Source organism: Antennarius striatus, chromosome 14 (genome assembly GCF_040054535.1).
Source record: "Antennarius striatus isolate MH-2024 chromosome 14, ASM4005453v1, whole genome shotgun sequence".
NCBI classification, from domain to species: Eukaryota; Metazoa; Chordata; class Actinopteri; order Lophiiformes; family Antennariidae; genus Antennarius; species Antennarius striatus.
In genome coordinates this window covers 4169168-4309001 of record NC_090789.1, presented here as the reverse complement: position 1 = coordinate 4309001, position 139834 = coordinate 4169168, and the positions used below count along the sequence as shown (strand labels likewise).

Sequence of the window (139834 nt, the reverse complement as noted above, 5' to 3'; positions counted from 1 at the left end):
TGGAGATAAAAACAGAGAGGTCAGACTGAGATGGTTTGGACATGTCCAGAGGAGAGATAGGTGAATATATTGGTAGAAGGATGCTGAGTTTTAAACTGCCAGGCAGGAGACCTAGAGAAAGACCAAAGATAAGGTTCATGGATGTAGTGAAAGAGGACATGAAGGTAGTTGGTGTAAGAGACGGGGATGCAGAAGACAGGGTTAGATGGAGGCAACTGATTTGCTGTGGCGACCCCTGAAGGGAAAAGCCGAAAGGAGAAGAAGTTGTTACAGTACTCTTTGCTTTTAGTTTCAGCTAATATTACACTTAAAGAAATCAGTTATTTATTGTCACTTTGAAACAGTTGAAAGATATCAATGGCAGTACCATATCTGAATTTCATAAGGAAAACTTTGTTTTTATCTTTTCCATTAGGATTCCGCTTACCTGAAACCATACCTGGAGGAGGTGATTCGTGAGCGGAAAGAAAGAGAGGAATGGATGAAGAAATAGATCCCGATCAAAGCTGTATTCCTTGTCTTTGGTTAAAGCTTGGTTGTCCCCTAATGTAAATGAGATGTAATCTATATGTGGTGCTTATGAAATAAAATGTAAATTTTAGAAAATGTAAAAGTGTTCTATGTTTTTATTAGTAGGCTGTTTGGAAAATTTGTTTTCATAATTAAAAAGTAATAGTGGTTATTTTTAGGTTGTCCCATGTTGCACTTACAGTTTGAATTTTCGAATGTTATATACAATATATAAACTATGATATAGACATCAGAGCATTTACAGTAGATACACATTAGACAATATTACCGATCACCGACCATCCCCACCACAGTAGCTATATCATATCAACACAGCTGAAAAACAATAGGCATAGTCAATATAAAGAAGGAACAAGATTCAAGCCTTCTTTAAATGAAATAGGCTTCTGCTCCATCCATCTGTCAGGTTATTTATATGAGCTTTTGATTAATTATCTCTATGAGCCTGTGATCTCCTGTTGTTCACATCAGATATGGTTCCTATAAAACTGCCAACAACATTGTTAAACGATGTTAACATGGACACTCCCAGCTCATTGCTGGTTTCGTTAATATCTGGGTCATAGGCTCCCATGAGTGGGGTGCACACTTCCACACTTTGTCTCCCGGCTGCGTCGAGGATCCGCTTCAGGTGGTCTCTGACATCCTGAAACAGCTCTCTGTTGTACTGCAGTAGGACTGAATCATCAAGAGGATAAGTGACATCCTCACAATAGCAGTTACGAGGAACCGGTACCTCTATATAATTTAATTTAGGAAAGCCTGCCGACAGAACGGAGAACAACCTCTGCAGGGCTGCTGAGGTGAGAGGATTTCCCAGAAGCTTTAGCTCCTTCAGTGCTTGACAGCAAGCCAAAGCATCAGTGAACGCATCCATGTCCTCATCCTTGATATTGCATTCTTCAACAGCCAGGCTGGTCAGAGTGGCTGAGCAACGAGTGAGCAGTTTGTGGAAGCTGGTGGAGAAAGAGCCGAAGATGTCGTGTCCACTGATGTCCAGCTGGACCAGAGCCTCACTGTGTAGGCTGTTGGACAGGTACGTCATGTCCAGACGGTTCAAACAGCAGTTGGCCAAATCCAAGCACTGCAATGGAGTAGCTAGAGGACTGATGAGAAATGAGAGATTCAAGACATAAACATAAGTGTGAACATAGAGCAGATACACATTATTTTAGTATGATTCCTCAGAGAGGATTTTACATAATTTTATATAAAATTAAATAAATAAAAGGGTAGTTCAAATTTTTCAATATTGCTATCAAATAATTAAATCCCTAAACTAATTAAAAAGTTTTCCTTCCTTTTTTGAATTAATATAGTACTTCATTGTTCTGATTTGTGTCCATTTGTGGTTTGATGTCTTTCCAGAAGGTTTCTATCCAAACTACTGCTATAGTTAAAGCACCTCCTCATGTTTGCAGAGTTAACAAAACACCTCCCACTGTTAAAGCACAAGCTCAAAGCTGGAATGTCCTATGTGAAAAATGGTTATTATGAATTATATTAAACCGCTTTGTGCTGTGTTGTGTGCATAAGATGGACATTAGAGCATCATACACTCACCTGAGCAGTCTGCGTAGGTGTCCAGTTAGAGTGGAGAAACCAACATAGAGCTCAGTCATGCTGCCCAGTCCAGCCAGCAAATTGCCAATGGTTGCCAGCAGATCCTCTTCATCAGAACCCAACCTCCTAAAGTCCAACGCTCCAGCCGGGAGCGTCAAGGACTGTAGTTTGGGGAATTCTACCCTGGACAGCAGCACCTCCAGGTGTACAGCCTCCAGGGGAACATTATGCACCACCTCCAGTTTTGAAATGCATTCAGGTTGTGCTAGGCGAAGAACATAGAACAGCTGCTTCAGGGTGAGGGAATCTGCCCGAAAGTCAACAAAACGAAGCTTCAGCGGACAGTAGCGCAGGAGAAGGAAAGCCTGAGTCACCAGCTCGTAGTTGCGGCCTGTGACAAAGCCTTTCAGACAGACGTCAATAGATGTTTCGAAAGGAGATGAGGACTTAATTGTTTGCATAGCCACCATGATCTCATAGCACATTTGGGTTAAGAGCTGGGTTCTTGCCCATCGACCCAGGGTTTTCCGACAGGGACAGGTCTGATGTTCCACATCTCTCAGAGCGGTCAAGTCAACCACATGCAGATTCTTGGCGTAAGTTGTTGCAGGAGACAGCACATGATCCTTTAGAACAAGAAGAAAATAGTATACAATATATAACCAATTTTGGCCACAAATATAAGAACTGATTAACGAATAAGTCAAGAATATGAATATTTCAAATAATGTAAGTACCTTTAAGCCAGTTATAATTGACGTCAGACAAAGCCGACAGGTGCGGGAAGTGAGGTCCATCTGGCAGTCGACTGTCTTTCCGAGGAGCTTACGCAGGTTGAGTTCAGGAAGAGGCCACGTTTGAACCAGATCATGAAGCAGATCTGACTTCTCATGGAGGTAGCAGGCTTTAAAGAGGAGTGGGTAGAGATTGAAAGACACACACTTGAGGTTCTCCTGAGCATTCGGGCCACTCTGGATGAAGCTCTCAGCAGCAAGGAAACGCAGCGACTTCATGTTTCCTGGTTTTATTTCAATTTCTTTTTGCATTTCTCCACAGTCAAACAGCTCTGTCCATGAATGTTTTGCTTCCTCTGCCTCGATTTCCTGTGTCGCTATCTGCCTGGGTGTTGTATATTTTTGTCTGGGCCCAGACGTGCAGGGGGAACGTATGTAGGTCTCGTGGTAAGCAGGGAGATAGGTTATTAATAGAAACAGCTGTCTCACGCCCTTCATCAGGGACATTATCCATTTGCAACATTTACCAGAGGGACGAGTGGGAACAACATCAAAGCATGTCACTATTCACACCTCTTTGTGGGGACTACACTTCACAAACCAGTTGCAAGGACCCAAGAGAGGTTTAGATACAAAAGACTGATAGTAAATATCACTCTTCCTTTTCCAAACCTGCCTCAGTGAATGTCCGCTGTCACTCTTACATTACATGTCACATGTTTGCTGAGGTTATAATCAGCCTGTTGCACAACCTGTTACATAGGATAATATATCAATGTGTTGCTGTTATGAAGTAAAATGTGAGAAATTATTAACAATTAATAAATTCATGGTCATTTTAAGCATACGTGACAAACTGAGAAATAATACATAGAAGTAGCACTCTTAAGTCTGGAGACTTTATTTGCATTAGATAACAGTTTCTCATAATACAAATGAGCGCTCAGCAGCAGTCAACCTTCAAAACTACGCATCAGTTCCATGAATTATAGCCACCCATATCACATATTTTTAATGTGTTTAAAATGCTTTCATCAAGGGAGATAGTAATGATGATGATAATGATGTTGCTCATGTGTCTGGGGTCAAGAGGTCAAAGGAACACATGAGGGTTTGAACAGGGTAAAATACCACCAGGCATAGACCCAAGATGTGAGGCTGCATCTCATAGCATGGAATGAGGCTTCCTGCAGTGAGTATTCAATAAAAAAAAGTTATTTGTCCCCAAGGGGTAATTGAAGACTGTGTTCCCTGACTGGGAATCGAACCTGGGCTGCGGCGGTGAGCACCAAATTCTGACAGCTAGACCACCACTGAAAAGTACACTCTGCAGTGGGAAGGATGTTGGCATGAAGCAAGGTTTTGGCCATGAAATCTGAAAGACGTCACCTTCTCTACCCCTGTTCCGTCTTTCCCTTGTGAAGGAACGAGTGACAGGAAAATCTTATGTAGTTCTCCTTGGTCGCCACAGGGTGGAACTAAAGAGGGAAATGAGTCTCCTGTCTGAGCAACTAAATGATCTGAGATGCAGATAAGTGAAAAATCCATAATTTATGTTTATCACATATAATTTAAAGATGGCTTATAAGTGAACTCATTGTTCACTCATTGTCAGATCATTAACTCATCAATGTGATTTTTTTTCCTTGGAGGAAAGGTTACCATTTAACCAAAAATGAGTGATAGGTTTTAAATTCTTTGACTGTAGATCATTGACTCTGACATGTTGTTTACCTGTGTGTGCATTTACACATACTTGACCAGTGCCGTATAAAAACTTCTTTTGATGGATATTCTGTATCCCATTAATCTAAGTACAGTATTCCACTGATTTAGTGTTGCAAGTACACCATCACAAAAATAGTCAGGGTTCTTAAGAATAGATATTTGAATTTAAATGTGAAAAAACAAAATTATGAACACTTTAAGTCAACAACCAGAACAATTGAATGTAAGAAAAGAAAATGTATATCCTACCAGAATTGTCGTAATTTCCCCAAATAATTCCCACATAAGACTGATGGACCTGTGCAGATATTGTGCCAGTACAGCACATTATGTATGGTATTAACGTTGCATCCAGGCGACAGTGAGAGACGACCAGCTGTCGTTTTTTTTGACATCACAGATTCACCAGACTGACTCAGCATCATGGTCGTTCCAAGAACTCAGACACCACTGTGTCACAGCCGTAACTTCAACAACCTTCATCAAATAATAACACACATCAAATGTTCTCTGCACTACAGAACTTTATGTGCTGAGAGTGCATGTAGATCTTTACTGTTTCTATCACTGTGACAGTGCCAACATGTCATTTTATACACAAATCATTTACAAAGGGAAAAAAATTAGATATAATTGCCAAAATTGTAGGTTAAAAAAAACAATAGGTCTATTATACCACAGTAATTCAATAAAGGAATCAGTACTATTTTAGAACAATCACAGACAAAATTATAGTGAAAAAAGTCACTTTTCTTTATTACAAAATAGAAATTGAATTCCAATGTTTCTTCTGTGAATAAAAGTTGCTTGAAATGCAGTCACTTCCGTTTTCTTTTGTATCAAACCATAACATGCCTTCAATCTGAAGTAGTGGCAGTAGTTAAGAACCGTTTTTGTTCTCTTTATGTTTCATAAATGTACATGTCTGTTAAAAAAATGAAGGAACAGGTCCATACTGCAGTTATATTAACTGCTGCCACTCACAGACTCTTTGACAGTGTGGGTTGGTGTGGGTCCTATGTGAGTCCAGACATAGCCCTTCTCTGGCCGAATGGGGATGGTGGGGAACGAGCTGCTGGACTTGAAATAATCAGAGGGGGCGTGGCACACAAACTCCAGGTACTCCATCTTTCTAGGCAGATCCTCCTCTGGACCTAATAGAAGATTTGTGGTCTTTAAATCGTTATATAACTTTCCCATTTAATGTAAAAACTTTATCTTACCAACAATGTATGTCCCCGGATCAAACTGGTCCTTTGGGCTGGACTGGGTGGGGATCAGCCAGGTTAGTGCAGCACTCTTTTCACAGTACTGGTCCTGCACAAACCCTCTGATCTGCGCATAATACGGTTTCCCATCTTCCTCATCTGTAACCTTGATCACATCACCTGTCTGGTAGTATACACCCTGTAGACACAAACACAAACACTGAAGATATCAAGAACCTGGATTTCTCTTTTAAATGTATTCATCATGAAGTCTTAGTACAAAATAACAGTAAGTATAGATGCAATTATGTCAAAAATGTTTTGATAAATCCCTGAAGTATGATTTTTGAGGCTGGACAGAACAATAAATTATTTTCACTTTGGGAGAAAAATACTGCAAACACAATACCTTATAAAATACAGATTCTGAAGTGATAATTGTTGCAACAGATTCTGGTGCTTTGATCGGCTGAAAAAAAGAAGGTTAGCATTAGATATGGATCAAACTCATAAATTCATGACGCAGCACCGTAATGTGATTAATAGTTATATTTTCTTATCAAATCTATTTGTAACTTACGTTTTTGAGTTTGAAAATGTGTCTTCTCCCCTTTCCTTTTGTTGAGACTTTCTTTTCAGATGCAGGAGCCTTGTATTTGGTGCTTCTCAGGCGTGCAGACCTCCTGTGAATTTCCTGCTTGGACTAAAAACAAAAGCAATACAAAAGTCCATATCTTCAAAGCATTGGCTTTGGAATACAAGCAAACGCATTAATAGCAAAGTGTAATCACATTCTCAAAATTGGATCTGCCACGACACTAGGTAGCCAACTATTCCGTGCAGAATAACCCTTCATACATACTGACCGACCTGCTTTACCCCACCATTGCTGGGTTGAATGGTGGATGAAATCGAGGGTCCTGATGCTACGCCACCGCTACTCTTCCCTGTGCAGTTGTTGCAGAGGATCTCTCCCTGGTTTCCTTTCTTCCACATCGACGAAGAGTTGGTCTTGCAGACAGCACAGCATGGTTTTATTCCCAGAGGCATAGTGAAGCCTCAGGACAGGACGCGACTGCTGTAGAAATGAATACTGACGGTGGTTCGTTTAGCTCCTGCTAACCGTTTAGCACCAAAATCACTCAACTGTGACCCCTACAAATAACAAACAGGCATGTTTTCTTTTTATGAAAGACGGACCTCTAACTGTTATCTATATTAAAATAATAACTAATTATTTTAATGACGACAGCGTCCAAAATCAACCTGATTCAGAGCCACATCTCCGCCATTGCTAATGTAAGCTTTGCATTGATTGGTTGATTCTTGAAAGCTGGCGCAGTCTTGTGACGTCAGAAGAAGAAGGACCAGAGTAGCTGTTGTCATTGTGACGTAGGACATTAAAATAGAGTCACTTTTCTTGAAATTCCAAGTGCGCAAGTTTGTGCTTTTGTAGATAGTAGAGTATCACAAAACATTTCATAGCTTAAAAACACACGAACTCCAGTTCTTCTGTGCTTTATTGAAACCGGCTTTCCATGTTTGAATGTGATTAAAGTGTTTTTGCAAAAATAAAAAAAAAATCTTTTACGCGTTGTAGTCAAACGCCACCACTGGATTGGAGGACTGCCACTGTGCAGGGAATGTCCAAAGTTATTTTTTGCAACCCTATACATGTTTTGCATAGTTTATTTTTATTCACAGGCCTTCTGCAAAATGCCACACACTTCAAAGTCATGCTAACTGATATTATTTGCGTCAAGTAGTGTCCTACTAGAGAAAATGAAGCCTCAAGAAGCTTTGAACTGAAACCAATTCAAAGCTTTATGATTCTTCATTTGCACATCTCCACAACTTTCAGGTGTAATATAACCAAACCTTGTATGATGTTAATTATCAGCCTGCTCTACTCAAGCTATAGACATATAGATAATTTTAATCCACGTTGACCTCTCTCTGCGGTGGATTTCAGACTGACAGTACAGTACTGTAATTAAGTACTGTACAGTATTTTTGAACGATGTAACTCCACTCCAGCAGGTGGCGGTAGAGCAGAGACAGGGAAAGCAAGTACTGTTACCATGGAGGAGAAGAAGAACACGTGACATCATAGTTCAAAACAATACTTGAATCGCTGGCTGTGTCTGGCGCCGCGTCTTGATGAAGATGTCTCAAAACAATACCGACAAAGGCGACCAAACGTCAACCAACAAAAAGAACATCTCACTTCCAATTTCTAGAGTAAGGTTGATAATGAAGAGCTCCCCTGATGTCTCCAGCATCAATCAGGACGCCCTGTTTCTCACCACCAAGGCTACAGTAAGCTCTTTATGCTACATCAGTTCAGTCAGCGCAGTGCTACATGAACGTCTGCCACAGCTAACAGGATTAGCTTGACGTTAGCTTGTCATGAAACTGGTCAAGTTTCCATTTTGGATCGACCTTTTGTGAGTTTCTCGTCTGTTTCTTTCTCTTGTGTTGTCGCAGGAGTTGTTTGTCCAGCATTTGGCGCAGTCCTCGTTCAGCAACGGCTCCGGGAAAGAAACCAATTCCCTATCGTACAGCGATCTTGCTCACACGGCGGAGGAGACAGAGACGTTTCACTTCCTCACAGGTTAGACCCACTAGCTGATGTCTTCTAGTCGAGGGACTGGACACTAGACATTAAATTAACTTGGGTCCTTTCAGAATGTAAAGAGATTATGGTTATGTATTAGATACATACAGTATAGTTCACATATAACTGCAATGAAAGCAAAAACACAATAAAAATACACGACAGTTGCATTGTTAACTTTTGGTTGCTGTTTGTGGGAAGCTGAAATATGTTTTTAACATTTTGCACAGCTTATAAAGATCCATCCAACGTTCATTCAGACTCTGATAATTGTAAGGTCAATATTGATTTATATTTCAGCTTTCCAAGGCTGTTCTTCATACAAAAGAGTTGTTGGTACCTCACTAACAACAGATGTATGACGTTACATGATCCCCCACATCTTATAACGTTGCATCGTGTCATATCACAGCAGTTCTCAGTGGGTTTCAATTCATTTTTTGTCTGTATTTTTAGCATTTAATCACTATGAAAAACATCAGTGATTATAAACTAGTTGTCAAGTTGGGTAGCTATTAGTGGATGAGCAGTGATTGTATGAAACAGTTTAAACACAGTATAATATTCTCTTCTTGACTCACAGATATTCTACCCAAGAAGATCTTGGCTAGAGACTACCTCAAGTCTTTGGAACAAATGCAAGAGGAGGATGCTGACTACTGAAAAAGGACACTGGATGCATTTCATGTCTGGTCAGATGTCAAAAGAACACGGCAGTCATTGAGATCAAAATGACGGAAGAGACACTCTGAACTTTCTGATTGCTTTTAAGAACATTGAGTCACTTTTGCTGTTAGTATCATGAAAGAGGTTCAGGACATAGAACTGAATAATGAAGAGCGCAAACATGAAATATAATGAAAACTCAGACTGCACAATATGTTGTTTCAGCATTGACACTGCAGAGTGCATACTGTATGTGCAATGTAAAGAAAGCCTGAGGAATAGGAACCCAGTGATGTCATGCTGCGTATTTTTTGTCTGATTTATCAAAAGGTAAAAACTCAAGGTTATTTTCTCGAAGAGAAGTCAGATGTGATTTAGTTTGATGGAAATTAGTTTAGTTTGTTGGAGCCATTTTTTATATTTTCCAAATCACTGCTCTTTTCATGCAAAGCTTTCAAAAAAACTTCTGTATTGATTAATAGGTTAAAGTCATCAAGTGGAAATTCCTGGATGAATTTTGCACTATTGCAGAAAAAATAAATAGTCAAGTGTCAGTTTTTCACAAAATTGTATGGCACCAACTCAAACACAACACACTTGGTCTTACCAGAAGTCGTACTGTAGGTCTAAGAAAAATACTTGATGCTACAAATTAAAAATTGCAATTACATAAACTAAACAGTTTCAAATAAATTATAAGTTAATAGTCCCTAAAGTTTCCTTCTAAATTAAAATATATAAAGACACATCTTTGGAGTAGGCTAAAACATTATTGTTGCTAATAACACGTTTTTTCTGTAAAATCCTGCATTATCTTTGAAGGTTACTGTGTTGTCCTGTAAAATTCATGCCTATTTTCCACACACAGTCTTAAAGAGAACACAATGTTCTCTCCACCACTTGTGACCTCACTCCATGCAGCAGATATGTATATCGTAACTCAGTGGGAGCCCTGCCACACAGCTGGAGGCCACACCTTTAGCATTTTAGCTATTCTGTTAAAACACAGTCGTGTAGACATGCTCTAAGTTTGTCTGAATTTACTGATTTTAAATTATACATATTTTTTAAACACATTGTACTGTTTGCATTTGCTGCAGTTTGTCATAATAAAAGTTTGAAACGCCTTTTGTTTCCAGTTTTAATTACAAAGTCAATGAATTTGGTGTATCTTCAAATTAAAATTGACGCGAATAGGTACAACTATTAAAGAACACTTTGGCATTCAGCGAGTTACAAATTAATTAAAATGTGTATTAAAATAAATATGTCTGCTGTTTGATGTCAATCGTGTTACACACTGCTTTCCAAGATTTGCGAGCGTCCTGCAAGTTTGCTAGAAGCTGCCAGCTTCACCATGAGGTCTCCATGTGGGGCCTTTTGGCAACAAGGAAAATATAAAAACTACAAGAACAGCTTGTCCCTGATAACATGAGGTTTATTCATCTCTGCTGAATCCAGTTATGCCGTAGATGATTTAATGACATCTGGTGATGACTGTTTTACCTCCTCATAATAAACACGAACATGGTCCTGAGCATGCAGTACTACTTTGTGCAATCCATTCATCTGCACTAGGTTTTTAAAACCAACTGTTTACCTCCTTCTATTTTACATTTGATCATACATCTGTACATCACTGATTAATGAGGATCCTTAAAAGTTCATAACAAATTTGCACATAAACAGTGTTGTATGCTAAAATTTCTCAGCTGTAGTATAAAAATATGTTGGAATTAGAGTCGATAAAGGAAGATTCTTGTCATTTCCACTGTTTGAGTTTAGAGAGTCGAAGATGGATGTTTAGCAGAGTCTTCTCTAAGTTGGAAAAATGATCCTCCAGGATGTTTGCCACACGCTCTCTTCCAATGATGTTGTCTCTTGTGGTGGAAAGATGCTGCTTCAAGCTGAAAGCAATTAAACCACAAGTTAATATCCTGACAGGGTAAGACAATCCCCTGAATTTTTAACTATCCAATAATAAGGCATGTTTGTCTCATATCTAGAGGAAGGATTGTTTGCATTCACTTTATACAAACATTTAAGGACTCATCTCCATATCTGGATGTTGTTTTCATGGGATCCTGCTTGTTGAGAAGTAAGTGCAGTGTATTTTTTTATGTTTTGTTTTATACTGTACTCTGTTTTATTGTGATATCAGTTCTTTCCCAAAACTCACAAATATGTGAATACAATCTATAATTATTTAATCAGTAAACAATGTCTCACCTTGTGAGGGCCTCCTGCTCCTTCCCTTCTTTTCTCTTCTCCTCCAAAGTGACAAACACCCTCTCCATGGTCTGCATAGTTTCCACCATACTTTGGTGATCTGAAAGAATTCCCTGGACCTCCTCCCTGGCTTGATGTTCATAGGCGCTCCCCCCGTCTTCCATGCCACTAGAGGTGGACAACGCCTGAAGTGCAGCCCTATTCTGGAGAACAAGCAGACGAGACCTCGCAAACTCTTCAGGTCCAGCCAAGTCATCCCAACAGACGTCAGAGGATGGTGGCAACCAGAAGCTCTGGGTGCAGTTGACCGGTGTACTCTGAGTCTTTTTTAAGAAAGAGCTGTCAGCATGGAAGCCATCAGTCAGGTGCAAAAGAGTTGATCCAGAGCCCCACTCCAAATCCTCAAAGTCTGGTTCCCTAGAGGCTTGTTGAGGGGGGAAGGCAGGAAGAGGCCCCACTGCTCCGGCACCATCTGCTGCAAAGCAAAGCCCCAACAGGAGGGAGCAGGACAGGCAGAGCTCAGCTCTGCTAACCGCCTCCTGGACCATCTCCAAACTGGTTGAAACATGAAGTACATGAAGCAAGCCACGATAGAAATGTTTTACTTTCCACTCCACTACTATAAATCAATGGATACCTGTAATAACTCATCGGTTCACAGATGAGAGATTAAAATATATGATCAGCTCCAAACTGTCAAATTTAAAACAACCCAGCCTCCATCAGCAACACATTTAAAATTCCAATTAGAATTGGTATCAGCATCAGTTTTAACAATGCGTTACATAATCACATCATTCAAAGATCAGAATAAATTCAATTTAATTTAATTGTACATAAATTGACAGAAAACTATTCCGAAATCAGGGAAGGAGGTTTCAAACTCCAAACTAAAACTAAGTCTTAAGATGGATGGTAATTTTTTTCCCTTCAGTTCCTTCCCTAATCGACAAACCCTGATCACTGCCTCACAAACTAACATCTTATTAACTTTAAATTTTGTTTTGCATAACGTCTTACCCTGCAAAGCGACGACGGAGCGGAGTGTGAGAGCTGCAGCTCCTTCCGTGTCTCAGGACGTCGGAAAAAGTGAGTCGTTGGTTCCAGCCTTTTACATCTGAATCTGGACTTTCCGTCAGACCGTGACAGAGTCATTTTAAGGGAAACTGCACACATAATGGGAATAGAAAGCGTGTGTTCTGAGGGTTTCTGCAGCTTACCTAAAGGCGTGAGCGTTTTGCTTTAAGTAAAAAAATGTTCGTTTTGCAGCTTTTTACGCTTTTTGACGCAACGTGGAGGGATGGGGTGTGATGCTCCTGGAATTTATGAGCTGGTCTTTTACAGGACTAGGCTTTAAATTCATCTGAAAATGAGGGAAAACGTTAAGTAGTCATTTCCTAGATGTGCTTACAAATAGTCTGTAATATGTAGACTGAATAGAAATGGTTTTTTTAAAGTTACCCAAACTGTGGAGGGGTTCTGGATTAATTGCCACATCTGTGTTTATTTAGTGAGTCTTTTGAATGTCCGGGGAGTGGATTGAAGTACGTAGACCATGACATAAACTGGAAAGAATGGAGGGGGAAAAAACACTTTGGATCCACGCGTGGAGGTGGTGATGATCATTGTGCACCATCAGCTATACGATATTTAATGTAAATGTCAAACTGCATTGATCGAGATGGCATGAGCCAGACATATGTCTGGTATTGACTTCCAACAGGGGCGTTTCCAGTTTCCAGTCATAAAGCCCCCCCCCCTCCCCAACACACACACACACACACACACACACACACACATTACTCCAATCACAAGTGGGTTGTAGGATACAGTAGTGTTCACATTCTGCTTCAAAGCGGTGATGTATAGTAATTGTCAGCGTTTGTGTGTTCCTCCGTTAGTCCACCAAATATCTTGGCAACCGTTGCAGATAGAAAGATGAAACAAAAAGCACATTACTCAAGCGAAAGGGGATGAAAATGAAATGATGACCTTGACCTTGAGAAAACTAGGTCAAAGTCAAATTTTAACTTTTGTTCACTCAGGAACTGGATAAGATAGATAGACAAGGGAGAAAGCCAGTGTGAGTGAGACCGTAGACCAAAGCTACTGCTTTGATCTATGAAAGCAAGTCAGAGCACTACCTTTGATCTTTGACCTATGCAAGTAGGTCAGGGTAAAATTTTGAATTCAAGGTTTTCGTGGGATGTTGCAGTCTCTGACTGCATTGGTTCTTGTTTTGTTTTAAAGGTGTGCAGATTTTGCTCCTATCTAGCATTCAATGGGTCATGTTTGAATTTGGTAAACTGGCAAAACGTCCAGGGTGTTCCCTGCCTCTCTACCAAAGTGAGCTGGGATAGGCTCCAACAGACCCCATGATCCATGGATAAGGCAGATAAGCGGTGATTGCGGGCTTCTTGTCTACAAAAATGCATGGATGGATGGATGGATGAATAGATTTATAAATGTATAAATCTATCCATCTGCTATTTATAAATTTATTCAGCAGTCATTTCTTTGGCCTTTTTTTTTAAACAGTGACCTGTCAACAAACAAACAGAAGCTCGGATAAACGTGGGTGATCTGCATCCAGCTCTGACGTCAGGAGTCGAGTCTGGTGTTGAGTGGTGCCACAGCGACATCTAGCGGCCAACTCGGATACTTCTCTTTTTGATTCACTACTTTATCCTTCACGGTAACAACAAATGCATCTATTTTCTGGATTTAAGGAACATTTATGCACATTTCACTTATCCCTGAAAATATAGTGTAAATTAAAAAAATTAAAAGTAATTTCATGTCTGTAAATATGTCATACAAATTTCTTCACAGTATTATATTGGTGCGGCGCTCCATAAATATGGGCCGCTTCTCAGCGCCGGGGGCACGTCAGTGAGGGGCGTGGCTCAATCCGTAGCTCCACCTCCCACGGGGCTGCCGTCACCGGCTGCTTGGACCGGAGCAACTCGGCACCGACAATCAGGACCCGGCTGCTCCTTCGTGCTGAGGGAAGACTTGGTGCAGTCAGGAGACTCCCCCGTCGCGCCCGCCGCGTCCTGTCTCACGGTGAACGACATGGCCTCCGACGGCTTGGACGAACGATCTCCGCTGCTGTCGGGACCCAACTCCGAGAATGTGACACCCACGGCTCCCCCATACCTGCAGGATTCAAGTCCCCGAGGTAAACACGGAGGAGCTGGCGTGCTGAATCATTTTTGGGCGTATCGAGTTGGTGCGTAAAATAAAAACTGCAGCAGAGCCGTGGCTGTGGATTTGAGGGAAAGGTGGAGCCTCCACTGTGAGAACTGGAGCAGTGGGTTAGAGAAGAGGGGCCTACAATAACAGCAAGCCTTTGGTTCTGACTGGAAAACGAATCGTGACGCGTAATCATGCGGGCATTTAAATGGACCCATCCGGAATGAAGGTTGCCTTCAAAACCTTTTTTGTCACAGCTGCTAATCGATAAAAATGCCCAGATGTGTCCCACTGTGATTGGATCCAGATCGATGTCAAAGGTGCTTTTCATGAAAATTGGACTGAGCATCCCCCAAAATTGGCATTAATCTTCCAAAGGCGTCTCGAAATTATTAATCGCACCTTTGACACGGTTAAAATAAAACGCTTAATTGCGCTTGGAAAACGCTCAGCATCCACGTTATTCTTAGTAAACAGTTCCATGTAGGTTACGGTAACATAATTAGATATTTTGGCTCATAAATCTGTTGTCATGTCTGATATTTCTGATTAGTGTGATCTGATTCTCCTTTTCCAGCAGTGAAATATCGATTTCTGTTGACGCGCGTCATTATTTCTCTCTGGAGGAGGATAGGAATTCCTTTTTCTTTAAAATTAAATCACCAAGATTGAGTCAAATTATCGTTAATCTTGTTATGTGTTTGAACAACATGTCGCTGTGGTGTGAATGCATCCCCACCCACTGGTGGACAAAGTCTCCTGATTGCATCTCTTTGTGGCGAGATGTCTTTGCTTTGGCACAACACCGGCTGCTCTGCTGCCAAAGACAGAATTCAATGACCGGTTGATTTCTTTATCAGAGTGAAAGGTTAATATAAGACAGACAAGAAAAAAGATTTTTGTCTGAAGTCGTCCTATCTTGTAGATTTTGTATTTCACCATCAGATTATCCATTAATACTTTAACTCTGGAAAGGAATTAGGGATGCAAACTCCAGCCAATAGCATTAACTTAGTTTCTTGAGTCTCATGGCTCATGCTAAAAAAAGAAGAAGATTTTAAATGAATTAAGACTTACTGTACTATGAGTCTTAATAAGTAATAAAACTTAAAAATAAAACGTCTTCTGATAGATCTCAAACTGACTCATGCAAATCAAACACGTCTACATTTAAACGTCTGAAAACAACAAGACTTTTTCTATTCATTATGTTTCCATAGTGAGTCTTTGACTAATCCTAATCACCTGCTGTGATTAGGATTGGAAAAATATATATTGATTGTGAACGTGGCAACAATCTCTTGCCTTTTTGAAGTCATGACCACTTTCACATCTGACCCATTTACCGACTGAGCGAACCTACAATGGGTTCCGGGTGGAGGGTCACTGTTAGCTGTGTCCACAGTGAGGTGGTGTTTCAGGGCGGAGATGGATGACCTTGGTTGCACCTGAATGATCAGATGCCTCGCTGTGGGCGATAAATGATGCCCACTTCCTTATTTTCTTCCCTTTTTTCCCCCCACTCCCACCCTAGGGGGGCCTATAGGGTTTTCCTTGTCTGGGAGACCAGTTTTCTTGCAGCATCATTCATATTGTTCTCTTCTGATTTGACTGAAAATGGTGCCAAAAATCTCCTAATTTGTGGTGTGGATCGTTTTGGAAGGATCTTTTGACAGAAATGGGAAGCATGAAACGTGCAGAGTCATTTTAGCCTCATGCTTTATCTTTCTGAAGTGTTTTTTGATGCTACTTGGGCACCAAGAATCCTGTCTGAGCAGCTCGTGTCTGCGTATCAGTTTCTTCCTCACAAACCACAAATCCCACAGTCATCCAGGCAGCGAAGGCAGCAGGATGCGATGGCGGCTGCATGTTATGGTGTTGTTTTTGCAATCTTCTTGTCTTCCTTTTTGATTCTCTGACACTGGAAACAGATAGCTGCCGTATATATGGAGTTTTAGTCATGCACGCAAGCAGCTCCAGTCCAGTTTCAGACGTGAGTCCAGATTGAAGCAGGTCATTTGTCAGATGTTTTGGTTTATCAGTAGATGCAGGCTTTAATGACACAACAGACTGCACTTGGCTGTTGGTTGTTTTTCCCACGACTCATCATTCTTTTATTAGTTTAAACTTTTGATTGATGACTCATCAATCAATTGCATGTGTGGTGTCCAGGATTTAAAAACATACTGCTAAGGCATTTTAGAAGATCAGTTAGATCGGCAGCGTGTTTAACTGGTGAGGCACATTTGAAATTAAATCAAAGCAAATCATTTTTATCTGATATTTTACTGTCTTTTTATATAAAAAGTATTTTTCCTTGTTTTTTGTTCTTTTTACTTTCTTAGTTTCAAAATTTTCAAGACCAAGTGACAACAAATTGCGAAATTTATTCAGTGTTGATGTTTAAATTTCATTTTTTATACGTGATATAAGATCATTGCTTTTATGCATGCAGGCTGTGAAGCTTTAAATACTGTAGTAATAGTAGTAGTAACTGGTGCAAACCGGTAGATTAAATGTATTAAAACTCTTATAAACACAAGGAATGTAGGCTAATTACACAATGCTAAGGAGGGATTAGGCAGCAAAGAGCTCATTTGAAGTGTGACCAGAATTTGGTCATTCTTTCTGACAGTAAATTTTTTGGGTTTTTTTGTTGATTAGACAAAAAAACCCACTGAAGACCTCTCTTCAGTTCAGATGCTTGTTAGCCACATTACCAAAGACATTAAGAGGTTAACCTAGTAGGTCTGCAGACATTTTATCCTATAGGAGTGTTTATTGTATTGCTGTATGTGATACATGCATGTCGTTAGTATGTGTTACATGCATGTAGTTGAACGGCATATTTGTACATCCTTAGAATATCCATCAGAAAGAAGCCCGACTCTAATGTCACATGCTAACAGCAGCATAGCACTGAGGGGTCCTGAAGGGGCCATTGTTCCTTTGTTAACCATGAATCTCAGTGCCATGCAAACACACAAGTGACATGTTGAACCATTAGAGCCACACACTCCTCTGTCATGGGTTGACATACAGAATGTGTGTCTGCAGCCCAACATAAACCAGGATGTGATGGTTTGTAAGGAGGGCATTGAACGTAGTCTCATTACTTAGAAACGACATAAAAATATTCTTAATCTCCTTTTTGAAGGATTGATGACTTTTTCAGCTTTGTTTAAAGTATTTTTACATAAATAGAGACTGATGTCATGATTTGAAACGAGACAGTATATTTTTATTAATGTTATTAATGGGTGTTTCTTTCATTAACAGGATCTATACCAATGTGTGTTACCAATTTTTTAGCACGTGCTCCTGCAGGCTAATTTGGATGTTGCTCTGTAAATACAATAATTAGCACCTGTTTGCAGCTGCTAACCTGCCCCCCCCATTAGGGAATTAAACAACACACACATTCTGACCCTGAATTTAGTAATTTTGCACCTCATGATTTTCCTCTGTGTATCTTTCCCTCCTGATCAGATTCATGCCGTTAACAGTCGGCTGTGTGTTGTCGTGTTTTTTTTCTTTGCCCCTCTCATAAAGCTGAACTACCTCCTCCCTACACGGCCATCGCCAGCCCCGATGCCGGTGGCGTTCCTGTCATCAACTGCCGCGTATGCCAGTCGCTCATCAACCTGGATGGGAAGCTGCATCAGCATGTGGTTAAGTGCACAATCTGCAACGAAGCCACGGTAAGCGGAGGCCACAGCGATGAAGCTACGAAAGCTTGTCGGTGTTGTCACTGCAATTGTTTCGTCTTCTGTTTCATCAGATTTGCGGCTTGGAGCGCTCTGTTTTTACAGTTTCCACAGGCATCTGCAGCTTTTTGCACATTTTTTCTTCAGTTCAAAACACGCAATCGACCAGAGATCTGAAGAGGAACTGTTTGTTGTGGGTTTCTGCGATTTCTTTCCCATTTTTAATTTGGTGATGTTCATCTATAGGGTTTTAGCAGATGATGTAGAAGCCCAACAATTGTTGCTCCAGATGACTTTCAATGCACCGTCTGTGTCTCATCTTGATAAACTGATAATGACAGTGAAGGCAGCGGAAGAATGAATAGCTGTCATCGCTAACACTCAGATGGGAAATGCCATTTTCCTGATTGATATTTGTGGAGGTCGAGCGTCAGCATCCAGCTGATGACATTCTGTTACACTGGACCCAAAGCAGCACTCAGATTAACGTGATGCTGCGAATTATTTCAATTCAGATTCATCAGACATGAATATATGACATATGTTTCAGACATTATATGAACTGAACCTCAGCTAATTTGTTTTTCATGGCTTGAAAGCAAATATATTTTGTTTTTGCCCACCTTCTGTCTAAAAGTCTGTTACCTTCATCAGCTGCTTTCCTCTTCCATCTTCCAATAAGAAACTGAGTTGACTGACGTGTTGCATTTCAGCCCATAAAGAACCCTCCAATGGGGAAGAAATACGTGAGGTGTCCCTGCAACTGCCTGCTCATCTGTAAAGACACGTCCAGGAGGATAGGATGTCCTCGACCAAACTGGTAGGTGGCAAGCAGCAGATAACAAATCAAAGCCTTTCATTAGTTTCACACTTTGTAGTTTACTTGTCTTCATTTCATCATCAGCTTGTCCATTTGCTTGTTCTTCCAATAGCAGACGCATCATAAATCTGAGCCCGGTGATGGTGATCCCCGAGGAGCAGCCGGCCCAGCCGGCTCTGCCCATCCAGCCAGAGGGGATGAGGGTGGTCTGCGGTCACTGCGGCAACACCTTCCTGGTGTGTACACCCACCAAAACCAGGAACATCACCAGTCAGAGTTGCTTGTGTTAATAATATAGAAACCCTGTTGTTGCAGAATCCTGGGGATGCATTTAGTTGTAATAATCTATAGATTCTATGTAGATTCTGGTATTTATTTGTCATTTATTTCCTTTCCTCACTTGACCTGGTTGTAACCTTTTTGAGATTGAAGTTGTCATCCTTCAACCTTGAGGACAATATCAGTATTTTTGACATGCATCACAGAATTTCTATTTATATTGATGCAATTCAGTTAAAAAAAAACAGCTAGGTGTCTCGCTGAGTGGCTGGGACACCAACTTGCATGTCAAAATCAGCGTTGTTGTCCTCTTAACGTGTGCACACTGTTGCTTGCGCCGTCCGTAGGGCAGTGAGGACGCCAGGTCATCCCAGCCAATGTCTGGCCTCCCCAGTGATGGCTCCCCCCCAGCACAACAACAGGTTGAGAAAGCTGGTCATACTGGTGGACATATTAACAACAGCCTAACCTGCTCCAGTGAAATCTGGAAATCACATCAGAACTAATATATTCTAAGAATAATTAGATGATAATTTCTCAAATGTAGAAATAAAAGATTTATAAGATTTATAATCATTCCTGATCATTCAGTAGGTGTTGCGTTGGGATTGCAGTGTTACAGGTGTTAATAGTGTCTCTTCTCTCGTTTCCCCCACAGTGGATGGAGCTACGGTTTAATACACTCGCCAAGTGTCCACACTGCAAAAAAATGTGAGTCTGTTTTTACTTTGATGCTGTGAAATGTTTGTTTTTAGGATTTCTTTTCCAGTCTTTAGATAACTTTTAACACAAATTTGAATTAAAATATTTTGTAAAACTTAATCTTGTAAAGAAATTGTGTCCCCGATGTGAACGGCTGTTTTCTTTAAACTGTTTCTTCTCATTTCAATTTCTAGATTGATCTCTAGGTTTAAGGGATTTGTGACGTTGCCCCCGGGGGATCCCGGAGGAGTTTGAGTCATAAAGCACAAAATTCTCATGTGATGTCACTGTTGCTTTCTGAAAGGACTTGTTGTAGCTGAGCTTTGTGTTCCTCAGTGTGTTATAAAGCCACAAAGCTAAGAAGAACTCGCACAAACATATCTACTTTTAACATAACACTCTTATTCCTACTGGAATGCTGTTGCAAAACTCTTCATTAGAGGAGAAGGAAGTTTTAATAGATAATAATTGACTTTCATTGTCGATATGATTCTCACAAACCTCTAGCAGCTTATAGCTTCTCAAATGCATATACTGTAGGTCATAGGTCAAATGAACAAGGCCGTCAGGCGGTTTGAATCTAAACGGCGAGTAAAGCATGGATCAAACGTGAAAGCAGGAGGAGAATGTTTTAAGATGGAGTCAGAGGAGGTAAGAAATCCTGTGATCAGACCCCCTTAAGCCATCTGAAGGCCAGCGATCGCAGAAGAATGCTTGAGTCCCGTCACATGAGAAGCATGTGGGAGCTGAGAGGGAGGAGGGAGGACAGGAAAGTAGTAGTGAAGGACAAAACGAGTTGTTGATCTGGGTTAGCTGGAGTCTGAGGTGCTGACACGTAAAACGTATAACTTTAGAATCTGTTTTTCTGTCTGTCTGTGAGGGACCGTGTTTGATATAACACAGAAGTGTTGCACACAGTGAGCATGAGCAGCTCACAGATTGCGACGTGTGGAGAAAAAGACTTTTTAAATATTTTTCCCTTTGCTTTCCAATCATTGGAGAGGCTTTGGTGCAGCAGAATCGTAGAAAAGATGAGTCGCATCATTTAAAGAAATTGTTTCACATATATTTGTTTCTTTGATTTTAACTTTACATCTTGGCATTTCATTCCATTTAAAAATACTCAAAATAAGAACCAGAACATAAAAATATCTTAAATGCATCATTTGCTTTCATGTCCTCCTATCCTGAATCCCCTTAACAGTCACTTTTTCTGCTTCTCTGTGCAGATCCTCTGTGGGCAGTGCGCTCCCTAGGCGGCGCTGTTGCGCTTATATAACTGTAGGAATGATCTGCATTTTCATCGGCGTGGGTTTAACAGTAAGTAGTCTTTGTCAGACGGTAAAATAAGCCAGTAAAGGCTTATCCGTGTAACACTGACTGCTTATCCAGGATTGGGTCACGGCTAAAATCTTTACCTTCCTGGGAACTCCTCCTCCTCCTCTTCCTCCTGTCTGTTTTAACAGGTTGGGACTCGGGGCTTCGCCAGTCGTTATAATGCCACATACGTATCGTGGGCATTCGCCTACCTGCTGGGCCTCATCTGTCTGATACGGGCCTGCTACTGGGGCGCCATCAAAGTCAGCTACCCGGAGAACAGCTTCGCCTAGACGGGGTCGGACCCGGCAGTGACCCCATTCGGCTCAGCTGGAAGAACAAACCACCCTTTTAGTTTCTTCATCTTGTTCAGATTTTAAAGCGGGCATGTTCAACAGAGCTGTGTGTCTGCAGAGTGTGTGGATTGGAGTGTGTTAAACAGGTGTTGGGGGTGGGGGAGGGTGTCCTGTATGTTTGGGTTCTTTGTCGAAATCCTCCAGAATACAGATGTCATAACGTTCAAATGTGATTTTTCTTGATGAATACAGATGCAGAATACAGATATTTTATTTGTTTTTCAGCAGCCTGATTGATTACTGCTTGATTTTTTTTTGTTTGTTTGTTGTTGACCAAAATGAGAGAACACTTTGCCCACTGCATCGCAATTACATGCAAGTGTGTGTTATTTTGCTGCTAGTCCAGCTGCTGAAAGCAGTGCATCCATCCTGTATTATAACAGTTATACTACCATATACACTGACATAGTATTGTTTAGATTTTTAACTGTTGAAATGAACTTTTAAAATAAATCCTCTTGAAGTACACACGTGTGCCAACTTTGCCACCCAGCGTTAGTCGAGCATCATTCGTAGATTATTTTAAGGTGTTAATTTTTTTGGTTGAAATTTTTAACTCTGAACAGCAATAACACATTTTTTTAGTTATGTTCATTTTACTGATTTTTGTTGCCTTCCCACTGGTGGAAAATTGAAAGCGTGGCGACTCCAGTTTGCATGTTGACTTGTTTGTTGTATGAGAGGTAGCTCAAGTGTGCGACGCTCCAGTCTTTTCTCCCTCTGCCTGTAGAATGTCAGCCCTCTTCCTCATCCTCCTCCTCCTCTTCCTCTTCGCTTATGTGGACCGCCCTGTCCTCCAGTGAAATCTGTGCTAGCTAGCATCTCTGTAGGCTAACTCCACATCCTGAGGCAAACTTTAAACGTCTAACCCTTATTTTGAATGTGATGTCAATGATGAAGCAGGAACTACTAACTTTGTACATATTTCAAATTAACAGAGTTGTAATGAGAGGTGGAAGAAGACGTTGGCTTGTGGATCTTTTTAAAAATAATTTATCAATAAAATTCAAAAACGGACGGTGTCGTTGTGAGACAGCTTCTTATTTCAGTTATTTCTCAGATTGTAAAAGAAATCGTATGAACTAAATGGAAAAAAAACAACCACCTGCTTTGTTCCCCAGATCTTTTAATTTGTGAAAATGATTTTAAAAAGTTATTTAATTCTGGGATTTCCTTCAGATCTGATAATCGAGCAGACTCAACTTTTTTCATCCTTTCGGTTTCAATTTTACTAAAATGCAGCACTTAAAGAACATGTAGCAGGGCAAAATTTATATTCAAAATTTATATTTCATAGTTATATTCTGAATTATTACAAAATAACTACTCGTCCTAGTCCTTTCCTATCTGGTTTGGTTTCAGGTAGAACCATGATGAACATCAGTGATGTAGATCAGGACTATAACTACATCCATCACCAGATGTTTGATATTAATATTTAATATGTTTGACGTTTGATACCAAAAAGCTCCAGTTCTGAGCTCTTTCATACCACACACAGGTATTTCCACTTCTGATTTAATGAAGACTGCTCCCAGGATTCTGATTGGTCTATTGATGGTGGAGTTCTGCAGGCAAGGGCTCCAGTTAACTATGCAGAAACAGAATGTCTAACCAATGACAAGTGAGAACACCTGTGAGGCGCCTCCAAACATGTCTGCTAGATCTCATCAAATCTATTCAGTTTTTCTCTTAAATTTCTGGTTAAAATTTGTAGTAAAATTGAATAAAAGTAAATTTGAATGCTTAGACGTGATTTTTTTTTTCTTCTATCAGCAGACGCTGTAGTTATATCCTGCTGTAGTACCGCTACTTGTCCACACGGTGGGGATAAACGCTTGTTAAAAACCTGTAGATTTATTTATCTAGCTATTGGTGAATAAAAATGAGAGGAGCTGCACAGGGTGTACACAACAATATAATATTGTCTTTATTTAGGACGAACAGATTTTATCTCAGTTTGACACATTAAATATAGAAACAAGAGAATAATGGTTGAACGAGCTCCCCAGAGCTGCTACAATCAATACAATTATAATTGCTCCCCTGCTCTTTCTCCATCTCTCTCTCTCCCTCTCTCTCTCTCTCTCTCTCTCTCTCTCTCTCTCTCTCTCTCTCTCTCTCTCTCTCTCTCTCACACACACACACACACACACACACACACACACACACACACACACACACACACACACACACACACACACACACAGTTTCATGTACATTCACAGCACACTTCATCTCGTCTGTTTTTCTCCTCTGGACTGCAGGAGGCATCAAAACACAGTGATGACGTCACACCAGCAGACGGATCTCTGTCAGATGAGACATTACTTTTGATTTTTTACGACGTCAGAGTGTCTTCTAGGCGTTTAAACAAATACACGTGAGTTATGTCACCCACTGCTAAACAATGAAGGAACATGAAGGTAATAAATGTGACACTAATCACTATGACTGTGTGTGTTGTAACGTGGATATTTGTTCTGTGCACTCGTCAGCGATGATCTGAGAGGGTGCTCGTCCGCTTTCAGTTGTTGTTAAGGACCCACCATGAGGCTGCAGAGGAGATGCAGAAGAAGAAAACATTCATTGATTCCCCCCCATTTAAAAAATAAATACCCCAATCAATTTTTAGGGTTTGAGGGCTGCTGAGGTTCATAATTTTACAAACAGTCCAAAGAGATCAGATGTGTGTGAAGTGAAGTGAGCAGAGAATCCCACAAAGAAATAAAACATATGTTCTTACCAGGAACCAACATGGTGGTAACGGTCTCTGGAGTCTCCAGGAAGTCCACGTTCCCCCGCTGGAACGTCTTACTGTAGTTGGTCTGCAGGTGACTGTGAAGGAGTGAAGTTTAATTCTGTCATCATTCATTTAATTAAAGATTTATAAGGAACATCACGTCTGCAGGCCTTCAGGCTGAGCAAAGAAAATAAATTGGGGTTAATGCGAACAGGCCTCGCTGCTTGAACCATGATGCGTGAGGTGCAGACAAATACTTACTTCTTCCACACGTTGTTGTGCTCCCAGAATTCATAGAGAATGAAGCGAGATTCATTTGCAAGCCGCTGAACTGCGATGCTGCCAAATGCAAAACGAGAGAGAGAACACGAGTCACGCAGTGAGTAATTAGGAAGAAACGCCACGTCCCCCAGCGCCGCCTCTCGGTCTTGATTGTTTCCTCAAATCATGACTTTATTATGTTTTGTCTCTTCTGAACATAAATATGTGCTTTTAGAGACATGATCATAATAATCTATACTCTAAATATCTCCCCGTCCTTCAGCCTGCAGGATATCCATTACAATGATAATCCGAGAGTAAAGAGAGATTAAGTTTCAACAGTTTCAAAGGAAAAGATGGAGTTGAAATATCTTTGCCTGGAGAAGAACATGCAAATTCGATGAAGGAGGTGTCATCAATGACCGATGGCTTCATTCTACCTTAAATCTTTGTGCTTGATTCAGCCTGGATTATTTTCCCTTTGAGATGATCACATAAATGACCATTTTAGGTTTGAGGTAGTTCATATTAAAACGGAGGACACTGGCGCATGATTTCATTACGTTATAGATTCCACCGTTTGTTAAAGATAAAAGGCATTCTGCCAGACAATTAACGCACGAAAAAGAATTCAATTGTGTGAAATTTCATCTGTGAAATTAACATATTTTCAACCATAGGACTGGAATATGTGCCTTTTCACAAAGTCAGAAACAGTCATAAGAACTGTGAAATAGCTCTTGACTTTTCACATTTCTCCAGAACAAATAATTTTCCTCCACTGACATATCACTTCCTATTATATTTGGATAAAGCTGCAGTATAATGACATGTTAGGTGCGTATACTTTTAATCAACTCTTCTGTATGAAGGAACGCTTGTATTTTGTTCTAAATTCAGGTCAAGCAGCATAAATAGTCAGCATTGCAAACAAGGTCCAGCTGCCTGTTTAAATTAAATCAAACCCTAATCTATATCTCAATTGATTGTAAATCTCAGAAAGAGGAAGAGGGGAAAGGATTTTCTAGTTATTGTACCGAATAATAATTATTGTTCCCCTTTTCATTCTCATGCCTTGCCTAATAATAGGACTAAAAACTAGGCAGCATAAAAATATCACTTCGTCAGAGGACAAGCGATGCAAACTGACTGTAGACACCCGGTCTGGGCGCAGGCACACTCCATGTACTGTCTGAGAGCCAAACGAAACTCCTCCAGCTCCTCCTCCAGCACCGAGAGCTGCCTCTGGACGATCAGGATGTGCTGCCAGGACAGAAACAAGTAAAAGCACACAAGGTCAGGAGGTCAGAATTTCCCTCTGAGAGCCCCACCGAGGGGAATTCAAACTGGCTAATGGCTAAACCTCCAGAAAACTGATGACGAATGCAGAACTGTGAGGCGGAGACAGGGACGTCGGGATCATTCCCCCACCCCGGTGACTTGGTGGATCAACAGAGCAATCATTTTGGATTAGAAGAATGAAAGCATAGTGGTTATTAATTGATAAATTCGAGTTTTCAGACTTGGTTATACCCAAAACAAGTTTAACTAAACCTCCTAAGCTAAGAATGACCCCAACAACCGCCCTACAAGTAGGAGTTTTAACATAGATTGACCCCGTTGAGGATGTCTCGAAGCATTAACACTGGCCTGGTATTCAAGGTGTGATTAGACAGCCATAAAGATTGACACCAGAAATGTATCCCTCCTATTCTGACATTTAACCTGAGGAGGAGAAGAAATAAAATATCTGAACAGCATGAAGAAGGTGAGGAAATGTTGACAGAGGCAGAGAGGCTGATGGGAATAGGAAGTGACGGTGCTCCCATTGGCCTGAGGTTGGTGGGAGGTGTTAATCATGTGTAGCTGATAAAACGCCTCAGGCCGTCTCTCGGTAGCTAATTTAGGAGAAACTCACACACACTAAGAATCACACACTCATGCAGATCACACATCTGTGTCATGTCCAGGGTCATGATCGTAGAATATGTTTTAAAAGGTTCTGACTTCCTCCCTGCAGCACATTTCAATGCAAGGACACTATTATTTATTCATTTATTTATGTCTAATGTGATACTGGTGCAATGTGGGGCTGCTCAGACACAACCTGGTCACGAATCTTCACATGCACGGTCCCGTTCGTAACACGGGTCTATGATACTTGTAGAACAAACTCTGTGAAGATGACCATTACTATGAAAGGGAGTTTATGTTAATATAAAAAGGCACTCGGTCCTGCATTCCCATTATCACTAATCAAATTTTCTATCTTGGGCAAAACCTTCTTTAAAAGTCTCGTCGTCATGGCAACGCAGCCTCATTCGGATCTGCCTCACGCCTCGTTAATTCCTCAAAATTTAAATCTATTGCTAGCATTTGGAATTATGTTTACTGTCAATAGAAATCAACAAAAATGTAATCCTCCATAGTGACGTTTTTGTTCACTGTACATCGAAATTAATTTCTTAATGATCCAGATTTGGATCCAGTTGCACATATTGCTGGAAGATCATGAGATGTATATGCCTTCAATTTATATTTATTTTGACCTATCAATCATGAGCCAGTCATTTTTTCATATAGTTTAGATTTGTCTGCATTTATATAGATAGAATCTGCCTCTGCTACCTTAAAATGTAATTATTTGAGATCTACGCCTGAACAAACTTTCCAAACTTCGCAACTTTTTACGTAGTGAAAAACGAGGAAATCTGGTCAACGGAGGTAATAAATCAAATTATATAAACACTTCTCTTGTTGCATCATCTAGAATGTGGTTTCTCTTTTATATAATTGTAAGCTGAGTATTTTTTGTTTTTGGACTTTAGGAAAAATTACACTTGAAGTTGGATTCTCAGAGGCTGAATAAATCATGTTAACTAAAATCCATTTTGTTCATGCAAATGAAGTTGGATTTGTTTTTGAATGACTCATATGTTAAACAGCATCCTTTGGTGGTGTAGACTTTAGTCCACATGAAACGTATCACTTGTAGCTTTGAAATCCTCACACATACACATTTCCTGTTTAGTACATTGTATTCACTAACCAGCTAATATTTCACACATCTATTTTTTCCTCTTTAGCGAGTAAAGAATATTAAAATACAAAACGAAACGTTTTCTACAATAATACAGATATCTATCCCTTCCACTGGAGATGCTCTTCCTCCTCTTCCAGAGTGGAATAAGAATCCTCCAGTGAGTGTTTGTGCTGGTCTGCTGTGACTTCTCCTGAGTCACTCGTTAGTTTGAGAGTTTCTCAGCCATGAAATTACTGACATGAAGCGTCGATGGAAAAAACATTTAGCTTTAACTTTGCTTTGGCGTGCTAATGCTGAGGCTGAAGACAGAACCGTGAACATAAACACCTGATCACTGTTCATGCATGGTTAAAAACACACTGTGCAAACACCCTAAGGACATGTCATTTGCCAGTTAACGCACAAGGGCAGCTAAAACACATACATTTCCTGCCATAGTATTTACATTGTAAATATAACAGCAAATATTTTCTGCCAACAAGGCTTTGGCGTCAGACATTCCTTTACTTTCTGTAAAGGAATCCGATTGAAGAAATCCTAATAACTTTAATATTCCTCAGTGCGTGGCCCCTCGATGACTCTGAGTCGCCTCTTTGAAATTAAATATCGAGTTTTAAAGAGGAATTAAGAGACAGACTGTACAAAGAGAGCGCCACTGTTAAGTCACATCCCTGCTGTTGCTATGACAACGGCTGAGTGGTTATCATCTTCCTTACATGAGAAGAGTGACACAGAGTGGTCACAACAGAAAAAAAAAAAAAAAAAACCCAAGAGACGGGTCTAATGGCACTGACCGATTTACTCTCCAAGACCTCCTCTTCAACCGGCTCCAGACGGATCTCCTGCAGGAGAAGAAGAAAGACAAATCAAGAGGAATTATTCTTCATTTCCTCAAACTAAAGTAACATCTACTTAATAGGGCAACTTTTTTGTATTTATTAGAACTTCTTTAAAGACCCTTTAAAGGATTCATTCTCATCTGTGTATATCTACCAAACTGTTCCCCAAAATTTTTGCACTCATTTCTTTGAATATAAGCAACAACAGTATGTGAGTTTTCCTACCTTCACCACCATTTTAAAATCAAATTAAAGAAATCAAAATTTATATAAAAAATAAAAAGATGAAAATTAAAATGGTGGCACAGAGGGTAGCGCAGTTGCCTGTTGCCTTGTTTATTACATTTACAGTAATTGTGTCACAGGAGAAATTTATTGAAAACTAACTGAAAGACTTAACAACTGAATTCTGGAGAGCTGAGGTGTCACAGAAGAAATGCATTGCTCCTATAATTGTTGAAAACTAACTCAAGGAGGGTAAACATCTGAATTCTGGAGAGCTGAGGTGACAGAAGATTTTTTGTCCCCTTTTTAAATGGTTTAAACTTTAATTAGCTAGCTAACTCCTTTGAATTATTAACTGTGACCTTAATTATTTCTTAAAGATTTAAATCTTTTTAAAAGTGGTCCTAGGGTTGATTAAACATCTAATTTTTAAAATGGGTCTTATGGGTTGCTCTAGCCATTGAACTTAACACATCTTTGTGACTTACTGTCCAGCTACTGGATATTTTCCTAGCCATTCACCAAGTGCATTGATAATAGAGGAGAGCTGCTACAGCTGCTGCAGATGTGGCTGATAAAGTATGCAATAAAGGGGCTATTCCGAGAATGCGCATGTTTGTTTGGCAAAGTTTTTTATGCTGGATGCCCTCCCTGTTACATCCCTCTACATTTAGCATGCAGGTGGGTGTTACTTCGTTCAGGTAATTTGTTGTTAATGGCTCGTGAGTTTACTTGTGGTGATTTGCAGATGATTTTAGAGGGAAGGATGTGGAGACCAGATGGCTGGGACAGAGCGAGGGGACACAGAAAGATAAAAACAACAGAAGCTAAACAGAAAAGGAGAAGAAGGAGGCAGAAGAGGGATTACGGGAAGCTTGAAAGAAATGAAGTCACCTTTTGCTCCAAACGGTCGATAAGCTTCTGCAGTCTGTTGACCTGTGTCATCCACTGGCTGTCCTCATCGTAAACGCCTGGTGGACACACAAAGGGGGTGGGGGGGTGGGGTTCAGATGGAGGGAATAAACAAGAAAGGTGGAGAGAAAGTACATCAACAAGATTTTAAAACAGATTTTACCGCTTTGGTTATTCTAACTCAACACTCTATTGTAGTGATGGGGCAATAGAGGACACTTCTTTCATACTGTATAATGCAATGCACAACTGTGACAATCAATAGAGAAGCTTTGAAGCCTGTGTCCATAGAGGGTCTGATGTCACAGATCTCCTAGCAACTGCATCTGGTGTCATCATGAACTAATGGAAAACCGACTGTGAGCAAACAATGGACAATACATGACCCGGGCTGGGAAATCCAATAATTAGAAAGTAAAACGGCTGTGGTGTGGATCAACAGTTATACAAGCACGAAGAAAGATGTTTATTTGATCAGTAGATTAATAGCTCTCATTGAGATCACAGGCAGTAAACACAGTATCCAGAGGGTTGAAGAAATAATGGTGCTGCAACTAATGATACTCCAACTAATGAATGCTAGAGACTATTCTTTTGAAAAGTTAGCAGACAGCATGAGAGTATCTGATCTTCAGCTACTCAGGTACAGGTTCTTGGTTTGCCTTATATTCATCAGTTAGTCATCACCAATACACAGAACTCATCATTCCATCACAGCGTCATCAGCCGCCGCCGCCGCCGCTGGAGAGCAAATGAAAACAGGTCTGATCAGCATCAGTGAAAATAAGGCTTAAAATCAATCCCACTAAATTGACCTGTTAGTGAAGGTCAATAATGCAATTCTAATATACAGATTTTACTGTTTTGCAAAAAGTAAAATCTGCTCTGACTCATCTGTAATAATGAGTCAGAGCAGATTCTAAATTACCATTTGTCATTTTTAGACCTTTTTCTGCTCCTCCCTCCTCTAAGTGTAACAATGGGAACTAATTACATACTATTTATGCATTTATGACGCCACCATGATCCTATTTGCTGTTCTATGGCATTACTATGAATGTTTCCCTCTTTAGCTCCGGCAATGCAATCCGCAATGATTGTAATTTAATGATTCATCTGGTGGTAAATGGTTTAATCAGCATCGTATGAACTTGTCTGGCGGGGACTTGAATGTAAGCAAAGATCATTTATAAGTGAAACTACTGTTTTCTGTCTTAATGGAATCTTTAAAATACACACTTGTAAAGCAGCAAACAGCAAATATGAGACTGAAGTGTTAGCATTCAGCGCCTCTGGATTGACACACATACACTTCCATGTGAACACACTCTCCTCCTCATCCTCTCTTGGTCTCCCACTCACAGGTTCTCTCTCACACCTTCTCCACCTCCCCTCTCCTCTCTCTGGCCTGTGGTGGACCTCTGCTAGAGCACCGACAGTAAGACGTGGCACTAGATATGAGAGCATGTGGTTCAGCCCTACCTGAACTGATGAGGCTGAGGAGCGGGTTGTTGGGAGAGAGGCTACTATTCCTCTGAAGCCTTCGATTGGAGCGACGACCTGACCACTGGATGGACAGAACCTCTGGCTTCAGTGGACCCTGTCTAGAGGCAAAGCAGCGAAGTTATTAAAATATATTCAATACCCCAGCCTTTCTATGATATAACACACATCTGCCCTGCACACATCTAACAAGCTTGGATCTGGACGATAAGTAAATTTAGGCCAAAAATGGAATAAAGAAGAAGTATAAGGATTCAGGAGATGGTGATATTTAGGTTGGTACCAGAGTCTCATGAATTTATGTCTCAGCTGTGAACAAATTCAGCAAGCCTTAAACTGCCGGTGATGCTATTGGCGGTGACAAGGTATGTGCACCCGCGGGGCGACATCACCTAAGATTTATCCTCAACCCGTCAAGTTATTTGGTCCAATACTTTGACAAGACCTCAGGGGTTTTTGAATGTGCACGTGCCAAAAAAAAAAATTCACATTCAAGTCTGTGCAAGTTTCCTTCTTCATTATTTCTTTTTTCTAGAAGCAATTTCCTCTTTTTGTATAATTTAAAGTTTATAAATGATAATAAATATGCAGCCATTGCCAGGTTTGGTTTATTGTGGCATAACACATTCAGCACACAGTCAACAACAGAGAAGGCTTCCGTCAGCCAAGATGGCTAACTTCCTGTTGGCTACTCACACGACTGTATAAAATTATTCAATCATATGACTCTTTGCAAATATTAAATAAAATATTTGACCAGATTAAGATGATAAAAGAGTCTTCTGCTACTACAAATGTGTAAAAATTGTCTCACGGTCTGACACTGCTTTCGAGGATTTAATGTGTAACAATAAAAACACCCACTATTCCTCTTTGACTGACCTACCGGTTAGCGATTCCTTTTCAAACGATGCTAAATGCTATCGATCAAGTCAGCAAATCTATTGCAGAGAAAGAGTGTGCTTCCCACAATGTCAGAATATTCTTTTAATTCGATATTCTTCATTCAGCAGTTATCATATAGAAGAAAGCAAAGTGAAATATGTAAGATAATGAGATGTTACGATCTGATTTACTTCGATCTCCTGACTTAATTCGGCTGATATCAGATTTAAATGGTCCCTTTCACATTCACAAATGCAGGACTATTATTGAACCCGCTGCAGTCAAATATGTGTGTGCCCTGATGTTGTAGGAGGGACTGATGGCAGGTCCCCGTTGTTGTGCCAGTGAGTCAGGATGCAGGTCTATTCTTGGCTAAGTAGCGACTTCAATTGCAAAAGTCGTCTGAGACCCGTAAAAGAGCAGAGATCAGCAGCCGTTGCATTTTCACATTTCCTCTGAAGGCCTTATGTCAACTGATGGGGAGGAAGAGGGGATTAAGAGCTGAAAAGTGTGTAAGACTGAGGTCATCCGTTGGCAAAAACAACACAATTCCATGATGAAGTGATATCATATCAGAAGGTAAACCAAGCATTTATGAATATAAGCTCCCATTTCGCCTCCTCATGCCCAAAACTGACCATTGAAGCCTATTTAAAGCCATCAGGGAAACAGCCAGGTCCTTGAGATGTGATTGGATTTTGATGCATGAGGGAATATTTCAAGTGCAGCAATTCAAAGAAAGGTGCTGGATGAGAGGAAGCAGCTCTGGGAAGGAGGGACAGAAAGTTTTTGAAATGACATGAGGGAAGAAGAGAGAGACACATTCAGAGTAGATGAGGAGGGGAAAGAAAGAAAGGACGTCTCAGATGCCAAGCCCACCATTTTCTGCCTCTGAGAATAAGTGTGAACACGATAATGGTGAGAAAAAGAACTAGAGAGCATGAAGACAATCCTACAGGGATCCTTTAAAACTGAAATCATGCAAAAACATGTCAAATCAGATCAACTATATGCTTCAGGAATTTTTAAACGCTGACGATTAATGTTGAATTACCTCTAGTCATATTGAAAAAACATGCAAGAAATCCTCTGACAAAAGAAGAACTGATGATGTTAAAGGTCGAGGTATGCTTGAATATTAGATGTCCAACAAGAGAATACACCATGACAAACACAATATTCCAATATGTTCAAAAATATCCCAACATCCCATGATAATATACAAAATCTGATTAAAGAATTACAGCACATTGCTCAACTGCAGTGCTCGGTAAAATCAATGTCAAATGCTGTAGTCTCTCTCTGTTCCATTATTTTTAATTGTATTTAAAAGTGGGAAGTTAGAAGTGTAATATGAGGGTTACATATTTCACTGTCAGTGTGAATGAAAATCACAATTTTATAGCTACGAAACACGAGTCAGGGAAAGGACAGAAGAGGAGACACGACTGGAGAGCAGGTGTGAGAGTAAGAATGAAGATGGAGGAAAGAAGAATATCAGATCAAGACAGGAGAGGAGAGCGGAGCACAATGAATGTTTGAGTGAAATCACACATATATGAGAATACATCAGTATATACGAGTGTCTGAGATTTTTTTTTTTGCATTTCACAACAATGTAATCCTGACTTGTGCCTATCCATCCATCTGGAGGATTTCTGTTGAATTCATGTCTAAAGATGCTAAAAAATCACTAGTCAAATTTTAAAGCTGCAGTCCAAATATTAAAACACGTATTAGAAATAGTATATTTATAATGCACTTTCAAAAGCTAGAGAGAGTGGGACATCATTCTCAGACACAGATTTCTAACCAATGGCACATTTTCAGCTTTTTCTTTTGTTTTCATGTATAAACAGGTGACTGCATTGTCACATGTTACATGATGAGAGTCAAAGTTTTTCATCATCTGGGAATTTATATAATAAACATAGGCACACACACACACACGCACACGTACGCACAGACTCCAGCGGTGAGTCATTGCCAGTAATGAACCGAGCACCACAGGGCCGTTCCTGAATTCTGAATGCGGAACCACACTAATGGAGAATTAGCATGTCCCTTCCCTGGCGCGCGCGTGCACACACAGACACACACACACACACACACACACACACACATACACGCACACACACACACCAAAGAAGTGCCTGAAGTTTAATCATCAATGATCTCATTGTCTACAGATGAAGCCAGAGGAGTGTTAATTATCAGTCAGTAAATTTCCACATTGTCCTAAAATTATGTTTGTATAAAACTACTTGGGAATCAGAGAATGCTTTTTTTTCCTCGAGTAAATGTCTGAAAAATGACTGCGAATCGCTAAAATAAACAAACACTGAATTCCATTTGTTTTCCAGAGCACTAAAGTGAAATAACGATTACCTCGTCTTAACTGAAGTGCTTTTGTTGCCTAAACCTCATCGCAGAATGGAATTTCTAATCACACCTTCCTTTTCTTCTACACTTTGTACGCCTGCCATCCTCCAGTAACCGTCTCTGAACAACATCCAGGAGGTGATTACGTTTCCCTTCTAAAAATACTTCAAAATTAGCAGCATACAAGCCAAATTTCTAGAGCGTACAAATGGAACATGCATAAATATGTAATATAAACAGTTTGATCATACCTGTATTCATATGAACTGTTTTACCATTACATCATATCAATCTGAAAGCAGCTCATTCTAAATAAAGACATAGCTGAGGGAAGACAGCCGTCACCAGGATTAAACTGCTCTTTACTGGCATGGGTGGGTTTTCATTCACAAACACCAGATTACATCAATAAAACAACCATATTTATACATTTCAGGGCAAGCATTTTTCAATTGAGAACACAGCAGGGAACCTAATTTGAGTTGAAGTAGCGTTCTTTGCTCATTCACACGTCCAGCTGAAATGGAGCAATGTTAGCTTTGATGAATCGTGTCTGAGAGCCGTAATTCTAATATTCTCTCTTCTCGTAGCTGTGATTTGGTTTCAATCAACCCTTGAGGAATTCGACGATACCAGATATTCACTCACGTTATGTATCTGCTGTTATTAGTTCTATGCAGATAACTGTCACCTGCTATGAATGTGAATCTGATGACAGCCGCGAGTGAAGAAAACCAGTAAAACTGATACGTGATGCTCTGTAGAGCTGAGAGGAGCTGCAGAGCTGCTAATAATCCATCAGTTTATCTATTATTAATATAAACTTAGACGATGATGATTCAGTAGGGTATAGATATCCACCAGGCTTAAACTGGGAGTTATTAATCTGAAGTACTGCATGCATGTACAACCAGATGTGTAATCCCTTCCAGGCTCACATCTGGTGATAGAAATGTGGATTTCTATTGGTCACTTTAAAACATGAGGTGAATTTACCAACATAAAAAAACAAGAAAGCACACAAAAAACCCCAAACCAGAGAATGGTCCTTTGAAAAATGCAAGATATTTAATTAAATTCTCATCAATAATCATTGTCGAGGGGATCTGGACCACATCTTTGATCAGAAATCCTGAAGGTCCCTTCAGTGGTGACATACTTTTTTTCCCCCGACGTTCTGGGATGCAGTCAAACTAGTGCATTAGGCGGTCAAATGATCTACTGTGAATTAATAATAGTTATTATATATAGCGCCTGTGCTGTGGCTCTGAATATTGGATCAAAGCATCAGTCTATAATATAGCATTAAGTATTAGACTGTGTGATCAGGGTGAAATTGAAGACAGGCTGTGTGAACTTTGTACAATGCTAGTTGTCCGTGATTTGATGACAAATCGTGTTAGTGCGTGCGTGCATGCGTGCGTGCGTGCGTGCGTGTTTGGTGTCCCAGAGATGTCTGCTTACTTTTCCTGGCGGGTCTGCTCCGCCGTGGTTTCCATGGCGCACTCCAGCGAGCTTTGAAGTGAATGAAGCTGATTGGTTGTCTCCTTCAACAGAAAGCGAGTCACAAACTGCTCCAGGTGTGTTGACTCCTGATAATCCTGTCAGTCGAGAGTTAAAGGAGAAGCAGGAGGAGGAGGAAGAAATGTTATTGTGGGAGGAAAGATGGAGAGAGTAGATGTGAGAACCAACAGAATGGTGATAAGTTACACTTCTCAGTTGAGTCACTCAGTATCCAGATGCCACCTGTCAATTAAACCATGCCGATAGGATCAGTCAGTTAAGGAAGGTTGACTTCAGGACAGGAAAGAAAAGGACGGAGGAAAAACTGAACAGTCTGCAGTTGTTAAATCTCCAAGGGGCTTGGAACCAAAGGTGTTGCATATCAGCTTCAATCGCCTGCTGCTGCTGCTATGTCCTCAACTGACTTCAATATCTTTTTGTAAGAAGTGGGAGCATTTTTTAAAATCTAGAGGCCTATGAATTCAGTGAGAACAGTTTTGTTGGTCAAATATTATCGTAAAAATATCAATTAATAAATAATTAGGTTGAATAGTTCCCTAAAATCATGGCGTCAGCAGGCCTCGGGTGGGTTGCAAGCCACTGGGGAAATGAATCCAATAAATAATTCAATACTTTTGTTTCAGGAGGAAGATATATATATATATATATATATATATATATATATATATATATATATATATATATATATATATATATATAATTACGTGTTAAAAAAGAGCAATAAATTAATTAACATATCACGAAACACTGCTGTTAGTTAGTGTACGTATTAGTGTACGTATTACTTTTTTGACATAGCATCAAAAAATGTGAAACGTTAACTTCCTCCTCCAATAAAAATGACGTCAAAGAGATGCATCCCTTTACAGTGAGTATTTCATGCTGGGCTATAATTTGTCCTTTTGTAAATCAAGGCCGTTTATGTTCTGCAGACCGCTGTTTGGCTTGAAAGTCGATGGAAAATGAATCAAAAGTAATATTAGAAAGACGTCATTTGCTGTGCAGCAGGATTGAGTGTTTTTTTTACGATCTATTCAAAGATTAGTGAATGACACTCGTGTTAGTACTGATCCTCACATCTGTTCCTGTACGGGAGGAGAGAACCTGTGACGCCACTTAGATTAGAGAACGACATGTATGCACGAGAATGTCGATAACTGCTATATTGTCTGACATTACTGTGTTTAGAATAAACACCTTAAGAACATTTACTGGAGGATTTCTGTTGGGCAGAGAATGCAGAGCAGATCATTACCCTGGGCTTTATTGGCCCCATCCAGCGGCACATCAAACCAAAGAGCTCGGCCTGAAAGGAACAACTTGAACTCAGCAAATATCAGCAAACAGACGCACGCTCACACACACACACACACACACAAACACACACATACACGCAAATTTGCACATGAATGCACATTCAGTCAGGGAGAGTGAGTCACAACCAAATTGGTAAAGGTCACTCTCGTCTTCCATCTGAGTATAGATTACCTCCTGTGATCGGTACCTGTGTGTGTGTGTGTGTGTGTGTGTGTGTGTGTGTGTGTGTGTTAGTGTGTTAGTGTGTGTGTGTGTGTGTGTGTGTGTGTGTGTGTGTGTGTGTGTGTGTGTGTGTGTGTGTGTGTTAGTGTGTGTGTGTTTCCACCTCACCAGCCTGCAGTCATTTTAAATATCTGCAGGTCTACTTAATCCTTTCATCATATCTTGCATGACCCAGGACTGTTGGAGGCATTGTGGAGCTAAAATCAGGCTTTTGAATGCTGGTAGTTCAGGATACGACCACACAACGACCGCCGTGCCAAACAAACGCTGCTCTACCACATGTCTTTTTTTGTGTTTTTAAAAATACCAGCTTTCAGACATCTAATCTAAGGTTGTGTGTAACATCTTTCCCCTGAACCCAATATACTGCAGAATCAGGTTACAGTAAATCAAACAATGGCCCATTTTCTGATCTCAACATAAATTGTAAAATGCCCCGCTGATGTCTTGGCACATTTTGAACTAATCCGTTTATTTACTGCAGTGACGTAGCATCATTTGGAGTCAGGTTCCTGGCCACCTGATAAATGCAGGTCGAACACTTACACTCCTTATCCTTATTTTTTGGTTTCTACAAACTGCTGAGCGACATAACTGTACAGAAATCTGTAATTTGAGGTCTATTTAATATTTTCTTGGATTAAATCCATAAACTAAATTGTGGATGAGGTCAGATGTGTTTGTTCTGTCTTGCCTTTATTGTTAAAAATCTGGTAAACATTAGTAAGATAATATTCACTAGCTCAGAAACTAAACCTAACATGTAAACTGCGAAACTAAACCTAACATGTAGTTTGTGGTACATCTCAGTGACAGTGCACATGGATGTTTCATGCATGCACACATGCATTTACACACATGCAGCCGGCCCATCATGCTCTCACAAACATCCATAGCCAGAGACCACCCACTCAGATACATTCCCACCACCAGGCATTAGCCTGTGACATTTTCAGCATCTGTTCTCTTCCCTGCTATGCTAATACATGCATACAAATGGAGGTGTATGGTGCGGTTCACCCTGCACAGGTTTCACACTCGTATTCACACCGGCAGTGAATTTTGAGCTGGTAATTAAGCTAATCTTCATGTATTTGTACCCAGGGTGGGAAACACATGCAGGGAGGACATGGTGCCCCAGCCAGGGCAATTTGAACCTTGGGGTTGTCATTTTCCAACCACTAAACCACCATTCTGGTATAAATTCATACCGTTCTGAATACATCTGCAACAAAATCACTGCCCAGAAAAAATGCAAGTATAAGTGCAAGTACATTTTTCTTAAGCTCAATGACTTGAATCAAAGGTAAATTACTCTCAACTGGCCAAACTTTAAAAAACACTGACGCTGCCTCTGCTGTTCCTCCTTGTTCTCCCCTGTCGGCTCACTTCAAGTTCGGAGCTGTGCTCTTGAGGAAACAGAAAAATGATTGAAGGTGCAATTTGATTTTTGCACCTCATCACAGCTTGCTGCATTTTTAGATCTATACAAGATTGCAGGGAGAGTGCAAAAAAGTCTCTGCATGTTTTATTTCCCCTCTCAGAAATGAAAGCTGAATTCCTGGCAGATGAAGTCACTGCTGCGCTTCGGATGTTCCGACCTTTTTGAAACCTATTTCAAGAAAAGCATCGTCTTCTCGCAACCTGAGTTTTACTCTATCTATCGTATAAATTGGGTTCCTGATATTTCATTTATTTATATTCCAAGTTCCTCTATCTGATGTGGAATGATGGATTTTTGATACCTTCCTTCCCATTCTGCCACTATTTTCAGTTCAATAAGTCAAAATATAAACTGCATCAAAATCTTGAGCTGCAGTTGCCAATTATCTTTGCCATCATACTTTCTTACTTGCGTTCCTCTGTGCTAAAAAAACAACCACTGACAAAGTCACAGTTTGACTCCCACTCCATTTCTGCAGGAGCCACAATCAGTTGTGTCAGCTTTGATGTAGATTGGAGGGCCGATTCGTGCTTCACAGCAAGTCTCACCCGGTATGCACGAAATTAGGTTCAGATTTAGGTGCATGGTTAAGATCTAATTTATCTTTTCAATACTTACTTTCTTTGTTTTGTCCATCGCCTTCAGTATGGACATATTCAGGTCTTCTAAGGCAGCGAGGACGTTCTCGTATTCGCCGAGGTGCTGGGAGAAATACTCTTCATTGCCCAGGGACAGAGGAACCCAAAAAGAAATGTGTATGAGTTAAACATCTCAGACAGGATTGTGGGTGTTTAGTTGTCATAGTCAGTCATATTGCCTTTAGGGATGTTGTCGTGGGTCATTTGACGACATTTAACAGAGTTCTTTTCTAATGCTATAAGAGATATTAAAAGTTCTCTGAATTGTAGAGAAAACCAACTTACCACAGAGTTCATCAGTGTCCACGTTACTGTGAAACAAAAACCAAAAACATGTAAATAAGAAGATAAATAAATAAAATATCAATTTTTATTTAAATCAGAGTGTTATCCAAAATAAGAGTTGGTAAAATATTGAATGAAAAATTGATAAAAATGTATTGCTTGTATTAAATAACAGATAAATGTTCATTTAAGGGGGTGTTTTCGGGAGGTTTCAGACTTAAAGATTAAAATATAGAAATACAGACATGAAGGGAACATTTCAAATTAGCCATTTAATCATAACCCTAAAGAACAGAGAAAGAAATGAAAGGGTTCAATGGAGAAAAGACTAAAAAAATTAAAAATAAAGGTTAAACATTAAACTAGACTAAATCAGCCTTGGTAGCTTGGTTTGAAACTTCTTTGAACATTTTGAGGAACACTATCTACTGAGAAACCTCACAAGTAAAGCTTTGAATACAACTGTGGAAAACATGAAGCATAAATCTTTATTGAAACAGAATAAAAGACAGTTCTCTCAGTCAAGGTTGTGCTGAATAAAATACACCAAGTAAATGGATATAAAACAATACGTGTGTGTTTATAACATTCATAAAACAAATTCACAAAGTGTCAAAGAAAGCACAAACATTCACACTAGTTGAAGCCAATCAGATGGGAGATATAATTTTATTAAAGGATCTGGATTTCTAGATCTGGATCTTAATATTTGAATCCCTTTTTCCCATTCTCAGAGTGATTGACTGCATTAGAGATTTACAAGCGGCGTTCATGATGAATGAAATTGCAAACTGTAAATGTTTGTTATTGAGACTCTTCATATTATTTTTACTGGGGCAGAAACAGTTTTTATAGGATGATAATCTTTCCAGCTGGCATCTCATTAAAAGTCCAGCATGCAGAATCTGGTGTTATCTGTAAATTGCAAACAGCTGCAGATGCTATAATTATTCAGCTCACTGTACTGACCCCTCGTGCAAAGATAGGACCGTCGCTCTTCGGAGGTACAAATAGAATCTCTTCCTTTTGACTGGTTCATGTTGGTTTGATCGCTGACCTCGTCAAAGAAAATGATCTGCACACGTTCAGTGACTTTCTAGTTCACTCTCCTTACGTGTCATTACACCTCGTGCCTCTGTTTAATTTCCTGCTTTTCTGAGTGCCCTGATTCTTTTTAGCTGTATTATGTCAGCTTTTCCTCCAAAGTGGGTTAAGTTTTGTCATCTCTGTTCAGTTTGCAAGTTTGTCTCTGCTTCTCTGGGTCAGTTTTAAAAACTATTCGGAGGCAGATGCAAAATGTTTTCTGGTTAAGAATGAAGGAGAATCATGCAATTATGATTTCACCACTGTCCTAAACCACCCTGGCTTCATTTAGTATTCAAGTGTTTACTTAAATATAGAATGATGGCCTTTTCAAACCGTCAGTCAAACGTTTACATATACAGTATTCACAAATATGTGCGCATATTGTCAAAATGGTAGTGATGTTGATTTAGCTGAAAAAGTGCAGTGAAAATATTCGGTGATTTAAAACTTTACATAAACATTTTTATTGAGCTTAATTTAAATAATCATGTTTACTTCCTTCAGTAGTGACAATAGGAGGAGGTTAGGTGAACGTTACATCTGTTTGTGTGTTTGTAAGATAAGCCTCAACACATTCTAAAGACACTTTCTGCATAGGTGATGAATCTCGGAACAAACATATTCTGTTTATACACCTCTCATGAATTACCTCGTCTCTGAAACAATTCATCAACTTACTCTGTGTTGTGAGTGTCAATTGTGTGGAAGAGATCTTTCAGTTCTTCTGCTGTCAAAACTCCATCTGAGAAGTAGGCTTTGAATTCGTCAAAGGACAGTTTTCCATCATCTGGAGGAGAAAACAGAGTCAGGACCACTCAGTCAGGACAGAGGAATGTGTTGACCATGTATATGTTGTTGGTACTAATGCCACTTTATGAAAATACAAGTATATAATGTATGCGATGTAAATTAGAGCAACAGTTGATTTGCAAATGAATGAAACCTGACAGGAAATTGAGAAATCAAATAGAATTTTTTTTAAATGGTTATTTTAAGTCATTCCTCATCAAGAATTTGATACCAGCCGCCACACATTGACTTTAAACGTCAGAGTGTTCCTATTTAAAATGAGTTCTAAATAAACCACAGATTTTTTTCCTTCTAGTCGTTTGCCTTCGTCTCTGTGAAGAGGCTGATTTTCACTCGTTTGCTGCTGACCTGCTGCTCCGGAGGCGACCTTCGCTACGACTGTCATGTCTCTGTAGATGCTGTGAGCAACAGCTCATTTTGGAACATTTACAAAGGCAAAGCACAACATGAACATAAATCAAGCACACAGTGATTCACTGGCAATAAGCTCTGAAATACTCTTGGAGCAGATCTGACATATAAGTGATGCTGTTTGCACAACACCAAAAAACAAAAGTGGGATGACTTCCCGTCTTGCTGCATGACAAGACCTCAAATTATTCACAGCGTGGGATGGACATTTAATGAATAATGAAGCATGTCAAGCCATGTGAATAATAAATACTGATGAGCTATTTTTGCATATGTGCTGGAACATATTTTTGATGTCAAGATCTCTGACAACGTATCACACAAAATCTGATTTCAGTGAGTTGTCTGACTGAAACATCCATCTTCTGTTTGACCTCATAAAACAATATTAGACCAGCAACAGGATGTCTACACAGTTTATTAGAGGTATAAACCCTTGATTTCCTCAAATCATTATATTATATTGTATATTAATTTGACATTTAGATAAACAAGACAATTAAAGATAATTATCACTCTTAATCTCATCTGCACTATGTGAATTTGAAAACAGATTTCATATTATACTTTAATTTAAAGAAAATCCTGAGGGACGCGTTCTTACTGCGCTAAGATTAAACATGCTGCTGCAGGTTTGATGTTTGATTAATAACAATAGTATCAATGATAATGATAATTTATGATAGCAATTAACCACTTCACTTAGATACACTCACATGCACATGGACACACACACACACTGTGTAAATATATTTAGTTATATATATCCGGTTTGTTATGAATTAATAGCGCACCAATATGTTTAGTTTTAAACAATAAATAGTAAATGTAAAGAAGACTTTTTAGATTTTCCCATGACACTCCATCTGTACAGTTTTGTGCCCTTTAGCTTGGACCACCACAACAAACACATGAAAAATACTGAAAAAATGTTTGTTTTCCTTTTTTAATGTTCTGACACTGAACCTCAGCGGGCACGGTCAGCTCCCAGTTTCCATGGAAACTGAAGGAGTATCAGCAGAGACACACGATCAGAGTTTCATTGATAAAGTGCGTCTGTTTTCACACAGGAAAGAGAGAAAGAAAGAAAGAAAGAGAGAGGGAGGTTGAAATATGGTGTGAGAGCTTTTGGTGCAATATTTACCGTTTTTATCAGCTCTCCGTAAAATCTGGAGGGAAAAGGGGGAAGAAATGAGGAAACGTCAGAGAGGTTTCACATCATCAAAGTTGAAGTAAGCATGTGTGTGGGGATCATCGATCACACTCTCTAAAGCAGACCCTCATTAAATTATTGATGGTGCCGTCCTAGCGAACAGAAGGGATGAAAGAAAGAGGTGCAATGACCACATCGGCTTTAAAGGGTCCAGCCTCCTCAAAAAAAAAGCTCTGGCCATCATTTCCTGCCAAAATGCTGAACAGCTCCTCAGTCTATCCAAATATAATCAATGTAGGATTAGAAAATTGTGACATCCTACTTTTATTGTTTTTTATTTTTCCACCGTCACAACTTTTTGGGAAGCAGAGTTGGAAAGAATTCGTCAAAACTCTCCAGCTAATTAGTCCTCATTGCCTCAATAAAATTAAATCACACCAATACAGATTTCAATCAATAAAACTTGATCTCCAGACTAATGGTCCACCTCCTGGTCAACAAAATAAAGAATAAAACCATTAGCATTAGTCATATCCATCAAGGCATTAAAGCGAAACACAATAATCCTATGATAGCTCGACCCTAATGATACCATACCATACCAGACCAGACCATACCATACCATACCATACCATACCATACCATACCATACCATACCATACCATACCATACCATACCATTCCATATCTACCGCTGCAATAATTAACTGATCTTTTGGTTTGTTCACTGAAGATTGATCAGATTCTCCTCACATCATCATCTTTAATATAAAGAATTTAGTGGGTGAAATTCCTTTAGCTTCACCAGGAATAGAAATCCAGTGGCTCTCTTGGATCCCTGTATTTTCTGCACCCGAACAGCACCCGAATAAGGAAGAAAAACAACATGGAGGTGCTGCTAATTGAACCTGAAACTGAAAACCAGATCTCAAAGAGCGACAGAAGCTTGTCTCTGAAGACAAGCAGTAATTTCATTATCTGACATTGAGACAACCTATTTTGACATCAGTGGAACATTTGATGTTGTGGATAGGCTTTCAATCTTTAATAACTCTTGGTTCCCATACGTGCATCCTCCTTTGTGTTTCTCAAACAGAGCAGGCAGCCAACAGGTTTATAGCTAGAACATCACAGGGGAATGAAAGAGTGGAGGAATGAGGGGAATATAATTAGCTGGGAGAGAAGCAGCAGAGGAGGATCATTAGCCATACTGATACGACCGTAAGATGAACAGATAAATATAATAATATTAATTATATTTTTGAGCTATAAAAGGCAAAGAAAATTCTTCCTGTCTTTTACATCAGTAGACTTCAGTGACTTGGTATTTGGGTATGAATGCTGACATACAGATGGACGGCCATCCTTTGTCATCCTAAAACCATGAAGATTAATTAAAGGTCAACCTTGTCACATTAATTCATTCTATAAAACAAGAAAATTCCGTGCTGTGCATACATCAGGAAAATCAACGTGACTAAATATCCCCAAAAATATTCATTAACATCACTCAAAAGCAGAAATTTATATAAACACACACACACACACACACACACACACACACACACACACACACACACACACACACTCACACACACACACACACACACACACACACACACACACACACACACACACACACACACACACACACACACACACACAAATAAATACATAAATAAAAATATATAAAAGATTTATTTTAATTTTTAGTCTAAACAAGTCTTTTTTCTATTGATAAGTATTTTGCCTCAACAATTTACATGGCAATTATAATTTCTTTTCGTTCATCAATGAGTTCTTGCATTTAAGCAAAAAAGAAAAAGAAAGATCGCAAAGTATTGGCAACTATTATATAAACTGAAATCCATTAAGTTCAAACAGGGGTTTAGAATTAGTTTCACTTACATCGTTGAAAATCGACATTCCCTTTTTCAGCTCCACCTGAGCACTGGGCTCCTCGGACACACACCGGACCTCCTCGGAACAATCCATCATTCACGACGTCGCTGCTCCTGCGAACTGCGGAGGAATGTGAGGCTTCAACCTGATCTGATTGAAGCTGCTGGCCAGAAGGAGCGACTCCAGCGTCAAGCCAGCTGGAGCGAGACGCACCGCTTCCGGATGTTTGTTTCACAATACAACGCTAGATTACTTTCTCTTTTAATCCTCTTTGGATTAATTCCTATATATGACGCTGTGCTCTGGTCCCGCGTGAAGTTGGCTCATCTTTTATGTGACATTTTGGGATTATTTTGAGTTTATACCTTAATTTAGTCCTAAAACGACGACACACAAAATTCTCTAAAATTATTGGGTTTTATTTTGAAAGGACAATCACCGCTCTCTCAGGCTTCACGACAGAAGCTGCATTGTTGAGTCAGCTGGAGCAAACAAAGTGGCTCTTGAATGCCAATGAAACTATTTTTACCTCATATATCAAGTATTTTATTCATTTATTTTTTTGTTTTTATGTTTTTATTTTTTTGTTTAAAAAAACAAAACAAACCACAGCACAACATCCGTGGCCACACGGCCATGAACAACAAGCACGATGAAAAAATGTTAAACGAATGACCATCACTCAAATAAAAGGATTAATTTGAACTATAGTACTTTATTGATCCCAAACTGGGAAATTCACATGTTGAAGCAGCACTCAAAACAAACAAACAAGATGAGAAGACGAATAAAACTAAGAAGAAGAAAATAAATTGTGGATAGAATATAATTAAAATTACTAGGTTTATATTAAATAGGGAGAAGATATATTCTAGTATAAACTTAAGGCCTCTTGAAACAATTCCCCTCACATTTATAAGGAACATAAAATTTGATTGCCCTTAAATTGAGAATATTGGCTGGACTTGAATTCTCAAGTTGTCACTGTATCATTACATTAGAAATGACCTTTTGTACACCTTCACAAGAGTGACAAACCATATACACTTTTAGTGTTTCTTTAATTAAGCTGTTGGTTGTAAAATAATGATAATCCTTTGACAAAGGAAAAACCAAACATTTGTGGTAAAACACATTTCATTATTTACTACATCCAAGAGTTACGGTAAATATCTCTCCGTGAATGCAGAGGAATCAACAAATAAATCAATGAACAACCAGCCCTGCTTGGATCAGCTGCAAAACTATGCAACAGTGTCATCTAGTGGAAGATAAAAAACAGGATATTAACAAAGTGACCAACAGAATTCCCCAGTTCAAACATTTGGTGTGAGCTCTCTTTCTCTCTGTCTATGTGCGACATTTGAATTTCATCCATTGAGATAGTGGAGACAAAATACAGTATCTGAGTGCTAAACTGTTAAACACCCGCAGCTGAAACAGCCGTGCAATGAGCATGAATGCACATATTGTTCGCTTCACTCCACTCATCATGAATTTATGATTAACATGCAAAGCTGTGTGATTTCCTTCAGGCTATTTGATTCTACTCTGTGCTCTCAGAAATGCAGCAAAATGTAAGAGAACACTTATACAAACTGCATAAATTATAATACGTGTTACTATACTTTTCAAAGTTAAAAAAATTATGAACGTCATACATTGAGGTGTGGCAGATGCATGATGACATCTTTAGAACTTATATCCAGTAAAAGAACATAATCAAATATGTGGAGCAGATAAATTAAGCTCCACCTCAGTAACATTTCTTTCTTTCCTTTCAGCTTGTCCCTTCAGAGGTCTCCACAGCGAATCAGTTGCCTCCATCTAACCCTGTCTTCTGCATCCTCTTCTCTCACACCAACTACCTTCATGTCCTCTTCCACTACATCCATAAACCTCCTCTTTGGTCTTCTTCTAGGCATCAAAACTCAACATCCTTCTACCAATATATTCACTATCTCCTCTGGACATGTCCAAACCATCTCAGTCTGGCCTCTCTGACTTTATCTCCAAAACCTCTAACATGTGCTGTCCCTCTGATGTACTCATTCCTGATCCTATCCTTCCTGGTCACTCCCAGAGAGAACCTCAGCATCTTCATCTCTGCTACCTCCAGCTCTGCCTCCTGTCTTTTCTTCAGTGACACTGTCTCTAGACCAAACAACATCGCTGGTCTCACCACAGTTTTGTACACCTTTCCTTTCATTTTAGCTGAAACTCTTCTATCACACCCGACACTTTCCTCCACCCGTTCCATCCTGCCTGTACACGCTTCTTCACCTCTTTTCCACACTCTCCATTGCTCTGGACTGTTGACCCTAAGTACTTAAAATCCTCCACCTTCTTGATCTCTTCTCCCTGTAACCTCACTCTCCCACTCTGTCTTACTGCCGCTAACCTTCATTCCTCTCCTTTCCAGGACAAACCTCCACCTCTCCAGCTTCTCCTCCACCTGTTCCCTGCTCTCACTGCAGACCACAATGTCATCTGCAACATAAATTTATTTTTGGTGAAAACTTTGCTAAATCTCGCGAGAACGATTGAAGAGCTCTGATTGGATTTGGCCATTGGTCACGTGGGCTGGAGTTACTTGGCATTCTGGGACACAAACAGAGGTTGGTATGAATAGCGTCAACAGCGACAACAGCAGCAGCTAGCAGCGCTGTGGAAGAAAGACGGAGGGGAGAAACGACAACACCCAGATGGTAGAATGACCCAACTGGATTTTCATGTTTGTTCTTCCTGTGCGGTTTCGCTCACTGTTGTTTGGAATATGCAGATTACAAAGAAGGCGACACCGGTTTAAAGAAGAAACGGAGGACTTTATCCGCGCATAGTTATTTAACTTAACGCTAGCTTACATGAGTAAGTTAGCCCCGGACTGATTCAGGCTAGCGTGTCAACGCTAACAGAATGGAGCAATAAAAGTTTATGTTGGTCCACCCTTTGGATTCTAGTTGTTTCATTCCAAAGGCGAAGTGTTGGATTGTTTTATCGCTATAGCTCATCTCTTTCCTGCCCGGAGCTCCATCCTTTGACATCTGTGAACATGGCGAGTCCGTCAGGGAGAGAATACAAAACTGGCACTTTGCTGTCAGTGGACTGGCACGATGTCCCGCCAGTTTGTCCACGACTAACACTCTTAAATTGAACAATTCATACATCTAAAGGACAAGGAGAGTGACGGATTTCATATTTATGTCTTCTGCACAAATCCATAGCAGTGGGGATAAAGCTGCTGAAGCCATTCTCTTAGGAGTTCATGATTACCTGCCTTTGTTGAACTTCAGTAAATCTTTATTGATAGACATGCATTGTATGGACAAGCTGAGTGGAAATCTCAATCCTCACAGCTCTGTCATCTGAGCCCAGCTGCAGGTCCCCTGAGATTATCTGAGGTCCAACATGTCAATGTCAGGGTCCACGACCGTGCAGCTTTTCACCAAGCTTTTCAAGCATGCAGTTGGCAAGACAGAGATTCACCTGAACCGCTGGCTGCAGAGGACCGCCCCAGAGGAATGTGACAAGATTGACATCCTGATATGCAGCGCCTTCGACGAGACGGTGGCAGGCATCGGGAAGTCCGATGGAGACTCAGAGGTTATTGGTACCACAGGAGGGATGACCCCCAGCAACAGTGGAGATTTTAGGCACCCATGCTGTATCACCACCTTTTGCTTCAAAAGCGCCCTGCTGGCATGCATCCTGACCGGTGTTTGCTTCTCCTCTGTTGCCCTTGTGCGCCAATACCTCAAGGACCTCTTGCTCTGGATGGAGAGCTTGGACAGCTTTGTTGGAGCCCTGCTCTTTATAGTAGGGTTGATTATTGTGTCGTTCCCATTTGGATGGGGATATATTGTTCTTAATGTGGCAGCTGGCTACCTCTATGGTTTTGTGCTGGGCATGGGCCTGGTTATGGTGGGAGTTTTAATAGGGACCTTTGTGGCACATCTGGTGTGCAAACGACTATTGACTGGCTGGGTTCTAAACAAGATTGGGAACAGTGAACAGCTCAGCGCTGTTATACGAGTGGTGGAAGGAGGAAGTGGACTAAAAATTGTGGCCTTAGCGAGACTTACCCCCATACCCTTTGGGCTCCAAAATGCCGTTTTCTCGGTGAGTATGTCGACACTATTGCCATTCTTTAATTTGTAGAACACTTTACAATCATGTGAACAAAACAAACCTGGGACTTTTCTTTTTTTAGAATGAAAATATTTTTATGAGCAGTAGCCCAACTCATTGCACATTGAAAATCATAACCAGAAACTAGTCTCAGGAACAGATATCTTGGTTGTGATCAAAATTTGGTGGTAGGTGGTTTCCTGAGACAAACCACACACAGAAGCATCTTTCTTGAGAGAGAGGCAACCTGTTCTTGAATAGCTGGCAGAAGAGGAATAAAAATTTTGTAGTAGCCCAAAAATATTAATTATCTCATCAATTAGACCTACCAGTGTCTAATTTTTTAAACCTACGTCTGCATTATTAGAACTCTTATAATATGTTAAGGTTAAGATATTAATGATCAAAATATCTTTGATACCTTAATGTTGGTCAAGACAACGTCAACAATGACACCAACAGTAAAGCCGCATCAGAATATTGCTCTCAGTTGCACTCCAACTCTTAATTTGAAACCCTTGACCTTCTTACATGGTATGAATAATTTATATTCTGATTGTCCTTCTCATTTAACTTATTTATACCTCCAAATAATGAAAGCGTTGAGGTATGTTACTCTATTGTAGAGAATCAGCTGGGAGCTCATGCTACAAGAAAAAAGACATAGATCAAATCACAAAGACAGGTTGATCTGCTGACATCTTGCTTATTGTGGATTGAAACTTGCTGCCTTCCAAAATGCTGCCTTGTGCTGGCCGGGTGACATGCGCTCGGGGATTTTTTTTTTGTCTGTGGTGTTATTTTTACCAGCTGAGACTTTACAAAGACGGGCAGAGGCAGGAATTCCTCTGTTAGGCACACAAACAAAGGTTTGCTTGAAGGAGGCGTCAGTTCATATCCTGTTTAGTGTTTTGTTCAGTTTGATTTTTCAATCAAACAGCACAAAAAGTTTGTGGTACATTGCGTTTTTCATCTGTCAGTCAAGAAGATTCTTTAATCAAGCCAATCATTCCAAGTGTCACCACACCTTTAGTCATGCTCCTGCCTGTAAAAATGCTGTGCTGTTGCTTTGGATTAGATCATACAGTTTGCCTTTTGCTACAATTGATTCACAATACAACCTTTTTTAGGTTAGTTCTGTTCATGTAATTGTCTTAGTCTCTATTAATGATATTTTTAACTCTAAATCTTGATAAAATCAGACTCCAGGAAGTGAAAAAACTAAAATAAGTCATTGCTTCTGCAGCATTTTGGAGCAGCACATAACCTGACTATTAGAATAGACATTAGCTTCTTGTAAATTGTGTGATCACAAATAGCAGTCTACATTTACACTGAGTATGCACAACTGGTTTGACGATGAATATCCATCTGGTTTATGTTACTTTGTGCAAACGTTATATAAGAGAGTTGTTGATGACAAAGCAGGAAAAGTGCTCATCATATATATTTCATTTCATTAAGTGAATAGTAATATTTCTAGACCGTTTAACTCTCTGAATATTGAATATTTATTTGTTTATGGAGGCGAGAGCTCCAAAGTTCATCCAGAAGTGAATGCAGAGTGAGGTATTTGAAGAGCATCTGTAGCTTAGAGCATGAAGAAGTCGATGCACAGACCTGTGGTACAAAAAGAAAAAAACATGAAGGGAGGAGAATTTCGCAAGGACAATAATTACACGCATTCTGGGGTGGCTGGTTTGCATAGACATTTCTGGCCTGTGAGGATTTGGCTTTCGGTAAACACTCGCCGAGCGAGTCATGGCTGTGTTGACCCATTTTGGGACCACGATTTGTAGAAGTTTTACACGGAATTCTAAGTATATTGAATTTTTTTTTTTCTAGAACAACGTCCGTAGAGTGTAATTTTGAAGATTGGATAATCCTGCACATCTGTTTAGCCTTCCTAACCCGTTCCCCACCCCTCCATAAAGTCTTGTGGAAATCAGTTCAGCATTTTGTGCCTGTTCAGGGAAATGTCAAAAAAAAACAACCACAATGTGACCAGTAAAAGTTCCAGATGTGTGGTTTTGACTCATGAAGTATTCACACTCCAGTTAATAGTTTAAAAAGACACCAAGGGTCTTGGAATATCGAGGGATTCCTAGTCTGTGTGCTACGATGCTAGCCTAGCCTTTATAGCTGAGTATCAGTGTGTGACATATTTTCCTTCAGCCAGCATTCTCTGACGGTGCGTTGTTACAGGCTGGGTGGTTTACTTCAGTCCAGTTCTGCAAGTTTTGTTGTCGTCTGTTGTTCCTGGTCTGTAACTTCATGTGCATGCTCTACCCGTGCCCCCTTCCTGTCACCTGCACTGCTAGGAAATAAATGAGGTGACCTCATTTCACCATATTTTTTGCAATTACTCACTTTCACTGAGTCGAGGCACAATGTATAGTAACAAAAAGTGCAATAAAACAGCTGATTTGTGTTTCTGTAAGTGTGTTTTGCATTTATAAATTGTCTATATGAAGTCTGTCTGAAAACAGACTCTCTTTAAGGTGGCTCATGTAAAACTAAAAGCTTTAACAGTAAGGGTTTGTATTATTCTAACACTATATGATCAGCCGTTCACCTGCTAAGAGGCTTCTGTTCCTAACAGGACTTACACACCGGGCAGATGGTTTTCCTTTGGTTGACTGACTTAATTGGCTTCTGTTTGTCGTCGGTTCATCCTTGCGGCGTCATAGCTGGGACACAGCTCAGTGTGCACAGACTGAAGCGTCCCAGAACTGTGTGTCGAGCTTTGACAGTAGTTACAACAAGGAATTTAGTGTTTAATCTCCAGAAGTGAAAATGAGGTGTCAAAGTCAAAGGGATGGGCTTTTTATGGTGGGTAGCTCAGTCGCTGCTGTTGTCACCAGCATCATTGGTGTTACACAAATCATCATCAGGGTGAAATTAAACACTGGCTAATTCATGGCCTTGTAAAATACTTTTTTTGAGTTTGCTCCAGGTCATCATCTCTAAGTATATTTACACTCTGTGAAAAGGGACATCTGTTTTTTAGCAGCGGAACTGCTAAGAAAGTAATGGTTTCATGTGTGTGGGCTTGGATTAACCTTTAACTTTTAGTGTTAGTCTTGAGAAGGACATTTTGTCTGAGTTGTTTCTATCTCTAGCACGGAGGTGTCGTTCTCCATTCTTTTGATGAAATACAGTATTGTCATTCTTTGTTTTTTTTAAGGCTAACCAGTTATTATCTCTGGTCCAAAAAGCTGTAGTTTTCAATCATCCCACTGTAAATTTCTAAATTAAAGTCTTCTTTTAAATTCTAAATTTGTAAGTTTCTTATGGGATCAATAAAAGGATTTATTGATCTGTCATCTTAATTCCTCTGTCAAACATTTTTAACAATCTAGCAAAGATTGCAGTTTATTGAACTAAACCATAATTAGAGGTGGTTTGTTTTAGCTGGAGGAAATCAGGGCGTTGACTCTTCACACTGACTTCAGTGTGAAATCTTTTTCCAGCTGGTGGGGTGAACTTCGATGAGCAGCCTCCCCGTGAGTAAGATAACACGCTGCTGCTGCTGTCTGGTCGACGGGTCACCCGCCTCCTCTGCTGCTCTTTTACTTTGTTCGATTGTTTCGAACCTGTCTCAGCAACTCACTGCGCTCCTTGTAATCCATCATACCGGGATGCTCATTGATAACCCAAGGTGATGTTGCGTTTGCACGATAAAAGGTCAAACTATCCGTTCACTTTTGGCAATTCACGTTTGCCTGCTGTGCCCTTGGTAAGGACTTTCTGTGGTCGGGGCTACGTTTCACCGTGCCCCACCCTCGTCTTCCTCGTGAAGTGGATGGTGCTGCATCACAGCTGGTAACTTAAAACGACGCAGGCTGCAGTGCTTACAATGGGGGACGGCTTTAGGAGCAAATATTTGTGAACCTGTTGTGGATGTGTTTGACGTATTCAGGTCACCATGTGTATTTGATTACAGTTTAATAACCTTTACAAATGCTTGCTGACTCAGCTGTCTGTCTGCTGTCATTATGGTTTAATAAAGACATGCTTGTGCAGCTCCAGGTAATTACACCGTGTGGTTTGGCCTGTATTGATAAGACTAGACTATGTGTCCGTATTCAGCATTTTTTTCTTTTCTGTTTGTTTTATGAGCACAAACTCAGGCCTGGCTCGCTGCTGCAGCTGTGAATGAATCAGGTCAGCCCAGGATGGGACTTTTTTTGTTGTCTTTTTTCCATCAGAATTTGCTGATTATCTTGATAAACAGGCTTGCAGAAGAGAGAAGTAGAATCAGTGGAATCTTTCAACCAGCCTTGCCTTGGGTGGGAAGACACTTCAGCTGTGCTGGGATAAAAAGAGCGCATTCCTTTTCCGCTGCAGCTCTCACAGGCTCGCATGTCCTGTCTCATTGATCAGCTCAGGGCGATACGACTGTGTTGACACATGGTGTGGACGCATCACTGCTAATCTTTCAAGGAGAAAAGGGCCACTGTGTGGGGAAGAAACACTCAGCTAAAAATAATTAAAGGGAAACGGAAAACATTAGCTCGATTGGTTTTGATAACCACCATTGTCCTATGATGAGTAACTCAAGGCTTGGTCAGCATTTAAGCCAATAACGACGTCTAGGATCCGTAGTAGCTCAAAAATGGATTCATGCCTGACAACAGTTCGGTTCAGGAGGAGTCTTGCAATTCCCAATATTCTCCTATCGGCCTCAGTGGAGTCACAGAGCACACACTGCCAAGGTCGTGTTCTCACACACCCAGCAGACACAGATCAGCTGAAATAATCACTTAGTCAAGGGTGACACTGACTCTCATGGTATATGTAATCAAATACTTGGAGTGTGTTTACCAGTCCCAACAGGATTCGTGTTGTGGATCATATGAATGGATACGCAGCAGCTTTTGAAGCTTTTGTGACCTTTTCCTACAATATTGTGGTGATGGAAGCCACATATGATGAAGGATTGTGCTTTTAAACCTCTCATCACAACAGCAGAGTCATTCAGCTTCTGGACATACGGAGTCAAAGTCTAATCAGACGTGGAGGAAGGACTCATCCAGGACAACAATGGAAATGCTCTGTTCGGTGGAAACGTTCAGTAAGATTCTACTTAAAAGTAGAAAAAGTGTCAGAATCTAAATGTCATTGTCATATCTCCTTCAGCAGTGAAAATAATGTGTTATATAATCTGTTGTGTAAGCAGGATCTCACCCTTGTTGTTCCCTTTTGGTGATTTGAAAATAGTTGTGTAAATACAGTACAGCCGTGTGTCAAACTACTTTATTTCTAAAGGTGTCTGTTGTTTTAGTGAGATTATTTTATGCCAGTTCAACACTGCATCTCTGGATTAGAAGATCCTCCACAGGAGAATGATTTGAGTTCAACAAGCATCTTTAACATTATGAATAGCTTGTAAAATGTTCCTGCTCTTTCAGATTACAGATGTGTCCTTGCCGAACTACCTGGTGGCCTCCTCGGTAGGTCTGTTGCCCACCCAGCTTCTCAACTCCTACCTGGGCACCACGCTTCGCACCATGGAGGACGTCATCGCTGAGCAAAACGTCAGCGGCTACTTCGTGTTTAGCTTGCAGGTTAGCTCACAGGAAAAATTTGTTAACACTTTTCTATGAATGTCGTCTTTTTACCTGTAAATAAATCAAGGTGTCTGTGGTTGAGCAACTGCCGGTGACTACAAATGTCGACCTCAGTGGCTAAAAACAATCATTAACTGAGGGGATCAATCAGATTCATAAATGCTTGCTCAGAATTGACGTTGTGTGTTTCTCCGCTATTGTAAATGTGGATTGGGTAAGTTCTGTTATCTCCTCTGCCCCCTGAAGAGTCCCTCATGTCTTCTGTGATTTATGGTGTGATGGTGCTGATCCATGTAAAATGTGTCTACAGGTTGATTTCAGTTTCTCTGAGGGTGAGGGGAATTTGTTGCCACTCAAACACAACCTGTTCAGCTTCATGCCGTTCTGACAGGTTAACAAAGATGTGAAGGAGTAAACCTACAGACAGGATCTGAAAAACCTCGCTCAACACTCCTCTTAGAGAGTTAAGGAGCCAAAACGTAAACCATGAATACAACCATTTATTTGTAGTGTATTCAAATGCATATGAAACAGATAAATATAAAGAATCATGAAGAATATATATTTATTTTAGCCAGAAACGGAGATAGAAAGATCTGATTGGCTCAAACGAGTTTCCAATTTTAACCACATCTGATGTTTTGACATTAAATTAAATTAATTTAATTTATTTGGTTTGTGTTTTGTGTTCTGATATTTTGTTAACAGATATATTAATTTGTCTTTTTCTGACCTCATTACAGTTTAATGTGAGAACAATATATTAGGTACTCTCCAGATGAACTGTGACCATTTTTTCCTTCCTCTTCCTCTGCAGATCATCATCAGCATCGGACTGATGTTCTACGTCGTGCATCGAGCTCAGGTCGAGTTCAACGCAGCCATCGCCGCCTGCCAGATGGAACTGAAATCGCGAATGAACGGCTCCTCCGCCAATCACGGAGGCTTCACCTACTGCAGCAAGAGGGCGGCAGCTGGCTCCGGGAACTGCGTCAACGTGGTGTGAAAAAAACAAAACAAAACATCGACACCCGTGAGCTCGTACGAGAAGGACAGGGAACGCTTCGACTTTGTCTGAAACGTGTCGGTGGAACGGTTCGTCATTCCTGACGATGTTTGTCCCGAACACCTTAAAAGCGTAAGAACATCAGTCGTCACAGCGTTTCATCACCATTGATGAAACGTAGCTGAAACGGAAACGGTTTTGCAGTACAGTATATTGTTTTGAAAGGTTTTTCTATTAGTTCTTTTTATTATTTTTTTTATTACGCTACTTCTTAGCATTTACCCTGTCAATGAGATGTCAATGAAATGAAATGATGTTGGCAACGCCTTGCAACAACTAGGTTTGGGGGGGGGTCAGATAAGCCCCAAAACCATGCAATACATGAATGAAGTGGTGTCTCTAACTTGCCGTAGGTGTGAATGTGAGGGTTAATGGTTGATTGTCTCTCTAAGTGTGTGTGTGTGTATGTGTATGTATGTCAGACCTGTGATGAACTCGTCCAAGGTGAACCCTTCCTCTCCTAATGTCAGCTGGAATAGGTGGTTATAGATATTTAGGAGGCTGGATTAACTGCCTGTAAACTATGAATGTGCAATCTGAAGTTTTCTAGTAAAACAAGGACACCCCCCCCCATTTCAGTGTCAAAAGAATGCCGACCTATGCACCTTTCTTTCATACTACATCTGTTTCTGTGTGGAGATTTTTATGATGGATGATGAGGGCATTATTCAGTTGACTGTTTGGTCCACATCTTTTGTGTTAAAGTGGCTTATTTTGGGATGAAGGAGAGAAAGAGCAGCATTACCAGCTTGTCTTTGTGTGGTTTTCTGCTGGCTTCAGACCTCGTCAGCTGAATCTGCCTCGTCTGCTAGTAGAGATCATTTTAGCACTTGTGCAGTTTTGATAGGAGCAGCTGGACTGGAGAGGAGATTCCCAGCAGGAGACCGCAGGAACGTTTCTGCCAGAAAAGTTGAAGCGATCACGGCCACGTGTTCCGGTAGATTCCCACCCTGAATTAAAAATTGAGATGTCAAGCTTTCCTGTAAATGTTTACTTTGACTTCGATGTGATTTCACATTTTGTTTTTTGTGAAGTGTTTTTATTTGGCTGCATTAGAATTATTACATAGTTTCTGCTTAAGGTAGTTTTGATAATTTTGTGCAATATGATTGGTGTCAAAAATGTCATAAATGTCATGTTTTAGTGCTGAAACCAAACTAATCCGACTTCACATGCATACAAAATAACACCAGTCTACATCTGTGCTTAAAGTTTTACTTACATTATAGACGAATGGGCTGTTTGAGATCAAGAGTGTTATTTTTTTATGTGCCATAATTTGATAAAGCTTTCCAGATGTCAGGACATTGGCCCCGTATGTTCTGAGGCTCCACGTGATTTATAGCTTATTTTATTACTTGATGTCGCTGGTATTTACAGAAGTTATCTGTCAACGACTTTTGTGTTCTAGTTGAAGACAGATCTCACGCTACACCGTTGGTTCTTTTGCACAGTCCCAACAGATAAACATTATTTTCATACTGACATTTAACTATGAAGGGGTTTCGTTTGGTCAAAAATTGAAAGTGATGCGTCTCACAAGCTGACAATCAAACTACAACACGGACACTAGGTGATGAATGTGATAATACTTTTTACTTTTACATGAATTATTACGATGCTGCTCCTCAGACAAAGTCTGATTGATGAATTATAAGGGCTCCTATGTGAAATATCCATCTTTATGTCATATTTGTTCACAAAAGCCTGTTTAGATTGCTGGCACAACCTTATTTCTTTTCTTTTTTTTTATACTACTGTTTGTCTTGTACTTTTTGACATCAAAACCAGATTTAATGTCCAAAATACATTCCATGCTGTTAGTCCACCTAAAATCCGAGTTGTTTTCATGCTAGACATTGGTTGAAAGGGCCCCTTCCTGTGTGAATTTAGCAATAATGTTTGAAAGCAAAAAAAAAACAACTGTATATGATAGAAGTCCCACCAAGTGTTTGGAATAGGTTTTTACTAAAACTTTAAAGATTTCCTTTTTCTGAGTAAAAGTGACGCTGTTAGTCGATCCATATTCCACTGTAAGGGTGAGCATCAGTATTCCCAGGTTTGTGTTATAGGGCTCAGACTGCCTGTAACCTCGCTGCTTCTGATTTTTGCGCTGCCAACGATGTGGATGCACAAACACCTGCGATCAGTACAGCTTTTTCTAATTTGAATCACCTTCTTTGGAGAGTTTCTAAATTTGCTGATTGCTTATTGATTTTTTTTTTTATTTTTTTGTTTTGGCAATCAAATCTGACTGTTTCTTACCTGAATTTAAAGTCGACGTAAATGGAATTACAATTTATGACTGCGAGAGTCAGGAAAACTTCCTTTTAAATGTGGAAATGAGTTCTCATTCCATGTGATGAATATTGCAAATACATTAGGAAATATCCCTCCAAACAAAGTGTGATTAGATGAAGCTGTACTGCTCAGACTTTGAAAAGAAGTGACATCATATTTAATGCAAAATCCAGTGCAGTATTGGTAATGAAGTTCACATTGTGGACGTAATATTTTAGTCTCTCGAATGGGATTTCAAAAACTTGACATTAAGGAAATATGTTCTATAGTAAGGTGGGCTGTACTTAACTTAGATATAGTTATGCAACAACTGATTTCCAAGGGAAGTATATTTCATAGACCCCCTCACAAGACCTGTATGTGAGGTGTAACTGGGCACCTGGAATGTTCTAGAGGAGCACAGTTTGATATTAACTTAAACGGTTGTGTTAAAGGTCTCGTTCGGTGCTATGAAATGCAGTACTTCCCATCTGTATCAAGTGCATTATACATATCTTGTATTTTGTTATACAGAGAATTTTACAGTGTATAAATAGATATTTATCGCTGTATGATGCTTGTTCAGTGTTATTTATGAAACAGAATAAAACCTGTCTGAATTTGTAAATTTTTCCGCTGAATAATTTTTACTTGTTTGGTTTCCTGCATACAAAATACAAGTACACATGTTCACAGGTTACATATTCCCATTCATAGTGCATATACTTGTGCACGCTCTGACGAGACAACGCTTCTTGGCATCGTTCAAGCAAATCAGATTCCTTTTTATAACTGATTTTTAGAGCTGACTGTTCACACTGTTTTTAACAAGTGTCCAAATGGAATCTTTCTCTGTTCAAACTGTCTAAATGTTTCTGTGAGTGATATTGATCACACCAAATTGTAAACGTGGGTGGTTGTTTTTCGGTTATGTGGCCCTGTAATGAGCTGGTGTCTCATCCGGGGTGTACCCCGCCTCTCGCCTGTATCCAGCTGGGATAGGTTTCAGCTGTCTGTGAGCAGCAAGGTGGGCAAGTGACTGATGATTGCAATCATCTTGTCGACAAGAAGATGGAATGTTTCTGTGAGTCTGTAGATGGAAATCTACGACTGGAGCAACAGGCCAAGCTCTGCTGCTGAAAGTTAAAAGAAAAATCCAGTACAGTGCCACTATTCAAGAGAAAACCAACTGATGTGGTTACACTCGTGTTGCTGACGTCCTGCTTCTTTTTCCTCCAAAAAACATCAAATGAGAGAAAAGTCTGCCAAAATGAAGGTTCTCTTTTTTTTTTTTTGTTGTTGGATGTATCTCTCCTTGCAAGGAGGTTTCAGGATGAGGTTTGTCCTTTGAGGCGGGAGCGTTGGATTGATGGGGGCTCAAATCACAGATCAAACCTGAGTCCAGAAGAGATCAGGTGATGGTGTGAACAGCTGCAAAGGAATTGTTGCTGCAGCTCCTTAAAATAGTTGATGCAAAAAAATTCAAAGGGAGGCTTTTTGATACGAGTTGTATTTTTTTGTTGTGTTTGGAAAGGAAACAGATGTTTGCTTTAAATCCTTTCCAGTGTGTGTGTGCGTGTGTGTGTGTGTGTGTGTGTGTGTGTGTGTGTGTGTGTGTGGACAGGTACTGCTGACATGCATAATCTTTCTGGACCCTCTCTGTCAGATAGTGTCCACACAAACACCCACTTCCCCCTGAACACACAGTGTGTCACAGTCAAGGGCACGTGTGAGTGGTGCTCCACTCTATTACCACCACCACATCCATCACTACTCCCTTTAAAAATTGCTGTGACAAACTGCCCCAGAAGCCAACACAATTTCTGTCCATACAGTGCTGATGCTGCTTCTGCAGCACATTTGAGAACTGGCAGTTTATGTAGAGGTCTTAAAGAAATGAGAAACGTTTGGAAGGAGATCATTTTGTCTTCCGTCACTCTCTGAAGGTGATGGGGGGGGGGCTGATATATTCAGACTCATGCCAGGATTTTGGGTTTCAGGATGTGAGTGAGTTTTTTAAATGTGCAGCAGCTCAACAGACTGAAAGCCTTTCTATGAAAACCTCTGATGAAGAGTTTCTCACTGGCGCCGGGTAATTTTGGCTGCTTTGTCCATCATAAATGACAAAGTTCACAGTTTAATAAAAGTAAACAAGACTGAATGTTCCCTTGGAGTTACTGAGCTGTAAATCATTAAACATGAGTGGACTAGATTCAAGATTCTCCATTACAGGAACTTTGTGACACGCTTTGAGAAATATAAATGTGGCATTTATAGTATGATAATCTTTTGATTAAATAAAAAACTACCAATGATCGGCAGACCAACTTGTGCACCACCTGCACTGACCACAAGTACATTTATGATTCTGTGCCTGTCACACATATGGATGATGGAATGACCTGAGCTGTATAGGATTGACACGACATCGTGAGCCTTCATCAATAACTCAGTGGGAATCTGGTCGACAGCACTGCAGGCTAACTTGAAGCCATTTGCTGAAGGTTTATATTCACTAACTCAAACCACCAGGATCTACAGCAATAATAGAAGGATACCATTCAGATTGGACATTGACCTCTAGTAGTGATATCAGGAATTTGGGAATTTTTTAAATCAGGATCTGTCCTATAAGTCTGTGTCTCAAAGATTCTTCTGTCATTCAAGAAACATTTCTAAAATCAGAAATTTCTTGTCCTTTAAATATGTGCAAAAAAAAAATCATTCACACCTTTCTACCTTTATTACTGAAATTGTTCCAAGTCATTTAGTCTTAAAATACTTGAAAAGTAATTAATTACTAGTAGGAACTATGAAAATTACACTGATTTTGTCACTTGTTATTTACATTATTAATGGATTTCAATAGATAATAAAATCAATTTCAAGCAGAGGTTTAATTAAAGAGCATATAATTATATTTACAGTGTTATTTGACGAAAAACACATGCATTATAAGCTGACATACAGTATACCTACGAAATGTCACTGTCGACAGTGTGCTGTGATGCAGTGACTGACAGAGGGGTGTAATACTCTGTCATGTCAGTAGGTGGCAGCAAATTCACCTTGTTGGTAATTCGTGATGCAGGTAGTGGTGACAGTGATGGGAGACGTTTTAAAAAGGATTAAATGCAAGCTCTAAAGTGGGCCCTGGACAAAATTCTGACCCGAAAGAAGGAAGGCCCAAGTATTTGGTGTCCAAAAGAAAGCAAAGAGAGAAATTTTGATCTAGGTGTGTTTGCGCCTGCTGTCTCCCCTTCCGGTCGCGCCCGTGGTGCCTGCGGTTTAGTCCGGTGACATGCGGCACCAGCAGCCCGTCTTTCTTTTCAGACCCAAGTTGGGTGTGAAGGCTGTTTGACGTGACGTGGGCCTTCTGCGTTAGTCCGTGGATTGTCTGCGCTCTCCATTTCTCCTGTCACGAAGCGTCGCGCTGATTGACGTCTGTGCGTAATTTCCAAGCTGCGCGCTCGGGCGGCCTCTGGAGGAGCGCCGCGTCCTCCGGCCGCCTACACCTGGCTGCACCTGGCAGGTACGAGATTGACTTGTAACGTTTAGATTAAAACCAAGTGTAGCTTACATTGACTTGTTAAACTTAGTTTTCTTGTTTTGCGGCGTGGTGAAATTATTTGACTTCAGCGTCCACCATTCGCTTAGTATTGCATTTCCTGGGGTGCAATTCGCATGTGGTGTTGTTGGACCTCCAAAGTCTCTTGAAGACATTTCACCTCTCATCCAGGAAGCATTTTGGATGAAAGGTGAAACGTCTTCAAGCGGATTAACTTTGGATAACCATGACATGGATGAATCAGAACCTACAGAGATGTTGTCAGACCTTTTAAAGAAATCTGGGTATTCCCCAACCACAAAAATCATAAGATTGATCTCTTTGATGTGTTACATCAAAGAGATCAGTGGACATATAAAGCTTCAGTAGTCAGAACTTGGAAAAGACAGTTCCTCATCAAATAACTGAATTACAGTTACTAAACATGAATCAGAGGATGATGGAAACGTATGACAACATTGTCCACAAGGAAGATGAGGAACTAGCAGATTTTGAAAAGGAGATACGGTCGAAACTTCATGGGATTTCCCATTTAAAGGGCATTCTATCGGTGGTATCTTTCTTTAATCTGTATAAGTTTTCAGTCAAAGAACGTGAAGACGCGCTTTGTTTAGAAATCCACAGACTAACGGAGAGCCTCGCTTCTGTGACAGCCAGTTTAGAGAACGAGATGAAGGTAGCTGCAAAGCTCCAGAGTGATCTGGAGGCGTCTGTTCAGCACAAAAACGAAAAATCTCAGCGTGAAGAGGCACAACTTGTCGAAATCCACACGCTGAAGGACAGCCTGGCTAAAACGAAAGCCAATCTTGGCCAGACCGTTCTGAAGAAGGTTCAGTTCTGTACGGCGTATAATAAGGTATGGGAACAAAACAAAGAGCTTTTAGAGAAGTATCATGAGGTATATAATTGCCTCAGTGACCTTGAACAGTTTCAATATATCTTCAATACCATCACAAACCTACTGGAACAATGTTCTATGATCTCAGAAAGGGTGAAGCATAACAACAAGGAATTACAGAGATTGGGTCACAGAATCACAAGTCAAGTTAGGACACTCAACTACGAATAGTTTTTTTTCCTGTATTCCATCCATCCATCCATTTTCTTGTAGACAAGATGACCTTAATCTTATATGGTCTGTATATGGATGAAGCACTGCCCAATGTGCCTCCAAAAAAATCTTTCACAACAAAGTAGAGAATATATGATGACATATTTAGCCTTTGGTTTCACCTGTACAACAGTGGGTAATAAGGAGAGAACACAGTGTGGTCTGACTGCAGCCCTGTCAGACGGCGAGCAGCAGCAGCCTCATTGATAGTCGCCTACTGGGTGATGCAGTGTAAAAATCCACACACATGTTCTTCAACTGTCCACTTCAGTTTGTATGACCTTCTTCTCTCCATGAATGTTCTCCAGATGCTCTGGTTTTCCTTTGACTAAGTCAATGTCATGTCAAAAAAAAGACTCCTTGAACCTTCTCTACCTTGCTGGTTAGGGTTAGGGTTAGGGTTAGGGTTTGGGTTAGGGTTAGGGTTGCCCATATAGTCAGCGATCCCAGCTGCTTACGGGCAACTGGCGGGGTACACACCAGATGTTTTTCCAGCCAAAAAATTCTCCTTTTCAAGTTGAACTATATTCGTCCATGGATGGATGGATGGATGGATAGAAATAAAATTGGCCGGCGCGGTGGCGCAGTGGGTAGCGCTATTGCCTCACAGCACGACAGCCGAGTTAAAGTCCTTTCTGTGCGAAGTTTGTAAGTTCTCGTCTGTGTGTGGGTTCTCTCCGGGTTCTCCGGCTTTCTCCCACCTCCAAAAACATGCGCTTCAGGTTAATTGGTCGTTTCCAAATTGTCTGTAGGTGTGTGTGTGTGTGTGAGTGGTTGTTCGTTTTTCTTGTGGCTCCAGAGTGTACCCCGCCTCTCAGCCATAAGTCCACTGGGATAGGCTCCAGCAACACCTGTGACCGGAGAAAGTGGAAAAAAAGTGGAAATACATTTTTTTAAATGCATGAAAAAGAGACAGTATATCCTTTCATCCTTTATCCTTCCTTTCTTTCATCCTTTCTCTAAAGCTGGAGATCCTGTAGCAGCCATGGCCGACTCACCCCACAGCAAGAGACTGATGAACTTTCATTGGACAAGTCGTTTAAATCCAGAAAATAGACTGATCCCTTCCCCGTCGAGAGCTTGTCTCCTGGCTTTAACGACTCTGTTGGACCCGATCAGCCTCAGTGACAGAAACGGTACAAACTGATGGTAGAAATTTTAAACAATGACTAAAAAGGTCGGGTTGTCACATCATGGAGGGTTCACCTTGGCCTGGCATCAGCTGGCATCAGTTTTATCTCCATTATTAATCTAAATGTGTCTCTCGTTTGGTCACAGCTTTAACAAACAAGTGGTTATCATGGGTTTTAAACAGAAGGAAAAAAAAATCCAAAAGTGACAGATTTTAAATGCCTTTTGGGTTTTAATCTATTTTATGTGTAACATTAATGTCAAATTGATCAAAATGCAGAGGTACTCCAATGAGATGATGTAGAAGTCTTGCCCGTGTGAACAATGCTTTTATACTTCATCCTCAGCTGAGGCCATGTGTGCTTCTCCCCCGTGGGTTCCATCTTAATAAAATAAGTTAATAGACTCGAGCAGTAATCTTCTTCCATCAACATCTTCTTTGCAGCTGCAGCGCAGCGTCAATCCCTTTTTCCGCTTCCAGAGCTTCTCTTTGTGCACCACTCATCATTTGGAAGCAGCATTAGCACGCACGTCTTTTCTATGCAGAAAGTTCTAGAACTGACTCATTATGTTATGTAATGTTTGAATATGTTAATCTGCTTTTTTCTAATAATATTACAAGCAACTACTGTTCTTGCCTTAGCATTTTTTTATTATCCCAAACAACTTTTAAAGGAAACAATGGCTGTTAAATGTGGAATACATTTAATAATAATTAATATTAATATTTTCCCTTCGGGGATTAACAAAGTACATAGATTACATTTGCAATTTGTTGACTTTTTAAACAATCAGATATTTAGTTTGGAAACTTTCTGTATCAAACCAGGCACAGCTAAACTTATTTCATTTGAATAAACACTCTGAAGATAAAGTATTCTTCTACATATAATAACTTGAGATGAACATTAATAGTGCATTGTTCTCTTGTCCTTACAAATGGTACTGGAAAGCGGCTGTCCTAGAACAGTTTAAGTCTGGTCTGTCCGTCACTTCTGCCGGGATCCTTCTCGTAGCTTAACCTGCTCTTCTTCAGTGGGGACATCACTGCAAAACAAAAAAAATATTACAATCTGTCATATGAGGGGTTAAAAGGGAAATGAACCAGGTTACGTCCACATGTTTTATCAAAACATGTCAAAGGACGGGACTTTTCCATCCACTGTTATGTGACTATTCAGAGTTGGACGTTCAGGATGAAGTTTTCATTTAAAAACTTGGGGGGAAAAAAAGGGCAACTCCATTCAGAAAACAAATATTTAACATCACAGAACAGGTGGATGGAAATCTACCATCTTTATTCACCTGCTCCAACCGAACCAGGTAGTTCTCCATTCCTCTTCCGCTCTTGTCCGATCCAGCATTTGGAGCCATAATACGCTGAATTTGTCGTTGTTCCTCCTCTTTGGCGGTGGTTGCTGCTTTGAACTCGCCCCCAGAGCATGACTTCATTAGGAGTACTCAGTCTGAGGGAAGCGCTGTGCTGAAGCGTCTGCTGGACTGTAGAATACATGGATGTGTAACCGCTGGTAGGATGCTGTGGACTGAACGGACTGTAAGCAAATGAGTCCAGCTGGAAAGGACTGTCCATCGTTCCGAGAGCCCTCTGGGGCCACTCATCGTCTTCTCTTTCAACGGCCTCCACAGTCTTGCCTCTATAGCCAGAAAAATTCCACTCCTCTCTCCCACTCTCCTTTCTCCATGGACCACTGCTTGTCCTCTGTGGGTGAACATCCGGGCTACCAAAGGGTGAATTCAGGCTGGGGCTAAAATCTGTGTTACCACCCTTGAAGGGAAAGTGTGGATCACAGGTGCGATCGTTTCCGCAGAGGAAACTGCTGTTGTAGTCGTTGTAGAGTAGCTCTGGATGCAGGCTAATGAAAGCTTCTGGTTGTGTGTCTGAGTTCAGGTGTTTGAAATCAGAAAAGGTGGTGCAGGGGCTGTTGGGTGGACCAGGATGTGGGGTCATCTCAAGGACCGCTGGTGGAGAACTTGACTGGTTTGGCTCTGTGGTCAGTGAACACAGGGAGGTTGTATCACTGAACAGCTAAAACCAGAAAGAACAGCAGACATCAGCTATCTGACTTTTTTTGCATTATATCCAATGTATGAAGTGGAGTTTCTAAATCTAATATAATTATAAAGACTGCTTTACTGGCACAATGTGCCCTTTACGATCAGTCGCTATGACCAAAACAAACCAGAACCAGAGGCATGCTATTTTGCACAAGCTAAAAAAGAAACACATGTGCGGTACATTCTATGTTTAGACTGTTGTAGAGAAATACAAGGGTTAACCTTAAGAACTTTCTGTGGAACCTCAGGAAGCAGCTTCTCCAGTTGCGACAGAGAAGCTCCCAGGAGCCACTGGAAGGGCGCTCTCATCAGCATCAGCTGCCCAACCAGAGGGCTGATACATGGGAACTGCGACAGACATTTTTCTTCCTTGAAAAAAACAAAAAAACAGCGATCAAATATTTACATGATCAATATGTTCATGTCATGGGCACATTGTCAGCCTGAGGGTGTCACAGAAAATTCTTACAACAGAACATGTGTTTGGCTGCTCGTTTCTCTGTTGATTGTGATATAGCATATTTGTAATAGTATGAATAAAAATTAGTTGTTGGGATTCCAGTCGGACATTTGCTGTGTAGATAAGTTGAAATAATTAGTGAAAAAAAATTAAAATCTTAGACCAATTTATGTAACTTCCTGTGGATAAATCACCTCTGAGGGAATCACAGTTAACCAGCCTCTGTCCAGGTAGGTGTGAGGGTCCTTCTTACTGGCCATCATGCTGTAAAAGCAGATCTGACCGATCCACTTGGCTAACTCCATAACTTCATAAACAATCAGAACCTGTGAACCACAACATAAGGCTGAGTGAATTATATAACCAATTTATCTGCAATAAGTCTGAGTGTTCTCGGTCATCCAGTTCGAGGTAAATCAAGAAGAGCAAAAAAGTGTCGATTGGACTTGCTTGACGTTGGTTGAAGACTGAATGAAAAGTGCAACATCTACCAACGTAAGCAAGTCCAGTTGACTCTTTTTTTGTTGTCTCTTCTTGATTTATCTTTCACAACAGTCTAGAATATAAGATATCCATAGTGGTTAGAGATAGTCAAGCAACAAGAAACAGACCTAATCCAACGGAATACCTATGAACTTTGTAGTGGTCGTTTTTCTTTCTTGACATCCACTAAATATCACCACACTAAAAGGTCTACTTTCAATCATTTACCAAAATAAGTGTACCGGTAAGTATTAGCAGTACTAAATAACTCATTCTTAAGTTAAATTATAGTTATCAATAAAATACCTCAAATCCCTCGAATGTACTTCAGTAAAGGCGCTCAGATTATACTAAATTCCACAAAATCAGCAGTTAAAAGAAGACCAGATGTGGGAATTCATATAAGTTTGTGTTTTATTTTCTACCTTCACATTTAAATCCTCCGACTTCAAGCTGAAGAGCACCAGAGACGAATAAACCAACACCAAGTTTCTAAAGGTTTCACTGGAAAATCTGCCATTACAAGGACAAAAACAGTCATTGTTAGACTTTGCGTACAGTATGTGGTTTATGTGTGTGTGTGTGTGTGTGTGTGTGTGTGTGTGTGTGTGTGTGTGTGTGTGTGTGTGTGTGTGTGTGTGTGTGTGTGTGTGTGTGTGTGTGTGTGTGTGTGTGTGTGTGTGTGTGTGTGTGTGTGTGTGTGTGTTGGCTGTAGAGGTGGTAGTATGAGGGTGTACTGACCCCCCTCCCTGGCTGTCTGGACAGTGCAGAATGAGCCAACAGCAGCTGTACTGCAAGGACAGAGCTGTGAGCCTCATCACCAGTCCATCACTGGCATGCTCCTGACACAGTCCATCCTCCTCCTACACACACACACACACACACACACACACACACACACACACATACATACACAGTTGGAGAAACATAATCAAAGGTTTGTAATCGTTGCCAGCTTTTAGCAGAAATTCAGTTTGTGGTAGATTTGTGTTTCGGTGCGTTTACCGCTGGTACCTGAATGAGGATAGCGGTGCATTCATCCACTGTAATCACAGCATAGTGATGGGTTCCTCCAAACATCTGCAGGGATGGACAATGACTCCTCTCCAGCACAGTTATATTCAACCTGTAACACAAGACCAAACCTGTCACTGTGTATGTCATTTGGATGATGGCTAACCTTCAGCGGAGCCTCGTGTGTACAATCTGTGTGAGTTACTGTTATCCTGCAACCTCTAAAATGTGAGGATTAATTGTTTCATCATTGTTTATTATTCATTTTTGATTTGAGTCAAAATAGAAGAAAGTGAAAATGTACCCTGACTCAAGTGTCTGCAGCAGCAGAGGATAGTTCAGAAGCCCCTCTGTCACAATTAACACATAAGGCACCCTGTCTTCCCAGCATGAAGAGACCATTTCCTTCACTATTCAGAAAAATAACACACTTTGAGCAAATAAATCAAAGTAAACAAGACTGTAGAATGGTGAGCGATATGCATTAGTTGCAGCTGACCAGTGTCAGAGATGACAGTGTTGAAACAAAGGTGACTGATGCGCTTCTCCCTGCAGACTGTGGTCCACGGTGACTGGCCTGGATGGTCGTATTCAACCACCAGAGAGAAACAGCTCCAGGGGAAATCAGGGCCGACGTGTTGCTCACACACCACAACACACACACTGTTGCACATGCTGGCGGAACAGGATAGGTGTATTAATTAACAAAAGACCTTGAAACATTTATTTGCCATGTATTGGCACCAAAATATAAAATAATCACTACAAATTAAAAAGGTGATTTGTGACAAGCGTGAAAATATTTGCAAATGATGCAATGGAAACAAAAATGCCAAAAAAACCCTATTTTTACCTGCTCACCACACTGGCACCATTCAGTTTCTTCTTGTTGTCCTCAGGAACAATTGCAGTTGCTGCGGTGCCTGAGATGACAAAAAAATAAATACACAGTATGTAACTATGAAATAGTCGCGCTTGTGAGTTTGTATTGTTCATAGAAGGAATATTAATAACTTCTGCTTTGATTTGGGAAATGAGAATTTGTATCCCAGAAAAAGTGAAAGCTGATCAGTATTTATGTCTTTTAATATTTCATTGTATCATGGGAATGGAGGATAAGGGTGGATGTGTGGTGACCAGATGACTTTGGTTTACCAGTACTGTTGATTGGTTGATTATAGATTCAAGCTCACCGGTCAAATGATTCAAGCTGTTGATGATTATTGATCTACTGTCGTCACAGTCGATTGATATTAGGACAAGAATCTACAGGAGAAAAATCAACCAGGACATGAAGATAAAGTGATGGTAATTCAGTAATAATATTAGTACATTTTTTGTTAGTCTGCATCATATTCTTAACTAATTGCATCTACAGCCAGTGTTAACTTTGACACAGGACAATAGTTGAACATTTCTGTATGATATTAACCAAAAAGTGATATGTGATTCAATCTGTGTGAAATGAATGAAGCAGGTTTCCTCCTGTTTGAACACTGACTTTGTCCATGACCATCTCGGTGGTGCCCGGTCCCTTCCTGCTCTGCAGCCATGCAGCCAGAAGCTGCTGCAGCTCCAGCAGTTTGAAGTTGGACTCTGGTTCCTTTTGACTGACATAGAAGATGATCTGCAGCCTCTTCATCAGCCGCTCTAGCCTCAGCTCTGCCTGCGCCTCAGCTGCCTGGGTGATGTACTCTTCAGCGCATGAAGATGAGGGCAATAACATACAATTATAAATATCACATATGTATTTTACACTCAGCTTAAATACACACCATGGAAGATAAAAGTCAAAGACCTGAAAATAGACAATCTCATTCAGCTCCTCATGTGAACAACATGGTCAATTTCTTATTACAGTGAAAAAATTGTTTTTGTACCCTTGACTTTCTTAATTTCCTGAATTCAACACATTTGTGGCTTTTCCTAAATTTAACACACTTAATAATATTTTAGTTTATCTAGTCAGACTGACCCAGTGCAATGCTGAGGTTGCACTTCAGCAGTAGTTCCTTGGTCGACACCAGCACATGAATCAGAGCAACCTGAGTGAAAAGCACTTCCTGATCTAAAGGAACAAAGAAGACCAGTATTGGAATTTTAACACCTACCATAGTAGTTACTAAATACTGTAACAACTTAAAAATAAGCCTGCAGAAATATGTTTTTGCTTTATGAGATTATTTTTGCACCTCTAATCAGCTCTGTGCTCTGTCCTTGTGTCCTGCAGAGCATCCTCTCCTGCTGCTTGAGGAAGAAGTGTGTCTGATCGGGGGTCAGGAGGCTGAAGTCTCCCCTCACCGGCATATCGAGTCCCAGCTGTTTGGTGGAGCTCAGACAAGGCTGAACACAGGCAAGCAGCTCATAATACGCCTGCAGCTGGCTGTCTGTAAGGCAGCAGATGATTTAAAACACAACTTGAAAACAAGTGATGTAAATTTGTTGACTGTAACAGATTTGATGATGCAACAAAAGCTAAACATTTACACTTTTCACCATTTTTATCTCAAATTAAGGCAACTGAAGTCACCTGATTTGGTGCATTTAGACTGAAAGTGATGAACGTTTCATACCGGTAGCTTGGACTTGAATGGTTCTGCTGTCTTGCTGATGACTGAGTTCACCTGTTGGCTCTTGGGTAATATTTTGTGACGTAGCACCACTAATGTATGCTTGAACCATATCTGATTTTTGCATCTGCTCTTCAGGCAACTGTGACTCTCTTTTTTGGTCATCCTGTGGCGCTGATAAAACCAAGGGATGAGTTTACAGTATGTGAAATGAATCAGTCAAAAGAAGAAGTAATGCTGCAAGACGTTTTAAAAAATTAAATGCACCATCTCTTCAGCAGCATCACTGCTTTACCTGGTGGAGATGCTGTAGTGACTGGAGTTGTCTGATGAGATCTCAACATCATGAACGTCAGAAGAGGGTCCATGACCTCCTCTAGTGGTTCTTTACTAGAAGGCAAGTCTCTGTGATTGTGTTTAATATTCAGTCCAAATGATGCTGCCTTCTTGGGCATGTGGGCGCTCTGTTTCGTCTTTTTCAAAACCTCAGTTTTGGTAGCAGGTTTTGAAAACATGGTTACGGGCTTTACTTCCTTACCAGCTGTGTTGACGGCCTGAATCAAAACGTTGTTCTGACATTTATCATTATCCGATCCTTTCTGAATGATGCTGTCAGGTCTTGTAGCTTCAGCATGAAATGCAACTGCATTCGATTTCTCCATATGAGGACTGACACTAATGGAAACCAACGAGGTGGATCTGCTTGAGGCTGAGAACAGAGATGAAGTCTGACTCAACAACTGTCTCAAAAATGCAAATTTCTGATAAAGTTGTTTCACCTCCCCTTAGCATGATAATATACTTATGGTAAACTAACTGGAGAAAACATCAGACTACTCACACTCCACGTCATCAGTTGATAATTTCATGAAGTTTTCCACTACCCCGTGCTCGTTGGAGGGAAATTCAGACTTTATGTTCTCTATGAAGTCACATTTGTTGAACGAACACACACTGTGTGGGGGTCCCCTGTCTGTCTGTAAGGGTAGTTTGTCATCAACACAGACAAAGCTGTGTGTCTCAAACCTTATGACTTTCAAAGCTTCAGACAGCGGCTGGAAGCTGACAGCTGGGTCACACATTTGCGGCTCTGCAGGGAAATAGAGAGAATTGTATTTTTGAAAATGTAATTTCCAAATTTATTTCTAACACAGTCATCTAAAACCAAAAAACAATACAAATTAAAAAGTAGAAAAATTCTAAAATCAAGTTCCACAAATATCCTCCAACTTTTATATGCTAAAACTTTTCATTGTTGTCTACCTGCTACCTCCTCCATGGAATTTTGATTTGCCATTGAATCAAGGTGTGGATCCATGGAATGATGGTGGGAAATTTCAAAATACCTTTTTTCCCCTTTTTTTTCAGAGTCCTCTTCATAAGATTGAAATAAGCTCCAGAGGTCTAGCTTTAAATTTCCCAGTTTGGGATCATAAAGTATATCTTATCTTATCCTATTTTATCTTTAGGTCTGAAAGTATCATTACTATTAAATTAGTGAGATAGCCTTTTATTCCCATATCCCTACAGCTGGTATCTATAATCACCTGCCAACAGGAAGCGCGCCACAAAGCCTGGATGCTTCTCCGCCTTCCAAAGTGCTGACTCCATCTCTGTCTGAGCTCTCGCTGACAGCAAAGACCTACATGACAGTCATTAAAGTTTCAAGAGCTTTTCTACATAACAGCTCATACATAGAAAAAAAAATTGTATTTAGTGCAACGACAGAAAAGGATTTTTGTCATTTATGTATAAATTTAAGTACAGTAATAGGAATAATGTCTTAAAATCAGCCGTGGTAATAGTTGATTATCCAAACAGTTTAATTAAGTTTTCTATAACAATCGAATGTTTCTCTTCATATATTTAGTTTCCTTTTTTCAGTCTGATTACAAAAACATTGGGTATCATTGCTCACCTCTTGCAGGGTGGTGACAGCTCCTCCTTCTGGAGTTCAAGTGTAGACAGACGGGTTTGGCTTTGAATGGTTTTGGGAGTTGACATCAAAGTCACATCCAGCTCCAGGTCAGTCGGAAGCTTCACACGTCCTTGGAGGAAGAAAATGTTGGAAGGATTAAATTGGTATGTTTTGGTTAACCAGGCACAGCAGGAAAATACACTGTTTAAACATGATCAATTATCAAATCAATGTGTGTATGTGTCTGAAACTTCACCTGCTGACTCGGACTCTATCAGGCCTCCATTCACCTCCATGGGATCGTATGTAATTTCATACTGGGAAATATCCACTGATACTGACACATCTGAAGGAGAAACGTATGATTAAATGTGATGAAAATTGTACTAATTGTGTGTGCATTCAATTTCATTAAAAAAAATCTCACCTTTGAGAAGCTCATTCAAGACTGAAGGCTGCTCATCCAGTTTTTCAGGAGCAGCATTTGAACAATATCCAGTCCTTAAGAAGGCGGTGCAGTGTTCTTGACTGAGTGGCACTGTGTCCACAAGATCTGGCAACAACAAAGACTACGGACACAAAATGCTTAATATTGAAATCTTTCATGAGTAAGATCACGTTATTCATTATTTGTGGTTTTAGCTACCTCTTCCTTCATCAGTTTCTCTTTACCAAACTCCTCATGAGTGTCTGCTAATGTCTGAATGTTAGTTTTGTCCACATCAGGAGGTTTTTCAAAAGGCGTGCAGTATCTGAAAGATGTTGAACATAACACAAACTACAAAATTATTTGGACACCAGTGATGTAAATCTCTTGTCATTAGCAGATAGATTAGGTAATGCGACAAAAGCTAACCATATATACCTAAATATGGTGTCCTCAAAGACGACATCTCCAACTGAGTTCAGGAGAGGGTCGGGCACAAGAAGGATCCGCAGCCTGGACAGTTTGGCTTGCAGCGTGGGTAAATGTATTTTAAATCGAGGCAGGTTATCAACAATCGTAAGCTCTTCGTGTAGAAGGAGATCTTTGACAGATGTAAAACATATTTTTGTAAGATTAGACGATCGTTTTATGAAAACATGTTGTGAAGATCAAATCACAGGCATTTTTATGGGTTGATAAAGTGCAGTCAAATTACCTTTGGTGTTACTTTCAGGATTCATTTGGTCAGTTGCGCACTTGACAAATGATTCCTGACATGGATCATTCTTCTCTTTTAAAAGACAGTTATACTCCTGTAGGTTTAGACCCTTCATTGAGTCATCGTTAGAGCTGGAATTCACCTCCACACACTCTTTCATCTCACTCATAATCACATTAAATCTGGAATATGTAAATAATAAGCAGATTTTAAATCATCCAACATAATGAAAATAGAATAATGCACGGTGAAACTTTCTTTTGGTCAGCAGAAAAAAAAGACAGAACCTTTCTGGTGAATGAATTGATTGTTTTTTGTCTCCCAATTCATCAAGAACAGACCCACTGACAAAGAGTGTGCAGGTGGAGATTATAGTTCCTATAAAAAAGCAAGAAAAGTCAATACAAAATCAAAATGTTTGTGGGGTTTTTTTGTTTTGTTTTTTATTATGATGACCTCAGTGGAGACACTGGTATACCTCTGAGCCACGGTGTCCTGTAGGTGACATCAGGAAGCCTGCCGCTGTGGGGATAAAGGTCACTGGTACCTGTGAAGTACGGTACTGGCAGTTCTAACAGGTTCTTCTTTATTTTCAGACTGGTAGTCATCTGAAAATAAGACGGAAAGCATTCGGGTTTAATGATAATAGTCTGACATATATGAACGAGCTGAAACGCACCTCAAAAACGTAGTCAAGAGCTTTGTATCTGTTCGCAGAAAAACGTGGAGCAGGACAACTGCTGTCATTGTCAGACCTGTAAATGTCAAGTCATACAAACATAAATTAATAATTAAAAAGTAAAGATTTATAAAGTCATTTATCCCTTATCATTGCCTTGACAAATTAAAACAGATTAATTGACAAATTAAAAGTGTCTATCACACTTTTAATATTAGTTCCGTCGATTAAAATCGATTAAAATTATTTTGATAGTCACAACCGGAAGCTATTGACAATATAACAATGTCTAACTTTATTTCAATGCTTTTGCAGTTACCCACTATGTCCACAAGAGGGCATCACATCATTCAAGCAGGATATACAGTATATGTGATTTTTAATGGTAATATTACTTTATGACATGCTGTGCAGCTTGTGCATTTCCCCTTACATCGATAATCTTACATTATAATAGATGACAAACTGTTGTAACTACAAATAAAATCTATGTATAAAATTACTGAAATTGGAAAAATATAACTATTCAAATGAGTAATAAGCAACTACATTGACGTAGCTTTTTTTATTTTGATAGTTCGCATAATTAGCTAGCTAGGCGCTAGCTTGGTTTAGTGTTAGCTATAACCGGGCTATCGAACAATTTACGCAGTTACGTAAATATTTAACTTTTATCTATGAACTTTTCAACAATATCTCGTATTAAAGCTCCGACGCAACAAGCTCGGCAAATAAAAATAGAATAACACTTTATTTTTGTTCACACAAACACATTTTTGTAGCATTAACTTACATGATGACGACCTCTTCAGCCAGTCCCTCTGAGCCTCATCAAGAGTGACGGGAAAACCAATCAATCGATATAAGATGAAAATTCATTTATAATTATAATAAATTTATAATTATAAAAAAAATGTATTCTAAGCTTCTTTTTAATTCCTCGACTAGCTTCTTCTTTCATAAATAATTTTCAAAATAATTTTGGCACCACTGGTGTTTGTTTTTTTTATTATAGTGCACAGCCTCTCATACTATAAATGAACGAGCCTTTAAAAACATTAAATAACTTTTTAGATAATCTCAATTTTATTTAAACGCCGCTCTAACAATAATCCAAGTGTAGATACAGTTATTTTTATTGTCGTGAACCAATCCAAATGTAAACGTGCAAGAAAAAAAAATATTGCATGACATTTCACGGAATGAATATTTATTAATTATTAATAGTTTTAGGCGGTAGGGACAATGAAAACTAAAAACTCACTTTTATGGCGACTTTATGGTTATAGCAAAGTTAATATCCACATACATCTACATATTTTATCTTATATATAATTTATATAATATAATCAGACAAGAATTTGCTATTGCGTTTAATATTTCTGGAGTACATCACGTTACATTTAAATATTCTTTTTTATTACAAATACTGAAATTTACCATTCAGAAAAATTCCACATATACAGTAATTACCAACTTAATGCGGTCCTCTAGTGTTCATAAGTCAGTGCTACATATTAATTGTGTTGCCATAGAGTTTTGTATTAGGTATACGAATTACGATATACTGTCAATAAGAAGCTCTGTGAGATAGAGCCCACAAGCGTTTTTTCGTTGGCCTCACTCCTTGATCTAAGGTTCAAGTGTCTCGGTTTCCTGCAAATGCCGAGTCGGCTGTGAGTCGCTTGAAATCCGAGTGTTCGGCGTTTTTGAGCAATTTACCCCGAGAAGCGGAGCCTAATCCTCCTGTTTAACTCACGCACACAAACATATATGTATGTATTTATCTTAAATATACATGCATGAACATGTAATCGACATCTCTTATTGGCGCTGGCGCTCATAGAACATAGCAGACACCCTCTAACACAAATGATGGAACTAACAACAAATCCAATCACAATGACTAACATTCTAGAACATATTCTGCTTTCAAGGTGAGCTGAAATATATCAAATATAAAATCATGAAATCATCTATAAAGATGATGTGTTTTGAAATGGGGGGGGGCACACATTAGTTCCGTCGATTAAAAGTATTTTGATAGTCCCAACCGGAAGCGATTGACGATCTAACAACGCGTAACTTTATTTCCAATGTTTTTGTAGTACCCACTATGTCCACAAGAGGGCATCACAATTAAACTCCTTCAAGAACGTAGAATAACATTAATGGCTCGTCTTCCGGAATAACTTTGTTGGTTGGTTTTCCACTGAATATTTGAACAGATATGACGCTAAGAAAATCAGCGTTACTATAATGTTTGTCTTAAGGCTTCTAGTGTTGTTGTACTTAAAGCATATCAGTACTTTTGTTAATTTAATTGCTTATGTGGAAAAGCGGAAAGGAAAAAAAGATGTATTGTTTGAAGTTACTCAGTATGGCCACAGGAGGGTGGTAAATGTATTTACTGAGCAGGAAGTGGATTGAGTACATGTACCCGAGTTCAGAGCTCGAAAATGAATTCGCATGTCTTATATCTACTTTCTTTTAAGGGTTTATGTGTCGTTTGTCTTTGTTTTTGTGTTCTTTTCTGAGTTCACCTCAGGAGTCACATCCTTTAATTGTTGGTTTAACCTATCAAACAATCAAGAATGTTGCTCGTTGAAATAATTCCCCATTTACATCGATCAAAAGGGGTCCCATGCACTCCAACTTTGAAGGAAATATTTCATTCGTTTTGTTGATCTTAACAAAAAGTTGCCTTCTATCAAGTCAAAATATATATATACTGATACTTGATTTATTAGGATATGTAAAGTAACATTAAAATGATTTTCTGAAGTTTTATTTAGAACATTTCATCCAAACGCATTGGGATCGTATTACATCTGCGATCAAAAAAACAACAACGAAGCATTTGTAGTTCCTCACTTTGGCCACAAGAGGGAGTCAAATTTATCTACAATCAAGATTCATCTGAATATTTGATCCGGATTGTAATGTAACCGTTCTCATTATCTTAAAATGCATTTAAACGTAAAACTTCTGGAAATGCTAACTAGCAGTAGCCTACCTCTCCCTTCTCGTTACAGTTTCCTAAAGGTAAAGTAGATGAGTGTTCGTCCAATGTAAGACTGAGTAAAGCTAAAATAGTAATACGGCCATTGACCACAGGAGGGCATTGTAGGCACGACATAGGTAAAGGTGCAGTACGACCAAATACTGGTGACGAATTTTTAATGTTTTTACAACATTTTTTTAACGATTGTTACCGTCCAAATAAAGACGTGTAGGGAGTTTTAAGATTTATAAAGTGTCAAAAATGTGTTGGATTGTTGTATAAATGTGTTAAAGTTGTGGGTTAAAGCTACTGGTCAAAACCAAGAAGGTTCTTAACCTGGTTACATTAACATTTTGGTCATGTTTTCTCCACCTGTGGGATATGTACTATTTCTTCCTCCACAGTGAGGATGAAGAAGAGTCTTCATGATGTTCTGGTTCCTCCTCAGGGCTGTGGACCCGATAAATACAAGTTCCAAACCACACCCCAGCAGCTGATGGTTTAGCTCGGAGAGATAAGAGGAGGACGTCAGAGATCTGAGGTTATAGGATCAAATCCCACCCTCTGGTTTTAGATTTTTCCAGAGTGTTGTTAATGATAAATATAACATCCAGCCAGCCCTGCTAAAGCTCTTGCATAGCTCAGTAGGATCGTCTTTGATGAACAGGTGTTTGTCAAAGGATGTAGGATCAAATCCCAGAGTTTACCATTTTCTTCGGTCAAATGAAACTGTGAAATGCTCAAACACACACTTTCTGTGTGTGCAGTCTGTTAGCTCAGCCTGTTAAGGTGCTGAGCAGGTGTTCAGACATTATAGGTTCAAATCCCACTCCTCACATCATTTTTCAGGTTGTTTCCTGAATGACGAAGACAAATACGTGCAGAGAAAAGGTCTGAGTGTGAAGGACTCAGTAGTGTGGTGAGTTAGTTCCCACAATGAGACCATTCCTCCACCCATGACAGTGGTTCAAAACAGTATTTATTCTTGTCATGTGTCAGAAAATATATTACATAAACGGTGCTGGGACACGATTTGGGAAAGAACTTTCCCAAATCAAAAGTAATTTTTCAACAATTTTTAAATCAGCATAGAAATGTTTTCTTAAACATATTTTAGCATAAACTTTATTAACAGGAGATAAGACAATTTAAAAAAATCAAATCAACATGGAGACAAAACCTTAGATAAGATCTTTCAGTATTTCTTCTTCGTCTTGTAAACTAGACCCATTAAAGGTAAGGTATGCAGGAGGAATATAAAACTCACAAGCCAAACTAGAACAGCAGCTTTATAATTGAAGCTTGAATTGGCAAATTTCAGGTTCTTTTACGCATTTCTAATTTGTAGCGAAGCTACAGTAGATTCCCCAGTGATCACTAGTGTAGCGTCCGCAGTCCAGCTTATCCAATCCCAGCAGGGCCATGTGATCAGGGAGCAGGTGTGGGACGCCATCCTTGGTAGCTGGGCGTAAGTAGACCCGGTCAAAGCGGCAGCGACTGACATAAGAAACATTCTTGTTGCTGTTGGCTTTGGTGTCCCATGTGTAGCGGCAATGCTCCTGCTTTCCCAGTCGCTCCCACACATCCAGGACACCGGTAGGCAGACCGACCTTGGCAACCTGGTTTGGGTCCCAGAGTAGTTAGTCAACTTAAATACATGTATACCTAAAGGTTTAAGTGTAAACAAACTCCAATGTTACAGATGTTACATGAGCTCTTAAGCCACCATATACATTATTTCTAACATGCTATAGATGTGACTGACCTCAGTGTCCCTCAGGTTTGTGTCACCCCCAAACAGGACGGTGACGTCACTCTGTGCCTCTCTCATCCTCTCCATCACCAACTGCAGTTGTTTCATCCGCTCCTTAGCCTGATCTTTACAGCTCTCCAGGTGGGACGTCATCAGACACAGTTTCTGGCCTTTAAATTCCACCTGATCTCAATGACAAATAAAGTTTTATGAAATAATATCATATTGTTAAATAATATCATATTGTTCTTGATCCAAATCAACAATCGAGGTACAAGAGCTTGTTTGCTGTGAAGTTTGTAATTCTAAATAATTCAGATGTCTGGTCAATTAAATTGAATCCGTAGGCTTGATAGAAGATCATTTTTCAAATATGGACACTGCTGCTGCTAAAACCACATTAGGTTTAGCTGAATTCCAAAACAGAACATGTTTGTTTGCACAAACCTGAGCTACAAGCAGATTCCTCATCATTTGTGTGGTTGGATAAGCGACTATTTCACTCTCCAAGAATTTCAGTCGTGACTTCTTCAGCATCATCCCAGTGAAGTAACCTTCTTCATTACCTGATCAGCAGAAAAATTAATACAACAAAGAAACTACTACATGAATGGTGTTTGACACTGTACTGAAACTACAGAAAAACCATTTTCTTAATTTCTTTACAGTTACTGACGTAAATCGACACAATTTCTTCCTTTGGATACTTGATAGTCAAGGTTAGAAAACTACAAGTTTCTGTTAGGAACGCCATCTTCAACATACCTTCGATGATTAGGTAGCTGACAGCTCGTTTTTTCAAGTATTTGATATAGGGTGGAATGAGCTCCTGTAGAAACACCACATCAGGAGTGTATCTACATGAAGACAAGATTCACATTTCATAGACCAAGTGCTTTCTGCCACTGATAACAAATGTCTAAGGGCTTGTTCTGGCACCTGCAAACAGAATATCAAGGAACCCTACGCAGGAGAAAAGGAATATCAAAACATACTTACAAGGCAATAAATGAGCACAAGCTTCTAGCACGATCTGAAAGGAGGTCTGTATCAAGTCCATCCACGTTCCACGTGATCAGTGACAGCTTGTCATCATCTTCATCACCAGGTTTGCATCTGGAGGCTGGGCTGGCTTCAGTCAAATCTATACTGAATTTTTACCCATGACTGTTAATTTAGAGCCGTTCACAACTGGTTGCTCTAACAAAAAGTCATTTGTACAATGTTAATGTGTGACAAAGGAGGGAGAGAGTTGGCTTACCAGTCTTCTGCAGGCTTTTCCTCAACTTTCGTTTTCTTTGGTTCTGGGACGGTTTTTCTCTCTGGAGAGCTTTCTACTTCAAATACTTTCTCCATGTCTGCCTCAAAGAATGAGTTCAAAGCTCTCTGTGAAACGGAATAATCGTCAGACATGGAAGATTTTATGCAATACGTAAAATATTTAGAATAGTATTATTTAGCTTTAAAGGCTAGGTATTCATTTCCGTATTGATGAACACGTACAAGCATGTTGAAAGAAGATGAAGCCGTGATGAAAATTAATTTTAGTAGAAAAAAATCCCCAAAAAACAAACAAACACAAAAAAACCAACAACAACATTGGCTCTCAGCAGCAACGGTAACGTATTTAGAAGAGTCCCGGTTAGCTAGTGTTGCTACTGTACCTCCATCTCCCAGTCATTTTCAGCCAGGTAGCACTGAGCCACAGCGCTGCCTGTTCCCGCTATGGCAGCAAACTCGTCACAGAGACGAGTTCTGTTTTCCTCCACGTCAGAAACCGACGGGGGTTCCGAACTGGATGTAGAAGCCATCTTTTCCAACTACAGCATTTTCACCAACAGATTTGAGAAACACACCCGTAACTTTCGTGTTCGACTCTAGATAATAAATTTGGTGCAACTCTGAAAGGCTTCCGGGTGAAAAAAAAAACTATGCGCAAAAATCTAATTTTATGTGGGTAAAAGTGACTAATTTTAGAATTATTAACCATATATATTATTTTCATTGCAAAATAAGTGGTAACAAAATCTACGACCATGTTTTGTTATTACTGATGTGCTGTTTACTGTTGAGTTGCACGAAATTGTTTGGTATAAGTGACGGACGTTTTATCGGATTGCACAAGTTTGTGTAAACTTTATTGACATAAAAACAGTAAGACAATATGAAGCTGATTCAAATGAAGTGTCTATTCAAATAAAGTGGTCAACTTCCAGTCTGACTTTAAGGTTTTCAATCCTTCAATTGAATGCTTTCAATATTCTAAGTCTGATAGCGTTTTTCAGGGATTTAAAAACAAGATAAGAGTAATGAATATTACTAAAACTGTCAGATTGAAGCTTTTGGTAGAATCTATAACGGAAGGACAGAAACAAATTGTAGGCATATTAAACATCTGCTATATCAACATGTCCGAAAAAATACACTAAAAAAATTAAACATTTTGCAACAAAATGGCGAATGAAGGAAGTGTTCTGAGTGGCGAAGGTCATACCTGCAGATGAAGACTTGAAAGACGAGCAGAATAAATGCAGTCGTAAAATATCACCATATCCAATCAGAACTTTAATTCAGTCACACTGGATTAAAATTTTTACCGTTCAAAGTGGATTAGCGCAGGCAGATGTGAATGCTTTGGGGAAGAGAACGAGTAATGTATGCTGTTATAAAACTAAAGCAAAAAAAAAAAGAAAAAAACCCCACAGGAATTAAAAAAACATTTAAATTTAGTAGATATTCTGCAAAGGAACCCGACAGCAAGGTGATATAAGATTTGTTAAAAGACATTTTTCTCCTCACCCTCTTCGATTCGTTTCTTAATGTCTCCAAGGAAAACTTTTAAGTTGGTCTCCAAGTCAAACATTTATTTAATACACGGACTCTTCTGGTTGAAAAGGGAGATCCACACATGGTGCGCTATACATTAATAGAATTATGAACATTCACAACTTCGTCTGGTCATCTATCATATTAGACATGAGGCAGACAGCATCACGTCTGCCTCATCAAGTGTTAGCAATAACAACCATCAGATTTATTCTTTATAGTATTAGCCTGATCAATGTGCTGAACTTACTGCTGCAAATACTTCGTGGACAAAATTTTTTTTTAAAATCATTCTCTAGGGTTAGGGTCAGTTTCACGCAATCAATCTGGAAGGTTAGGTTGTATCAAAACCATACAACTCACAATACAGTATATTGATTATATATTTGTTCTAAACATACTAACATGATTTAACAAATAATAAATATTGTGGTTATTCTAACGATATCTGGAGTCTGACTTCCCTGCCACACCAGCTGGGGGCAGTAATGCAGCACTTTGATTTACAATCGCAAAAAAATCCGAACATGAAGAAGAAAGAAAATCAGGTTGGGATTGCAGGACACGCCGGGCAAAGAAGTCAGTGTTCTTGACATTGAGGGTTTTTTTTTTTTTTATTGCGTTAGACATGAGTTTAAATTCGGTCAAGCAACTCTTTAAGATGCTAACAGATTGTCGAAGCTTCGACAGGGTCTTGCGCGGGGTAAATATACACCGTTCCTTTTTGTGCACTGTTTACCAACATCCGCATTGTTATGTCAGTGAAGCAGTCTAAGGTGTGTGTGTGTGTGTGTGTGTGTGTGCGTGTGTGTGTGTCTTCCTCAGGTGAACATCGTATCCGCTAGCCCAGGTAAGGTGGTGTGTGAGATGCGGGTAGACGAGGAGCACACCAACCGGGGAGGGACGCTCCACGGCGGCTACACGGCCACTCTGGTGGATGTCATCTCCACTGTGGCCATCATGAACACCGAACGAGGACTACCGGGGGTCAGCGTGGATATGAACATTACGTGAGTCCTTTATTGCTGGCTTATTAACCCACCACCATCACATTATAACTGCTGGTTTAACAATTACAACATTTGTATTGCACGTACTGGAGATTAACTAGATTAGAAACTAACAGTTGAGATCCTAAATAGAATATATTTAAGTACAGATTGATGATGCGGTTCATTATCTTTTGTAATGCATGATGTTGTGACACTTGTAGGGAGTTTGATGCCCAACCTTTACCCTATCATGTTTGTCTTTCAAAAGTTCACACCTGTACATTCTGCACACGTGTACCAGTCTAAAAATGTAACAACTAGAGGTATTTCTAATTATTAGAAATACCTCTAATAACACACACAATACTGTACCTCTGTTGTGCTGAAACGTTTTTTCTCCCAGTTCAGTCCTTTCAGAAGACTTTTTGTAAATTGTTATCTTCATTTACTGGTGAATCGTGACTTTTAATTAACTGAACTGATAAATTCCACTTTCTAAAACATGCCCTAGACTAAAAATCAATCATTTTCTTCCCAATGTACTTTTCCAGTAGAGACAGGTTATCAGAATCCCAGAGGGAGAAATTGTTGGAATTACTTGTTTACCAGATCACATATACTAACAACAGCTGAAGACAATGTCAATGTTTTCTAGATATATGACTGCGGGAAAGATGGGGAAAGACATACTCATCACTGCTGAGGTTCTGAAGGGAGGACGTACTCTGGCGTTCGCCACTGTAGACATCACTGACAAAGCCACAGGGAAGCTCATAGCGCAAGGAAGACACACCAAACACCTTGGTAGCGGCTGAACTGATGTTTCCAAAATAGGTCAAGAGGTATATTAAAGATTCTCTGTACTGGTTGTAAAAGTTTACTCAGCAGACCTACATCCTCCATCTCACATCTGGTTACTTAGTTTTGAGTATTTGTGCCATATTTATGTATTAATCAGTTACAAAAAGCTATATGATCTTGTTATATCACTGTTGAAAATGTCTGTTTTGTGCACCTGTAATAAAACGAAGACAACAGTTAAGCTTTCAGAATTTGCATTGTATTTGGATATGCTCAGCAGTACTGATTTAAGAAACAGAAAAAACCCAGAAGTTGCACCTTTCCACTGAACACACTGAATCAACGAGGAGCAAAGGTATATGTACCATGTACCTCATGACAAAAAAAGCCTGTAAAGTTCAATTTTAATTTGATAAGCATGGCAGCATATCGTCTAAATTTTAGTAGGTCAGATTAAATAAAAAAATTAATTAGCTTTCAGCAACATTGTTAGGTGTTACACATTAATTATGCCCCCATTTCAGCAACCCACACCACAAATCAAGAAACATAAAACATTCAGTAGCCAAAATGAATGGTGCATGAACAGCTTGAACAGTGACAATGACCTTCAACATATATCCAACTTGTCTTAACCTGTGTACCCTGCCTTTCAAATCACTCAAGATTTTTAGCAAAAAGCCTGCCTAGCATATGTCAGAGGAAAGTAAATAACATTTTAAAAATCTCCCAGAACAGAACCCTAAGGCGGTTTGTAAGAAGCGATACCTACACCATATGATTTGACAAATTGTTCATCTTGTTTCTTGCTCGTACAGATGATTTTATGCCTATTCACACCTGTCTCCTTGTCAAAAGATTGTGTTAAGTTGCTCTAGAGACCCACTGATGTTACAAACAAGCTTTAACAATCCTTTCTTATGACAATAAGGAGATATAAACATGTCCATCTGAGAACCACAGTGAAGACCTGTGTATTGTTTGATCCTGTTTTGATGCAACATAAAGAGTTCCTTCAATGGCCGGTGTTGTTGACGGTGCGGCTCCAAGAGAACAACCAACCACTCAAAATCAATGTTCGTGCAGGTTCAAATAAACAAAACTGGATAGTGACTAAGAAGGAATGAAGAGGGGGTGAAATTAAATAAAATGAGGGAACCAATCCAAAAATAGCAGAGAAGAGGATGAACATTGGAAGCTTTAAGGAAAAAACAAGGATGGGAAATGAATCAGCTTCAGGTCAGGGAGGGGAGAACGAGTAGGTAACAAAAAAGAGATCCAAGCATAAGTTCAAATCTTTAAAAGGAAACTAGTGGAGATGAGTACATCACAATGCTTCTGAAGGCTTGGGCAGGAGGGGATGGAAAGGCTTTTCCATGTGTGGTTAAGGGGAGATGGAGGCCTTAGTCAGGCATGTATGGGCGGAGGTGATCCTCGATGTCTCCCACACCCCAGCAAGTCAGCTGGTCCTGAGGTAAGTACAGGCAGAGGCTGCACAACTTGAAAACTGTGGCCTTGGTTTTAGGAGACTGCAAGAGAAATGGAGATTTCAGTGGTTGTGTTTGCGGTTCATCTTTTTGGTAACAACGTTTAAGCAGACTGACTCACCTGTAAGTGCTGTCTATCCATGAAGAGAAACACAGACTGATTTGGGTTGTTCATGACCGTTCCAGCCTTGTCTTTACGACCCAAAGCATGCAAGCACTGCTTCTCGTAGTCTCCATGATGAAATTCAAACTTGGCCTGTTGATTAAGAAGAGATTCTTTTGAGTCAAAGTTTTACAACCGGGATAGAGACCAGTGAAACTGATCAACTGCTGTCACATTTCTGTTCTGTATATTTAACAATATGCATTAAAATATTTTCAATCAAAACAAGACTGATCTATAACTAATTTGGTAATGTGTGTGTTAAGTTTGGTGAAGTTAATTTATATACAGCAATTGCAAGATATGCTCTGGACAGGATGAATACCACTGATGCTTATCCTACATGTCCACGGAAACCAAAAGATTAAGTGGTAGAAGTCACAACAAAAATAATTAATCGACCAATCTTAACCAAGCAGGTCACAATGTCCATTAATCATTTTTAATTCTCTAAATTTAAAATTTAAAGAACAGCAAAAATTCCTTAATATTCATATATTTGGATAGTGGTTTTAGATCAATTTTGCTGTGATTCGGTTTGTTGTTTTGTGATGCGCACAGGTTCTGACCTGAACAGGCCTAAAGGGTTCATCATCTGCCCCCTTCCATCTGGAGAACAGCAAACAGACAATCTTCTCAATATCATTGCGTGGCCAAAGGATGAAGTCCATCTCCTGTGTGCAGCCTATCACATCCTACAGCAACAAGAAAAATGCAACCATTCAAAATACGGTTGTATGACATGTTCTTCAAAACATCCTACACAATGGCACATTCACTTACCCTTCGCATTGACTGGTATCGGGGAGCGTGTAGTTGCACAACGTCTTTTTGCAGGAGTTCTATCGAACTCTCAAGAGAGTAGTTGGAATCCCGCACACCTCGTAGGATGTTTTCTTCATAGTTATTGGTCATCACTGGCACAACTTCAGCAACTTCGAAGAGTGCAGACTTCTTCTTCTGTAACAACACACATTTTGACGTGTTAATTATAAACACCAATGGTATGGCAGATGAATGCGATTTAGGACTAAGTGAATGTGAGTGCTTCTATGCTACTGACAAACCTTTTCTTTGAAAACGAAGGCTATATAAATCTTGAAGTCAAACTGATCAGCCAAAGACTCCCTTTTCTTCCGAAGTTGAGCTCGAAGTCGATTTCTTGTCTGATTTCTTCGTGAAGTTGGATCTCCCATGCTTAAGTTTTGATGATAGTTTTCCTCTCTTACGCAGAAAATTTTGGGTATATTTTCTATTTTTATATTTATGTGCTGAATGTACGTTGAAGCCAACTAACCTTTGCAGAAACAATGCACCAAAGTCAAGGCTGGAACTGTGAATTACCCAATTACCACCAGCTGAAAAGATCAACTACTACGACGCAAAATTAGGTCATTTTAATTTAATTAAAAGGGCAGCGTTGAGGAGAGGAATGTTCAACAAGCTAAGACTACATCTCATCATTACTTGTTCAGAAATCCATGTTTTAAGACGCTAGATTCAAGCCGAATTCGCTTTGTTTGTCAACCTGCCAAAGACAAATGACTGCAATGGATTTTAAATGAAACTGGCAACTCAAATTTGACTCAAAAAATTTCTGCTGCGTTATTTAAATGAAACGAAACGACCGATACCGTAAAAAACTCATATCTGCAATATATTTTCGTGAGTGAGATTGAGGAGTACAGACACTAGCACGCACATATATGTATGTATATATGCTATGTTTGGGTCATCTCAGAGTCCCTCATCCATGGCTGGCGTTATTGTTTGCTTCTCTGTAAAGACTTTGCGTTATGAGCGAATTACAGACGGACTAGGGATATAGACGAACATGGGAAGAAATTACAGATGCCAGGAGATATTGGCACCGGGTAACATCGAGCACTACTGCGAAAGTACGTTAACATTTCCTTGACTGTTGCTACCACTCATTTGGCCCACGGCCTGCGCTGATGCCACTGCTGATAGTCATGATGTGGGCGTATTTTTAGCACACTAGCTAACGCGAGCTAGCAAGCTAATCTAGGCATTCACTTCCAACACTAACTAGTAGTGAACCAACGATATAGCTACATCTTATCTTCTAACTATCTGGTTTAATTGAGGCTTATGTGTGGTTGGCTAGCTAGCGTACAGTCATCTTTCGACGCGTTTACATTTTCTCGTCCGGTTCAATGTGTTTGCCAGTGCTGTGAAAGTCAACAGACCTACAGACACGACCGACTAACTGGTTTTGCTTGTGCTCAGCATTTTAAAACCTGCTATAAATTTTGCTTCACTCGTGTCTTATTAACTACATCGACCAACAACAAAAAAAATAACCAGGGAACTGATAGCCAAACAACGACAAACGCTGAACGGCGAAATAAATGTTAGCTAAACAAAATCTCCCCTTTCTACGTCTGAAGTTTTGAGGTGCTCGCTGCGCTTGTTTTCTTTCTCTTTTCTTCAGTCGTCACAACCTCCGACTCGCCCTGCTACATGCCATGTCAAGATAAATCGACAATCCAGCTGAAATCCTCCGTTCTTTCAGTCGACGTGTGGCGTGTTCTGTCTCCCGGCGGGCCCATATTGAAGAGCTTGTTGTCCAGCGTTTGTCCGTTTAGTTTCTTTGTGTGATTTTTTTTTGACAGCTAATAATGGCACAGGCAAGCTCGCCGATCCACAGCCTTCCCAAAATGGCTGCGCAGACAGTTACAAAGACGTGACGTTTGACGTCATGTGACCCATACGAGTAAAAAAACCAAGGAGAGAAAAGCTCCGCCTTTACCACGTGACTATGTGGGCGTATTTAAGATCGTGGCGCGAGACCCATAGGAAAGAGAATAGGCGGTCATACGTACGAGGTTAGGAACCGAAAGACGGTAAAAGGATTTAACGTGTATTTATCTAACTAATGTCTAATTTTGAACGTTTTGAACTTTTTTCGTGAGTGCTGCTCATCAATTATTGTTGGCCACAATTATATTTGATTTATCGTTAGCCGTGGTTGTTCCCTTTCTGTTATTTTTAGCATTAGCTGAGTCGGTTAGCCTCTTGTACGCAATTTTTTTTTTTTTACAAAGTAAGCGACGTATTTAACGTTAAATCTTCAAAGTCGGAATTTAAATAAGGTTTCACAAAAATGTAGCGAAGCTTTTAAAAGCTGATTATGATTCGAACTGTTTGTTTTCTTTTATCGTTTTCCGCATATTGTTTTTGTAAAGTAACGTTTGCGATTACTTCTCAGGTCGCTTGAAAGAAAATGAGTTCAAGTGGAAAGCTCAAACCCAGCCACCAGATGTCTAACGAGAACATTCAGGTGAGTGACGGATTTGTTCGAAGTGCAATCCGCAAGATTTACTAACAAACGACCTTCTGTAACTCCATAGTCTCAAATTGTAGAGAAGAGGGTCAAAGGTCGACCTGTGTGTATTGTACTGTTGATGATGTCACGGGTGTGGTTTGAAATTCTAATCAACCACTGATTGGATCCCATTGGAAGAATAAGTTTGTTTTTTAGAAGGATGTGATTGTTTTTTAAAAAAAAAATCATTCAAGACTATGTGTATTAGCCCCAGTTATTTCCCTTCCCCTTCATTTTTTCTGACCATCACAACTACGATGACAAATATACCAAATTCAGTGAAACGTCACATTTGCTTTGTTGGTGTTCTAACTCTGACCAATTCCTCATGGTTTCTTTGTTTAGTGATATGTAGCATTCTACCATTGTTTAAAAAAAGTGGCCAATCATTAACAAAACTACGCTTGCTGATTTCTCTCTAATGAGTCCTGAGGAGAGACTTTCCCACGCCTGTAAGACTAGATCGTACCTTTACTCACACCTGCGGAAACTGCAGCAGTGTTTTTTCAACCACTTCACTCATATCTTTTGCCATGGTGACCGTGTAACCAAAGAGTGCAAAATGATGCTAAGCCCAGCTGAATAGATTCGGAGGATGAGAACAAGGATCATGTTAGTTTCCCATGTGAATCAGTCTCTTGGTTTCTCAAGTTCCATGTGATAAGCGGTTTTGATAGTGCCTTGTTGTTGATTTTTGAATCCACACAAAGCTAATACTGGACTTTTCATCCTCTAGAACTTTTTCACACCATCTCAAAGGAAAATGGGACCGCCCAGGCAAAGCTTGCAGGTTCTCCAGTCCAGCGCTGTCAACAAAGGTCTGGGAAGGTCTTCACAGGTATGCACAGGGGCTTTTTGTGTCATTTGATTTTTTTTTTCCCAGTCCAATTTAAAGCTGTGCTTGGACTCTTAATAATAGAACAGCTTTCTGTAGACTTTCTCAACATTTACAGAAAAAGGCCTCTAAACAAGCTTTCTTTTTGGATGTGTAAGGTCAGTCCAAAACGGAAAAAGTGGAGTGCAGAACAAACAAGAGGCCCAAAAAGAGTGAAGGTAGAAGTCAAATCCACACAAACGGAAGAAACTCAGTGCTTGACAGATGATGTGTCTAAGGAAGCATATGAGCTTATGGTCAAAGGTAGGTTTACTTGCCATAAGCAAAATTTGACCCACAAATGGCTGAATTTGATCTTAAACTTGATAAACATTATTGCAGAAACGCCTCCTTCCGTGTACTGGAAAGAAGTGGCAGAGGAACGTCGGAAAGCCTTGTATAATGTTCTACAGGAAAACGAGAAGGTGAGTTAATCACAAAGAGATTGCTAATGGTTAGCCATCAGTTGAGCTGTTCCCACGCTCTTGCTGACTCTGTAAGCCTTTGCTGGCTCCAATTCAGCTGGCACAAAATTTTGACGTAACTCTTCACAAGTGGACCGTTCTACAAGTTTTTTACAACTTTTATGGTTTTATCATTTGTTTCAGGATCTACTGTGATTCATGTTGCAATCATTATTTTTCTTTTTAAACCAGTTGCACAAAGACATTGAGGCTAAAGATGAATGGATAGCAAAACTCAAGGGTGAAAATGAAGAGCTGCAGGAGCTGGCCCAACACGTACAATACATGGCTGATATGATTGAGGTAGGAATAGAAGTGTTTAGACTGGCTCGGTTCAGTCCACCAGTGTAATCTGACTACAATGAGGAACCATCTTGATATTCAGATTCAAACAGACTTCCTGTGTTGTCATTTCAGAGGCTAACTGGGAAGAGCCCAGAGAATCTGGAGGAACTCAAGGAGGTGGCTCTTGATATGGACAAGGATGATGACTGTGAAGAGGACTGTCAGAGCGAGGAAGAAGACTCTGTTAATGGACAGAGTGACACTGAGGAAGAAGAGGTCTCAGATGATGAATAAGTCGAAACCTCAGATGAGCAAGATTGAAACAGCTCATGACCTTCCTGTACTAGTCGACAAGACGTGGGAGTTCAATCGGCCTGTCCTTCACTTTATTAGTTGTGGATTTTATTTATTCATCTTATTTTTAAAGGCTAAATTTGTCTTAGTGACCCCCCAACCTTTTTTTTTTTTTTTTTTGTACAACAAATTAAAAGGATGCGACTAACACCTGTTCTCGTCTTTCTACGGGTCACAAATATGTTCTGCCTAAAGCCCACCGAGGGCTGATGTGACCAAGAACTCAGCCTTTTGAGTGTTACGGTTTACCCTGTAAAACGGTGCAATGTTATGACTCAGTTGTGTACAGAAATCTTTTGTAAAATAAAGTTTTTAACAAACCCGCGTCTTATTTTTTTGCAGGCCTGTGAATTTGACTTGGTGAAATGCTGAATCAGTCCAATCCAGTGCAATTTTCCCCTTCTATGATGGTCTTAACCTGTTTGAGGGGCCTGGATCTTCTTCTAAACTGGCTTTTGTGTTTCCTCTGATGTCCTGCAATGATGACATCAACACAATCTTACGCTGATCAAAAAGGGGGACTTTGTTTTGCTGTATTTGCATGACACTGATAAGATTGTTTCCCCTCCCCCTGAGAAAATCTCAACTTGGTTTCTGAAAGGTGAAAAAAATGTTCTTGGCACCGTGCCGCCAAATAGTAAAAATGTAAGACATTTGCTTTTAAGAACCTTTTCATTTTAATTATGCAAAAATAAACTTTATTGCAACTTTTGATGCGCAGAAGAAATACTGACAATGGAGAACAGGATGCAACTAAATGGATTAGTACAAAAGCTATTGATCACAGAATAACAAAGATCAATTTCAGCAAAATGTACGGAGTTATTGTTAAAACCACTCCAGCTAAAAATGCCTACATTCTGACAGCTTGTAGTTTGTGGTTATTAGGAATTCAACAGCCAACAAATCAACTTAACACTGGTCAACTGCAAGTCTGTATGAAGAGATAAGTACCAACACTGAATGGGTGGGCAAATTAGATACCAAAATACTCTAATGCTATTCACATCATGGAAGTCATAAAAGTAAATGTTACTTAAAATGTGGACCATGTTTTGCAAAAAAGATGAATAGAAAAAAGCCTAAGCTTCAGCATTTAGTGACAACTTCACACTTGTACAGATAATACAAAGAAAAAAAATCAATTTCATAAAAATATCACTCGTATTTAATCAGTATGGCTTCTGGGCTGTGCACTTAGAACCAAATGAAACAATTATTATAAGAAGGGTCTTCTTTTGAAGTCAAGTTGTGCTTTTTTTTCTGGGCAAAATGTAAATGTGTTGAAAATACATCCTTCTTTACGCATGATGGGTTTTTATTAAAAAGACAACTTTAAAATTTTGTATTTCCTTTGGTTATATCTACTCATTAAGAAACTAAACATTTCTAATATATAATGTCCCATTACCTTTGGGATCTTTAGGGAAAAAACCTATATCACTATTAGCAAATCTTGATCTCTCCAAAATAATTTATCTAATATAATCCATTCAAAATAAACTCAAAGTCAAGCATCTGCACGGAGATAAACTTTGAGGTCTTTTTTAAAAGATAAAAAAGATAAACAATATTTCAAACACCAGACCTGCTCCAAAATAGAACATAAATATACAATTCTTTTACATAACATCATTTGCTCAATTACAGTATAACTTCAATGATAGAATTACAAGGAGTAAATAATAAATAAAAAGTGTGAACAAATGTGGGATTTGCCGCCGTGCACAAGCACAACACTCAGTAGTACAGTTATGATGAGAAAAGTTGGAATTAGGTGCTAAAATTAAGTCATTTTTCCCACATTAGAGTTAAGATGCAGGGAAATAAAGCAGACTAAAACAAGAAAACAGAAGTCTTCATTCTGTAGCGTCTCATAAAAAAAGACTTGATTTCTAATCCTGGTTTAAGATCACATGCATTTAGCCAAACTGCGGCTACACCTTTCCTTACTTAGACAAAGGATTCTCCTTGCTGTGTAGTTAAGAAAGTGCATGTTTGTAATCCTGAACTGCAAGTATCTTCCTCAATTTGCATGTACCCGGTAGCAAATGTACCTTATAAAAAGGAGTGTGTGTATGTGTGTGTGTAGAATATGCTTGCTCAACTATATCAAGGCTCGAAAGGTCAACGCTGACTGAATTAAATATCATCACATGTCAGCTATGTGCAAAAAAAGGTCACCTATGTACAGAGAAAATTGCACTTGTTCAGCTGCAACTATGAGAAAACGCAGATTCAAACTGGAGCGAGTGAACTTTGTGCTGACCTTTACCCTTCAGGTTGCCCATTACCTCAAGACAGCTGAGGTCAAAAGGCGTTCGAGGCCATCAAGCAGCTGTTAAACCACAGCTTTTAAACCACAACCTCATCACGGAGGCAATCCTCCATTTATCAAAGATTCTCCCTGCCACAAAACGCATCATGCAATCGTAGGAGAAAATCCCTGAAACTTAAATGGAACGTACTCGAAAAAACAAACCGGTAAATACGAGCACACCTGTTACCCCTGCTGTGTGAAATGCACTATATTTACAAGTCCTACCAGAGGGCAAACTTTCTGAAAGCACTGATAAACATTTGTAACGCAAACCCATCATCTGAAACGTGATTAACAGTGATTAAACAGAGATCATAGTTAGTACGGTGTGTGACGCGAGTGGAACAATCAACATGATAATCAGTGAGATAACTTGACAGTGGCCTTCAGAGTCTTCAGAGTGGCTGTGTGTCCCGTCAAACTCAATGTGATCGTTCTGCCTGGCTCAGAAAGCAGGGATAGGAATGGGGAGGGGAGGGGGATGCAGAGGAGGTGTTGGAAATTCAGATTATATTTGTGTGTGTGTGTGTTTGTGCAGGATGGGGCACAGGTTGTGTGTCTTTGGGGTGCAGACTGTTCGTTTCAGGGGGATATGTCAGTGCATATCAAAGCATATCAGTAGGTGATCAATCGTTAACAGCCCTGTGAGTTGTGCTGAAGTTCAGCCTTCCTGGGGGGGGAGGGGGTCGGACAGGATGTTATTTGTGATTTTTTTTTTTTCTGTGGCACAGTGGCTCAGAAGGCAGTGGTGAGGGCGTGTCCTCGCCGCGTCCCCAGACGGATCATCTCCCCCGGCACCGTGTCCAGCTGCTCATACGCCAGCCGCCCCTCTTCACCTGCGACAAAACAAGGGATTCCGCAGACTGAAATCATAAGCGGGGGGTGGCAGCTTTCCTGCAAAATGGCTCAGTTGTTTTGAATTTGTCACTCACCAAACGTGAGCAGGGTTTCAATGGCGACGTGGCGAAGCTCTTCGTCGGCCGAGTCGCACAGCGCTACGACCGCCCTGATGCTCTCCACCGCCTGCAGACGAAACAGATCCGTTACAGCTTTAGGACATTTAATCATTTATACTTTTGCAAATGGTGGGAAGAGATCCCTTCACTCAGTCATTGGAGGAGGGACGATTACACTTACTTGACATTTAATACATGTATGACATGTGAAACGGTGTCAGCGTGTCTCAGTATAGAAGCCACATACCTGCAGACAGCTGAGGGCCGAACAAGCCGCCCTCTGGCTCTGACCTCCAGCCTCTGACAGCGCCTGGGTGTAGCAATCCACCGCCTGTTTTTACACACACAAACACACACACACGCAAATATTCACACATGGGTCTACAAACGATCTCAAACGTGTCGCTTCCCGTCAGCGCTGCTCACTCTGTTCCTGAAGTGGATGCTCGAGGCTCCAGAGGAGAGGTAGTCGGCCGCCGCCTTGTTGACCTGAGGGTCCTCTGCTGTGAGGAGGGAGGCCAGGACCCTCAGGGTGCCGTTTCGAGGCCACAGGGATGACACAGGCACCTCCTCCAGCTCCGTCAAACACCGAGAACGATCCCCGCTGCATAGAGCTTTTGCAAAAGCATCTGAATAAAAGAAAACAGAAGCATTTCGGCATAAAGGAGTTGGTGGAACCTTTTCTCATGGTAAAGGAATCTAGACACAGGTGGAGCATATAAATAAAAATGTAGACATATGTTCTCAGTATTTATATGAACTGAATGCATGAACCTCACCCTCTCTGGCCAGGTGCAGCAGGTGTGTCTCCATGTCTTCTACTCCATGCTGTAGACTATAAGTGTGGAACTGGAACACAGTCAGGACGTCCTGGGAGAGCGCTGCCGTCACCAGATCGCTTCGGTCCACCATTTCGCCAACGACGACCCCGATCACTGGAGACGAATGAAAGTCACTCTGATTAAGGTGTGAAGAAACCTGCAGAAAACCTGCCTTAAGGCCAAACCCTGCTACCGAGGAGAAGCTGTGGTAGACAGTTTCACGTCACAGGTCATGGGTACCCCAGAAATTAAGATTCAGTTAAGTGATTGTCTTTATTTAAAATGTTTGCAGCCCAACAAAGATCACAACACAGATCCAACCTGTGTCTGCACTGTGTGAGTGTTTCTCCTGCAGTGATGCTGTGTAGTTCTGGGTCATGTGATTGAACACTCGGTCCAGTGTGGTGTGGAAAAGTCCTGCAGACCCGCTGCACTCGGACCACAGACTCATCAGCTGTGGGCGCTCGGCGAGGCCCGGGAGGACTGTGAGAGAGAAATAACACCAAGCAAGGTCAGGAGCTGCAAACTCCCCGAACTATAAAGCCCTTTTGGTTGCTTGGTGTGAGTATTTCACACAGATCAGACCCACCATCAGCAGCAGATACAATCGTCCCCAGTCTGTCCACGCTGATCTCTGCCAGCTCCTCCAACAGCTGAGTTTGTCCCGACAGTTTGAGGAGAAGACCGCGACGCTGCCATGCCCCCACCCCGGTGGTCAACAGCTGTTATTACAGAAGGACGTAAAGGCAACATTAGGTTCAAGGACTAATCTTTAGGACTTGACTATTTCTAATCCAAAAACATCATCTGAGCTCCACCTGGATGAGGTGATTACAGTACTGGAGGTGGATGACGATGGCAACGTCCAGGTTCTCATTTCCTGTGGTAAGAGGTAAGGGGCTTCCTGCCACGCTGTTGCCCACCCCCGTGTCTTCTGTCAGGGCTTCGCTCAGGTGTCCCCTGGCTTCCGGATGCTGGACCCTAAAAAGAGGCAAGTACCCAGAATCACCACCAGGTGGCAGCAGCATCATGTAGAACAAGTCAAGCACATGAATTTAATTGGTTTTCAAGGGCCAATGACCAAGATGCAATATTTTCTGTTTGTGCTGCGATACTAAAAACCTGTGTCAGTCGTTTCCCACTCACCCGATCCTCTCTCCGTCTGTATCAAACAACGGAGATCTCTGTGGGAGACTGAGGGCCGTGTTGTCGTCTCCAGTGTCCTCATCATCGAAGTCAGACGTGTTGAGAAAGTCAAAGCTCTCTAAGGCACTCTCCACCGTCAGACTGAGGCTGGACGATCTGCTCCGGTGACCCGGGAGTCGACACTGAGGAGGAGGAGGAAGTAAAGGTTTGTTAAAGGTTAATAATGGATTCATTTGTCACTGGACAAAGAAGTAAGCAGTATAAAAGCACTGGTTTGAAAACAAGAAGCGTTGAGGCACCTTGAGTAGGTCCTCCAGACGCATCACTTCCTGCTCCAGGTCCTGCAGCTCTCGGCAGCGGTGGGTGAGGGACTCCAGCCTCATCAGCAGGCTGTGGATGGCCTCCTCCAGGCTGCTCTCCAGAAAAGCCCTGCTGCCCTCTCCTGCCCAGCTGGGGCTCCCTCCTCCCTCCGTGGAGCTCCCGCTCGGGAGCACCATTTCTGAAGAAGTTAGTCTCTTCACAAGCTGCCTGGTCAGGCTGCCCGGTTCCTCTGTGTCCAGTTCCACAGGCTTCAGTTCATCATTGTGATCTAAGAAAACATCCTCTGGAGCCACTGTGGACAGGCGGCCATCGGAACACAGCGACGGGTCGACGGAACAACAGTTGGAGCCAGAATTTCGCTGAGACTCGGTTCGCTCCCACTCGGAATCCTCTGCCGCTTCAGCTTCGTCGCTCGCCAGGCTAGCAGTTGTGTCCCTACTGCCTCTGCTACCCGTCTCCTCTTCATATTCCTCCTCCTCTTCCTCCATTAAATGCTCCTCTGCGATGGAGTCCTCCCTCGTCGGGAGGATTTGTGTCGGGAATAAGTCCGTTTCTGGAGGAGTGACTGTAATCTCCGGGTTGGATTGGCCCGGGGAGTGGGAGCTCGGGGCGGGGCTGGGGCTGGGCGTGGACCCGGAGGTGTCGGAGAAGGCGAAGGATAGACGCTTGCACTCGGCGACCCCGCAGCCGCCGTTCTCAAAGACGTCATCGGGTAAAGTGGACTGAAAGGAGAGAGACAGGAAAGTGAACATGCATGATGTCAAACAGGGGTGTCAAACTCCACCGGGGGCCACATCAGCATAACGGCTGTCCTCAAAGGGCCAGATGTAAATTATAAATGTAACTAAATGTATGTACAGTATGTAATTAATATGCCAGGTTATGAAACCAACAGAGCTCCATCAATCAAGGATCAAACTATCCAACTGAATGAAGAAAGTTAACATTAAACACAAGTTAAAGCATTAATTTTATTCAAAACGCTTTTGTTAATGTTAAAATACGTTTAATTACTGCATTGTGGGTACTAATGCATTGTAGTTTCTGGTCAAAGCACACTTTTGACCTGTTTATCTTTCGACACTCTAACCTTTAATGCTCTCGCGGGCCGCTTTAAAATGATGTGGCGGGCCACATTTGGCCCCCGGGCCCTGAGTTTGACACATGATGTAAAAGATACAGCAGGAAATCAATGCATGGAAAAAATAAGTACAAAAAGAAAAAAGGTACAGGAAGAAAAAAGTCAGACTTAAATCATCCATCGTTCTAAATCCAACCAGAATCATTAAGATAAATATGAAAAGAAAGAAGTCAGCAGTTTAGAGCACATCATGCAGATAAACATGCAGCAGCCACATTCTGAAGCCCACAGTTAAGGACTGAACGAGCCAAAGTGTGTCCACGCTGGAAGAGGAGTCCATCTCTATCAAGTCACTGCGGCAGGAGGCACACAAAGGTCGGGTTAGGAGGATCAAGCGGGCCACAACACACTCACATAGACCTCCAGACTGGATTTGGGCCTTGGCCGGAGCGAGGCCAGGTCACCAAAGGAGCGACTGCGCCTGAGCTTCTCGAGCAGGGTGTCTCGAAGGATGTGCAGGAAGGAGAGGCGCTGGCGCTCCACGGGGTACGGCCGCCACTTCTTTACACAACGCATGCAGGCAAATAGGACAAGGTGTTGGGGTATATTGAGTGAGGGCGGGGTGAGTTGGATACAGGAGGGGTGGACAAACGTTTAAGGTGGGACAGCGTGGGTGAGAGGGGGTTGATGTGGAAATGCCAAGGAGAGGAGGGTAAGCAGGGGAAACGGGTGAGGGTTAGTTTAGGGAAAGCACTGCTAACGCTGTATTCACAGAAATAATAACGTGTGTCATGACAAGAACGTCCACGTAGCAGGGTGCAGAAACAGTTTAGTTACTGCGGCGCACAAAGTTCACCTAGCTTTAGATGCAAAAAAAAAAAAAAAAGCCAGCAAGATAAAAGATGATTGATGTTTATTTAGGGGGAGGCGCAGCAACACTAGAAGATGCATGTTTGACTCACAAAGAAGGAGGTCTCCTGGAAGGTGGGGGTCTCCGGCGTGCCCTGGCTGTACACCGACACCCGTCTCTGCAGCGCCGTGGCTTTGCTCAAGTTTCCAGATGACAGAGTCAGATCCTCCACGTCGAAGGGGCTGGAAAACAAGACGCTCGGTCTTTTCTTTCCGTGATCGCTCCACGTTTATCCACGTAAGTGAGTTCATAGACGCTCTGATGACGCCTGATGTGACTGTACTCACTACCACGTGACCTCCAGGTTGAGTTTGATGGTCCCCAGGTCATTCACGTCCACAGCGACCACCTGAGGCATGGCAGTGAACAGCTCCTTGGTCTCACAGATCACGCTTCCCACTAACATGTGAGTGGCCAGGCCCTTCAGCTCAGTCACCTGATTGAAGCCAAAGGCAGCTTTTATTTTCTACTCGGGTCAGGAAAGCAACATCTGAGAGATAAACTCGTGATCTGTCATGGGTGTATTTTGCAAGAAAAATAAATTTTGCAGATCTTTTTTTTCTTTTATTTCTGCACAACATCAACTGGACTCAGGGGCTTCTGCGCTACCTTGATATTGATGAGATCGGTGATGAGAGGCATGAAAACCATCTCGTCGCCATCCCAGCTTTGTCTAGAGTTGACTTCAATCCTTCCCTTCAGCTTCCATCGTTGGCGACCGTAACGCATGAAGATCTGACGGAGGGAGCGAGAAACCCGAGAACAAAAAGAAATTAGACGAGAAATGAAGTCACGAGTGTTTGCAGGGTAAATGGAAAAACTCGACCTGACCTAATTCTGGGCAAAATATGATGTAAACTATTTTTGTGTTGTTTTTTTTGGGAGACTGAAAGTTTACAATGATAAATAATAAATACACACCTCATATTGGTCTCCTGGACAGATTCTTGCAAAGCCTGCCAAACCTGCCAGAAACGGGAAATAGATGTTTGAAATGTTAGTCCAGCGACTGTTTTCATTTTTAGGTGAGTTTAGTATTTTTCTGGGTGATTGACAAGGCATTGATTGAAACCATAGAGTTATTATTTATACTTATATCTGGGATAAACCCAGCATATAAAACTTAAAATCGAGACTGAAGCTGAAACCCAGAATCATTTTGATCTCTTGGCATTTCAACGTTTCTGTTTTTTTTTTTTTTTTAAATCTCACCCTTCATCTTGATATGAAACTCTCCCAGCAGGTTCTCCAGTTCGCTCTCAAACGTGCTCATGTTCTGCGGGAACATGACAAAGATAAAGACCCATCGTGAAAACAAAGAGGAGAGCAGAACAACGGTAAGTCATCTGCAGAGACTCGATCAAAGTTTGCCGACACTTAACTACAGACACGGCTGCTGGTTTAAGCCCCACACACAGGTGACAACAGGTGTTCATGTCAGCGTTTACAGATAAACATCTGTTTGACCTGTGTCGAACACCATTTTAACCTCTTTTTCCTAATATTCCCCTAATAACAGTAAAAGAAGCTCTCCGTCTCTACCTCAGTGTACTCCTTATAGCGGCGGTTGACCTCTGCGATGCTCTCCTTGGTGCCTTTGGTGGAAGGAGAAGAGGAGAAGGCCTGCTTCATCCGGCTGGCCCCCTCCCTCAGACGGCTCTGGATGCAAAAGGCCTCGTAGAGCTCGTCCACCTGAAAGCACACACACACAGAACCACCCCCCCCATCCTCAATATGCATGAACGTTCTGCAAGAACAGACGCATCGGTGCACAAACCTCCACATAAATCAGTGTGAACACGCGAGAGAACCAGAGAGTCTTTGAAGTTTGAAAACCAACACTTGCGACATCAGAATGTCCCCCAGAGACAAACTATTCAGAGACGTCGTCTTTGGATCTTTTTTGGGATTCATTCCTCCATCATCACGGAGGAGTTTCAACTGGATTGAAGCAGTCGAGTAAACATGATGCTGCAACGTTGCAGAAATTCACTTTTCTTGAAAGTCAAGAGTGAAGGAACCAAAAATGGGCCCAATTTATTATCAAACGCTTCTGTATGAGTCTCAGAAACCACCAACACCCGGCAGTCCAGATTGTCAGCCACCATGTCCATCTAATTTTCTGGCTTCCTGCACTCACGTATGATCGGAGTGGCAGCTGGGGAAAACAAAACACGTCTGATGAGCTTCATCAAAGGGGGATACTGGAGCCTATCTGTGGGGAGGGCTGAAATATTGATGCCTCGGGCTCTTTATGGCTCTCATTAGGGAGAAGTGGCAGAAAATGGGCCATTTAGGCTCCTGTCATCCTAACGGCTTCTGTGAGTGCTTGAACCGCACGCCGTCAGCATGTTTGTGGGGGCGGAGCCTGTTACTGAGGACATATAAACATATGTAAAGTAGAGTTGCCGTGGCGGGCGTGAAAAGTCAAAGTGATCTGCAGTCAGATGTTTCAGGATGGGCAGCTTGATGACGATATAAGACTTACATTGGCACAAATATACAGGAAAAAAGCACCCACCCCGATCCAAGCCGCCTCCGCCTCAGCAGCCCCCCACCACAGACGGGGACCCAGCCCCGTCTGTCTGTCTGTGGTATGTGGTGGGGCTGCAGCAGCTGAGCTGAGCCAGCTATAAAAGACCCTCCAACCACAACTGATTGGCATGGGGCTGGTTCAGACACGCAAGTCCACAGAGAACACACACACACACACACACACACACACACACACACACACACACACACACACACACACACACACACACACACACACACACACACACACACACATCAAAGTTTCTGTACTCATATAAATAAGGACACAATTACAGCAGGTTATTCATGCCTCTGACACAAAACCGTCACAAATAAAGGCAGAAGGTTCATCATTTTTCTGAGGTGATAACTAATCATATCATTATCTGCTAATTAAGCTATCCCCCACCCCCCCCCCCAATTACGAGTGACTCCTGCTGCCTTCCAGGAAACCGTCCTTTTGAAGGTCAGCCAAGCGCTGCTGCTCCAGTCGCGACCCGGGAGCAGCTTGCCCCGCCTGGGGCACATTTCACCCCCAGAAAAAAAAGAAGATGAAACTGCAAACAAAATGCAAAAAAAAAAAAAAAAAAAAGGGATGCAAGCAGATGGATAAAATATGTGATAAAAGATTTAGACATGAACTCACTGCCACAGGAAAAGCTACTACATTTTTTCTAGTTAATAAACTCCTTTGGACTCACACGGGAGTAAGATTTATAACTGGCTCTAGAAATATTTCATTTTTAAAATATGCAGACGGATGGAACACACACAGTCGCAACAATCTGAGCAAGGCTATGCATTTCTTTTAAGTGACAAACTGCATGTTCTTGAGATCAGCGTGAAGGCAAACTAGAATAACAATGAATAATAGACAAAAAAAGATAATATAACTACACCATTTTTCCCCCCTATGGCAGTAATTTTCTACACGAATAACAGAAACACAAGCGTCCTCGTTTACGGCGCTATTTCTCCATCCCTTAAAAACACCTGAACCCACCTAATCACCTCTTACCAGATGGGTAGATTATTAAATGCAAATGTATTCTAAACTCATCTTAGAGTCCTTCTATTAGCAACAATAAGCAAGATGGAAAAATCTGCATGTCTCTGTGCAGTGAGGGATTATGGGAAAGACTTCACTGGAAAATCACCAACGTGAGGATAAGACTTCTTTTAATGGCGAAATGTCAATTAAAGTTCTTTTTGCATTTGCATGTATCGCTGTGTCTACTTTATATCACACACACACACACACACACACACACACACACACACACACACACTCACGCACACACACACACACACTGCCAGAGGCTGAGTGATTAAAATAAGATTAAAATAGGCGGGCCACTTCAAAAAAGCATAAAGCACCCGAGCCCCTCTCTGGAGATCTGGGCCTCTCAGTGTGTGTGTGTGTGTGTGTGTGTGTGTGTGTGTGTGGCAACATTACCCTTCAAAAGAGGACAGGAAACCAAAAAGAACACACATTAAAAATAATCACACTCGTTCTGGGTTGAATTTCTCTCCCTTGGGGGGGGATGGGGGCACAGCTGGCGGTTGCTGTCCTCACCTTCAATCTTCGTCACTCAGCTCTTTAATGACGCCCTGCTGACATCACCGGGACAACACACACACACACAGACACACACACACACACCCTTGTCCCATGCAGGACACCGTAGACGTTGTGCCACCTGCTTCCTCCATGTGAGCCAATTACAGGAGGGACATCTGCAGGCGACTGGCAGCACGAGCAGGAACAAAAGCCCGCTGCTGGGTTGAGTCGCAAGCACACACACACACACACACACACACACACACACACACACACACACACACACACACACACACACACACACACACACACACACACACACACACACACACACACACACACACACACACACACACACACACACACACACACACACACACACACACACACACACACACGCAGTGTGCTGATGGATGATTGTTAAGTCGTCCCTCGCCCAGCTGTTCTGCACAAAGAGACGTGCCTGTGATTGAACATCAACGCTGACACACACACACACGTACACACACACTCATTGTTGCTCACCAAACCAAACACAGACTTTTTTTTCCTGAAGAACGGGCTGTTTTTCCCCCCCACCACACCGGCCTTAAACTACCCAGGACCCCCTCGCCCCTGACTGATCACCTCTCACATCAGGTTCCCGGCACACGGGGAGTCCATTATTGCCAATTTCATGCGTATTGCTCTGCTGAGTCAGCAGTGTCCTCCGACGGTGCAAATGGATGGTAAATGATCTGCTGGCCTGCCCTCGTACTGCTCATGTCTGGAGGGGGGGGGGGCAATTTATCATCTGAACGCTTTGTGATGTTAACGTAACGCATCCATCAAACGGATACCACCAGTGTTATTCTGACATGACAAAACAGCCATAACTACCTCCACTACAGTCCCAGTCAGAAGGGATTCGAACCCAGGACCTTCCTGCTGTTCTGCCCACTGGTGGATTCATCCATCCAATAGTAACCAATGACCAAACACGTCTCTGTGGAAATTGAAAACTGTATAAACACAGACTCTAACAAGTAGCACAGAATCGCAACTACATCCACTCCCTGTGTGTGTGTGTGTGTGTGTGTGTGTGTGTGTGTGTGTGTGTGTGTGTGTGTGTGTGTGTGTTGTTTGATGTATTTTCCGGACCTTTATCGTTTTGCGGTTTGCTGATTGTCCAAGATGGACAATCGACAGTTGATCTCACTCGAGAGCTATTTGCTGATGCTGAGGTTTGGAAAATGGACCTGTCCAGTCAGTGTGTGTGTGTGTGTGTGTGTGTGTGTGTGTGTGTGTGTGTGTGTGTGTGTGTGTGTGTGTGTATAAAGCCAATAAGCTGTACTGTACGTCGCTTTGGAACTGGAATTATCCTCTTCTGTTCTTTTATTTTCCACTTAAATTTCAGATCAAATTAATTGCACAAGGGACAAATACATCATGTTAGTGCTGCTGCATATTCAAATGAGGGGGGGGGGTTATCTCGGTTCTGGATACAATAAAGACTTCAGAATTTATTTATCTCCAGTAAATAATCAGAAGAAAACCAGACAGCCGCTGTTTCGGGAAGGAGAAGCGGTGTCTCTGTCGACTGAAAGAGTTGACATAGACTCATTCTTTGACTCCTGAGGCTTTCCACCTTTCCGACAAGCTAAATTAGTCACTCCTTCAAATATTTACGAGAGCATTCAAATCTGTTTTCTTGCGCGGAGCCTGCCTGAAGAGCGTTCTGTTGGATGTGAAGTAGGAAAGCGTTGAGCGCGTTCGTCTCAACTTCCTCCTGCGACAACCTCAAAGAAATCCGCTCGTCTTTCTTCTTAAACGAGATTATTTCCTGTGTGCATGCATCAACGCCATCCATTCTCACTCTTATCAGACGTCCCTTCTGTGTTCTCTCCACCTTCACCCTGTCAGTCACTCCTGGCTGTAGCCTAGTAACTGCTCTGACCCAGATTCACTGATGCCTTAAAGCCTTCAGGCGCACTCGAGCTGCAAATCTGTCCGTCTCCGTGCTTCCTGTTGCATTGTCCTGTTTGTTCGTGGACGTCTGAAGGTGAGGTTTCATTGTCTGAAAGGATGCATATGAACATAAATGTTTGACGTCACGCCACAAATGGCTCCTCTGTGCTCCTCGAGCTTCAAACGCCGAGTCTTCGAGGTTGCCATGGTTGTCTTTGGAGCCACGCTGTTGTTTTGGGTGTGTCTGTTCTGATCACCCGCTGTCACATCTGATTTGATGCACAGCCAGAGAGGTCATTAAAGGACTACAGAAGAAAATCACAGGGCTGTGGACCTCGTCGGGGATTAATGCCCCCAACTGGCAAAAAAGGAGCAAGGCGAGAAAAAACAAAAAAACATTTTCTGTCTGAAGATTTAAAAAAACCCACCATAATCTTCAAGTAAATCAAAGCACAAACAGCACAAATTCTTCCTCATGTCAATTTGACTAAGATGGAGGATTAAAGTGCATTTTAAAAACATCCTGACCCAGCGAAGACGATCCACAGACCTCCCTCTGAGGAGATTTCATCTCCTTTAGAGTGAAGTTTAGCCGAGCTGACCAGACAGATTTGACAGCGGCATCGATCTTCTCATCAAACTCTCAGCGGGAAAGCATTAAAAAAAAAAAAAAAAGTACTTCCAGTGATGTCAAACTGTTCCTTTACAGAAGTGGAAATATACACCAGTGGAGTGGAGACTCCAAGCTGAGGATGAGAGGAATCTCCAAGTGAAAGGAGTCGAGATGTGAAACCCTCAACACTCCTCTCCTGAAGCGCAGACTCACATAAAGCAGATTTTAATCAACCACTTCACTTCTTTCTTACCTTGCTCATGTGAAACTCCAGACGTCTCATGTAGCGCTCGATGGTTTTGATTTGCTGCAGAAAAAAACAAAGATGGAACACAGTAACGTACCAGAGATCAAGGCAGCTTCAAGATGACTTGAAGATGCAAAAATAACGACGTCTTAATCCGCACTACCAGATATAATGAGATCGCTTCCGAGTCTCAGCAAACGATATAAGAAAATGGTGTGATTTATATCATAATCTGTCCAAATGTTTAACAAAACGCCGTGTGTTATTTTTAAATGCAAGCCCCTCACAGCTCATACTTTCTATGCCGTTATCTCCTGGTTTTCTTTCATCCATTTTCCCCCCTTCTCCTTCTTATATCAAAGACCCCCCCCCCACTCCTTCCTTCCCAACATCATCAAACGTGAAGTGGTTTTCACAGCAGACCCTCCACCTCCCCCGGCTCACCTTGTCCAGATCGTACAGCACTCCCTGGAGAGAGAAAAACACACACATACGATCACGGTCAGCGCGGAAAGACGACCTGAGAGAAACAGTATCATTTTCATCATCTGAGCGGTGAGAAAGCGAATCAATGCAGATCCGAAAACGTCCAAATATTTCTCTGAGATGTCAGCAAGGATGTGGCTTGAGTGTAAACTGATGAGCGGCTCCTCACCAGGCGAGAGTTCCTCTTCATGTCCTTCATCAGAACCATGAGTTTGTCCAGCTCCGTTTGGTGAACTTCCAGATACTCACTACGACACAAAGGATTGCAAAAATATTCCATATAAGTAAGATCACATCATGAAAAATAATAAAACCGTTGTTTTGGTATTTAAATCTAGGCTTATGACGCCTGCCAGTGTTGGGGCCACTCACTCGAGGCCCTGTTTGAGCGCCGTGTACACCTCCTCCAGTCGTTTGGGCTGCGGCTCTCTGCAGCTGCTGCCTCCCTTGTGTCCCGACAGGTGGGGCTTCTTTGGCTTGGACTGGGGCTTCTTCTGCACCGCCGAGTTCCCCATGAAGGAGTTACATCTATAAAAAAATTTAAAAAAATCAACAGATCAGTGAACGTAGCAGAGGATCGTCTCCGGTGGACCAAAGGTCGAAAATCATTTTGAAAAAAAAAAAAAACGGAAAGAGGAAAGGAATAAAAAATGAATGCTTGAACACCAAACCATGACAGGAGGATTTTTAGATTCAGCGTGAATCTTACATTCTGATCTACGAAGACATATCCAAATAAAGAGCTGTTTAAAAGCTTATTTTGATGTGTCATCATATCATTTTAAGCTTCTTCAAATTTGTAGGACTCAATCTGCGCATTTAAAACTGCTTGTTGTTCATTTTGTTTGTTCGTTTTTTTTTATAGTCCCATGTCAACACGTAGCAGCACGCTCCTGCAGAAACGTCGCCATACTCAGTCGAAATGATAATGAAGCTTAACGTGACAATATTTCCTGAGAAAACCAACTATATATTAATTCAAATTTTGGGAATGATTGAGCATCAAATTACAATGAGATCTGTGGCTTTGTGTGTTTTCCACACAAACCTGAAAGTGTTGCTTAGCTGATCTACGTGTTATCCATCAATCTTGAACAAACACTGCTGCAAACATGCAGGCACACAAACTCACGGGGGTTTGCTGAATAACAAGCACACGCACATGTCAGTGGACATATCCAAACACAAGCCGCTGTCTGTGTTTGAGTAGCGTGAGGCGGATATTTATCTACGGTCAGAGAAAACTGACAACCAAACAAACAAAAAATCTTATATTCTTGTTTTATATTTGTTCATGCTATGAGATGTTCTCACTTTATAAGACATCTTAAAACAGGTCGCTTACTCTAAAAATGATGGAAATAATAGGAAAAAATAAATAAGAATCTCAGTACAAACTTAAAACCAGATTAGCAAACGTCTCGACACAAGGCCATCAGGTTGAGTCCCAATAATATCTGGTTCAGCAGCAGTGAATGAATCTAAACGCCTGACGATCTTATGATCCTGATTTGGTTTATAGCCCTTCAATAATACGATGCATTCATTCAACCTCATTTTTAGGGCCAGTTAGCAACTGTTAGCACGCCTAAAAAATGGGACATGCCTGGAATCCCTCCAGAGGGAGGCCCCCTCCTGCACGACTGAAGGTGAGCCCAGACACCCCGTTGCTTCGGTTGTATGAACAGTGCTTCAAAAAGAGAGGCTTTTATCATGTCAAAATTAAAATAAGTGGAGATAGTCCAGTTATAGATAGTAAGGATTCAGAGATGCAAAAAACCGATTACATTTCGAATCTTTAGATTTTGTCCTATTCATCTGATGTATAAAAGATGTTTATTTTAATATCAATTATCCATTGATTGATATACAGTAACTAGATATATTTAGACCTCTGGATGTCTTATGATCAATTAATCTATCAAAGTCATTTTAACACTAAAACCCAAATCAAGTTTTTCCAAGAGCACAGGCGACATGTTTTAAAAATCAAAATTCCACCAATTTATTATCATATATTAAATCAAAATGATAAATTCAGCATTTTCTCCACATCTTCGCCTCAAATCTGCATCTTCTCCCACAGAGCCATTTCAGGCCACACTCATTTTTTCATCTTTTAAAACTATTACAGACTTATTCAAACGAACCACATTTCCTTGATTTTTAACGAATCAATCACAGCGTCGTCTCAGCGACAACTAACTCCAGCCCTCGACAAGAAGGAAGAAGCCAAGTCTTGCCAGGGGGAGGCGGCACAAGTTAGGCTGAGCTGCCACAAATGTAGGGCACGGCTGAATGGGGGCCGCGTAGCCTCAGGGTCACGTAGGATGCACGGTAGAAGGGTCTCAGAGCAGCGACACACACATTCACCCGTACAGCTCCATCGCCACTTACAGTTGTCTTTGCGATCCTGCAGAGGAGCTGTAAACGCTGCAGCATGCATGGGTACACACACAGACGCCAACACACTCCAGTGGCCTCAGAATCCATCCTCTCCTCCCTCATTATCAGAAGGGTAACGTGTCAGCCGCTGTCAGTCGCCCACACACCCCACTCATTCCAACCAATTACCCCACTCGCTGTCTGAACGCAGAGGAAGAGAGGGGTAACCGTCTCCGAATAGATTCACTCAGCAGGGCAAGAGCTGCTGAAAAGAAAGCCGTCAAAATGTCTCCGGGATGTTAGGGGAGGTGGGGGGGGGGGTTTCATCGTTGTGATGGAGAAAGAGAGAGCCGTCGTCGATCAAACTTGACCTTTGACTTCTGGATATGGATGAGACGAGTTTGAGGAAAGTGGGCTGGCTGCATGGTGGACCGTCACAACGAAAGAATTCAGGGATCTGAAGACTTCCTGTGGCTTCAGATTACAGCAAATTCCTCAGTCTAATTAAAAACTCTTAGAAGTTGCATTATGGAGAATGCAGGATAAGAGCTAAGTGCTAAAGTAGTGAAATACCCCTTTAAAAACATTATACAATAAAAGTATTCCATCTAGTTGACATTATTAAACCAATAAGAATATGAAAAGCACTGACCACACCCCACGGGGTTAATAAGAATGGATGAGACCAGCTACATCAGAACTGAAGAAGCCTCTTGGATGAGAGGCGAAACGTCTTTAAGAAACCTCCTTAAAGTCCAGTGCATTGATTTAAACCGGTTTGGATATTAAACCAATAATTAAATGCTAACATACCACAGAATCAAATTACATCAGCATTTAGAATAAATCCTGCACACCTCCCCCCTTGAGAAATCCGTCGACCACAACAGATTTAAAGATCTCTTACCGAGAGCGCCGCTCCTGTAGCGTACTGAAACCGGCGAAGGACTGACTCCGGATTATGCCATTAGGTCCCCCGGGGGAGTGGGTGCCCGCCGCCATGATATCTGGGATGCGGGACGACACACCTGTAAGAAAGACACAGATCCATCACCAAAAAAAATCCCTTTTTGGACCACCAATGAAGAATTCCAGCATCAGGGTCCTCAAAAGCGCGAGTTGAGCTCCATTCACACACAAGAAAGGTTAACTGGAGCCTAAGGAAGAAGAACAACATAGGCGATGCTGGTGAGGTTTGACACGCGTGATGCGGTCGAGCAGCATTCACAACCTGTGCTAACATGTTTTGACACCTCTGGCCTACCTGCCGCCATCCCACTGCAAACATACTTCAACTATTACAGCTGAATTCTTTCATTCCTTGAGCAAATGTCGCCGAAAAACGAGTCTCGTCACTTTCCTTGCACACGTAACACATTTTGAAGCCGATTCAAGTGCAAAGAAGTGCGTATGGAACGCAGATCATCTGAATGACAGCTGTTTAGATGCAACAGATGAAGCATAATAGAACATGGATGTTCTGAAGATTAGATCAAATATCGCCAGTAGCTTAAAAACGTCACAATTTGTCTTCTAGGATTGAAGTTATGAGCAATAAATTCCAGGAAAAATCAATCCTGACCATCCCACTGGATCTATCTCATCAGGATCTCCTGGAATTAAGACGTTTATTAGCACCGGGTCCATATTTAGCAGCAGGAGATTGTCAGTTTCCAGACCTGTTTTCAACCCAGAGATGTGGTCTGGCTCACATGGGAGATTGGGGAGCAAGACACAAATAGATATATGTTCAAAAAATAGCCTTCGGTGTCGATCCTTTGTCCAGAGGGAAGAATCCACTGAGGAAACCCAATCACAGCTTCAGCTGCAGCAGCATGTCGGGATTTAGCCCGGATCGAGATGCTGATGAAAGCCGGTCGAGGGAAAAGACAGAAAGGATCAGATACTGAAAACTATATCAGATGGGTTTTTTTTTTTGTTCCAATTCCACTACAAGTAGTCAAATTCACTTCGCGAATGAGTTCAGAGTTTGTGTGTTGAACACAGAAACGCCTGCAGGAGAGACGGATTTGTCGAATGAAATTAAACGCCGCTGACAAGCGGAGGAATCAGTCTGTGAAGTCTCAGGATTCAACCCTCTTCTGTTTCTGCTCCCCCCAGCATTACCAGTTCAACCCCTCCGTAACACAAAACGACAAGAAAAAATATTTCTATGTGTGCCACGTTTCTGCAGGTGCATTTTGTATTTTTTTCCACCTTATTTTTTCCACACATAGACATATAACAGGTGATACAAGAGACAAAGCAACCGGACACCCCCTCCTCTGGTCCATGAGGACAGATCGCCATAGAAAGACCTGAAGAAACACTAGAGCCTTGTTTTACTCTTGGCGGGTGGGGGGGACAATAGTCCAGTCAGGCTGATACGTTCAGGCTAGGTAGCTCACCTTGACATTGACGCCGTGTCGATGAATGGATGGACAACAAAACTAACCCTACGGTCAATATTGGATGGAACATGAGAAACGAAAAGGACGACAACTAAATTTGATGAATTGAACTTGAGTTGTGTTTAAAAGAAAAACGACACCAAAAAAACAGCAAAAAAAATTTAAAACATTTTTTAAAAAGGCGCCTTTGTTTCCCAGCTCTGCTTAATGCTTATTTTCTGATATCAACGCCGGTCATTTGTGCACCAATCCATTTTCTCTCCAACATGTGAAGGTGTGTGTGGAGGTTTTGCACTTGTTTATGTTCATTTCAGTCTCTGGATGTTAAACTAACTGTACACTTTTTTTGCATTGCTGTGTTTTGTTTGTCTCACCCTCCCAAAGGGAGGCGGTGGGTGTCGGGCGACGGTACATTTTGTTACCTCGTGATCTCTGGATAGTCACAGAACAGACTGGACGCTGTGGATGAGGCAGAAATGATGGAGCGTGAGACGTGATTGTAGATAGAATGAGCTGTTTATTTTCAAGCTCCTTGAATACGGTATTGTTCCTGCGCAAACAGGTAGTTCTGATAATGATGAGAAACTATGGGAATAACACTGAGTGCATAGTAACGTACATGCAGTACCCACGATTACAGGAAATTGCTTTGCAATTATCTCAGAGTTGCACCACATGGTGGCTAAAAGTTAACTCCAGTAGAAGGAGGAAAACTTTGAAATTAACTTAAAAGAAAATATGGGATATCAGTTTGATTATCTAAAAATTCAGTAAATTTCATTGAAAAATTGTCAAATATTCACCAGCAACTTTTTTTTTTTGTCATCAGTGATTTATTTGAGTTTAGAAAAAGCAAGAAGTATCACAAAGACATAAAATAATCACTATTTGTTTGTATATGTTTGTTTTTGTTGATTATTGGTTTACAATTACAAGAACTTGCTTTGAACACAGTGTTAGCGATTACATAGTCCATCTTTTACCCCATTTCTTTTTGCAGTAGACATTTTGCTTTGAGCACCAATCTAAATATTCACTCTCCAGTCCAGCCTTCTGGGTTTCCTCAAAGTCCTTCCCAGCCCCCAGCGAGCCTCCGCCAAACCAACTTGTTGGAATTGATTTTCCCAACATTTAAAAGACACAAACATCATTTACAAAGAGTGAAGTTCAGCCACTGAATCCTGAAAACCATTCCTCTGCACCTCTCAGCGTCACCGCTCGTCTCGTCTAAAGATGCTTTGAGGACAAGAACAACAATGCCGGCTCTCGCAGAGTGTTCTGGTTTAGTGCCAGCAGCGACCCGTGTTGAATAAAGCTGCCAGTCAGTCCATTCACTGGCTTTTCTTCTCCGGCGCTCTCATGCTGCTAACAGCCTTAAATGCCCCAGATGAGGTGTGTGAACGTGTGAGCTTCAGATTGATCAGTATGCCGCGGACTAGAGCAGAGAAGGACCGGCATGAGAACGCAGGACATCTGATGGGTTTTCAATTTGTTGTTGTCACCTCCGAAGGCCGCGTGCATTAAAGTAGTGATTACGGTGGGTTGAAGAACAGACTGGATGAGTGTACGAGGGATGAGATCATGTCTGAAGGTAGAAGTAAAGGAAAAGAAGAAAGAAATCACGTAGACACGAGTCACTGGGATAAACAAGACAACCAGGAAAACATGCACACGTTTTAATGGAGAGCTACACACCACATAACCAACCAGAGCAGCTAAAACAATGTTAATGCTAGAAAGTTACCACAGGAATGGTGCTATAATTCCTTTATTATCTGACTAACTTGCCGCCAAAAAGATTTGTCATATTTTGAATCCCTACTCTTGAGGTTACTTCCTATTTTCCCTTAAATGGGACTGACTCCCTTGATTTTTCACTTTCACTTCTTTTTTTTAATCTTACTTCTTTCTAATAAATACATGATTTGAACCAGATTAAAGGTTCTTGTTAGGACTTTCCCTGAGAATGACTTCTGATGAGTAATTGTAAATATAGTGATGGAGATACGGGAAACAGAAGAGTTAAAGAGGAGTCAGACATCAAGTATATCTGCGCTTAACAACTCACACTTTGCTCATTTTACTCTGTTATACAAAAGTCTCACCCACAACACACAAACACCAAAATACAGCGTTTACGACTCCTTTTTTTTTAAAGTGTGTGCTTATGTGCAAAAAAACCAGCACAGTTTTAACAACAAGACCCTAATTCTCAATGCTCGTATAAATCAGCCTCACCATGGCAACAGGAGACAAAATGGGATGAAGTGTGTTACGTAAAACAACGCTTGTGAGCCAACACGCCCTCGTGTTGCACGGCCGACTCTTTTAAAGCGCCAATCGGTTGTTTGGAGAGAGGCTTTTTTATATTGAGTTCTTTTTACAGATGCTGCTTTAAACGTGTCAACGACCTCATCAAAGCATCTCAAGGCTGCCTTTCTTTGTCCCGTTCTAATTTTATCTCTTTGAGTTTAACAGAGCAGGAAGTGAAGAGTAAAAATAGATAGAAAATGAGGCATAAAAGCAGCCTGGAGATGAGACATTTAAGAGGAGCAAGTGTATAAAAAGACGCAGCAGTAAAAACAAAAAAGGATATTACAGTAATGATAGTCTACATATTACTGGAAATGGACCGACGTGTTCCGACACATCCTGCAGGTTGCGAGCACGTGTCTGAAAGCCGACCAGTCGTGCCTCGTGCAACAGGAGTGCATGTTTGTGTGAACTGGTTCAATGAGGAGGGTAACCACTGGGGCATCTCTAGACGGAGCAATAACTGCCTGCAGGCTGCCGTCCCTGAGCCGGAACACACTCCAGCACATGATCAACTCGACTGCAGTCAAAAAGACAGTTTTCACTCTGCATGATCGTAATGAAGCACAAAGCAACGCATGGAAATGAAATGGTTTGACATGTGTTATCCACCGGATTTAAGATTTGCAGAGAGATGATAAATTCATGCATGTATGAACTCGTACATCACAGGTTGTTGGTGTGAAACAGGTACATAATCACAGTCGTAGTTATTTTTATGAAGGTTTTGGGTGCACATGTGATTCTAGGACAAGCAGATCCGGATGTTGCCTCCTAACAGACTTCAGGATTTGTCCATCAAAGCTTTATTTTTACAAGGTAAAATTACTCCAGGAAAAGAAAGCCTCATTATCCTCCTGCTGAGGAACACGGAAAGCGTCTCCAGAGGACAGAGTGCTTATTCATCTTCATCTGCTTCACTTTTTTAGAATGTGCTAACAGGACAAGAAAAAAAAGAAGAAGAGATGAGTAAAATAATAATACGCTTGTGTAACAGCCAAGAAACAATTTTAATTATAAGGATGGTTGGAAAACTCTTCTCCGTGTGGGAATAGTTAAACCTGGCGTTGCAAATTATTACATCAGTGTGCGCGAAAGGTGTTACTACGCAACGCTTTTATGCGTTTTAGCATCTTTCAGCTCTGTGTTTTGTTTTTGGGCTACAACTTTAGCATGTCGATTCCTTCTCATGAGTAATTTTTTAAGCAGCAGCAGCCTTTAAGGGATAAAGTTGTAAAAGTTTGCGCCACACCCTGACTCAGGAGTGGAATAAACACAATTAACAACTCAAAAGAGTGAAGCATTTGGCAGATAAAAAGAACCACAGGACCAAACAGAGAATGAATATTTGACCCACACCCACTGGTTACCAGCGTTCATCAGGACCGTCAAGAATTTCTCTCGAAACCTTTGAAAGGGAGAACAGAAACCTCGTTCTGGCGTTAGTCACCTGTAGGATAATAGATAACATTCTTGTACTCAAGAGTCACCAACCTGTGGCTCCTTCACAAACACACAAAAAAAAAAAACCCCACACAAACGGAACAATTGCTTGTACAAAAAATTTCAACACGTCCCGTGTGATGCAGGTACGCTCCGGCTTTAAAACTGTGTGATTCGTGAGGAATGCTTGAAAGAACGCTCATGTTTGACGAAAACAACACAAAGACAAGTCACTGATGACCTGTTTCACAAAAAGGCTTCTGTGCCCTCAAAAAAAAAAAAAAAAAAAAAAAAAAAACCAGCAAAGACAACAGCACACTGTTGGATTCCAGGATGGGCTTCTTTTTTTTTTTTTTTTTTACCCCGAGAAAAGGTTTGTTGATTCAAAAATCAATACAGGAACTGTCTGACATATTTACTTTCTTGGCAAAGTTTCAATATATTAAAAAAAAAATCAATAGTAATGTCATTTTAAAGGCTACCGCTCTCTTTACTTGAGTGAAGCTAAGCTGTCTGCACCTACTGTACAGACATGACTGTGGATTCTTCTAATCTCATTCTGGACTATTTTTATTCATTTATGCTTCAGTCTGTCGATCAGGACCAGAAATAAATCGTGAAATCCTGAAACAAGTGAGACTGTTTTGATCCCCAAACGTCCTCCAGCAGTAAATTTCTCACTAAAACACAAAACATGTCCCATCAGATGATGTTTAAACGGGTCCAGAATCTCTAGACTATAAATAAAAACAACCAAAATCATCTGATGGTCACTTCAGTCATCTGATGTAGTCGCTAAGGCGACATGACTGTTGTGAGAGCCAACTAAACAGCCTGTGTGCGTGTGTGTGTGTGGTTGTGTGTGTGTGTGTGTGTGTGTGTGTGTGTGTGTGTGTGTGTGTGTGTGTGTGTGTGTGTGTGTGTGTGTGTGCATGCATGTGAAAAGGAGGCCAGCTCCTGCTCCGTCACGTGAAAGTTGAGACACGCCAGAAATGTAGCCAACAAGCTACAGAAATACACACACACACACACACACACGCAAACATGAAATCTGAGCCCTGATTCTCAAATGGTTTTCAGACGACTGATCCCGTTTCCCTCCTTTCAGGCACCACAGGTAATTATTATTCTCTACATTTTTTTTCTTCTGCCTCATCGCGTTCAACAACCATCAAAGTATGTTTCTCTCCACCCTTGAGGAACATAGCCAGGATGTATATGTGGACGTTTTCTACATAACATTCGCATTTTAAATTGTGGGTCATCGGCATGATCATGAGAAATAAAATCCAGGATACGGAGCGACATTTAAAAAACCCAGATGAGCAGATTAAAGGAGAAATGTCTGGATTGAAGCGACACTCGGGCATCACAACATGCTGTGTGTGATCCGTGAGGATTGTAAGCTATGTCGATAAATGCACAATCCAGATAAATGGACTAAGTATTATGCATGACATTTAATGCATCATTAGACAAGGAAAAATGCAGCTGAGGGAGGATTAAATCAAAAGCTGACTTGATGACATCGAGAAGCCAGAATGTTCAGCACCGATACTGGTTTGAGCGGATTATGAATGATAGAACACAAGAAAGTATCGAGTATTGAGTATCCAATCAGTCGGGAGGATAAAAGTAATTTATTTCTTCAGCTGATGAAAATTCAGTTTACATTTGAATAAAACCGATTGAATAAAACTAAATTTTGGCTCCGGAGGAGGGGGGGGGGGGACTTCTCAGCTTCTCCTCCCTCTTCCTGTTGTTCCATGCATGCATGTTGCTCCAACACTCCCAGAATCCCCTTTGCATTAGTGCCGGCATGAGAATCGGGTTTCCACTCGCTCTCCCTCTTTGATTTCTCTATTATGTGCGGCTACGATGGAATGTGACCACCTATGCTGCGGTGCTGGAATGCAGTAGCCATACAAATGGGATTTTGCCAGTTATTTCAGCCCCAATTGTTATTTTTAGCAGCAAGAGAAAACATTCTTTTCACTGATAGTTGCTACTGTGATAATACAAGCCCAGAGAGTCGTGCAGCTACGTGTGAATTAGCCGGCCGTGGGAAATCGGTCAGCTATCGGTGACAATCATCATTGGGAGGTGTCATGACTTTTAGATGTATTCCTGGCCTTCAGGACACAGTTGCATGAAGATATAACTAGAAACACTTAAAGATGTAAAGACTTACTTCTAAAATATTCCAAATATTTAAATGGCATACAAAAAAGTACAAAAAAAATTGAGCTAATGATTAAGTTTCTTCAAAAAAACCGAACCTACATTTATTTTGGTGGGATAGATTATGCCTCTAATGCACACTCCCCACTCCAACAGTGCATCAAACAGCGTGGGTGATATTTATACAGTAAAGCCACAGTGGATTTCTGTCCCCCTACCAATCACCACAATGTTAAACAACTAGAAAAGCAAATGTCAGTACAGACAGAAGATCTGAGAGAAGAGAAAGGTCTCAGGGAGACAGAAAAATGGACGTAATCAAATAAAATATTCCCTTCTGATTGCAGAGATGGATGGTGAGCCGAGGCCTTCCTGCTGCTCCAATTATCAGGCTGGAAATAACTATAATTGTCATGAATGTTCCAAGATCTAAGAAAAGCATCCAACATTCACAAACGTTTGTAATAAACGTCCTAAAAAACAGCAGTGGATTGATTTAATTTGAGTCTGAGACTTGATTTAAATTAAAAAAAAAAAAACTGAATCAGCTTAAGTCAAACCAGATTAATGGATGTGTGAATATATATTTATATCTATAATGATAAGATCACCCCACAGCCGGCTGCACCCTTTGAGGGCGTATCTCGTTGCGTGAGGAGACGGACAGTTCAAAGACCGTCGGCTATCCTGGTATCGACTCCTGGTGGATGAAATAGAGTCGTATCTCCTCCACTTTCCATCCTCCTCAATTCATCTGTCATCACAGGGGTGTACGTCACACCCAGTCTAAAAAGGCAGCCAGGTAATGGGAACATTTGCAACCCACAGATGCTTTGAGATGGAATAAACCAATGACAAAAGTTCCCAAAAAAGTTGCAAAAAGTGTCTGGGACGACGTGATCACAGCGCTGCAACTCAGCACTCGCTATTCTGGGCAAAATCTGCACAAACAGCGAGAAAGAACAGTGAGAGGCGGCGACGTTAACAAGCAAACAAGCAGAGATGGGAGGCTGGGGATGGTTGATGGATTCCGACAGAACCCTCCCAATTCTGACAAGACATGTACCGACGATGAAGAACACCGTCACAACTGCAAGTAACACACGGCAAAATGAAATGTCGCTCTCGTGAAAACAAAGAAACAAACAAGACATAAAAACACACTGAAACATGCAGACGTGAACCAATGGGGTCTCTTCCAGCTGTTGGCTCCTGCAGAGGGAGAACATCAAATCCCAAAACAGACAGATTATCAGCTTTAGACCCTAAAACGCTTACAGCAATCGCAGCTCCCAGCTGCTCCGGCCAGAGGTGTGTGTGTGTGTGTGTGTGTGTGTGTGTGTCAGTATGTCAGATGTCATGATTTGCACATTCATAACGTCTGCAGCATGCCACAGAGTGCATGTGTAGAAAGGGGGGGTAGAAAGGACTAAAGGATGAAGGAATGGAAGGAGGGGAAGTGATGGGAAAATGAAGATGACAGTAAACCCAAGGGTAAGACAGCAGCCATTTATGTGAACACACACACACACACACACACACACACACACACACACACTTAAAGCTGCTCACTCATTAGTCCATTATGAGCTCATAACTGTTCTGCTAATCATTTCTTATGCATCGCTGCCTTTTACACGAGCGTTCAGCGCAGAACAAACACACACATTTAAACTCATGTCTGGACGCGGCACCACGTTTCTCATCTGTTAGTTTGTTAGTGAAGTGAACATTTTCACCTCAATTTTTATTTTTAAGTCTTTTTGTTTTTTTAAAGTCATAAAATAAGAGCCCCTCCCACCCATGGAAGCAGTCGTCCTTCCTGTCTCACCTTCCGCTGCCTCCCCTGGAAGTGCTTCTCCGACGGGCTGTGGGAGGGAGTTTGATGGAAGGAGATGGGTGGGAAAGATGAGTCACGACAAGATTATTATAGTTTCAAAAAAAGATAATCTATAAATAAGTTATATAACACGGAACGGGGAATGTGAATTTAACCAGAGTTGTGTTTACTTTTATAACCTCTTCCAAGCACTAACAATCCTTTACAATGAAATAAAACTCCAATCCAAATTCTAAGAGAAATTCAGGGTTCAAGGAAAAAAAGTTAAAGAACGTGAATAAACATTAATGGATCCAATACTTTTAACAGATTTAAATATTTCAATTCCATCCATGAAGTATTTTCTCACAATTTCCTCCGGGATTAATAAAGTATATATTTATCTATATATTTATCTAGTTCTACAAGGTTTTAAGTCCTTCTGGGGGGATTTTTATTGAAACCAAATAGACAAATGCTAATTAAGCAGTAAAATATCCATTAGATTCTCTTAAGTTCTCCATCTCCTCCACCGTTCCCCACAGACATCACCTCCCACTCGCCACTCCTCATTCCTCCTGGCAAGTGGTCTCCACCGTCCCAGTCCAGCCGTCCGTCCCTCCCTGTCTCTGCCCCTCCCTCCACATACCACTTAACCTCAGCCCAACAACAGCATCCCACCGTCTTAAAAACCATGCACTTCTAATGCCAATAACCCCCACACCCCACCCGTGAGGAAGCGGTGATTGTGGGGACAGGACGTGTCGGGACAGGTGAGCAGAGCCAGGCCAAACTCTTGACACCAGATAACCTCTGGGGAGACAGGACGGCCTCCTTATCAGACCCCATTGTCACTAAACCGCAGTTTAAACAAAAGTTTGTCACCGTTCACACCCCGTGTGATAAGTCGCTGTTTCCAAAAAGAACACCTCCAAACGCGAGGTGAGAGAACGCTTCTATAATAAAACCAGTTTTCAAGCAATGTGACAAAGACACAAGTCATCAGAACGACAGAACACAATGACCCAATTCCTGCGCGAGCAAAACATTAAAGTTTCATCAAACAACCTGAACTCAAGTCGACTTCTTGACAGCTACGATTTACATCAAAGCGGTGGCAGCCAGCTAAATTTGGAAGTGAGGATCATGGAGATGTTAATTCATTATTTAAACAGTCTTTATCGTTTAAATCACGCTGCGCATCCAGAGCGAAATCATTCCCTCCTCCCAGCTTTCTGCAACACGCACACACGCCTTATGAAATAGCTATCAGCTGTGAAAACCTTCAAGAAGGCACTCCTCCGGTAAGAATGCAAGGTCTTCGGTTCCCGTCCCCCCCCACCCCCATTTCCCACCACCAAAGAGAAACCACACATATGGACACACAGATGGAAAGACGTATGTATGCGCCAGCAACGTGAACACAACCGCTGACACACACCCACACAGGCGGGCAACATTCCCAAGAAGTGCAAGTGGGTGTTCTGAAGGAAAGGGAAAGGTCAAGTGTTCAGAGAGCGATGATGATGGATGGGAAAAACACTCAACTTAATTATAGATGTCGTATTAAGTTTACATAAATTCTCTGTTTGCACCATTAAACTCTGGATCTGAAGACGTTTTGGGGTTTGGTAGGGGTTTTTTTTTGGGACATCATCCCATCATCTACATCACAGAGAACCCGAAGAGAACATGCAAACCCTTAAAGAAACGTGCAACGTGCTCAAAGTGGATTGGGTCACATTATTATGATTATTACAGGAAACCAATAAAACAATAAAGACTAGGAATTCAAAGCTTGTTTTTAAAGCTTATATCATTCATCATCTTATCATTCATTACATCTGACACAAAACTCTCACTCAACCCAAAGGCTCAGATTTATGGGGGTTTTTCTTGCAGCCCTGCAAACATTACTTTTTAGGTGAAGCCCACGTTTCCTGAAAATCCTGTTGGTTTCATAATGACTTAACAATTTTATGTTAGTTTCGGGGGGAAACCCAACAAAACAACACCATCTGTACTTCCTCCAAACCACACAGCCATAATTCCTCTAATGATGCTTCAGATAGAAAGTAAATGAACGCATGTGTGTGTGTGTGTGTGTGTTTGCACCACAGAAAGTGAATAACATAGGAGCGATGAAAGAAAGAGGGAGAAGAAAAAGACGTCTGGAAGGAGGGTGCAGATGCAGGGAATGAAAAGCCGACTGACGGTGGAGGAGAGGCTGGGAGCAGATGCTGGTCTTGCATCCCTGCAGCCTTGACTGGGTTTGGCACAAACATTCCGCGCCTCGACTCCAGCCTCTTTCAAACAGCTTAACCAGGGCCCGAACGGGCTGGCAGGGCAGTAAAGCACTTCCATTTAACCATATCAAAGCCAGACTGGCTCTGCACTGAAAGGGCATTCTGGAAAAGGATTTTTTTTTAAATTATTTCCAGCAGCAGGAACAACGGGAGCAGCGAAACAGGAAAAAAAGCTAAATTATTTGGATGCAAAATCTCCCTGTTATTTATTTATCTATTTTGCCAGTGCACTGGAATGAAATAACAGCTCAGTTAGCTGCATTTAAAATGATTTAAAAAAAATATCAAGGCAGTGATGCTCGTCGCCAGGTACGACTCCAGGTTTTTAAAAACCCAGATGAGCATGAGACAGAGAGCGGACCATCTGGCACATAGAAAACTAGTGATATCTCCTGACATGAGGGTCAAGGCTGCTCGTTTCTCCAGTCGTACAGCCGTGTTTATCTGCTGCATGTGGGTGGTATCAGGAGAACCAGATGACCTCATAGTCTGATGCCCTTTGACCTCCATCTTCAACAGATCTGCAGGGGCTTTTAGTTGATTTACAAAAAACATGCATGGATATGGAGGCACAAGCTCCACAAAAAAAACAGCCTCTGCATCAAAAAGCGGAATTAAATTCCATGTTGTGTCTCCAAGAACACACAAAGGGAACATATATCACACAACACATCATCTGTCCGAAAGGAAGGATCATGCAAGAAAATACATAAATAAATAAATACTCCAACTATCTGCGATCAATGCTCTTTTTTTCCCTTTTTACCTACACGGGACATTCAAACTATTATTAAACCTGCATTTTCAGATGAGAATAATAATTTTTTTTTTAAAAGGCATAATCACGTGAAAAGCACACCCTTAAAATGATCATGTGACTTACTGGGAGGTTTGAGGGGATAAATAATGATAATTTATCAAATAATGACCTTCATCCTTACTCAGATGACGCGTCGCTGTGATCCACTAACCCACTGCCCCGGAGAACCAGCTTTCCCCTCTTCCGGAGGGCAGGTTGTTGGGGTTTTTTTTTTTGTTTTTTTTCTGAATGAGTTCACCTCACATGACCACGTGATTAACCGCTTTGATCGTGATTTAATCTGCAGCCATCGATGCTTTAAACTCACCTCTACAAAAAACTTTTATCTCCTCAGAGGGTTCGCTGCCCGCCTACCTGCGCGTCTCCATCCATGCGTAAAAGGAAAGAAACGCTCGTTTCTCCCTTAAATTCAGAACGTTTACTGCAAACAAAAAAAAAAAAAAAAAAAGTGGATGTAAATAAAAACAAACATAAAAAATAAACTCCGAATTTAAAAAACAAAAAAAACAGCCGCTCCAACGAGCGATGGGTCTTCTACATGCGGGTCCTTGAGGATTCGGTGCTGCGGCCGTCCAGAGCAAACACTGAAACCCCCCCTCACACACATTCCAGTTTGTGTTTGCAGCGCCCCTCCTGAACAACGGCCAGCCAATGACGAGCCGAGGATGTCACAAGGAGGGCGGGGCCGGTTGTTGGAGGAGTGTGTGTGTGTGTGTGTGTGTGTGTGTGTGTGTGTGTGTGTGTGTGTGTGTGTGTGTGTGTGTGTGTGTGTGTGTGTGTGTGTGTATGTATGTGTGTGGGAACAGACGCATGAATCAAACGTAGCCTGTGCTCCATCCCCCCTCCTTGTCTTTATTTAATATCATAATAAAATAACCTCTGGCGTTGGTTCTGTCAGCATCATACAAATTTGATATTTATTTCTTTACATTTATTTAAAGATTTAACGAAACAAAAAAAAAAATCTCGATCTTGGTTCACCTCATGAAATATCTCCAATATTTCTCTTCATCTCTGTCTTCTGGAAAGCTGCATAGTAATTTTTAGGAGAGCGACCTGATAACCTTTTCAGCCAAATGGGTTTAAATTTAGACGTTTCGTCTCCACATGGAGGATAAACTTCTGCAGAGCTGCTAAACTGCCTTAATCTGTTTTTACCAAAACATGAAATAAGTTTTATTTGTCCTTGTTAATGTGTTGGAAAGCTCTGAAAGCTATAAGAATTTTTTTTTATTAAAAAAAGACGGTGTGATCATCTGTAGCTGTGCCAGGGGCTTTCTCCAAATTTTTTCTTTTTAATCTGTTCACCTTGAGTGGGTTTACTGCGATTCCCTCTGGGGAGAAAACGACAAGCAAATTGAATTACATGGAGAGAAAGCATGAAAAAGAGAAACACCAGCATCCGCAGCAGCTACATGGTGTGACACAGGTGCTGCTTAGTGAATGAAGGGACCTAATATTGATCTGCTGATTGGTTCGGGGAAGACAGGTTTTTGTAGTACCACAGATTGATGCGTCTCCAAAATATACTATGGAGACAATTTTAAAACTTTATACTCAAACCTTTCATGAGAAATTTCTACATAAGAGTAAAGAATATCCTAATATTTAAAGGAAAAACTATTTATCAGTTGTTATGTGTGCAAAATTTGTTGAAGCTATGTAAATCTGCCCTCCCCCCCCCAGATCTATTTTAAAGTCTCATTCTGCATCAAACTTCCTACATTCCTTTATTTTATGATCAAATACTCAGTAGAAGACATTCAGGGAGCACTGGAATACACACACACACACACGTGCGTGCGCACGCACGCACACACACACACACACACACACACACACACACACACACACACACACACCTCTCCTCTTGGACTCTCAGCTGCTGAACAGCTCAGCCTGTAATTATGGCTGTCATCAACAGCCCCTGACTAGCAGCTATATATACTATAGAGCTAGCACACTTGATGGAAGGAAACACACACACACACACACACACACACACACACACACACACACACACACACACACACACACACACACACACACACACACACACACACACACAAAGTTATATTTTTATGCAGCTCTCAAGCATATACACAATTACATATAAAACAACACACAAGTAGAACATCTGATTACATAGACTGACCACACGTGATGGATCCCATAGCCCTCACACAGACCACCTCTTCGATGTGAATGTAAACTGTGGATCATTCGTGCGTTCGACCATAAGCCCGTTCATACTTGAAAGCCGCCTCCCACTGACCTCCCAGCAGGGCAGCTCCTCTCCTCCTGCACCCGCCACAGCTTCTGTTAGTCGCCGCCATGGGCGACCTCCTCCACCGGTAGCTTAGCCCTCCAGTCCCCTCAGCCCTTCTCTGTTTCATCCTGAACTATTTTCTTTACTCCTTTCACCATCTCCGACTCGGTCCGGCAGCGTCTGACCACTAAACCAGGATGACTCAGAGAGGTCACATGACCGGAGAGGTCAGGGCTAAGGGATGTACAGCCACAGCTGACACTGTGTGTGTGTGTGTCTGTGTCAGAGTGAGAGTGTGTGTCGCTTAAGTATCAGACCAAAATGTTACCTCTTCTCTGGTTACTCGCCCTGTAAAGACTCATCGATGGACTTCAAAGGTGGTAAATGAACATGAATCAAGGTAAAGTTCCGACACTGTCGTCTCATCTGTAGCTTCTTTTCCCAGCAGCACCGCATAGAAACACACTTTACTGTGTGCAAATTGCAGTTTTGAAGACACAGCTTCCAAAATGACACATTAAGGCTTCTATATGTGCCGAGTCAGTAATTATGTGTGGCTCCACTGAGCAGAACGAATTACTAACCGTGTGTTCACCTGTAGCAGAGCACATGTAGTCTGTAATTACAGGTTGTGTACTATAGGTGTAGGCAAGAAGGAGTTCAAGGCAACTCATAGATCTCATAGTTTTGTATTTTTTTAATTGGAATCAATCATATATTTTATAGTTACATTAATATAATTTCTACAGCAGCAATGAATTAAATGACTAGAGGTTTAGTAAAAGGCGTCTCTTGCTCTTAGAAAAAGAAGCCAAGCAGCAAACAAAGTTCGAACCTAATGCAAGAAGATAGTTGCAGCAAGAGTGACAAACCAAGCTCTACTGAAAGAGTTCTTGGCCGGTCATCGGCCACCATCGCCACCAACATCTACCATTACAATCTCCTAATGTAATAAACTACTGTATATACAGTACCGTAAACTTAATTAACTGGTCCAGATTAAATATAATAATTTACTGTCCATAAAGATAATAATAAATTAGAGTCAACAGCTCAATAAAGACTAAAACATGACTTTCAAATGTCCACCAGGTTGCCTCTCTATAAAGAGCCATGGATGGTGTGTGGCGTTAGGAGAGCTGCTCAAGACAACTAAGTGTCAATCATTGCAAGTGTTGCCTGTACTAGCACAGATTGTCATGGCAACCACATGGGACACATAAAGGAAAGGTTAACAGTGGATGTAAGTGACACACAAACAACGCCAGTACATGGAATTGTTGTACTTGTGCATCATCTGGCTGTTTTTTTTTTTTTTCTTGCAGCCTTCTCTTCTGTTTTTCCTGTCTTCTTTCAGAAAGAACTGCAGAAAATAATAGTGGCTGGAGTCTTTTGGCAAAAGTAGGTCAATGGAGACAACTGTCAGAAACAGGAGGCGCGAGATGCGAAGTGGTGATATTCCAACAACAGTCGGTTCCCTGAGGTGGGATTATTCCCAACACGGAGCGGCCACTGATGCACAAACTAAAGCGCTGTCATGTTCACCACTGTGTTGCTTCAGCGTTTACATAAACGACATCTGTATGGATGGGTGCAACGTCAAGGCGAGAATGCTGATGATGCAAGATAACTAAATGTGTGTGGGTACGAGTTTGCGGAGGAATGAGTCAGTGCATGTGTCTATAATGGGCCAAGTATATCGAGCCAGTTATAGATCGTCATCCAACCTCCAGCACGGACCTCTTTGGCAGCTCTGGGAGGAGTGATATTTGTGTTGGGATAAATTGAGCGCGGACAGCAGTAAGAATTGATTGAGTTATCTTGGTCAGACTGCGACACTCCATGACTGATGGTAACATTCTACCCATTGCGCCAATGTGCTGCCCCTTTGATAGCATAGTAAAGACAAATATTCTCAAAGGTAAGTTTGGAAAATAGTGGGTTCTCAGAGAAAGCTGTCAGTTAAATCTCCTACCAGTTTGAGGTGGCCAAAATAAAAGGAAAAAAAAAGTCTTTATAGTCTTTGTAAAATCGTAAAAAGTTCAGGTTGAATCACTTTTTAGTTCATCAACATTTTCTAATTCATTTCTAAAACATCTTTTCCATGCAGTTCTCTCCACTAAGCTGTAAGATCGTGCAAATAAATCTCCCTCCATCTTCCAATTGGGTGGTACAATATTCACTAGACTCTCTGATCCGGGGCTTTGTTGGGCTTCATGTCGGCTCAGAGGAAGCTAGAGTTTCCTGAGGTTTGTCACACTGTGCAAGTCCAGACGGGAGAATGAGGCCGAAATGGATCTGGGCAATCTGACCTGGTTTCTACTCTTGCATCCTTCTCCAAGATTTTTATATGTCATGATAATGCCTCGAGTTCATGCATGTTCATGTGTGCTCGTGTGTTAGAGGTGCCCTCGGGGGCAAAAGCTGAGAGCTTAAATTAGATTGGTTTAATGTCATCAGCACGATAATGTACTGAGATGTCATCGGAGCTTATATATAGTACACTCATGACTCCATAAATGAGATAGAGATACTAGCGTGTAGCTGTCACGTAATCCATCAGTTAGACGTTAAGGCTAATTATTTCTAACGTCAGCTGGTTTGGGTCACGTTTGTGTTGGACCATTATGTTTTTTATGTGTGAGCCACTAATGGAGTAAACAACCATGAAACAAACTGTAGTGCAGTCCTGTGGGGTAACTGCACTCCATCAATGTGTATCGACTAAATGTTCCTGTTTTAACCGCTGAAAAATTTCGGTTATCTTAAGAGGGCAGCCAGAGAAATTGAACGTTTTATTTCACTTTCATGTGCTCTACTCTTCCTGGAGCTCAAGGATCAGTCTAGTTCTGCTCTTTGTAGTCCAAATTTGATCCTGTGGTGAATTTAAAAATGGGTAAAGTATAGGAATTTTGATTTCATTTCATGGATGTAAATTCTGGCTGGATACTTTACGGATTATCAATTATTTTTCCAACTTTTAGATGTGCAGCATTGAATCAGTGTTATCACAATGACCAGCATTCTGCTGCTGCTTAAGAAATCTAAACTACACATCCTGAGGCTGGTTGTGTGGTTCACAAAAACAGATGAAGGTAGCGCCTCAGGTGTGGCTCATTGTAGCCCAGATAACTTTATCTCATGTTTGTGTCTTTCCTAAGGAATGCTGGTCTTCCTCTATGACCGTTATTAGCAGAAAAGCTCCTGAACTGTTGAAATGTGATCCTAGTTAGATCCATATAGAAAAAAAACCCAACAACAACAACACTCCTGCATGTTCTGACACGCCCTTTCATTTGCTGGCTTACTTGTTCACTCTTTAAATCTCAGAAGCCTTCTGGCCATGTCTCCAGAGGAAGCTTAAAGAGCACGGTAACAACATGACATTTCGGCTTTAACCCCATTGAAGTGCAGCCTCACCTCAGACCATTACGGAGGCCTGCACCCGTCATCATAGGATTACTTTTCATCCTCTAAATCTGCGGAGGGACATTGGCTCAATGGGGGAAAAAAAAAAATGTAATTGATGTGCTATTATACCAGAAGAACTTTTTCAATAATCAAACAGAAGACAAAACAAACAGTAGCCTCGACGTTGAGCCCAGTGTTTAGTGGTTTTGTCGTGTAATTGGTTGTTAGGACACGGTTGAGAATGCACCCTGTTACACAAGAAACAACCAACGCTAAACATTCCAGCTTCAGATCAGACAAGCTTGAACGACACCCCGAGTCACAGCTGTATTAACACGGACCCATGCGGTTAAAATCCCATGAAAACACAACAAGCCACCTTACAACACATTTTAAAGACAAGTACGACATGCCAAAGGAAAGACTTTTCCTTTAGGGGTCCAGAGCAGGAGTGTTAAACTCATTTTCACCGAGGGCAATACCAGCATGATGGCTATAATTAAAAGACCAGATGGTAACTAATAAATGTAGATATATGTAACTCAATGTAATGTAAAACAAATGTAACTACTCCTTAACGTTAAGTAACTGTAAATTTGTTACTTATTCAAGTTACAAACACTGCAGTTGCACAGAAAAACTCTGTTATGACACAAATCCTTTTAATTTGTCAGGTTATTAAACCCACAGAACTCCATCAATCAACGATCAAACTATTCAAGAAAAATAGCATCAAACACAAGTCAAGATGTTAACTTTGTTCAAAATGTTTTTGTCAAAGTCAGCTTCATTGCTGCATTGTGGGAAGTGTAGTTTTTGGTCAAAGTACACATTTGCTGTATTTATTTTTTTGACACTGCAGCCTTTTTATGCTCTCCTGGACCACATAAAGTGATCTGGCGGGCCACATTTGGCCCGCGGGCCTTGAGTTTGACACATGTGCTATAAAGGGTAATATAATTTGCTGTGCTGCAAGGCATCCGTTTCTAAGAACCCCTTACTTGTGGCTGAAAGCAGCTCTGTCCTGTCTGACCTGACCCAGATAGTTAAACACTGGTTTATTTGGACACCAAACACTAACACTTCATCTCCACCGTGGCACCATCGGTCTCACACTTTCGCTACCATTAAAAGTCCAACCCATTCCTCAAAATAACTCCTCACTTGTATTCTGCAAACTGTTTCGTACTCCAGTAAACATCCAGTGCAAAATCAGACCGTTTGGACCATTTCTGAGGAGTAAAAGAAGGGATTGTCTTACCTTGGTCACGATGAAACTGCGGTGAACTTTCGCTGACATCTTTGCGTAATTTGTGGATATGCATTTGGATATGTGTGAGCATGGTGAAGAGTGATAACAAGGGAAGAAAGCATGACTGTGTTTGTGTTAACTTCTAGGTAAAACCACTTAAGGGATTTGGATTCTGAATGTATTAGTTCAGGTCCAGCGGGTGTTTGTGGAGCTGTGATTTTTGCAGGGTGCTCATGGGTAACATCTGGGACGAGCTGAGATGTTGTTTGTAGAATCATCTCATCATATTTAAATATCAAACCTCCTGAGCTGTACGTTATATTTAGGTTGAGACAATTCTAGAAACTCTGGATACACAACCAAATATGGCGGTCAAATAGGAAGAAGGGTCGATTGAGGGTCATTCTGTTAAACTCACATCAAACCACAGATTTAGCATTTTATCAACCTCAATTCTGAGATTCTCTCAGCAAAATGATTCACTTTAAACATATATCCCTACATGTGTTCATATAAATATATTGATTTATGTGCTGTTATGTCCGTTTTGTGTCACGGTTTTTCTTCAACATCCTCAGGAACGTAACACACTAAAGTTTGAGGACGACAAAAGCGAATTCACAACCATCATCCTGCCACCTAACTTTCTGCGGCAGTGTATATATTGCATGCTCTTTGTCAGACCTCACTGTACAAAAAAACCTCATGGTGTGTTCCACTAAAAGTGACTGGGGGAATATATATTTTGCATTCTTTTAAAAACCTTAAATCAGCCCAACTACTAATTACTGATTATTGACATTAAACCCGTACCTCTGTGGTGATCTGATGTGTTTGGGGCACCCACATCCCCGAACACAAAGGGGACAATCCAGTGAAATTTCACGGCTTCAGAGAGGAGCTCCGCACGCTGCGAGCCCGCTTTCATGTTGACTGCAGGGCAACGAGCTAAAACACACTGTTCCCACTGAGGAAAGCTAACAGAGGGGTTTTGCTAATTCATACAGCCTGAAGTGGACTCAGAGAGAGAATGAGAGAGGAGATGGAGGACAGGAGGAGGGCGAGCTCAATGCTCAGATATTCCTGCTGCCAGGCTATAAGTAGTACTCCACTGTCATAATTCAGTGTGTTAAAGAACAGTGGTAGAACAATGGAAAAACAGATGCTATGTGCAAAAGTTGTGCACTTAAAATACCAATATAGCATTCTTTTTGCAGCAGAATCAAAATCATTGCAACACTTGGGTCATGAAAGATGATTTTTAGCCGACTGGATGTTTATTTATTTCTCCCTGGCATATATCCAAATATAATTAACACTTCTTTAACCTTGCCAAAGGAATGAAGGGTATGTCATATACTTGTGAAAATATCGCACAATTTTTTTGAGGGGTTTTGTGGAGATGCTTCATACTCAAATGATGTAAATGTCTCAAATTAATCTATATCCAAATACCGTTTATGATCCGTTGCTTCAGATGATGGTGATTCAGAAAATGGGTCATTGGGAAAAAATGTATACTTGAATATTAAAAGAAATAAACACAGTACATATAATTTCCATCACTTATCCAAAGTCCTAATTAGAAGAGAAAATGTAAGTGATCTCTATTCTGCATCCTTGGGCTCTGTGAACACAACGATGCTGTGATTGGTTGGTCCGTCGCAGAGAGTCAGCTGACTGCATACCTCCTGGCTGATCACCATCGGTGTGTCTCAGTCAGAAGTGGGTCAGTGGATGTATTAACATATATTACACACCAAAATGATACCATAGCAGGGAATATCCCTTCTGCACACTGAACACTCTGTCAACTCACTGTAAAACAATAACGGTCACTTTGCTTCGCTTTGCATAAAAAATGTTTAAAAAAATGGAAACAGAAGAAGAAGCTAATTCAACTCAGCTCCAATTTGGTTAAGTTGCATTGTGGGCAATGTAGGCACAAGGTGTAATTTAAGAAAAGACTGTCTCAGCTTCTAATCTACCAGTTTTTAGTTGCAGTGCTGCACTGATGGAATTAAAATACACGTGGTGATAATAACAAATCATTATCACATGCAAATGGATGCAAGTGATTAAAGAAAATTCAATTATCCCACAACCTGTTTCTGTTTTTCTGTATGGTCTGAACTTTGGGTGAGTTCAAATAAAAACACACACAAAATAAATGTAGATTTTCTCGTGGCGCGCCTGAAGCTGAGATACAAACATCTGCCTGTTATGTAAGAACGCCCACGCTCGCTCCTATCAGCTTAACAAAAAGGGTAAAAGTTGGAAAATCAATAAACAAAACTCTGCACAAACGGGAAACAGGAGCCAGCAATCATGTAGATCTCATTAGTCAAGGATTATTACACTAATTACTGAAACAACTACATGTAATAAATTCTGAGGAACTCCTGTTGTTGCTGGCATACAGCCTCACTGAGATCTTTTTTTTTTTTTTTTGTTGGTGCTGATTAGAAGAGCCTGCTCAACCATGCAACAAAACCAGCTGACTTCCATTTCAGAAGAGCCCCCCACCCCCCCACCCCACCCCCGTCCTCGGACCACCATTCAGTCTTCACATTTACCCTCCACTGAACCCTGATCCAAACCACAAGTCACAAAACAACCACCCTGACCTCACTGTCACCCTCCAACAGCCCACCTGGTAACCCACATCTGCTTTGACACCCCTACCTTCCTCATAGAAGACATCCTCTGCCTCCTCACGCATCAACTCATCCAGGTCATCCTCAGCAATGTCGGTGGTAGCCATCACTACTCCACGTCTCCTGTCTTCCATCCTCCTTCCTCTCTCTTCTCTTTCGGCTGACTAATCGGAGCTTCAGGGAAATCGACGCCGGCTCGGCCTCCTCGCTTCAGGCGACAGAACGGCCGCCAACGGGCTCCTCTTGCTCCAGCAACTGAGACTGAAGTGGGCTGAAGTGTGTGAATGTTCGAGTGTCAGGTGGAGGGTGTGTGTGTCTGTGTGTGTGTGTGTGGGTGGGTGGGTGAGAGAGGACTCCCATTAACCTCCACTAAGTTTCACCAACAGTGCTGATTTCATAACATCCTGTACTAAGCTGAAGTGAGAGTGTTCCGTTTGGAGAGGAAATGTGCGCATGTGTAGATGGTCAGCTGTGTGTGTGTGTGTGTGCACGTGTGTGTGCGTGTGCGTGAGAGAGACAGTCCATATAAACAACATGGCTTCTTACAATGAGTCAGCTTGACTGGCTGCTGATTATCACATTTTTTTAAAATTTCGATCCAACAAAGGACATGCAGAAAAAAAAAAGAAAAAAGAAAGTGTTTGTACTTGGCTTCGCTGACGTGAGTCTGGCTTTACTTGTCATCCCTTCACAGCTCGCAGCAAAGGTTCACAATCTGTTTTAGAATCCTTCATTTTGCATTAAAGACGCCTGCATTTCTGGTGATATTTGAGTGACAGTAAACATCTGTGTTTTAAAAGCTGTGTTTATTCATTTTTTTTAACAATCTAGCACTTGATAATTAACATTTAGGTGTTACTTAGATTTTGCACATATATGAAATCAAACAATATTCTCCAATCATTCACTTTCTTGAAGAAAACATCATCGTAATCATCTCATCTTCAGTACTGGTCGCTGGTGTTTTGCTGGAGGCTATCCAGGTTACACCCCAGAGGAGACGCCAGCTCCACACTCACCGCACCAACATGCTGCTCCATACAATATTTTCTCAATGAATTAATTGATATCTTATATTCTGAAGCAAAATGTGACATTGTTATCATCCATATTTTTAAAGATTTGCACCATCAGCAGGAATTCTCTTACTCTTATGGAATTGAATTTATTTAAAATTGAAAAAGACAGCAGCCAGACACTCAGTTTCTTCCTCTTTCTCACTCCGGACTTACATTTCTCTTTTGCCAGGCGGTTTCTCTGACTCACAACCCATTTACACAAAGTAATTCCCAACTAAAATAGAAACTGGGCCTCCAGTCAATTCATTATCACTTTTCCTTCAGGCTTCCTCTCCTCTGACGCCGCCTCCATTTAAGAGCGAAGCTCAACACAACGAACATGAGACCAGCTCATTTTCACCGAGGCCAGTCTGGACAACGCAGGTACATCACGTCCATCAGGAGGCGTGAAACACGTGATGTGGTGTGAAAGTTTGTGTGTTTGTTTGGTTGAGGATGACATTGGCATGTTTACAGGAAAGGAGTCGTTTTTATTCGTTAGAGAGGGCGACGGCATGTGATTTATGTCCGCTTATTTCCACAGGAAAAGAAAAGTTTAAGCTAAAGTAAGCCCGCAGGCGATTGTATTTAAGACTGAACGTGACGGGATTCAGTATGAAATATAAGTTTGTCTGATCCAAGAGGAGAAATGACAGAAAACAGAATGCGTTGCTGAGACTGTGCAGCTAAAAACTTCCTGATCGATGAGAAGGACCAACTTTCCCGCCAGCGACAGGAAGTTACAGAAAGTGGTGAAATCAACTGCGTAACAGAACGTCTGAGAACGGAAGAAGATGCAGCGTGAACCAGAAGAATTATTCTTACATAATATAGTGATGATATGAGTTTTGACTTCTTTTTTTGTAGTGAATTTCAAACAGTCTATGGTGGCTCAGATGGGACATTTTGACTGAGATCAAGTAAAGGGAAAGCTCAGTCATATACAAACACATGCAAAGCAGACCCACTGTCATACATGAGTGCATCCCACTCCCATCTGTTCACCACATCATGTTCTGATGACTGAAGTATGATTAATATGCAAATCAGAGAAAACGGTGCATCGACTTCTGAAAAGTTACAAATCCCAGCCTTCGGTCATTGCAACCAATGACACAGGTCAAGTTTAGGCTACATTTTCCTGCTGTGGTTCAGTGGCTGGGTGGTTTCCCCCTGGTTCAGGAAAGGCAAACACATTCTGCAGGGAGGCAAACACAGAATGTCACACACAAAACAGGTAGTCAAACATCCAAGAAGAACACCAGAACGCCAGCAAACGCCGCACAGAAAAACAGAGAAGAATGTACACACACCATAAATACACACACACGTACACACAACTGCTACTCCAGCATTGTAAAGTGAAGCACAATCAGCCCCGCGCAGTACAATGGCATTGTTTGAATGGGGTCAAACAAAAGACCTCTTTGACATCTGAATCGAGCCAGATGATGAGTGTCCCAGGAGTCTGAATGGACGGCTTCAGCCTCCTACACGCTCTCTCCTCTGGCCCGCACAATATGCATCACTGTGCCGCCTGTTCCCCTGGACTAAAATATCCTTTATTAGCATGGAGGCTGCAACTCATTAGCATCCCTGCTAATTCTACGGTTCCAGCTCATTTGCAAGTTTGCAGCTTCTTGGACACATTCTGAAATGTCCAGGAATTATGGGACAGTGATATAACTTCAATTAAAACTGAAGGGTTTATTTTTTAATCCTTTTGCATTTAAAGGAATAATCCACATTATGTTAATAAATGGAAATGTACAGAGTGTTTGTAATTTACAGAAGCAATTTTTCTGGTTTGGAAAAGAGTTACAGAACCTTAAAGTGTTGCTTAAAAGAAAAAGAATCTGAATATGAATAGAATTAAAACAATTCATCAGACAATGAAATTGCTGGAGGATGTGTCACACAGGGAGATGTTGCTGATAGATTACTCAGAGATAACAAATGCATGGAGAGAAGATGGGATATTTCATACAGAAGACAGATAGACTAAAAAGTGTCCTAATGTCAGCGTGACATTCTCTACCTAACAGCGTTTTGTAGGTGTGAAGCGACAGAAATGGACATAAATGTGATGCCCTTTTAGGAGGATGAGCTCATCTCTGGTCATATTTTTTCCTTCAGACTCACGAGAGACAAAGTTCGAAGTAAAAAGGAGGAGACGTCTTCTCTCCTATCGTTCCGACGTTGTTCCCTCCTCCACAGGCCTCCGCCTCTTTTCCTCTCCTTCTAAGAAGAATGATGAAATGGGATGATTGTGAAGGGGTACCTAGTTACCCTGGTAACAATAATGAGGGCATTGTATGGTAAATCCAATTTGCCACGGCACTATCTGACTCATTTGAGGTGCACGTGTGTGAGATAATGTGTGTGTGCACGATGCACTGTAGCTTCATAGGTCTTAACCATAATGTACCCGGATAACAACCCATCATCATTCAACTTCTTAATAACCGAGTTGCTCTTATTTGAAGCAAAAACAGCAACAAACTAACTGGGGTGGGTCAGGAGGCTGTTTCTGTACAGTAAGAGGAGAAAACATACACCTAAAGAATCTAAACTTTTGGAATTTGTGTATGTCACTAAATGTTTCAAAGATAAAGTAAATAGTGTGAAGTATTACTATGTGGAAACAAGAGAGCATCGACGTATGAATTTGTACCTGAGGCCTGAATTTGGAGTTTCTTTGCTGCATTCAAATATTATTTAGACAAACATGGACTCTGTTTTTAAATATATTTCCTCTTTTAGGCTGAAACAATGAAAGAAGCAACTAAAGTTGTGTTATTAATAACCAGTGGTGATGCTGCAGGAGAAAACCTTAGAGATATATCTACTGTATGCACATAGATATCTTTTCATCTCATACATCCTGACTCTGCAGCAAATTATAGTGACGAATACTCCAGAGGAAGCTTCTTCATCAATGAGAAGCCTAAAAAACCATCTGTGCTGTCACCCATTTCCATTCCTGTGCCCTCCCTCTGTCTCTCCCTGTCGCCGTTGTATTTTGTCTTTCTCTGTTCCACAATTGGATCCTTTTTTTCTCCTTCTTTTACTATTTGCCAGCTCCAGAGTTCACAGAGGGCATCAGACAATGCAGCAGTCCAGCTGCTGCACACCCGTTGTGCAGACTGGCACCACAGAGATGGCGCCGCCCGTCAGTGTGTCCCACTGCCGCCGGACACACCTGGAGGGAAGACACGACGGGCGTCGAGCCTCTCAAGCGAATGAATCAGTGGAGCGCAGCCTCATCTCTTCATCTGTCCCCAACCATCAGTATTAGATTTAAAAGGATGCAATCCAAGACAATATAGAAGATGATCTGTGTGTGTTTAACCCTATCCCTGCTGGTGCTGAAACCAAAAGATAAAGCCAGAATAAACATATTATAGATAATAAAACACAAAATCACTTGTCTTTTAAGCAATTATATTAGCAATAATCAAATGCTGATGTTTCTAATATGACATCATGGAAATGATTAAAATTTTGAATTTGACACCAGACAACTCATCAGACGCTGGCTTGATGAGCTAGCTCGCCACCGGTTAGCATTGAACCCTGCAGAATTAGGAAATTAAAAGCATGTGATTCCCTGCTTCTTTGTGGGGAAAACCAGCATTTATTGTTTAGCAAATAAAGAATTTTAAGAGTTCTGTCGTCTTTATTTCAAGCTGCATGTCGCGCAAGTAGAAGCAGAGACTGAAACGGAAAATGAGCAAATTAGCCCATTAGAAGAAAAAAATGAAAAACTTTTTAAAACCAGATATACTTGCTGCAGCCAACAAGTCACCTCGTTCTACAACAAGAATATCATTGTTTTGCATAACAGCAGTTTTTGACATTTGTGACAGAGAATCGTCCTCCTGTTGGGGACATGCAGCAGCCAGATGAGCAGGATTGCATCAGGGTGGGGCAAATGAGTGGCCAGAGCTTTAAAAACCACAGTTTCCTGTCCCACGCCACCCAACTGAACCCTGCCTCCTCCATCTCACATCACAACCAACACCTGCTGGCTCAAAAGAGGAAGTCATCTTACAAAATAAAGGCACCTGAGAGGAAGCACTAGCTGCCGTTATGACCATCGCTGCAGAGGACTGCAGCATCAGGTATGCACCACCGTCCATCAGGTCCACAGATGTTCACACTGACAGTTACACACAGATGTGTGTGTCCAAAATATAAAGCGTGCAGGCTGGATGCCTTCATGGCTTTCTATAAACTCCACTAAAGGAACAGGAAGGGAGGGTGTCACAATAAGAGGAACCAGAAGTTGGGTGGGGGAATGAAGGAGAGGTTTGGTAATAGAATGCAAAATAACATGTAGTGCTTCTAACAGCTGTATTTCAACATTGATTTCATAGAGGCCATTACTGCTAGAGTTAGGAAGTGGGTTGAGGTTTTATTCAGCTGGAGGACGACAGATCAGGTCACATGACCCGACGGTCAGAGAGACAGGGCAGAGCGAACTGGCATGAAGCTGGAGTGACAGCTCATCAGCATGCATGAAGGAATCCAGGCCCTTTGTGTGTGTGTGTGTGTGTGTGTGTGTGTGTGTGTGTGTGTGTGTGTGTGTGTGTATCAATTCACTCCAGAACGATGTCATCCAAACACATCCTCCCTGGAGTGTGATATAGCAGTTTGCAATTGCCAAGGCTTGATATCATTTCACATTTATTGCAACCCACCCCCAAAACACTAGCTCTTACTGTATATTTCCCATAATGCAACACTCAGCTCTTTCCTCCATGGCTGCAGGGTTTAACAACTTTTTAACGACTTTTAAACTGATGAAGAAGAGTAACCTGATCTTTGATGAGATAAATCAAATGGATCAAATATTGTTTTATCTGATCCAAACGAAAAAGCAGCCATAAAAAAAAAAAAAAGATAAAAAATAATTATATGGGAAACAATATTGATCTGACAAAACAACATTGTTATATTAACACTCAGTTTAATCAACCAAATCTATTGATCACCTTAAATATCTTTACATTTTGGTAAAGAAACACACACAAACTCTCCCACAGCGCTTGACAATGAGTCCAGGCCTTCTTTCCGGTTCATCAGCATTTGAATGTTCTCTCTCATCGGTGAAGCCAGCACGGCTTTAAAGAAAGCCAGCCATCTCGCTTTCTCACAAGAACACACACAAACACACGGACGCACACACACACGCCAACAATTATGTTCTTCTGGCATCCGTCTGAGGCTAATGGACACCCAATAAAGCCACATCCTGGACACTCAGGAGTTCCGCTGAGAGGGAGAAAGAAGGAACTGGCAACCCGGTGACAGGGGAAGCATGAGCCATACGCTCTGAGGATGCCAAATCCTCCAGCATGGCGACAAGACTGGCATAAAGTTTGAACCTCGTGCATCTTATTGGAGTCGGGTTAGTAAAGCAATGAGCCGGTGGGACGTCTGAGCACTGTTAATATCTGATGTTGTTAATAAATGATGTTTTAGAGCAAAAAAAAAGAAGAAGTGGAGCAAACAGAGAAAGAAAGAAATGATAGAAGTGGATCAAGTTGTTTTTTGGATATGGATTCTTTGAATAGATTTCAATTCTGCTGCTGTGGGATGTTTCAAAACTGACTGATGAAAAAAATGAAAGAATTGAAAAATGTCATCAGCGTGTTGTGATTCATCACATTTCTAACATCATCCTGCTTTTCAAGTTGTTTTTCCATCTTTTTGTTCTTAAAGCTTTTATTCTTTTGTACACTGAACCCGTTCATTGTATGTTAATGTGGTCGACATCTAGGGATTCTTTTAAAATATGTCTGAATTTAATAAATTTAAAAAGTAGGTTTATTTTTTAGTTTTAGTGTTTTTAATCATCAGTCACCAAAACACGGAAGAAAACACAGTTCCACTGATATAAACTGTTTCCTACACACTGTTATTAACTCCTCAGACTCAGAATTATTTAACTCTCTGTTCAGAATGATTTAGAAAAACACACAGTTGCAAATCAGATCCTCGGCCAACAACTTTCCTTAGCTTTTGTGTTTTTTAAGACAGTTTAACAACAAGAAAGTTGCCCCCGGTGGCTCAAAAAGCATCCACATACGGCTCAGAACTTTTAGATGATAAAACCAACTTTTCGGGCCTGTGGATGAGTTTCAGGAGGATGAAGAATGAAGCTCAAGATGAATAATGAAACTTAAGGGGCAAGATAGACTCCATCAAGTAAATCCTGGAAGGAAACATCTGGAAAAGGTGAGAAGACATCATTAGCAGTGACAGAAGATTCTGGTTTAAAACCCTGCTGTCAAATCCAAATGAAAATCTGAGCTGCAGTACAACATGTTCCCTTCTCCTCTGGGGAGATGCAGACTGTTTTGTTCTCTCCCACCTCTGTCTGTTACACTCTCCCCTTGTCTTCCTATCTTTCCATTAGTCTTTCTCTCCGTGCTCATGTGCAGCCCACGCAGCGGCCCTACTTGTAGATTTTATTATATGAAATTACAGCGAAAAGGCCAACGTGATTCTGCACTCGCGTGAGCCTGAGAGCCTGTAAATTACATTTTTTTCCACATCGGGATAGGGAGGCGAAGAGAGAGAATGAACAAAGAGTGAAAAAAAATGGAGAAATAAAAGAAATGAGTGGAAGAGTGGAGGGGGGGGGGAGTGAATGAACAGCAAGAGGGAATTATTTCTCGCTACAGCTGTCAACTGGAAAATGAGCCGAGGCAATATGTAATCTCTTCTGATGTAGTTGCACATCCCAACGCCGCCTCCTGCATCAGTTACAGCGAGGGCCACAGCAGTGAGGAGGCGCGTTGCTATGGAGTGGGAAGATTTTTTTCAGAGAGCGAGCACCATTACAAATCTGGTTGAGAGAGGAGAGACAGGGGGATAATGAAGATCTAGGAAAGAGGGGAGCACTGGAGGGAGGTGGCAGAAAAAGGAGGTCACAGGGCACGGGGAGTGAGATTGAAGGAGAGATGAGGGGAAAAGAAAGCAATAAAGCAAAAGCAACCAGGGCAGAGGTGAGGGGCAGAGAGGTGCAGCAGCAGAAAGACAAAGACTGAAAAATGTGGACAATCAGGTTAAGTGTTTGATATAAATCAGCACTGAAAGAAGAAAAAATGACATCCTGATGGGTGCCGTTTAAATCCATCTCTCCCTCTGTGTGTATGTGTGTGTTTAATCCTCGCAAGAAAGCAATTATTTATCTTTTTCATGCATTATTCAACAAATCTGCCAGATGATACCCCAGAGCAGCACCTTGCCCCACACAGCCCACCCCCCCCACCCCCCAAAAAAAGAGGAATAAACTATCAATCTTCAGACGAGAAGGAGAAACATTTAAATTACATGACAGACGTTGGGACATTGTTGAGTGGAGCTGAAGTGTAATCTTATTCCACTTTCCTGCGGGCAGAAGAACTCACAGAATGCGCGTCCAAGCGGAAAACCGTCGTGTTATTATTAACTGAGGTCTCCCCCTGGTGGTAATTAGAGGGAACTACAGGTAAACGTCAGGAACTCATAACTCGGGTTTTTATTGATGTATAAGATAGGTGGCAACAAAAAAGATCAATGTACACAATCACAATAAAAAGGCTTTATTTCTAAGTGTGGTAAATGTCGCCTTCGTGCATTGAAGAGATCACTGCTGGTCAAGGTGACTTCAGAGCTCTATCTGTCTGTTTTACAACTTCCTGCTCCAGTGGAGCATTTTACGGCTTCAGCCTCTGTGTGGGATTTCAAATGACAACACAAGTCTGCATCTTCATCTATAGTTT

The 139834-nt window shown here is 41.0% G+C and overlaps 14 protein-coding genes and 1 long non-coding RNA gene across 17 annotated transcripts in view; 7 read left to right on the top strand and 8 right to left on the bottom strand.

Annotated features, from left to right (window-relative positions):
- uqcrb (ubiquinol-cytochrome c reductase binding protein) overlaps positions 1-612 on the top strand; it is a 2150-nt gene extending 1538 nt beyond the window's left edge. Inside the window, exon 4 of the mRNA XM_068333030.1 lies at positions 416-612. Coding sequence (XP_068189131.1) covers positions 416-493 — 78 coding nt within the window. The 3' untranslated portion in view covers positions 494-612. The remainder of the gene's footprint in view (positions 1-415) is intronic.
- A 125-nt stretch (positions 613-737) lies between these two features.
- lrrc14b (leucine rich repeat containing 14B) lies at positions 738-3186 on the bottom strand. Its single transcript, XM_068333029.1, has 3 exons — positions 2832-3186; positions 2095-2720; positions 738-1637 (listed from the first exon to the last, which is right to left on the bottom strand). Exons 1-3 carry the CDS (start codon positions 3138-3140, stop codon positions 959-961), a joined length of 1614 nt encoding a protein of 537 aa, XP_068189130.1. The 5' UTR covers positions 3141-3186; the 3' UTR covers positions 738-958.
- Positions 3187-4851: 1665 nt separating this feature from the next.
- Positions 4852-7083, bottom strand: gatad1 (GATA zinc finger domain containing 1). Its single transcript, XM_068333382.1, has 5 exons — positions 6635-7083; positions 6345-6467; positions 6174-6233; positions 5780-5963; positions 4852-5710 (listed from the first exon to the last, which is right to left on the bottom strand). The coding sequence occupies exons 1-5, from the start codon at positions 6812-6814 to the stop codon at positions 5523-5525; spliced, it is 735 nt and encodes a 244-aa protein (XP_068189483.1). The 5' UTR covers positions 6815-7083; the 3' UTR covers positions 4852-5522.
- A 788-nt stretch (positions 7084-7871) lies between these two features.
- Positions 7872-9601, top strand: chrac1 (chromatin accessibility complex subunit 1). Its single transcript, XM_068333403.1, has 3 exons — positions 7872-8083; positions 8252-8378; positions 8965-9601. Exons 1-3 carry the CDS (start codon positions 7925-7927, stop codon positions 9042-9044), a joined length of 366 nt encoding a protein of 121 aa, XP_068189504.1. The 5' UTR covers positions 7872-7924; the 3' UTR covers positions 9045-9601.
- Positions 9602-10233: 632 nt separating this feature from the next.
- Positions 10234-12434, bottom strand: si:ch211-57n23.1 (uncharacterized). Its single transcript, XM_068333402.1, has 3 exons — positions 12297-12434; positions 11277-11831; positions 10234-10954 (listed from the first exon to the last, which is right to left on the bottom strand). Exons 2-3 carry the CDS (start codon positions 11822-11824, stop codon positions 10810-10812), a joined length of 693 nt encoding a protein of 230 aa, XP_068189503.1. The 5' UTR covers positions 11825-11831; positions 12297-12434; the 3' UTR covers positions 10234-10809.
- Positions 11839-22664, top strand: pip4p2 (phosphatidylinositol-4,5-bisphosphate 4-phosphatase 2). 2 transcript variants are annotated; one of them, XM_068333400.1, is made up of 10 exons: positions 11839-12365; positions 13815-13971; positions 14109-14457; positions 18024-18172; positions 18892-18998; positions 19111-19234; positions 19625-19699; positions 19936-19988; positions 21209-21299; positions 21446-22664. In XM_068333400.1, the coding sequence occupies exons 3-10, from the start codon at positions 14352-14354 to the stop codon at positions 21587-21589; spliced, it is 849 nt and encodes a 282-aa protein (XP_068189501.1). In that variant the 5' UTR covers positions 11839-12365; positions 13815-13971; positions 14109-14351; the 3' UTR covers positions 21590-22664. The 2 variants fall into 2 exon arrangements, with proteins under 2 accessions (XP_068189501.1, XP_068189502.1); XM_068333401.1 differs by lacking the exon at positions 19625-19699.
- Positions 22665-23604: 940 nt separating this feature from the next.
- Positions 23605-45408, bottom strand: necab1 (N-terminal EF-hand calcium binding protein 1). The gene is made up of 13 exons (XM_068333845.1): positions 45243-45408; positions 43327-43351; positions 41640-41748; positions 39876-39901; positions 39571-39668; positions 35910-36046; positions 31158-31279; positions 29658-29734; positions 28494-28541; positions 25807-25919; positions 24657-24734; positions 24399-24490; positions 23605-24208 (listed from the first exon to the last, which is right to left on the bottom strand). Exons 1-13 carry the CDS (start codon positions 45330-45332, stop codon positions 24180-24182), a joined length of 1044 nt encoding a protein of 347 aa, XP_068189946.1. The 5' UTR covers positions 45333-45408; the 3' UTR covers positions 23605-24179.
- A 2479-nt stretch (positions 45409-47887) lies between these two features.
- On the top strand, positions 47888-58911 carry tmem64 (transmembrane protein 64). The gene is made up of 3 exons (XM_068333025.1): positions 47888-49355; positions 54779-54934; positions 55755-58911. The coding sequence occupies exons 1-3, from the start codon at positions 48645-48647 to the stop codon at positions 55941-55943; spliced, it is 1056 nt and encodes a 351-aa protein (XP_068189126.1). The 5' UTR covers positions 47888-48644; the 3' UTR covers positions 55944-58911.
- A 6143-nt stretch (positions 58912-65054) lies between these two features.
- On the bottom strand, positions 65055-74861 carry LOC137607746 (protein shortage in chiasmata 1 ortholog). Its single transcript, XM_068333690.1, has 28 exons — positions 74842-74861; positions 74439-74514; positions 74238-74367; positions 74047-74137; positions 73925-73941; positions 73480-73642; positions 73261-73366; positions 73042-73183; positions 72871-72960; positions 72615-72744; positions 72244-72338; positions 71723-71786; positions 71235-71371; positions 70700-70759; positions 70319-70513; positions 70102-70194; positions 69640-69821; positions 69320-69392; positions 68980-69049; positions 68626-68801; positions 68431-68536; positions 68127-68238; positions 67854-67975; positions 67538-67625; positions 66824-66955; positions 66392-66538; positions 65399-66140; positions 65055-65140 (listed from the first exon to the last, which is right to left on the bottom strand). Exons 1-28 carry the CDS (start codon positions 74859-74861, stop codon positions 65055-65057), a joined length of 3645 nt encoding a protein of 1214 aa, XP_068189791.1.
- A 3549-nt stretch (positions 74862-78410) lies between these two features.
- On the bottom strand, positions 78411-81089 carry tdp2b (tyrosyl-DNA phosphodiesterase 2b). The gene is made up of 7 exons (XM_068333338.1): positions 80860-81089; positions 80457-80581; positions 80195-80344; positions 79961-80052; positions 79643-79761; positions 79208-79378; positions 78411-79061 (listed from the first exon to the last, which is right to left on the bottom strand). Exons 1-7 carry the CDS (start codon positions 81004-81006, stop codon positions 78780-78782), a joined length of 1086 nt encoding a protein of 361 aa, XP_068189439.1. The 5' UTR covers positions 81007-81089; the 3' UTR covers positions 78411-78779.
- Positions 81090-82558: 1469 nt separating this feature from the next.
- acot13 (acyl-CoA thioesterase 13) lies at positions 82559-84006 on the top strand. The gene is made up of 3 exons (XM_068333187.1): positions 82559-82724; positions 82847-83031; positions 83669-84006. The coding sequence occupies exons 1-3, from the start codon at positions 82650-82652 to the stop codon at positions 83826-83828; spliced, it is 420 nt and encodes a 139-aa protein (XP_068189288.1). The 5' UTR covers positions 82559-82649; the 3' UTR covers positions 83829-84006.
- Positions 84007-84051: 45 nt separating this feature from the next.
- Positions 84052-88167, bottom strand: c14h6orf62 (chromosome 14 C6orf62 homolog). The gene is made up of 5 exons (XM_068333185.1): positions 86532-88167; positions 86248-86424; positions 86034-86159; positions 85423-85557; positions 84052-85343 (listed from the first exon to the last, which is right to left on the bottom strand). Exons 1-5 carry the CDS (start codon positions 86658-86660, stop codon positions 85218-85220), a joined length of 693 nt encoding a protein of 230 aa, XP_068189286.1. The 5' UTR covers positions 86661-88167; the 3' UTR covers positions 84052-85217.
- Positions 88168-88284: 117 nt separating this feature from the next.
- Positions 88285-91111, top strand: gmnn (geminin DNA replication inhibitor). Its single transcript, XM_068333186.1, has 7 exons — positions 88285-88331; positions 88697-88768; positions 89550-89651; positions 89807-89951; positions 90030-90112; positions 90344-90454; positions 90569-91111. The coding sequence occupies exons 2-7, from the start codon at positions 88712-88714 to the stop codon at positions 90728-90730; spliced, it is 660 nt and encodes a 219-aa protein (XP_068189287.1). The 5' UTR covers positions 88285-88331; positions 88697-88711; the 3' UTR covers positions 90731-91111.
- A 338-nt stretch (positions 91112-91449) lies between these two features.
- On the bottom strand, positions 91450-131276 carry ripor2 (RHO family interacting cell polarization regulator 2). 2 transcript variants are annotated; one of them, XM_068333137.1, is made up of 22 exons: positions 131030-131276; positions 109027-109147; positions 106107-106262; positions 105904-105982; positions 105693-105716; positions 105255-105308; positions 99888-100037; positions 99558-99621; positions 99267-99310; positions 98955-99080; positions 98633-98781; positions 98398-98527; positions 96333-97076; positions 96034-96215; positions 95706-95868; positions 95477-95609; positions 95209-95370; positions 94846-95001; positions 94493-94695; positions 94314-94397; positions 94043-94133; positions 91450-93946 (listed from the first exon to the last, which is right to left on the bottom strand). In XM_068333137.1, the coding sequence occupies exons 1-22, from the start codon at positions 131133-131135 to the stop codon at positions 93846-93848; spliced, it is 3222 nt and encodes a 1073-aa protein (XP_068189238.1). In that variant the 5' UTR covers positions 131136-131276; the 3' UTR covers positions 91450-93845. The 2 variants fall into 2 exon arrangements, with proteins under 2 accessions (XP_068189238.1, XP_068189239.1); XM_068333138.1 differs by lacking the exon at positions 131030-131276 and adding an exon at positions 121720-122082.
- A 198-nt stretch (positions 131277-131474) lies between these two features.
- On the top strand, positions 131475-135652 carry LOC137607405 (uncharacterized). The gene is made up of 3 exons (XR_011037974.1): positions 131475-131662; positions 132345-132443; positions 135141-135652. It is a non-coding gene; the product is annotated as an uncharacterized lncRNA (long non-coding RNA).
- Positions 135653-139834: the final 4182 nt, after the last annotated feature.

Coding starts and splice junctions, on each gene's coding strand:
- lrrc14b (XM_068333029.1), bottom strand. CDS start 3,140: ATGCAAAAAGAAATTGAAATAAAACCAGGAAACATGAAGTCGCTGCGT. Junction 2,721..2,831: donor CAATTATAACTGGCTTAAAG/GTACTTACATTA, acceptor CTTGTTCTAAAG/GATCATGTGCTGTCTCCTGC. Junction 1,638..2,094: donor CACCTACGCAGACTGCTCAG/GTGAGTGTATGA, acceptor ATTTCTCATCAG/TCCTCTAGCTACTCCATTGC.
- gatad1 (XM_068333382.1), bottom strand. CDS start 6,814: ATGCCTCTGGGAATAAAACCATGCTGTGCTGTCTGCAAGACCAACTCT. Junction 6,468..6,634: donor GCAATGGTGGGGTAAAGCAG/GTCGGTCAGTAT, acceptor TTTTGTTTTTAG/TCCAAGCAGGAAATTCACAG. Junction 6,234..6,344: donor ACATTTTCAAACTCAAAAAC/GTAAGTTACAAA, acceptor TCTTTTTTTCAG/CCGATCAAAGCACCAGAATC.
- chrac1 (XM_068333403.1), top strand. CDS start 7,925: ATGAAGATGTCTCAAAACAATACCGACAAAGGCGACCAAACGTCAACC. Junction 8,084..8,251: donor TTCTCACCACCAAGGCTACA/GTAAGCTCTTTA, acceptor GTGTTGTCGCAG/GAGTTGTTTGTCCAGCATTT. Junction 8,379..8,964: donor GACGTTTCACTTCCTCACAG/GTTAGACCCACT, acceptor CTTGACTCACAG/ATATTCTACCCAAGAAGATC.
- si:ch211-57n23.1 (XM_068333402.1), bottom strand. CDS start 11,824: ATGGTCCAGGAGGCGGTTAGCAGAGCTGAGCTCTGCCTGTCCTGCTCC. Junction 10,955..11,276: donor GAGCAGGAGGCCCTCACAAG/GTGAGACATTGT, acceptor AATTGCTTTCAG/CTTGAAGCAGCATCTTTCCA.
- pip4p2 (XM_068333400.1), top strand. CDS start 14,352: ATGGCCTCCGACGGCTTGGACGAACGATCTCCGCTGCTGTCGGGACCC. Junction 18,999..19,110: donor GGATGTCCTCGACCAAACTG/GTAGGTGGCAAG, acceptor TTCTTCCAATAG/CAGACGCATCATAAATCTGA. Junction 19,235..19,624: donor ACTGCGGCAACACCTTCCTG/GTGTGTACACCC, acceptor CGCCGTCCGTAG/GGCAGTGAGGACGCCAGGTC.
- necab1 (XM_068333845.1), bottom strand. CDS start 45,332: ATGATGGATTGTTCCGAGGAGGTCCGGTGTGTGTCCGAGGAGCCCAGT. Junction 39,902..41,639: donor ATTGACACTCACAACACAGA/GTAAGTTGATGA, acceptor TTTGTTTCACAG/TAACGTGGACACTGATGAAC. Junction 39,669..39,875: donor GGACACTGATGAACTCTGTG/GTAAGTTGGTTT, acceptor TGGGCAATGAAG/AGTATTTCTCCCAGCACCTC.
- tmem64 (XM_068333025.1), top strand. CDS start 48,645: ATGTCAATGTCAGGGTCCACGACCGTGCAGCTTTTCACCAAGCTTTTC. Junction 49,356..54,778: donor TCCAAAATGCCGTTTTCTCG/GTGAGTATGTCG, acceptor CTGCTCTTTCAG/ATTACAGATGTGTCCTTGCC. Junction 54,935..55,754: donor ACTTCGTGTTTAGCTTGCAG/GTTAGCTCACAG, acceptor CTTCCTCTGCAG/ATCATCATCAGCATCGGACT.
- LOC137607746 (XM_068333690.1), bottom strand. CDS start 74,861: ATGCACAAGCTGCACAGCAT. Junction 74,515..74,841: donor ATGCACAAGCTGCACAGCAT/GTCATAAAGTAA, acceptor TGACATTTACAG/GTCTGACAATGACAGCAGTT. Junction 72,339..72,614: donor CTGTCACCACCCTGCAAGAG/GTGAGCAATGAT, acceptor ACTGTCATGTAG/GTCTTTGCTGTCAGCGAGAG.
- tdp2b (XM_068333338.1), bottom strand. CDS start 81,006: ATGGCTTCTACATCCAGTTCGGAACCCCCGTCGGTTTCTGACGTGGAG. Junction 79,379..79,642: donor GGAATCTGCTTGTAGCTCAG/GTTTGTGCAAAC, acceptor CATTGAGATCAG/GTGGAATTTAAAGGCCAGAA. Junction 79,062..79,207: donor CAAACCTGAGGGACACTGAG/GTCAGTCACATC, acceptor GACCCAAACCAG/GTTGCCAAGGTCGGTCTGCC.
- acot13 (XM_068333187.1), top strand. CDS start 82,650: ATGAGTTTAAATTCGGTCAAGCAACTCTTTAAGATGCTAACAGATTGT. Junction 82,725..82,846: donor TCGACAGGGTCTTGCGCGGG/GTAAATATACAC, acceptor TGTCTTCCTCAG/GTGAACATCGTATCCGCTAG. Junction 83,032..83,668: donor AGCGTGGATATGAACATTAC/GTGAGTCCTTTA, acceptor AATGTTTTCTAG/ATATATGACTGCGGGAAAGA.
- c14h6orf62 (XM_068333185.1), bottom strand. CDS start 86,660: ATGGGAGATCCAACTTCACGAAGAAATCAGACAAGAAATCGACTTCGA. Junction 86,425..86,531: donor CCTTCGTTTTCAAAGAAAAG/GTTTGTCAGTAG, acceptor GTGTTGTTACAG/AAGAAGAAGTCTGCACTCTT. Junction 85,558..86,033: donor AACCCTTTAGGCCTGTTCAG/GTCAGAACCTGT, acceptor CTTAATCAACAG/GCCAAGTTTGAATTTCATCA.
- gmnn (XM_068333186.1), top strand. CDS start 88,712: ATGAGTTCAAGTGGAAAGCTCAAACCCAGCCACCAGATGTCTAACGAG. Junction 88,769..89,549: donor TGTCTAACGAGAACATTCAG/GTGAGTGACGGA, acceptor TTCATCCTCTAG/AACTTTTTCACACCATCTCA. Junction 89,952..90,029: donor ATATGAGCTTATGGTCAAAG/GTAGGTTTACTT, acceptor ACATTATTGCAG/AAACGCCTCCTTCCGTGTAC.
- ripor2 (XM_068333137.1), bottom strand. CDS start 131,135: ATGGAAGACAGGAGACGTGGAGTAGTGATGGCTACCACCGACATTGCT. Junction 99,622..99,887: donor GCTATAAGGAGTACACTGAG/GTAGAGACGGAG, acceptor ATGTTCCCGCAG/AACATGAGCACGTTTGAGAG. Junction 93,947..94,042: donor TGAAACCCTGCTCACGTTTG/GTGAGTGACAAA, acceptor GTTTTGTCGCAG/GTGAAGAGGGGCGGCTGGCG.